General features: G+C 45.3%; 1 protein-coding gene and 1 pseudogene across 3 annotated transcripts in view; one reads left to right on the forward strand and one right to left on the reverse strand.

Moving 5' to 3' along the window:
• The window catches only part of LOC311100081 (cysteine/serine-rich nuclear protein 1-like), a 29,134-nt gene extending 12,981 nt beyond the window's left edge, over positions 1 to 16,153 (forward strand). The window contains exons 1-5 of one of the 2 annotated variants that reach the window (XM_084140826.1): positions 1 to 1,701; positions 3,785 to 3,983; positions 8,238 to 8,503; positions 8,744 to 9,040; positions 9,247 to 16,153. The exon at positions 1 to 1,701 is cut by the window's left edge and continues 867 nt beyond it. In XM_084140826.1, coding sequence (XP_083996952.1) covers positions 3,794 to 3,983; positions 8,238 to 8,503; positions 8,744 to 9,040; positions 9,247 to 10,632 — 2,139 coding nt within the window. In that variant the 5' untranslated portion in view covers positions 1 to 1,701; positions 3,785 to 3,793 and the 3' untranslated portion in view covers positions 10,633 to 16,153. The remainder of the gene's footprint in view (positions 1,702 to 3,784; positions 3,984 to 8,237; positions 8,504 to 8,743; positions 9,041 to 9,246) is intronic. The other variant, XM_084140827.1, reaches the window with a different exon arrangement.
• A 15,765-nt stretch (positions 16,154 to 31,918) lies between these two features.
• On the reverse strand, positions 31,919 to 119,190 carry LOC311099741 (tetratricopeptide repeat protein 21A-like; annotated as a pseudogene). The gene is made up of 28 exons: positions 119,157 to 119,190; positions 113,047 to 113,211; positions 110,535 to 110,642; positions 110,186 to 110,343; positions 109,708 to 109,792; positions 106,626 to 106,712; positions 102,044 to 103,087; positions 101,538 to 101,730; positions 98,763 to 98,860; positions 98,373 to 98,567; positions 94,955 to 95,090; positions 93,970 to 94,127; positions 85,308 to 85,520; positions 84,800 to 84,952; positions 84,563 to 84,721; positions 80,718 to 80,828; positions 77,859 to 78,101; positions 76,120 to 76,311; positions 66,824 to 66,934; positions 65,061 to 65,142; positions 64,212 to 64,362; positions 55,925 to 56,086; positions 54,643 to 54,847; positions 53,673 to 53,768; positions 53,398 to 53,526; positions 51,240 to 51,360; positions 44,749 to 44,816; positions 31,919 to 31,984 (listed from the first exon to the last, which is right to left on the reverse strand). The product of its transcript is annotated as a tetratricopeptide repeat protein 21A-like (transcript).
• Positions 119,191 to 130,249: the final 11,059 nt, after the last annotated feature.

A 130,249-nucleotide genomic window follows, 5' to 3' on the forward strand; every position in this document is an offset into this window, starting at 1 on the left:
CCACTGGAGTCAGTAGAGCCATGAATAAATATGTAAACTGCGATATCACTAGAGAATTAATCAGGGCTTGGAAACATTACGAAGCAAGCAAGGGGGCTTGCATGTGGAAATGGTTGAGATTTAATATCTCTTGCTGGGTTATTTTCAGGGTTATTTGGTGGGCTCCTCTCTGCTCTTCCCTCCCTGTTGATCAATGCATGGTCTCTGCTTTAGGGATGTTAGTGGCTGAAGGGTTCTGTAAATGAAGTCTGTTTTACTTCCTGTAGGGTCATTCTATGACACCCACCATCTCAGATTGTTTTGAAATCATTTATGTTGTTAGAAACATAAGATAAGCATTCCTGAAACATTATTTTGTTGAAATATAATTTGATCTCTGAGATTAAGCTAATTGATTGCACCCAAATTGGCCATTTTAATTTATAGGATTCATATAATCTTCAATAAATATAGTACCTAACATCCGATTTGAACCATTATTCTTCCTTTCAATGAGTAAGACATGAGGAATCCAATAAAATGATCAATAGACACCCACAGACTTCTATGTCTGACAAGTATTATTGAGCTGCTGCTTGGAGTATTGCTTCTTCATACTTTGTAATATATTCCCGGTAAATCTAGTGATGGTTTTCATCCCCTGTTCAGAGAAAATAGCCATTAGAAGTCACTTGCATTATTTACCATAAATTAGTGTGAAGGTACCTGATGCCGCTGTTCCTGTTCCTGTTCCTGTTCCTGTTCCTGCTCCTGTTCCTGTTCCTGTTCCTGTTCCTGCTACTGTTCCTGTTCCTGTTCCTGTTCCTGTTCCTGTTCCTGTTCCTGTTCCTGTTCCTGTTCCTGTTCCTGTTCCTGTTCCTGTTCCTGTTACTCCCTTTTATTCATTTTGCTGGTCTCTAGTGTTTATTAAATGGACCAAAACATTTTCTTTACAACTTTAGGTAGTAAAACTAATAGCTTTTTCATGCTAATAGCTATTGGCTTTCTACCTAAAGTTGCAAAGAAAATGTTGTGATCCATTTAATAAACACAAGATACCAGCAAAACTGATAAAAGTAGGAACAGCAGCATCTAGTGGGCAAAACGTGGTACTTTCACACTAATTTATGACTTGTTTCAGGAAACTAGGCACATGTCGCGGGTCACTACTTCACAGGAGAGCCATTTGAATGCAAAAAAAAAATATATTAATCAAAATGCGTTTTTTGGCACAAATGCCTTCTGGAACATGTTAACTTTCATGTGCCTTAATAACAAACTTGTATGCCATCTGTAAATACGAATAAAATTGTTAAATTTAGAGCCTAGTTGGTTAAGCCACAGAAAAAGACAGCAACCTTCCCGCTCGCCGCGATTGGCTGAGATAATGAGTGGGCTGGACATGTCGAGAGAGGAGTTCGGATTGGTCTGCCATATAGAAGGCTTCTGTCTATTGAGTTTGGATTGGCTTCTGTCTATTTTGAGCTGGTCAGTATGTGTAGGTAATCCTGTCTAACGTGGCTTTTTTAAATGTATCGTGTAGTGGAGCTGCATACGTGTTGCTCTCCACTTTGTGGAGGCTTGAGTTTTGAAATCAGTGGAATTAGAGGATGATAGCTAAAGAGATGGATAAAACACCTGTCTCTGGATTACATCTTCAATCTAAGGGCAACCATGGCATCCGTGACAGGGAGACGCGTCCATCATGCATGATGTATACGAGTAAGATAGTCTAGCTAGCTACATTTTCAGATATTACACGTTTCTAATTTTGACAGAAAGTGGTTTAGTTTTTAGTTAAAGTGTACTGTTAGCTAGCTAGCATTACGTGTATGATGTTGTTATTTGAATCTCAGAGCCATATGCTTGGCTAGTTAGAGCCTAATGTTAGCTAGCTAAGATTGAACCTGGTTGGTTAGCTACCAGCAGATTCATGCTGGGTAGTAACGACATGAGTTGGCACTATGGTTAATTGTTTAACTGCTAACGTTAGCTGGCTGGCTCGCTAGCAAACGTTAGGTGACGTGTATGATTTTACACGTTGTTTACCTAGCTAGCTAGCTACATGTCTTAACAAAAGACTCAGAATAACTGATGAATTTACGAACGCACAACACCCGTTGAATATGGCCGGTGTCAGTAAACGTCGGCAAAAAAGTGTAATTACATTGTTGCCAGCAGAGCTGGTTAGGCTGTTTTCATGTTATCCAGAGGTAAACAATTAACCATAATCCCAATTTTGTGTCTGAAAGTAAATCGCCAGCTAGCCAATGTTAGCCAGTTAGCTAGGGTGCTTGACTGCCGTTATGAGGTCAGAACGCTCGGATCAACCCTACTCATTGGCCAGAGCGTCAAGTGTGAGCTCTGAACACGCCGAGAGCGAAACGAGATGGGTGGGCCTAAAGCTTAAGAGGGTGTGAACGATGCTGAATGGGTGTAGACAAAGAAGAGTTCTTCACTAGGTACTAAAACATTCAAAGGCCATTTTCTCAAAAGTGAGATTACAAGTTTATCAACTTTCAAAGCAGAATTACTTTCCCATTGTTCCCTTAAATGCAGTGTATGATATACAAATTTGTAGCTCTGTGTCTCTGCTTTTATCCAATGTAAAAAACACAATTTCTAATTTCAAAACCGAATTAAGGCGGATCGGTCACATTTATGGTAAAGAATGCAAGCAACTTCAAATGGCTAATTTCTCTGAACAGGGGAAGAAAACTATCACCAGATTCACAGGGTATACATTACAATGTATGAAGAAGCAATACTCCAAGCAGCAGCGCCATACTACTTGTCAGACATAGAGAACTGATACTGTATACTGGTTGTTGGAGTGGGATTGGCGTTGGGTCTGTGATTGGCTAATCGAATGTTAGGTACAAATTAAAATGGCCAATTTGGGTGCAATCAATTAGCTTAATCTCAGATCAAATTATATTTCAACAAAATAATGTTTCAGGAATGCTAAACTTATCTGTTTCTAACTACAGACACGATTTCAGAACAATTTGAGATGGTGGATGATATGGCTTGCTGAAATGACATGGATTGACTCTCTCTGTCTCAGCTGAGTGTAGCATGAGGTGTGTTCTGCTGGGCCTCACTAGCTTGTACTCAGCAGAGACCATTGTACATTTCGCTCAGACATCTATGATTGTTGCAAAGCCAGCCTTTTTAGAGCATCACCTGGGTTTTCAGGTGTTATTCTATTATTCCTATTATGATAATCAGATGATATGATAATAGTTTGTGTTTAATGTGAGCACAGTAATAATAATATTGATCCTGAGGCCTTCCTGTGTAGGACGCCTGTAATATCACCATGATCACGTCTGCTGAAATCACAACCCCACCGCAGTTATGACATGTTGATTATGCCAATTATGCTAATTGTAAACATTCTAATGTTAACCCCTCTTCCTATGGTCCTAAGATCAGGTCCATGCTAGCTAGCGCCATGCTAATAACCTTCTCTCCTTTCCCTGTGTTCCTCAGATCAGGTCCATGCTAGCTAGCGCCATGCTAATAACCCTCTCTCCTCTTCCTGTGTTCCTCAGATCGGGTCCATGCTAGCTAGCGCCATGCTAATAATCCTCTCTCCTCTCCATGTGTTTCTCAGATTGGGTCCATGCTAGCTAGCGCCATGCTAATAACCCTCTCTCCTCTCCCTGTGTTCCTCAGATCGGGTCCATGCTAGCTAGCGCCATGCTAATAACCCTCTCTCCTCTTCCTGTGTTCCTCAGATCGGGTCCATGCTAGCTAGCGCCATGCTAATAATCCTCTCTCCTCTCCCTGTGTTCCTCAGATCGGGTCCATGCTAGCTAAAACGATGAGCGGGCTAGTGAAGAGGAAGTTTGAGGATGTCTATGAGGAGGACCCGTGCTACCCCTCCTCCCTGTCCTCTTCGGCCTACTCCGGATGGGACTCGGCTGGGGAGAGCTGCTACTCAGACACCCTGGACTCAACACCCAGCAACCCTGGCTCTCCCGACACGCATTACAACGGTGAGGATCTAGTCTATTGAATCCACCTTCACTATGTCATGGCCGTGTCTGATAGTGCCTGGATTGGTAGTGCCTGCAGCTCGTTAAAACAGTCTTACTGCCTTACACAGAACAGCTCGTTAAAACAGTCTTACTGCCTTACAGAACAGCTCGTTAAAACAGTCTTACTGCCTTACACAGAACAGCTCATTAAAACAGACTTACTGCCTTACACAGAACAGCTCGTTAAAACAGACTTACTGCCTTACACAGAACAGCTCGTTAAAACAGACTTACTGCCTTACACAGAACAGCTCGTTAAAACAGACTTACTGCCTTACACAGAACAGCTCATTAAAACAGACTTACTGCCTTACACAGAACAGCTCGTTAAAACAGACTTACTGCCTTACACAGAACAGCTCGTTAAAACAGACTTACTGCCTTACACAGAACAGCTCGTTAAAACAGTCTTACTGCCTTACACAGAACAGCTCATTAAAACAGACTTACTGCCTTACACAGAACAGCTCATTAAAACAGACTTACTGCCTTACACAGAACAGCTCGTTAAAACAGACTTACTGCCTTACACAGAACAGCTCGTTAAAACAGACTTACTGCCTTACACAGAACAGCTCGTTAAAACAGACTTACTGCCTTACACAGAACAGCTCATTAAAACAGACTTACTGCCTTACACAGAACAGCTCGTTAAAACAGTCTTACTGCCTTACACAGAACAGCTCGTTAAAACAGACTTACTGCCTTACACAGAACAGCTCATTAAAACAGACTTACTGCCTTACACAGAACAGCTCATTAAAACAGACTTACTGCCTTACACAGAACAGCTCGTTAAAACAGACTTACTGCCTTACACAGAACAGCTCGTTAACAGACTTACTGCCTTACACAGAACAGCTCATTAAAACAGACTTACTGCCTTACACAGAACAGCTCGTTAAAACAGACTTACTGCCTTACACAGAACAGCTCGTTAAAACAGACTTACTGCCTTACACAGAACAGCTCATTAAAACAGACTTACTGCCTTACACAGAACAGCTCGTTAAAACAGACTTACTGCCTTACACAGAACAGCTCATTAAAACAGACTTACTGCCTTACACAGAACAGCTCGTTAAAACAGTCTTACTGCCTTACACAGAACAGCTCGTTAAAACAGACTTACTGCCTTACACAGAACAGCTCGTTAAAACAGACTTACTGCCTTACACAGAACAGCTCATTAAAACAGTCTTACTGCCTTACACAGAACAGCTCATTAAAACAGACTTACTGCCTTACACAGAACAGCTCATTAAAACAGTCTTACTGCCTTACACAGAACAGCTCATTAAAACAGACTTACTGCCTTACACAGAACAGCTCGTTAAAACAGACTTACTGCCTTACACAGAACAGCTCGTTAAAACAGACTTACTGCCTTACACAGAACAGCTCATTAAAACAGACTTACTGCCTTACACAGAACAGCTAATTAAAACAGACTTACTGCCTTACACAGAACAGCTCGTTAAAACAGACTTACTGCCTTACACAGAACAGCTCGTTAAAACAGACTTACTGCCTTACACAGAACAGCTCATTAAAACAGACGTCTGTCTGTCTGTCTGTCTGTCCGAATACCTTTTATATTCCAGGCCCTGGAGCCATAGATTCTCTCAACACATTCATTATGTATTAGGATAGGTTAGATAGGCTGTGAGCAGGTACAAGAAGAGCCAAGCTAAGAGAAGATGAGATACCCCCCCTCTCTCACAGACTGATAAGAAGGTAGAACGAACTGTGGGGGGACTGTGGTATTGATGGGGGTTTTGGGGTCAGTGCAGGGTTGGAGAGAAGGGCAAACGGTTGTTAGGGTTCCCAGGATGGCAGGGCAGGGAGCCAGAGAGTGAGCAGGATGACAGATGGCAGAGAGAACACACAGAGCCTTGTCTGGGCCCTAGGCACTCACCCAGCACAGGTGCTGCCTGCCTGCCTGGAAGAGACTGGGGATGGAGGGAGAGAGAGAGGGATGGAGGGAGAGAGGGTGAGATGAGGAGAGGAAGGCATGTTGGAGCATGAGATGAGAAGAGAGGATGATACTTTCTGTGTTCATCTAAAGGAGATAGTTGTTACGATGGTTGAACACCATTTTGAAGTGGTTGTAAAACAGACCCTAAGCGTCAGAGTGGAGCGTGTTTGTCCTCCTATCGTTATCAGGCGGATGGATGTCACACTGAAACAGGCTCCGGCTGCGTCCCAAATGGCACCCTATTCCCTATATTGCACTACTTTTGACCAGGGCCCATAGGGTGTAGGGAGGCAGTGTGTAGTGTGATCTGCTCTGTGGAGGCGACAGACAGCAGCACCATCTCCTATTTCATGCTGGGTCAGGGTCAGGGGAGGTGAGGACAGGTTGAGGCCCAGCCGAAGGCCCTCGTACTGGGGTTAGACATGTACCCTGTCCTGGGTCCTCTCTGGCTCTCTCCTTCTCACATTTGGTCTTTAATCAAATCACGTTTAATTCGTCACATTCTTTGTAAACAACAGGTGTAGACTAACAGTGAAATGCTGACCTACGGGCCTTTCCCAACAACGCAGAGAGAAAGAACATGGAGAAATAATAAACACGTAATAATAAGTACTTAATGAGTAACGATAACTTGGCTATATGCACAGGGTACCAGTACCGAGTCGATGTGCAGGGGAACAAGGTAATTGAGGTAGATATGTACAGATAACTAGAAATAAAGTTTTTTTTGAGGATCTGAGGGCCCATGCCAAATATTTTCAGTCTCCTGAGGGGGAAGATGTGTGGTCGTGTCCTCTACATAACTGTGTTGTTGTCTTTGGACCATGATGGGTCCTTAGTGATGTTGACACCAAGGAACTTGAAGCTCTCGACCATCTCCACTACAGTCCCGTCAATGTGGATGGGGGCGTGCTCGGCCCTCCGTTTCCTGTAGTCCACGATCAGCTCCTTTTGTCTTGCTGACATTGAGGGAGATGTTGTTGTCCTGGCACCACACTGCCAGGTCTCTGACCTCCTCCCTGTAGGCTGTCTCATCGTCATCTGTGATCAGGCCTACCACAGTCGTGTCGTCTGCAAACTTAATGATGGTGTTGGAGTCGTGTGCGGCCACGCAGTCGTGGGTGAACAGGGAGTACAGGAGGAGACTAAGCACGCACCCCTGAGGGGCCCCCGTGTTGAGGGTCAGTGTGGCGGATGTGTTCTTTGGGTTAGGGAGAGGTTGAAAATGTCAGTGAAGACGCTGGTCAGCACATGCTCTGAGTACGCATCCTGGTAATCTGTCTGACCCTGCGGTCCGGTGAATGTTAACCTGTTTAAAGGTCTTACTCACGGAGAGCAAGATCACACAGCTGTCCGGAACAGCTGGTGCTCTCATGCATGGTTCAGTGTTGCTTGTCTCGTATCGAGCATAGAAGGCATTTAGCTTGTCTGGTAGGCTCGCGTCACTGGGCAGCTCGCGGCTGTGCTTCCCTTTGTAATCTGTGATAGTTTGCAATCTCTGCCACATCCAACGAGTGTCAGAGCCGGGGTACTGGGATTCAATCTTAATCCTGTATTGACGCTTTGCCTGTTTGATGGTTCGTCAGAGGGCATAGCAGGATTTGTTATAAATGTCTGGATTAGTGTCCCGCTCCTTGACAGCGGCAGCTCTAGCCTTTAGCTCAGTGCGGATGTTGCCTATAATCCATGGTTTCTATTTGGGGTGTGTACGTACGGTCACTGTGGGGACGACGTTGTAGTTGCACTTATTGATGAAGCCGGTGTCTGATGTGATAAACTCCTCAATGCCATCGGATGAATCCTGGAACATATTCCAGTCTGTGCTAGCGAAACAGTCCTGTAGTTTAACATCCGCTTCATCGGTCCACTTCCATATTGAGCACGTCACTGGTACTTCCTGTTTTGAGTTTTGCTTGTAAGCAGGAATCAGGAAGATAGAGTTATGGTCATATTTGCCCCCTCAGGTCCTCCTCCCCCTCAGCCCCTCCCCCTCTCCCCTCCTCTCCTCTCCCCTCCCCTCCTCCCCCCTCTCCCCCTCAGCTCCTCCTCCCCCTCAGCCCCTCCCCCTCCTCAGCCCCTCCCCCTCTCCCCTCCTCTCCTCTCCCCTCCCCTCCTCCCCCCTCATCCCCCTCAGCTCCTCCTCCCCCCCCTCTCCCCCCCTTAATGTCTCATGTTCTTGAAAGGTCTTAAGTAATGAGCTGTGATAACACCAACTCTTATCTCTCTCTCTCTAGTCAAGTCCATCCAGAAGAAGGCTAAGCGTGAACGGCTAGGCCGGGGCAACGTGACCTTTGACATGGTGACAGTGTTTCTCTTCCCGCGGTGCCAGGGCTTCAGCAGCGTGCCCAGTAAGGGGGGCTGTTCCCTGGGCATGATGCAGCACCACAGCGCCCTCCGCAGGTACACCCTGGAAGAGTACGCTGTGGAGCAACGCATCCTCCGCCGGGAGAAACTCCTCAACCGCCTCCGAGAGGAAGAACTAGACGCTCTGAAACAGAAAGTGAGCCCTGGGACACACATATGGGTTAGCTAGTTATGAAGCTTATATGCAGCTGTGTGTCTGCTGGTGAAAGGCTTTATTTCTGATAGTGTAAAGGTTTGAGTTCTATAACAAGACTCTGAGTCGAGGTTAAACACCTACTGTTAACTTTTGGAAGTGTTCTAGCTCTCTTGTCTTGAGAGAGCCCACACACATGCATCACAATTATCCTAACCCCCCCCCCCCGTCTCTCCTTCCCAGCTGACTAAGGGAGGCACGGTGGAGTCAGAGGAGGCGGACTGCCTCACCGTCGAAGACATCCCAGAGGACGAGATGGACATCAGCAGTTGTAACCTAGACGACGGCTCCTTCCTCCACCCCTACCCCTCCAAGCGGAGACACGCCCTGCTGAAGGCCGCGGGGGTGAAGAAGATCGATAAGGAGGAGAAGAGGCAGCTCCAGCAGCTGAGAGTGTCCAGGGAGGACTGTGGCTGTGACTGTCAGGGCTTCTGTGAGCCAGAGACCTGCGCCTGCAACCTGGCGGGCATCAAGTGTCAGGTAAGACACACTGCTAATAAAAACTCACATATGAACATTTCTTCAACTTCAATGTTAACAGTAAACTGACCTCTCATGTTTAAATACTTTATATTCCTAACAATATGAGCAGAACCTATTGCAGTGGTTAGTTGTCCACTGTAATACGACATGCTGTACCCTCCGTGACAAAGCAGAACCTGATTTTAACGTCCTCTTCTCCCCAGATGGACCACTCGTCATTTCCCTGCGGCTGCACTAAGGATGGCTGCGGTAACCAGGAAGGTCGCATAGAGTTCAACTCCAGCCGGGTTCAGACCCACTACATCCACACCATCATGAAGCTAGAGCTGGAGAAGAGACTGGAGGAGACGTCTGGACCAGAGGAAGAGGACCCGGGAGAGACCACCCCAGCCCCGGGCCACGCCCATAACCCCCTGTCCGACCTCTCCTCCATCCCAGATGGCCCCTCCTTCTACTTCAGCTCAGAGCTTGCGGAGGTCGGGGAGAACAGCTGTAGCAGCGACATGACGGACTCCTCTGCCTCCTCGGGGGCGAGTGAGGACTCAGAGGAAGGGGCGGGGTTAGGCCGGGAGGACGGCCCCCTGCTGGATGATGTGGATGAGAACGGACTGAGCCGCATCCTCAGCTTCAGCGACATCACCAACGACAACGACTATAACGTAAATAACTACATTGTTAATGACAACCGCTGTTGCCCCGAGCAACGGCTACAGCAGCAGCCGTTGTCCATGACGACAACAACGTGGATGTTGGGAGGGTTTAGCACGGCAGACTTCTCAGAGGAGGATGAGGTGTACACAGACAACAGGGCCATGGCCTTATCACAACTGTTAGATGATAACGCTAACCAAGGCAACTGTCTGTTCCACCACAGCGGCTGCAGAATCCCCAACCCCCCCTCTCCCTCAGTAGACCGCCCCAACCCCCCCTTTCACTCAGTAGACCGCCCCAACCCCCCCTCTCCCTCAGTAGACCGCCCCAACCCCCCCTTTCACTCAGTAGACCGCCCCAACCCCCCCTCTCCCTCAGTAGACCGCCCCAACCCCCCCTTTCACTCAGTAGACCGCCCCAACCCCCCCCCTCCCTCAGTAGACCGCCCCAACACCCCCTCTCCCTCAGTAGACCGGCCCAACCCCCCCTCTCCCTCAGTAGACCGCCCCAACCCCCCCTCTCCCTCAGTAGGCCGCCCCAACCCCCCCCCTCCCTCAGTAGACCGCCCCAACCCCCCCTCTCCCTCAGTAGACCGGCCCAACCCCCCCTCTCCCTCAGTAGACCGCCCCAACACCCCATCCCCCTCAGTAGACCGCCCTGCTGCCAGCTACATGGACCTCAGCCTGTCCTCAGAGTCTGACCTGGAGTTCTTTGATGGTTTCTGTCTGGGTCCTTCCTCCCTCTACAGCTCCCTAAAGGACCAACACATGGACAACTTTTTTCACTTCCAGTTGCCTAGTTACCCCAGCAGCCAATCACAGGCCAGTGACCCTGGGACCTGCTTCCTGGAGTCTCTGATTGGTCTGTCAGAATCTGTCCCAGAACCCCCTGCAACATTCACAGACAATGAGCTGTTGGAGGAAGCCGTCAGGGGTTAACTATCAGGACCTGAACTGTGTTCTGGACTATGTAGTAAATTAGGGGGACGGTGGTCAGTGTAAACAGACTGCTGGGATTTCTCTCTTGCTTATCTATTGTTATTGAGATTCCGCTCTTGCCTTCCAAATGTTAGTAAAGCAGTTGGTAGATATTGCTATATGAAATGGCAGCTAACGTTTCAGTTGGTAGATATTGCTATATGAAATGGCAGCTAACGTTTCAGTTGGTAGATATTGCTATATGAAATGGCAGCTAACGTTTCAGTTGGTAGATATTGCTATATGAAATGGCAGCTAATGTTTCAGTTGGTAGATATTGCTATATGAAATGGCAGCTAACGTTTCAGTTGGTAGATATTGCTATATGAAATGGCAGCTAACGTTTCAGTTGGTAGATATTGCTATATGAAATGGCAGCTAACGTTTCAGTTGGTAGATATTGCTATATGAAATGGCAGCTAACGTTTCAGTTGGTAGATATTGCTATATGAAATGGCAGCTAACGTTTCAGTTGGTAGATATTGCTATATGAAATGGCAGCTAACGTTTCAGTTGGTAGATATTGCTATATGAAATGGCAGCTAACGTTTCAGTTGAAAAAAGAAAAAGAAAAGTGAGATTAAAATAAAAGTAAAACCTCAATTCTAAGATCCCTGATCTGGCCCTGTGATCCCTGATCTGGCCCTGTGATCCCTGATCTGGCCCTGTGATCCCTGATCTGGCCCTGTGATCCCTGATCTGGCCCTGTGATCCCTGATCTGGCCCAGTGATCCCTGATCTGGCCCTGTGATCCCTGATCTGGCCCTGTGATCCCTGATCTGGCCCTGTGATCCCTGATCTGGCCCTGTGATCCCTGATCTGGCCTCTGATCCCTGATCTGGCCCTGTGATCCCTGATCTGGCCCAGTGATCCCTGATCTGGCCCTGTGATCCCTGATCTGGCCCTGTGATCCCTGATCTGGCCCTGTGATCCCTGATCTGGCCCAGTGATCCCTGATCTGGCCTCTGATCCCTGATCTGGCCCTGTGATCCCTGATCTGGCCCCGTTGGATGGGGCTGACTGGGGGAATCTTTAACCCCCTAGAGTCTAAACCGGGGGGAGGCGGGGTTCTACTAAGCTGACATTTGGAATTGTTTTAATATGGTCATAAAAATGATAATTTAGCTATTTGATTTAGAATTTTAGGACCCCTTTGGGTATACAAAATAATATATAAAAATATATATTTGATGAAACATTGAATTTGACCTTACTGCTATTAGCCCATAGAAACACATTGAATAACAGATTCATACATGGAATAAACAGTCAACAAATACATTAAAAGGAAGTTTGTTTTGAGAGAGAAGAAATACCAGGATTATTATAATTTGACATATTTAACCCCTTTGTTTAGGCATTAAACTACTTCCATGTATACACTGAACAGAAATATAAACGGAACATGTAAAGTTTTGGTTGCATGAGCAGAAATAATGTTCCATAAGCACAAAAAGCTTTTCTCTCAAATGTTGTGCACAAATTTGTTTACATCCCTGTTAGTGAGCATTTCTCCTTTGCCAAGATAATCCATCCACCTGACAGGTGTGGCATATCAAGAAGCTGATTAAACAGCATGATCATTACACAGGTGCACCTTGTGCTGAGGACAATAAAAGGCTACTCTAAAATGTGCAGTTTTGTCACAAAACACAATCCAACAGATGTCTCAAGTTTTGAGGGAGACAACGAACACAATTGCATTTTAACGATGGCAATTTGAATGCACAGAGATACCGTGACGAGATCCTGAGGCCCATTGTCGTGCCATTCATCCGCCGCCATCACCTCATGTTTCAGCATGATAATGCACGGCCCCATGTCCCAAGGGTCTGTCCACAATTCCTGGAAGCTGAAAATGTCCCAGTTCTTCCATGGCCTGCATACTCACCAGACATGTCACCCATTGAGCATGTTTGGGATGCTCTGGATTGACGTGTACGCCAGCGTGTTCCAGTCTCTGCCAATATCCATCAACTTCGCACAGCCATTGAGGAGTTTGACAACATTCCACAGGCCACAATCAACAGCCTGATCAACTCTATGCAAAGCGCTGCATGAGGCAAATGGTGGTCACACCAGATACTGGCTGTTTTTCTAATGTACGCCCCTACCTTTCTTTCAACATGTTGCGTTTATATTTTGTTCAGTGTACTTCCATTCATTTTTTTAAAACTGGTACCGGGCTACCTTCAAACGAGTCTTGAGGCCTCCTAGAGCAGAGAGTCTCATCTTCCACAGAGGGTTCATATTAATGTGTTAAATCCCAAACTGTTCAGCCACTACAGACAGAAGGTGGAATATTGGCGGTGCCGACTTCAAAAACGGGACCCGCGAAACTTGTGGGAGTCGTAGAGCAAAATGGAGAACGCCATCGTGGGGTCTTTCCATCGTGGGGTCTTTCCATCGTGGGGTCTTTCCATCGTGGGGTCTTTCCATCGTGGGGTCTTTCCATCGTGGGGTCTTTCCATCGTGGGGTCTTTCCATACAGGGGCCATAATAGTTTTGAAGGCCAAACCGTTCGGACGGTACAGACGTGAGAAGACCGATTTTTGGGGATGTCTGATGGTCTGCCAAACACTACTGTAGCTATGCCACCTTTCACCGCCCATACAGGTGGCTGACATCAGCGGATGCAAAAAAAACTAAAGCAAAAAAACGATCTTAAACAGATTTTTATGGCATTTCTTTATTATTATGCTAATTAGATATTTGTGGGACACGGACATCGACTTAAGGGTTTTAAACATTTACATTTTAGTCAATTAGCAGACGCTCTTATCCAGAGCGACTTACAGGAGCAATTAGGGTTAAGTGCCTTGCTCAAGGGCACATTGACAGATTTTTCACCTAGTCGGCCTCAGGGACTTTTTCTAGCTCTATGTAGCGCTGTGGTGGGTGTTGCTTTACACAGACTAAACCCCTGTAATAAAATCACATCATGACCCCGTTTACCGCTCTGTGCTCCGTCCCAGTTGACTGGAGTTGGTGGGGTCAGTCAGGGGTCAGCCCCCCCGTGTTTCATCCTAAAGCTAGAGGCCTCTTCCTCTGTGTCCCCAGAATGCCGTCCGAGGTTCTGGTATACGGTGCAGCGGTCACTCAGAGAGCTCCTTGATCAGCTCCTGTTGATGGGTGACCATAACTTCCTGGTTCTCCGTGGTGAACCATAACTTCCTGGTTCTCCGTCTGTCTGTGAAGTGAATGTTGTCTTCCATCTCTGCTCTCAGGTCTACTCAACAGTTCCTTTCACAAACTATGGAGCTGGGTACTAATGAATACGCTGAGAAACCAACAACAGTACAGCTGAAAATGGTATTCAAAACAGCTATATAACTTATCTATAGTATTATTATTATTATGTTTTTATTTATTGATTTTATGATTTTATATTTATTTTCAGATAAAAACCTACTAAATCTTTGTTGAAGCAGCACTGTGGTTTGATATTTATAACCTGGAAGTGCAATCTTTCCTTATGTATCTGTGTATCTGTCCCAAATTGCATCATATTCCCTATATAGTGCACTACTTGTGACCAGAGCCCTGGTAAAACATAGTGCACTATATAGGGAATAGGGTGCCATTTGGGACGTAGTGTCTAAATCAGTAATATCCCTGTTTTACTCTGCTCAGAGACATGGTCGGCAATATGGGATTATAGAAAAGAAAAGTCCATTGGGAAAGTATTTAATATATATTCTCTTATTATTTAAACATAACATTTTGGTGAAATTATTTCTGTCATCACTTTAGTAGTTTGATCTAATTAGTGACACGTTGGGCAATAAGAGGGGGGTGTTGTTTACTCTGGCCTGTGTGGTTGAGGAGGGCCCCAATCCCAAATCAATCCCTAAACCCTACGCCCTTGTGGAGATCTGAGGGGATTTGATTGGTATAAGCAATAGAATGAAACTTCCACCTGGCCTATCACAGGGCAAGGTGGAGCAATTACCATATTGCTTACACCTGTCAAATCCAATCAGGGTTTAGGGGTGGATTCGGCCAACGTCTGGCCATCTCTACCAGGCCAGCAGCACAGTGTTTAGGGGTGGATTCGGTCAACGTCTGGCCATCTCTACCAGGCCAGCAGCACAGTGTTTAGGGGTGGATTCGGTCAACGTCTGGCCATCTCTACCAGGCCAGCAGCACAGTGTTTAGGGGTGGATTCGGTCAACGTCTGCCCATCTCTACCAGGCCAGCAGCACAGTGTTTAGGGGTGGATTCGGTCAACGTCTGGCCATCTCTACCAGGCCAGCAGCACAGTGTTTAGGGGTGGATTCGGCCAACGTCTGGCCATCTCTACCAGGCCAGCAGCACAGTGTTTAGGGGTGGATTCGGCCAACGTCTGGCCATCTCTACCAGGCCAGCAGCACAGTGTTTAGGGGTGGATTCGGCCAACGTCTGGCCATCTCTACCAGGCCAGCAGCACAGTGTTTAGGGGTGGATTCGGCCAACGTCTGGCCATCTCTACCAGGCCAGCAGCACAGTGTTTAGGGGTGGATTCGGTCAACGTCTGCCCATCTCCACCAGGCCAGCAGCACAGTGTTTCTGTTTGAGCTGTTCTGTGTAACCTTCCTATTTTCTAAATCAAAATGTATAATTCTGGGTCTGCTGTAGATACTGCTACCATAGAGAATCACACTAATATTTTATAACTCAATTGTGTAGATTGAAAGAAGAATTCTAAATCTGTATCACTGAAATTAATTATTTTATTAAGAAAATGCAAAGTTATTATGAAGGCTATTGCTCTCCAGCATTTTAAAGGATTTTTCAGCACTATGGACTATGGAATGCCACAAACAAAATGAATTAGAAAAAGATCCATATCATTGTACTCGGAATGATTTGTGACTGAGATCACATGATATTGTAAATAACATTTTTGTGTTATTTACAAATATATTTTTGTGGATAAAAACTGCATATATTATGCAAAAAGCCTCAGTTGTGTGTCACCTCATGAAGTCCTCAAGCAGACCTTTTGAACATGCCAACGGTCCGGTTGGCGTGCTGAAGATGAGGAATGGGACTAGTCGAGCTGATCTGCATGCTGTTTCTACAGCCTATAGCGGATAGTCCCATTCATACGTTATGTTATCTGATTATTATATACTTTAAACAGTGCATAATGCACAGGTGGAAATGTATTCTTCTGCTTATCTGCCTTCATTTGCTTACGTTGAGACAGGGTTTTCTATTGGTTGAGATCATCTAACAGGACACAGCGTCTCTGGTGTATATACATCATTCTAAGGCATGGCAACAATGGGTATTTATTAATGTAAAGTACTAATGCTCCGTAAATATATATTTCTTAAAATTACCTTTTATGTTTGTACATATTTCCTGAATGCAGAGCAAACCAAAACTGTTTTATCTCTAACTGACCGTTTAAAAAGCTGTTCATTCCATCCAAGTCCTTTTTGACAGTTTGTCCCTTCAAAAATAAAAATAAATTGACTTTTTCTTAAATCCTTGACTTTGTTTGTACATCTTGGTCTCATTTTTATTGTTTCTTTTTCTTTAGTGTTTCAACATCTACCGAAGTTTTAACCCCATCAGATGTGTCTCCTTTCACCCTAGCATTGCCTTTCTCTTGGTCAGGTGATGCTTGGTTCACTGGATAGGTACAGTGCCTTCAGAAGGTATTCACACCACTGGTTCACTGGATAGGTACAGTGCCTTCAGAAGGTATTCACACCACTGGTTCACTGGATAGGTACAGTGCCTTCAGAAGGTATTCACACCACTGGTTCACTGGATAGGTACAGTGCCTTCAGAAGGTATTCACACCACTGGTTCACTGGATAGGTACAGTGCCTTCAGAAGGTATTCACACCACTGGTTCACTGGATAGGTACAGTGCCTTCAGAAGGTATTCACACCACTGGTTCACTGGATAGGTACAGTGCCTTCAGAAGGTATTCACACCACTGGTTCACTGGATAGGTACAGTGCCTTCAGAAGGTATTCACACCACTGGTTCACTGGATAGGTACAGTGCCTTCAGAAGGTATTCACACCACTGGTTCACTGGATAGGTACAGTGCCTTCAGAAGGTATTCACACCACTGGTTCACTGGATAGGTACAGTGCCTTCAGAAGGTATTCACACCACTGGGTCACTGGATAGGTACAGTGCCTTCAGAAAGTATTCACACCACTGGTTCACTGGATAGGTACAGTGCCTTCAGAAGGTATTCACACCACTGGTTCAGACATTTTGTTGTGTTACAGCCTGAATTTTAAACGGATTAAATTGAGATTTTTTTTGTCACCGGCTAACACACAATACCCCATATTGTCGAAGTGGAATTATGTTTTTCAATTATTATTTTTTACAAATTAATAAATGAAAAGCTGAGTCACTAAGTATTCAACCACTTTGTTATGGCAAGCCTAAATAAGTTCAGGAGTAAAAATGTGCTTAACAAGTTACAAAATAATAGTGTTTAACATGATTTTTTAATGACTGCCTCATCTCTGTAACCCACACATACAATTCAAATCAAATCAAATGTTATTTGTCACATGCGCCGAATACAACAGGTGGAGACATTACAATGAAATGCTTACTTACAAGCCTTTAACCAACAATGCAGTTTTAAGAAAATATTTACCAAATAAACTAAAGTAAAAAATATAAGTAACACAATAAAAGAACAATAATGAGGTACCGATAACGAGGCTATGTAGAATCAGATTTTAAAAAAAGAGGTAAAAATACACCTTATGGCAGCAGATAATGGGGATCCCTAATAAATACAAATACTTAATGGCTACCGACGTGAATTATCTGTAAGGTCCTTCAGTCGAGCAGTGAATTTCAACACAGATTCAACCACAAAGAAAAAAAAAAAGTAGACATTGAATATCCCTTTAAGCATGGTGAAGTTATTAATTACACTTTGGATGGTGTATCAATACACCCAGTCACTACAAATATACAGGTGGCCTTCCTAACTCAGTTGCCGGAGAGGAAGGAAACCGCTCAGGCCAATGGTGACTTTAAAACAGTTACAGAGTTGAATGGCTGTGATAGGAGAAAACTGAGGATGGATCAACAACATTGTAGTTACTCCACAATACTAACCTAAATGACAGAGTGAAAAGAAGGAAGCCTGTACAGAATACGAATATTCCAAAACATGCATCCTGTTTGCAACAAGGCACTAAAGTAATACTGCAAAAAATGTGGCAAAGCGAACAACTTTTTGTCCTGAATACAAAGTATCACTGTCCATATTTTCAAGCATAGTGGTGGCTGCATCATGGTATGGGTATGCTTGTCATTGTTAAGGACTGGGGAGTAAAAAATAAATAAACGGAATGGAGCTAAGCACAGGGAGAATCCTAGAGGAAAACCTGGTTCAGTCTGCTTTCCACCAGACACTGGGAGGTGAATTCACCTTTCAGCAGGACAATAACCTAAAACACAAGGCCAAATCTACACTGGAGTTGCTTACCAAGTAGACAGTGAATCTTCCTGAGTGGCCGAGTTACAGTTTTGACTTAAATCTATGGCAAGACCTGAAAATGGTTGTCTAGCAATGATCAACAACCAACTTGACAGAGTTTGAAGAATTTTGAAAATAATAATGGGAATATGTTGCACAATCCAGGTGTGGAAACATCTTCTAGACTTACCCAGAAAGACTGACAGCTGTAATCACTACCAAAGGTGACTCTACAAATTGTTGACTCAGGGGTGTGAATACTTATGTAAATTAGACATTTCTGTATTTCATTTTCAATAAATGTGCAAAAACATGTTTTCACTTTCTTATGGGATATTGTGTGTAGACGGGTGAGAAAAACAATCTATTTAATCCATTTTGAATTCAGGCTGGAACAACAACAAAATGTGGAATAAGTCAAGGGGTATGAATACTTTCTGAAGGCACTGTATGTGGCGTATGTCCACTGGGGAAACGTCTGAGTTGCCCTGCATGCATGTTTTCCTAATGTTTTTTGTAACTCTCTGGAATTTGTGTCTGGTTTCTCGTCTCCATGGTTTCTCGTCTCCAACATTATTTGCTCAAGGATGTAGTGTAGTCTACACTTTAACAATGAAACCCTTCAAACTGTTAAATTGGTTCATGTGTTGGAGAATAAAGAATCTTTGTGTTTGGACTACAACCTGCATGTCTTTTGTTTTGGTAGATATGGTGGATTTCTGTGTTTTTTAATTCAGTTAATCACCACTTTAGACCAGTGTAACAGTACCGCCACTCCCTCACAGCTCATTAAAAACAGTTTACCAAGAGTGGCGCCCCTCTGTCGGTGTGAAACAGGCATGGTTACTATGACAATACGACTATGGTCTGGAATTTCCACAACATTCTCAGGGTGGAGCATGCGGGGTCAGGGTCGGGGGTGGAGTGTTATGTGAGGGATACAGCTCTCTGTTGGTTTTTTCCTCTAGTCTCCATCCTGTTGCTGTATTCAGTCTTTGTTGACTACAGGAGGACAACACAACACTACCCTCTGTGATGAATCTACGTTAGACAGTGATTACTGAATGGGGTTTCTAGGAGCTAGGTAGATTATAGGAGGAGCTAGAGAATAGAATGCCTCTAGGGATGGCTGGCGGGGCTCTAGATTCTAAACATGAGGAAATGTGAGACTGTTACTCCATGACCTGTAGGAAAGGACATTATCAGGAGGAGTGGATGTGGTTATAACATTCCTATAAACTAACAGTTATAAACAGTGAATGATCAATCAGTAATATTCAGTCATCAATACTGAAAGAGAAGAAGAGAAAAGGAGGGGAGGAGAGGAGAGAAAGGGAGAGGAGAGAAAGGGAGAGGAGGAGAGGGGAGAGGAGGAGAGGAGAGAGGAGAGAAAGGGAGAGGAGGAGAGGGGAGAAAGGGAGAGGAGGAGAGGAGAGAGGAGAGAAAGGGAGAGGAGGAGAGGGGAGGAGGAGAGGGGAGAAAGGGAGAGGAGGAGAGGAGAGAAAGGGAGAGGAGGAAAGGGGAGAAAGGGAGAGGAGAGAAAGGGAGAGGAGGAGAGGAGAGGGGAGAAAGGGAGAAGAGGAGAGGGGAGAAAGGGAGAGGAGGAGAGGAGAGGAGAGAAAGGGAGAGGAGGAGAGGGGAGGAGGAGAGGAGAGAAAGGGAGAGGAGGAGAGGGGAGAAAGGGAGAGGAGAGGAAAGAAACCAAGAGGAGAGAAAGGGAGAGGAGGAGAGGGGAGAAAGGGAGAGGAGGAGAGGGGAGAAAGGGAGAGGAGGAGAGGAGAGAGGAGAGAAAGGGAGAGGAGGAGAGGGGAGGAGGAGATGAGAGAAAGGGAGAGGAGGAGAGGGGAGAAAGGGAGAGGAGAGAAAGGGAAAGGAGGAAAGGGGAGAAAGGGAGAGGAGGAGAGGAGAGAAAGGGAGAGGAGGAGAGGGGAGAAAGGGAGAGGAGGAGAGGAGAGAAAGGGAGAGGGGAGAAAGGGAGAGGAGGAGAGGGGAGAAGGGGAGAGGAGGAGAGGGGAGAAGGGGAGAGGGGTAGAGGGGAGAAAGGGAGAGGAGAGGACAGAAAGCGAGAGGAGAGAAAGGGAGAGGAGGAGAGGGGAGAAAGGGAGATGAGGAGAGGAGAGAAAGGGAGAGGGGGAGAGGGGAGAAAGGGAGAGGAGGAGAGGAGAGAAAGGGAGAGGAGGAGAGGAGAGAAAGGGAGAGGAGAGGGGAGAAAGGGAGAGGAGGAGAGGAGAGAAAGGGAGAGGAGGAGAGGGGAGAAAGGGAGAGGAGGAGAGGAGAGAAAGGGAGAGGAGAAGAGGGGAGAGGGGAGAGGAGGAGAGGGGAGAAATGGAGAGGAGGAGAGGGGAGAAAGGGAGAGGAGGAGAGGGGAGAAAGGGAGAGGAGAGTCTCGACTGGTCTGCCGACGTAATCGTCTGTGGTTTCAACAGGCTTCCCGTTGCGACGACCACGAAGATCGATCTGCTAGCCCCGGCCCGCTAGCTCACGCAAACAACAGCCGTGATTCCTGCTAGCCTGTGCTGTAGCATCAATTCGAACTGCTCTCGGGCTCACATATTGCTGTTCACTGGACCTTATGATCACTCAGCTGCACAGCTGATGCCTGCTGGACTGTTCCTTTACACGGTACCCTTTCCTGTTTATTCTGTTTAGCCTCAGCGCAAACTTTCATCGCCATTATCAGTTGTTGTCTTAGCTCTCTCGAATAACACCTGTGATTGCTTTATGCCTCTCTCCCATGTCAATATGCCTTGCCTATTGCTGTTCCAGTTAGTTCTTATTATACAATTTCACTGTAGAGCCCCAAGTCCCTCTCAAACTGCCTCAAATAGCTCCTTTGTTCCACCCCCCATACACACGGAGACCAGCTCAATCGGTGCCTCCAGTGATGCTATCTCTTTCATTGTTACCCAACGCTTAGGTTTACCTCCACTGTACTCATATCCTTCCATATCCTTGTCTGTACATAATGCCCTGAATCTATTCTACAACGCCCGGAAATCTGCCCCCTTTATTCTCTGTACCCAACGCACTAGAAGACCAGTTCTTAAAGCCTTTAGCCGTATCCTTATTCTAGTCCTCCTCTGTTCCTCTAGTGATGTAGAGGCTAACCCAGGCCCTGCAGCCCCCAGAATCACTCCAACTCCCCAGGAGCTATCATTTGTTGACTTCTGTAACTGTAAAAAGCCTTGGTTTTCTGCACGTTAACATCAGAAGCCTCCTCCCTAAGTTTGAGTTATTCACTGCGTTAGCACACTCCGCCAACCCTGATGTTCTAGCAGTGTCTGAATCCTGGCTTAGGAAGGCCACCACAAATTCAGAAATTTCCATCCCCAACTATAACATTTTCCGTCTAGATAGAACTGCCAAAGGGGGTGGAGTTGCAATCTACTGTAGAGATAGCCTGCAGAGCTCTATCATACTATCCAGGTCTGTGCCCAAACAGTTTGAGCTCCTACTTCTAAAAATCCACCTTTCCAGAAATAAGTCTCTCACTGTTGCCGCTTGCTACAGACCCCCCTCAGCCCCCAGCTGTGCCCTGGACACCATATGTGAATTGATTGCCCCTCATCTATCCTCAGAGTTCATACTGCTTGGTGACCTAAACTGGGATATGCTTAACACCCTCTAAATACACCTCCGCTGTCTTCAACCAGGATCTCAGCGATCACTGCCTTATTGCCTGCGTCCGTAACGGGTCCGCGGTCAAATGACCACCCCTCATCACTGTCAAACGCTCCCTAAAACACTTTAGCAAGCAGGCCTTCCTAATTGACCTGGCCCAGGTATCCTAGATGGATATCGATCTCATTACGTCAGTAGAGAATGCCTGGTTGTTCTTTAAAAGTGCTTTTCTCTCAATCTTAAGTAAGCATGCCCCATTCAAAAAATTCAGAACTAAGAACAGATATAGCCCCTGGTTCTCCTCAGACTTGACTGCCCTTGACTTGCACAAAAACATCCTGTGGCGTACTGCATTAGCATCGATATGCAACTTTTCAGGGAAGTCAGGAACCAATATACACAAGCAGTTAGGAAAGCAAAGGCTAACTTTTTCAAACAGAAATTTGCATCCTGTAGCATTAACTCCAAAAAGGTTTGGGACACTGTAAAGTCCATGGAGAATAAGAGCACCTCCTCCCAGCTGCCTACTGCACTGAGGCTAGGAAACACTATCACCACCGATACATCTACAATAATCGAGAATATCAACAAGCATTTTGCTACGGCTGGCCATGCTTTCCACCTGGCTACCACTACACCGGTCACCAGCTCTGCACCCTCCGCTGCAACTTGCCCATGCCCCCCCCCCCCCGCTTCTCCTTCACACAAATTCAGACAGCTGATGTTCTGAAAGAGCAGAAAAATCTGGACCCCTACAAATCAGCTGGGCTAGACAATCTGGACCCTTTCTTTCTAAAATTAGCCACCGAATTTGTCGCAACCCCTATTACTAGCCTGTTCAACCTCTCTTTCGTAACGTCTGAGATCCCCAGAGATTGGAAAGCTGCCGCGGTCATCCCCCTCTTCAAAGGGGGTGACACTCTAGATCCAAACTGTTACAGACCCATATCCATCCTGCCCTGCCTTTCGAAAGTATTTGAAAGCCAAGTTAACAAACAGATCACCGACCATTTCGAATCCCACCGTACCTTCTCCGCTATGCAATCCGGTTAACGAGCTGGTCATGGGTGCACCTCAGCCACGCTCAAGGTCCTAAACGATATTATAACCGCGATTGATAATAGACAGTACTGTGCAGCCGTCTTCATTGACCTGGCAAAGGCTTTCGACTCTGTCAACCACCACATTCTTATTGGCAGACTAAATAGCCTTGGTTTCTCAAATGACTGCTTCGCCTGGTTCACCAACTACTTCTCAGATAGAGTTCAATGTGTCAAATCGGAGGGCCTGTTGTCTGGACCTATGGCAGTCTCTATGGGGGTGCCACAAGGTTCAATTCTTGGGCCGACTCTTTTCTCTGTGTATATCAATGATGTCGCTCTTGCTGCTGGTGATTCTCAGATCCACCTCTATGCAGACGACACCATTTTGTATACATCTGGCCCTTCATTGGACACTGTGTTAACAAACCTCCAAACGAGCTTCAATGCCATACAACACTCCTTCAGTAGCCTCCAACTGCTCTTAAACACTAGTAAAACTAAATGCATGCTATTCAATCGAACGCTGCTGGCACCCGCCCACCCGACTAGAATCACTACTCTCGACGGGTCTGACCTAGAGTATGTGGACAACTACAAATACCTAGGTGTCTGGTTAGACTGTAAACTCTCCTTCCAGACTCACATTAAGCATCTCCAATCCAAAGTTAAATCTAGAATCGGCTTCCTATTTCGCAACAAAGCCTCCTTCACTCATGCTGCCAAACATGCCCTCGTAAATCTGACTATCCTACCGATCCTTGACTTTGGCGATGTCATTTACAAAATAGCCTCCAACACTCTACTCAGCAAATTGGATGTAGTCTATCACAGTGCCATCCGTTTTGTCACCAAAGCCCCATATAATACCTACCACTGTGACCTGTACGCTCTTGTTGGCTGGTCCTCACTACATATTCGTCGCCAAACCCACTGGCTCCAGGCCATCTATAAATCACTGCTAGGCAAATCTCTGCCTTATCTTAGCTCATTGGTCACCATAGCAACACCCACCCGTAGTCTGCGGTCCAGCAGGTATATCTCACTGGTCATCCCCAAAGCCAACACCTCCTTTGGCCGCCATTCCTTCCAGTTCTCTGCTGCCAATGACTGGAACGAACTGCAAAAATCTCTGAAGCTGGAGACTCTTATCTCCCTCACTAACTTTAAGCATCAGTTGTCAGAGCACCTTACCGATCACTGCACCTGTACACAGCCCATCTGAAATTAGCCCACCCAACTACCTCATCCCTATATTGTTATTTATTTTGCTCATTTGCACCCCAGTATCTCTATTTGCACATCATCTCTTGCACGTCTATCATTCCAGTGTTAATACTAATTGTAATTATTTTGCACTATGGCCTATTTATTGCCTTACCTCCATAACTTGCTACATTTGCACACACTGTATATATATTTTTTGTTGTATTTCTGACTTTATGTTTTGTTTACCCCATATGTAACTCTGTGTTGTTGTTTTTATCACACTGCTTTGCTTTATCTTGGCCAGGTCGCTGTTGTAAATGAGAACTTGTTCTCAACTGGCTTACCTGGTTAAATAAAGGTGAAATAAACAATTTAAAAATCTTACCTCGTACATCCATTCCATGAAGGATGAGACCCGGGTTGAGGCTGTGGGCTTGTTGATGGTGTTACAGTTATACATGGACCCTCCACGTGTCCCAGAGGAAGCAGGTTGGACAGCCTTAACAGAGCTCTATCATTACTGAAACGCATCAGATAACATGCCACTGTTACACTGTTCAAGTCCTCCAGAGAACATATGACCAGTTAGAGAAAGTACTACCATAGAGAATACTACAGTAAAAAGAGAAACTAGTCTTATGTGTTCCTTTCAGACATTAGAGATGTTTGTTTTGGGGGGCGCTGGCCTGATTTCCCACTGTACAGTAAGTGTTGCCAAGGTCCCCGGTCTAGCGAGGATGATTAATGACATTGATCTGCTCACTGCCGTAGTCCTGATACAGGTTGTGTTCCCACAAGACCATACGGAACAGCACTGTATCCTCACCAAACCAAACATTATATTTCATTGAGTGATTGAGCCTTGACCACGTGTAGCATTTTAGTGTTGAATAATGCATTGAATAACAGTTATAATAATCACCTGTGAATTTGAAAGTATTACAATCCAAAGAAAGAGTTAAACTGAGGATAAAGTGGGCTGTTAATCGATAACTACCCGATGATACACTGGGCTGTGATACTATAATGATGATACACTGGGCTGTGACACTATAATGATGATACACTGGGCTGTGATACTATAATGATGATACACTGGGCTGTGATACTATAATGATGATACACTGGGCTGTGATACTATAATGATGATACACTGGGCTGTGACACTATAATGATGATACACTGGGCTGTGATACTATAATGATGATACACTGGGCTGTGACACTATACTGATGATACACTGGGCTGTGATACTATAATGATGATACACTGGGCTGTGATACTATAATGATGATACACTGGGCTGTGACACTATAATGATGATACACTGGGCTGTGACACTATAATGATGATACACTGGGCTGTGATACTATAATGATGATACAGTGGGCTGTGATACTATAATGATGATACACTGGGCTGTGACACTATAATGATGATACACTGGGCTGTGATACTATAATGATGATACACTGGGCTGTGATACTATAATGATGATACACTGGGCTGTGACACTATAATGATGATACACTGGGCTGTGATACTATAATGATGATACACTGGGCTGTGACACTATAATGATGATACACTGGGCTGTGACACTATAATGATGATACACTGGGCTGTGACACTATAATGATGATACAATGGGCTGTGATACTATAATGATGATACACTGGGCTGTGATACTATAATGATGATACAGTGGGCTGTGATACTATAATGATGATACACTGGGCTGTGATACTATAATGATGATACAGTGGGCTGTGATACTATAATGATGATACACTGGGCTGTGATACTATAATGATGATACACTGGGCTGTGATACTATAATGATGATACAGTGGGCTGTGATACTATAATGATGATTCACTGGGCTGTGACACTATAACTACATGATGATACACTGGGCTGTGACACTATAATGATGATACACTGGGCTGTGACACTATAACTACATGATGATACACTGGGCTGTGATACTATAATGATGATACACTGGGCTGTGATACTATAATGATGATACACTGGGCTGTGACACTATAACTACATGATGATACACTGGGCTGTGACACTATAATGATGATACACTGGGCTGTGACACTATAACTACATGATGATACACTGGGCTGTGACACTATAATGATGATACACTGGGCTGTGACACTATAATGATGATACAGTGGGCTGTGATACTATAATGATGATACACTGGGCTGTGACACTATAATGATGATACAGTGGGCTGTGATACTATAATGATGATACACTGGGCTGTGATACTATAATGATGATACACTGTGCTGTGATACTATAATGATGATACAGTGGGCTGTGACACTATAACTACATGATGATACACTGGGCTGTGATACTATAATGATGATACACTGGGCTGTGATACTATAATGATGATACACTGGGCTGTGATACTATAATGATGATACACTGGGCTGTGACACTATAATGATGATACACTGGGCTGTGATCCTATAATGATGATACACTGGGCTGTGATACTATAATGATGATACACTGGGCTGTGATACTATAATGATGATACACTGGGCTGTGACACTATAATGATGATACACTGGGCTGTGATACTATAATGATGATACAGTGGGCTGTGACACTATAACTACATGATGATACACTGGGCTGTGATACTATAATGATGATACACTGGGCTGTGATACTATAATGATGATACACTGGGCTGTGACACTATAATGATGATACAGTGGGCTGTGACACTATAATGATGATACAGTGGGCTGTGATACTATAATGATGATACACTGGGCTGTGATACTATAATGATGATACACTGGGCTGTGACACTATAATGATGATACACTGGGCTGTGATACTATAATGATGATACACTGGGCTGTGATACTATAATGATGATACACTGGGCTGTGACACTATAATGATGATACACTGGGCTGTGATAATATAATGATGATACACTGGGCTGTGATACTATAATGATGATACAGTGGGCTGTGATACTATAATGATGATACACTGGGCTGTCATACTATAATGATGATACAGTGGGCTGTGATACTATAATGATGATACAGTGGGCTGTGATACTATAATGATGATACACTGGGCTGTGATACTATAATGATGATACACTGGGCTGTGACACTATAATGATGATACAGTGGGCTGTGATACTATAATGATGATACACTGGGCTGTGACACTATAATGATGATACACTGGGCTGTGATACTATAATGATGATACACTGGGCTGTGATACTATAATGATGATACAGTGGGCTGTGATACTATAATGATGATACACTGGGCTGTGACACTATAATGATGATACACTGGGCTGTGATACTATAATGATGATACACTGGGCTGTGATACTATAATGATGATACAGTGGGCTGTGATACTATAATGATGATACACTGGGCTGTCATACTATAATGATGATACACTGGGCTGTGATACTATAATGATGATACAGTGGGCTGTGATACTATAATGATGATACAGTGGGCTGTGATACTATAATGATGATACACTGGGCTGTGACACTATAATGATGATACAGTGGGCTGTGATACTATAATGATGATACACTGGGCTGTGACACTATAATGATGATACACTGGGCTGTGATACTATAATGATGATACACTGGGCTGTGATACTATAATGATGATACAGTGGGCTGTGACACTATAATGATGATACAGTGGGCTGTGACACTATAATGATGATACACTGGGCTGTGACACTATAATGATGATACACTGGGCTGTGATACTATAATGATGATACACTGGGCTGTGATACTATAATGATGATACACTGGGCTGTGATACTATAATGATGATACACTGGGCTGTGATACTATAATGATGATTCACTGGGCTGTGACACTATAATGATGATACACTGGGCTGTGATACTATAATGATGATACACTGGGCTGTGATACTATAATGATGATACACTGGGCTGTGACACTATAATGATGATACAGTGGGCTGTGATACTATAATGATGATACACTGGGCTGTGACACTATAATGATGATACACTGGGCTGTGATACTATAATGATGATACACTGGGCTGTGATACTATAATGATGATACACTGGGCTGTGATACTATAATGATGATACACTGGGCTGTGATACTATAATGATGATACAGTGGGCTGTGACACTATAATGATGATACAGTGGGCTGTGACACTATAATGATGATACACTGGGCTGTGATACTATAATGATGATACACTGGGCTGTGATACTATAATGATGATACACTGGGCTGTGATACTATAATGATGATACACTGGGCTGTGATACTATAATGATGATTCACTGGGCTGTGACACTATAATGATGATACACTGGGCTGTGATACTATAATGATGATACACTGGGCTGTGATACTATAATGATGATACAGGGGGTTCTGGTGGTAACAGAGAGGACAGGGGGTTCTGGTGGTAACAGAGAGGACAGGGGGTTCTGGTGGTAACAGAGAGGACAGGGGGTTCTGGTGGTAACAGAGAGGACAGGGGTTCTGGTGGTAACAGAGAGGACAGGGGGTTCTGGTGGTAACAGAGAGGACAGGGGGTTCTGGTGGTAACAGAGAGGACAGGGGGTTCTGGTGGTAACAGAGAGGACAGGGGGTTCTGGTGGTAACAGAGAGGACAGGGGGTTCTGGTGGTAACAGAGAGGACAGGGGGTTCTGGTGGTAACAGAGAGGACCGGGGGTTCTGGTGGTAACAGAGAGGACAGGGGGTTCTGGTGGTAACAGAGAGGACAGGGGGTTCTGGTGGTAACAGAGAGGACAGGGGGTTCTGGTGGTAACAGAGAGGACAGGGGGTTCTGGTGGTAACAGAGAGGACAGGGGGTTCTGGTGGTAACAGAGAGGACAGGGGGTTCTGGTGGTAACAGAGAGGACAGGGGGTTCTGGTGGTAACAGAGAGGACAGGGGGTTCTGGTGGTAACAGAGAGGACCGGGGGTTCTGGTGGTAACAGAGAGGACAGGGGGTTCTGGTGGTAACAGAGAGGACCGGGGGTTCTGGTGTTAACAGAGAGGACAGGGGGTTCTGGTGGTAACAGAGAGGACAGGGGGTTCTGGTGGTAACAGAGAGGACAGGGGGTTCTGGTGGTAACAGAGAGGACAGGGGGTTCTGGTGGTAACAGAGAGGACCGGGGGTTCTGGTGGTAACAGAGAGGACAGGGGGTTCTGGTGGTAACAGAGAGGACAGGGGGTTCTGGTGGTAACAGAGAGGACAGGGGGTTCTGGTGGTAACAGAGAGGACAGGGGGTTCTGGTGGTAACAGAGAGGACAGGGGGTTCTGGTGGTAACAGAGAGGACAGGGGGTTCTGGTGGTAACAGAGAGGACCGGGGGTTCTGGTGGTAACAGAGAGGACAGGGGGTTCTGGTGGTAACAGAGAGGACAGGGGGTTCTGGTGGTAACAGAGAGGACAGGGGGTTCTGGTGGTAACAGAGAGGACAGGGGGTTCTGGTGGTAACAGAGAGGACAGGGGGTTCTGGTGGTAACAGAGAGGACAGGGGGTTCTGGTGGTAACAGAGAGGACAGGGGGTTCTGGTGGTAACAGAGAGGACCGGGGGTTCTGGTGGTAACAGAGAGGACAGGGGGTTCTGGTGGTAACAGAGAGGACAGGGGGTTCTGGTGGTAACAGAGAGGACAGGGGGTTCTGGTGGTAACAGAGAGGACAGGGGGTTCTGGTGGTAACAGAGAGGACAGGGGGTTCTGGTGGTAACAGAGAGGACCGGGGATTCTGGTGGGTTCATGCCGTGTCCATGTCAGTCTGGTAAACAGCATAGGGCCACTGAAGCACAGCCAGCAAACCTTTAGAGATAGACACTGCCTTTAGAGATCTGTAGAATTCATTCTTTATTATTTCAAAAATGTATTCTGATATTAATGCAATCATCACAACCCAATAAATATATTTATATTATATATATGAAATAAATATATATTTCAAAAGTGGAAGACCCATCTGTGCAAGTGTATTTGGAAAGTATTCAGACTCCTTCACTAACGTTACAGCCTTATTCTACAATCGATTAAATTCATGTTTTAATCATCGATGTACACACAATACCCCATATGTGAAAACAGGTTTTTAGAAATGTTTGCAATTTTATTAAAATAAATACAGAAATACCTTTCCATAAGTATTCACACCCTTTGCTATGAGACTCAGGTACATCCTGTTTCCATTGATCATCCTTGAGATGTTTCTACAACTTGATTGGAGTCCACCTGTGGCAAATTCAATTGATTGGACATGATTTGGAAAGGCACGCACCTGTCTATATAAGGTCCCACAGTTGACAATTAATGTCAAAGCAAAAATCAAGCCATGAGGTCGAAGGAATTGTCCGTAGAGCTCCGAGACTGTGATTGTGTCGAGGCACAGATCTGGGGAAGGGTACCAAAAAATGTCTGCAGCACTGAAGGTCCCCAAGAACACAGTGGCCTCCATCATTCTTAAATGGAAGAAGTTTAGAACCACCAAGACTCTTCCTAGAGCTGGCCGCCAAACTGAGCAATCGGGGGAGAAGGACCTTGGTCAGGGAGGTGACCAAGAACCCAATGGTCACTCTGACAGAGCTGTGTAGATGGGAGAACATTTACGTCATTTAGCAGACGCTCTTATCCAGAGCGACTTACAAATTGGTGCATTCACCTTATAGCCAGAGAACCGTCCAGAAGGACAACCATCTCTGCAGCACTCCACCAATCAGGCTTTAATGGTAGAGTGGCCAGACGGAAGCCACTCCTCAGTAAAAGGCACATGACATCCCACTTGGAGTTTGCCAAAAAGGCACCTAAAGACTCACAGACCATGAGAAACAAGATTCTCTGGTCTGATGAAACCAAGATTGAACTCTTTGGCCTGAATTCCAAGCGTCACATCTGGAGGAAACCCGACACCATCCCTACGGTGAAGCATGGTGGTGGCAGCATCACGCTGTGGGGATGTTTTTCAGCGGCAGGGACTGGGAGACTAGTCAGGATCGAGGGAAAGATGAACGGAGCAAAGTGCAGAGAGATTCTTGATGAAAACCTGCTCCAGAGCGCTCAGGACCTCAGACTGGGGCAAAGGATCACCTTCCAACAGGACAACGACCCTAAGCACACAGCCAAGACAACGCAGGAGTAGCTTTGGGACAAGTCTCTGAATGTCCTTGAGTGGCCCAGCCAGAGCCTGGACTTGAACCCGATCAAACATCTCTGGAGAGACCTGAAATTAGCTGTGCAGCGACGCTCCCCCTCCAACCTGACAGAGCTTGAGAGGATCTGCAGAGAGAAGAATGGGAGAAACTCCCCAAATACAGGTGTGCCAAGCTTGTAGCGTCATACCCAAGAAGACTCGAGGCTGTAATCGCTGCCAAAGGTCCTTCAACAAAGTACTGAGTAAAGGGCCTGAATACTTATGTAAATGTAATATATATATATATATCTTTTTTTTTTTTTTATATACATTTGCTACAAACCTGTTTTTCCTTTGTCATTATGGGGTATTGTGTGTAGATTGAGGGGGAAAAAACAATTTAATCCATTTTAGAATAAGGCTGTAACGTAATAAAATGTGTTAAAAGTCAAGGGGTCTGAATACTTTCTGAATGCACTGTATTTAACATTCGAACAGACTATTTTACATTACAGAACAACTATTAATAAAAGTTGCATAGTATTTGCATATCTCAAGTGCAGTACAGTATATCTTGAACATATTGTGCAAAGAACAAAGCACTTGTTTTGATAAAGACAAAGTTCCCCATAGTTAATTGGAGTAGGGGGCCTTGTGCTATGTTGACAGGTTACTAGTGGTCAGAGCCATGGAGGGTTAATCACATGACCCAGGCTGAGGTTCAGGGTCGGAGAGCAGAGCGGATCTCTGTCTGTATCAGAGGGTAGTCTGGGTGCTCTGTGAGGACCTGATGGGGAACAGGCAGGTCAGGACAACTATCTCTCACTACACTGATACTTAATCAATCAATCAACCTCATCCTCTAAACCAGGGGTGTCAAACTCATTTTAGCTCAGGGGCCACATGGAGGAAAATCTATTCCCAAGTGGGCCGGACCGGAAAAATCATGGTATATATAACTTAAAAACAACAACTTCAGATTGTTTTCTTTGTTTTAATACGATCAACATACAACATAAAGCTGGAGCCTGAGGACAGTGTGTCCAAAATAGTAAAAGCACAACATCACTATTAATCATAAAACACGTCAAGTTTATTTGAAAATTCTAAAGAAAAAGAACACACAAACACACAATGCCTCAGTGATTAACATAACTGTTTCACAGATCACAGAACTATATCAGGGTGTCATTTCTCAGGCAGAAATGTAGATAAAAATAATGAAATCCTGTTCCCCAAACAAGTGCAAGAACCACAGCGTCAAGAATAGGTTAAATATACAAATAAAATAAAATCAATTAAAAACAATAGCACATCAACATAAAAACATATAAACATAAATCTGAAAGCGTTGCTCAAACTCCCGTAACAGTCCCGTTATTTTATCTTTGAACCGCTTCATGTCTGCCACATGTTTGGTCGCGCACACATTTTTCAGACAGGGGAAGTGAGCTGCATCACCACCGGCAAGTTGCGTCTCCCACAATGACAGCTTCAACTTGAAAGAACGTATGCTGTCATAATACTGCGTGACAACTTTGTTGCGCCCTTGCAGCTGTTTGTTCAAGTTATTCAGGTGCTCTGTAACATCCACCATAAATGCAAGGTCCTGCATCCATTCTGCGGAATTAAATTCTAACACTGGTTTGCCCTTTTCTTCCATGAACTGTTCAATTTCTTCTCGTAAATCAAAGAAACGCCTCAGCACAGCACCTCGGCTTAACCATCTTACCTCAGTGTGGTATGGCAGGCCATAGATGTGGTCTTTCTCTCTGAGAAGGCTGTCAAACTGACGGTGATTCAGGCTTCTGGATCGGATTAAATTAACAGTTTGGATGACCACCTTCATGACGTTATCCATCTTTAATGACTTGCAACACAAAGCCTCCTGGTGCAAAATACAGTGAAAAGTCAAAAAATCACATCCTCCATTTGCAGATTGCACTTTCTCTCTGAACTTTGTCACAACGCCTGCTTTTTTCCCGATCATTGAGGGCGCACCATCTGTAGCCAGGCTGACAGCGCGGGACCAGTCCACTCCGACCCTGTCCAGCGCGCCGACGAGTGCGGTAAAAATATCAGCTGCTGTCGTTGTATCTGTCATCGGCACCAACTCCATGAACTCCTCGGTGACGGTCAATGTGTCATCAACTCCGCGGATGAAAATGGCCAGTTGTGCAACATCTGTAATGTCCGTGCTTTCATCAATTGCAACCGAAAACGCAATAAATGACTTTACTTTTTGCTTCAACTGGCTGTCCAAATCCACTGAAAGATCGGAAATCCTGTCTGCAACTGTGTTTCTTGTCAGGCTGATATTTGCAAAAGCCTGCCGCTTTTCAGGGCACACAATCTCCGCTGCCTTCATCATGCATGTTTTTACAAATTCACCCTCACTAAATGGTTTTGAAGCCACTGCGATTTCATTAGCAATGAGGTAGCTAGCTTTCACTGTAGCGTCACTGATGTCTCGGCTGTGAGTAAACACAGACTGCTGTTTCTTCAGACCCGCCAACAGTTCATTCACCTTCTCTCATCTCCACTGTCCTTGAAAGTTGTCATATTTGTCGGCATGAAGACTCACATAGTGGCGACGAAGGTTATATTCTTTCAGCACTGCAACATGCTCTGAACACACCAAACATACAGCTTTCCCATTCAATTCCGTGAATAAATAGGATGACCATTTTTCTTGGAACACTCTGCACTCTGCGTCCACTTTTCTCTTTTTTGACAGAGACATATTGGGGCAATGAGGGTGCCAAAGCACATAATGTTAAAAGTAGAAGCCGTAATAAATATCGCGGGCAAAACAAAGTAGCTCATTGGCTGCACGTGCTTGACCTACTTGCTCTGCCCCGGTATAAACAGTTTGCTTGCTTAACACAATTGCTATTGCGCCATCCAGTGGACGCAATTGGAACAGCAGTTTATTTTATTGAAAAATTGCAGCGCATTTTTATACTTTACAAAATTATAATTATTATTATTATTATTTTTTTTCAAAATCATCTCGCGGGCCGGATTAAACCCGTTTGCGGGCCTGATTCGGCCCGCGGGCCGGACGTTTGACACCCCTGCTCTAAACTAAGGCACTCCACTAAATCCTTTCCAATATGTTCGGTAGTGATAGCCTGGGTCCCAGATCTGTCTTGCAGACTGATCCAGGTTACAGTAGTAATATAGACAGATCTGGGATCAGGCTACAGTAGTAATATAGACAGATCTGGGACCAGTAGTAATATAGACAGATCTGGGACCAGCTACAGTAGTAATATAGACAGATCTGGGATCAGGCTACAGTAGTAATATAGACAGATCTGGGACCAGTAGTAATATAGACAGATCTGGGACCAGGCTACAGTAGTAATATAGACAGATCTGGGACCAGTAGTAATATAGACAGATCTGGGACCAGCTACAGTAGTAATATAGACAGATCTGGGACCAGGCTACAGTAGTAATATAGACAGATCTGGGACCAGTAGTAATATAGACAGATCTGGGACCAGGCTACAGTAGTAATATAGACAGATCTGGGATCAGGCTACAGTAGTAATATAGACAGATCTGGGACCAGTAGTAATATAGACAGATCTGGGACCAGTAGTAATATAGACAGATCTGGGACCAGGCTACAGTAGTAATATAGACAGATCTGGGACCAGTAGTAATATAGACAGATCTGGGACCAGCTACAGTAGTAATATAGACAGATCTGGGACCAGGCTACAGTAGTAATATAGACAGATCTGGGACCAGTAGTAATATAGACAGATCTGGGACCAGGCTACCGTAGTAATATAGACAGATCTGGGATCAGGCTACAGTAGTAATATAGACAGATCTGGGACCAGTAGTAATATAGACAGATCTGGGACCAGTAGTAATATAGACAGATCTGGGACCAGTAGTAATATAGACAGATCTGGGACCAGGCTACAGTAGTAATATAGACAGATCTGGGACCAGTAGTAATATAGACAGATCTGGGACCAGGCTACAGTAGTAATATAGACAGATCTGGGATCAGGCTACAGTAGTAATATAGACAGATCTGGGACCAGTAGTAATATAGACAGATCTGGGACCAGCTACAGTAGTAATATAGACAGATCTGGGACCAGTAGTAATATAGACAGATCTGGGATCAGGCTACAGTAGTAATATAGACAGATCTGGGACCAGTAGTAATATAGACAGATCTGGGATCAGGCTACAGTAGTAATATAGACAGATCTGGGACCAGGCTACAGTAGTAATATAGACAGATCTGGGATCAGGCTACAGTAGTAATATAGACAGATCTGGGACCAGTAGTAATATAGACAGATCTGGGATCAGGCTACAGTAGTAATATAGACAGATCTGGGACCAGTAGTAATATAGACAGATCTGGGACCAGGTTACAGTAGTAATATAGACAGATCTGGGACCAGGCTACAGTAGTAATATAGACAGATCTGGGACCAGTAGTAATATAGACAGATCTGGGACCAGGCTACAGTAGTAATATAGACAGATCTGGGATCAGGCTACAGTAGTAATATAGACAGATCTGGGACCAGTAGTAATATAGACAGATCTGGGACCAGGTTACAGTAGTAATATAGACAGATCTGGGACCAGGCTACAGTAGTAATATAGACAGATCTGGGACCAGTAGTAATATAGACAGATCTGGGACCAGTAGTAATATAGACAGATCTGGGACCAGGCTACAGTAGTAATATAGACAGATCTGGGACCAGGCTACAGTAGTAATATAGACAGATCTGGGATCAGGCTACAGTAGTAATATAGACAGATCTGGGACCAGTAGTAATATAGACAGATCTGGGACCAGTAGTAATATAGACAGATCTGGGACCAGGCTACAGTAGTAATATAGACAGATCTGGGATCAGGTTACAGTAGTAATATAGACAGATCTGGGATCAGGTTACAGTAGTAATATAGACAGATCTGGGATCAGGTTACAGTAGTAATATAGACAGATCTGGGATCAGGTTACAGTAGTAATATAGACAGATCTGGGATCAGGCTACAGTAGTAATATAGACAGATCTGGGACCAGTAGTAATATAGACAGATCTGGGACCAGTAGTAATATAGACAGATCTGGGACCAGTAGTAATATAGACAGATCTGGGACCAGGCTACAGTAGTAATATAGACAGATCTGGGACCAGTAGTAATATAGACAGATCTGGGACCAGGCTACAGTAGTAATATAGACAGATCTGGGATCAGGCTACAGTAGTAATATAGACAGATCTGGGACCAGTAGTAATATAGACAGATCTGGGACCAGGCTACAGTAGTAATATAGACAGATCTGGGATCAGGCTACAGTAGTAATATAGACAGATCTGGGACCAGTAGTAATATAGACAGATCTGGGATCAGGCTACAGTAGTAATATAGACAGATCTGGGACCAGTAGTAATATAGACAGATCTGGGACCAGGTTACAGTAGTAATATAGACAGATCTGGGACCAGGCTACAGTAGTAATATAGACAGATCTGGGACCAGTAGTAATATAGACAGATCTGGGACCAGGCTACAGTAGTAATATAGACAGATCTGGGATCAGGCTACAGTAGTAATATAGACAGATCTGGGACCAGTAGTAATATAGACAGATCTGGGACCAGGTTACAGTAGTAATATAGACAGATCTGGGACCAGGCTACAGTAGTAATATAGACAGATCTGGGACCAGTAGTAATATAGACAGATCTGGGACCAGTAGTAATATAGACAGATCTGGGACCAGGCTACAGTAGTAATATAGACAGATCTGGGACCAGGCTACAGTAGTAATATAGACAGATCTGGGATCAGGCTACAGTAGTAATATAGACAGATCTGGGACCAGTAGTAATATAGACAGATCTGGGACCAGTAGTAATATAGACAGATCTGGGACCAGGCTACAGTAGTAATATAGACAGATCTGGGATCAGGTTACAGTAGTAATATAGACAGATCTGGGATCAGGTTACAGTAGTAATATAGACAGATCTGGGATCAGGTTACAGTAGTAATATAGACAGATCTGGGATCAGGTTACAGTAGTAATATAGACAGATCTGGGATCAGGTTACAGTAGTAATATAGACAGATCTGGGATCAGGCTACAGTAGTAATATAGACAGATCTGGGACCAGTAGTAATATAGACAGATCTGGGATCAGGCTACAGTAGTAATATAGACAGATCTGGGACCAGTAGTAATATAGACAGATCTGGGACCAGGTTACAGTAGTAATATAGACAGATCTGGGACCAGGCTACAGTAGTAATATAGACAGATCTGGGACCAGTAGTAATATAGACAGATCTGGGACCAGGCTACAGTAGTAATATAGACAGATCTGGGATCAGGCTACAGTAGTAATATAGACAGATCTGGGACCAGTAGTAATATAGACAGATCTGGGACCAGGTTACAGTAGTAATATAGACAGATCTGGGACCAGGCTACAGTAGTAATATAGACAGATCTGGGACCAGTAGTAATATAGACAGATCTGGGACCAGTAGTAATATAGACAGATCTGGGACCAGGCTACAGTAGTAATATAGACAGATCTGGGACCAGGCTACAGTAGTAATATAGACAGATCTGGGATCAGGCTACAGTAGTAATATAGACAGATCTGGGACCAGTAGTAATATAGACAGATCTGGGACCAGGCTACAGTAGTAATATAGACAGATCTGGGATCAGGTTACAGTAGTAATATAGACAGATCTGGGATCAGGTTACAGTAGTAATATAGACAGATCTGGGATCAGGTTACAGTAGTAATATAGACAGATCTGGGATCAGGTTACAGTAGTAATATAGACAGATCTGGGATCAGGTTACAGTAGTAATATAGACAGATCTGGGATCAGGCTACAGTAGTAATATAGACAGATCTGGGACCAGTAGTAATATAGACAGATCTGGGACCAGGTTACAGTAGTAATATAGACAGATCTGGGACCAGGCTACAGTAGTAATATAGACAGATCTGGGACCAGTAGTAATATAGACAGATCTGGGACCAGTAGTAATATAGACAGATCTGGGACCAGGCTACAGTAGTAATATAGACAGATCTGGGACCAGGCTACAGTAGTAATATAGACAGATCTGGGATCAGGCTACAGTAGTAATATAGACAGATCTGGGATCAGGCTACAGTAGTAATATAGACAGATCTGGGACCAGTAGTAATATAGACAGATCTGGGACCAGTAGTAATATAGACAGATCTGGGACCAGCTACAGTAGTAATATAGACAGATCTGGGACCAGGCTACAGTAGTAATATAGACAGATCTGGGATCAGGCTACAGTAGTAATATAGACAGATCTGGGATCAGGCTACAGTAGTAATATAGACAGATCTGGGACCAGTAGTAATATAGACAGATCTGGGACCAGTAGTAATATAGAAAGATCTGGGACCAGGCTACAGTAGTAATATAGACAGATCTGGGACCAGTAGTAATATAGACAGATCTGGGACCAGTAGTAATATAGACAGATCTGGGATCAGGCTACAGTAGTAATATAGACAGATCTGGGACCAGTAATAATATAGACAGATCTGGGACCAGTAGTAATATAGACAGATCTGGGACCAGGCTACAGTAGTAATATAGACAGATCTGGGATCAGGCTACAGTAGTAATATAGACAGATCTGGGACCAGTAGTAATATAGACAGATCTGGGATCAGGTTACAGTAGTAATATAGACAGATCTGGGATCAGGCTACAGTAGTAATATAGACAGATCTGGGATCAGGCTACAGTAGTAATATAGACAGATCTGGGACCAGTAGTAATATAGACAGATCTGGGACCAGGCTACAGTAGTAATATAGACAGATCTGGGACCAGTAGTAATATAGACAGATCTGGGACCAGTAGTAATATAGACAGATCTGGGACCAGGCTACAGTAGTAATATAGACAGATCTGGGACCAGTAGTAATATAGACAGATCTGGGACCAGTAGTAATATAGACAGATCTGGGACCAGTAGTAATATAGACAGATCTGGGACCAGCTACAGTAGTAATATAGACAGATCTGGGACCAGGCTACAGTAGTAATATAGACAGATCTGGGATCAGGCTACAGTAGTAATATAGACAGATCTGGGATCAGGCTACAGTAGTAATATAGACAGATCTGGGACCAGTAGTAATATAGACAGATCTGGGACCAGGCTACAGTAGTAATATAGACAGATCTGGGACCAGTAGTAATATAGACAGATCTGGGACCAGGCTACAGTAGTAATATAGACAGATCTGGGACCAGTAGTAATAAAGACAGATCTGGGACCAGTAGTAATATAGACAGATCTGGGACCAGTAGTAATATAGACAGATCTGGGACCAGGCTACAGTAGTAATATAGACAGATCTGGGACCAGTAGTAATATAGACAGATCTGGGACCAGTAGTAATATAGACAGATCTGGGACCAGGCTACAGTAGTAATATAGACAGATCTGGGACCAGGCTACAGTAGTAATATAGACAGATCTGGGACCAGTAGTAATATAGACACATCTGGGATCAGGCTACAGTAGTAATATAGACAGATCTGGGACCAGTAGTAATATAGACAGATCTGGGACCAGGCTACAGTAGTAATATAGACAGATCTGGGACCAGTAGTAATATAGAAAGATCTGGGACCAGGCTACAGTAGTAATATAGACAGATCTGGGACCAGTAGTAATATAGACAGATCTGGGACCAGTAGTAATATAGACAGATCTGGGACCAGTAGTAATATAGACAGATCTGGGACCAGTAGTAATATAGACAGATCTGGGACCAGGCTACAGTAGTAATATAGAAAGATCTGGGATCAGGCTACAGTAGTAATATAGACAGATCTGGGACCAGTAGTAATATAGACAGATCTGGGATCAGGCTACAGTAGTAATATAGACAGATCTGGGACCAGGCTACAGTAGTAATATAGACAGATCTGGGACCAGTAGTAATATAGACAGATCTGGGATCAGGCTACAGTAGTAATATAGAAAGATCTGGGATCAGGCTACAGTAGTAATATAGACAGATCTGGGACCAGTAGTAATATAGAAAGATCTGGGATCAGGCTACAGTAGTAATATAGACAGATCTGGGACCAGTAGTAATATAGACAGATCTGGGACCAGTAGTAATATAGACAGATCTGGGACCAGGCTACAGTAGTAATATAGACAGATCTGGGATCAGGCTACAGTAGTAATATAGACAGATCTGGGACCAGTAGTAATACAGACAGATCTGGGACCAGTAGTAATATAGACAGATCTGGGACCAGTAGTAATACAGACAGATCTGGGACCAGTAGTAATATAGAAAGATCTGGGACCAGGCTACAGTAGTAATATAGACAGATCTGGGACCAGTAGTAATATACACAGATCTGGGATCAGGCTACAGTAGTAATATAGACAGATCTGGGACCAGGCTACAGTAGTAATATAGACAGATCTGGGACCAGTAGTAATATAGACAGATCTGGGATCAGGCTACAGTAGTAATATAGACAGATCTGGGACCAGGCTACAGTAGTAATATAGACAGATCTGGGACCAGTAGTAATATAGACAGATCTGGGACCAGTAGTAATATAGACAGATCTGGGACCAGGCTACAGTAGTAATATAGACAGATCTGGGACCAAATCAAATCAAATCAAATCAAATTTTATTGGTCACATGCGCCGAATACAACAGGTGCAGACATTACAGTGAAATGCTTACTTACAGCCCTTAACCAACAGTGCATTTATTTTAAACAAAAAAGTAAGAATAAAACAACAACAAAAAAGTGTTGAGAAAAAAAGAGCAGAAGTAAAATAAAGTGACAGTAGGGAGGCTATATATACAGTAAAATAAAGTGACAGTAGGGAGGCTATATATACAGGGGGGTACCGTTGCATAGTCAATGTGCGGGGGCACCGGCTAGTTGAGATAGTTGAAGTAATATGTACATGTGGGTAGAGTTAAAGTGACTATGCATAAATACTTAACAGAGTAGCAGCAGCGTAAAAAGGATGGGGTGGGGGGGCAGTGCAAATAGTCCGGGTAGCCATGATTAGCTGTTCAGGAGTCTTATGGCTTGGGGGTAAAAGCTGTTGAGAAGTCTTTTGGACCTAGACTTGGCACTCCGGTACCGCTTGCCGTGCGGTAGCAGAGAGAACAGTCTATGACTAGGGTGGCTGGAGTCTTTGACAATTTTGAGGGCCTTCCTCTGACACCGCCTGGTATAGAGGTCCTGGATGGCAGGAAGCTTTGCCCCAGTGATGTACTGGGCCGTACGGACCAGGCTACAGTAGTAATATAGACAGATCTGGGACCAGTAGTAATATAGACAGATCTGGGACCAGTAGTAATATAGACAGATCTGGGACCAGTAGTAATATAGACAGATCTGGGACCAGTAGTAATATAGACAGATCTGGGACCAGTAGTAATATAGACAGATCTGGGACCAGTAGTAATATAGACAGATCTGGGACCAGTAGTAATATAGACAGATCTGGGACCAGGCTACAGTAGTAATATAGACAGATCTGGGACCAGTAGTAATATAGACAGATCTGGGACCAGGCTACAGTAGTAATATAGACAGATCTGGGACCAGGCTACAGTAGTAATATAGACAGATCTGGGACCAGGCTACAGTAGTAATACAGACAGATCTGGGATCAGGCTACAGTAGTAATATAGACAGATCTGGGATCAGGCTACAGTAGTAATATAGACAGATCTGGGACCAGTAGTAATATAGACAGATCTGGGACCAGTAGTAATATAGACAGATCTGGGACCAGGCTACAGTAGTAATATAGACAGATCTGGGACCAGTAGTAATATAGACAGATCTGGGATCAGTAGTAATATAGACAGATCTGGGACCAGGCTACAGTAGTAATATAGACAGATCTGGGACCAGTAGTAATATAGACAGATCTGGGATCAGGCTACAGTAGTAATATAGACAGATCTGGGACCAGTAGTAATATAGACAGATCTGGGACCAGTAGTAATATAGACAGATCTGGGACCAGGTTACAGTAGTAATATAGACAGATCTGGGATCAGGCTACAGTAGTAATATAGACAGATCTGGGACCAGGCTACAGTAGTAATATAGACAGATCTGGGACCAGGCTACAGTAGTAATATAGACAGATCTGGGATCAGGCTACAGTAGTAATATAGACAGATCTGGGACCAGTAGTAATATAGACAGATCTGGGACCAGTAGTAATATAGAAAGATCTGGGACCAGGCTACAGTAGTAATATAGACAGATCTGGGACCAGTAGTAATATACACAGATCTGGGACCAGTAGTAATATAGACAGATCTGGGACCAGTAGTAATATAGACAGATCTGGGACCAGTAGTAATATAGACAGATCTGGGATCAGGCTACAGTAGTAATATAGACAGATCTGGGACCAGGCTACAGTAGTAATATAGACAGATCTGGGACCAGTAGTAATATAGACAGATCTGGGACCAGGCTACAGTAGTAATATAGACAGATCTGGGACCAGGCTACAGTAGTAATATAGACAGATCTGGGACCAGTAGTAATATAGACAGATCTGGGATCAGGCTACAGTAGTAATATAGACAGATCTGGGACCAGTAGTAATATAGACAGATCTGGGACCAGGCTACAGTAGTAATATAGACAGATCTGGGACCAGGCTACAGTAGTAATATAGACAGATCTGGGACCAGTAGTAATATAGACAGATCTGGGACCAGGCTACAGTAGTAATATAGACAGATCTGGGACCAGTAGTAATATAGACAGATCTGGGACCAGTAGTAATATAGACAGATCTGGGACCAGTAGTAATATAGACAGATCTGGGACCAGTAGTAATATAGACAGATCTGGGACCAAATCAAATCAAATCAAATTTTATTGGTCACATGCGCCGAATACAACAGGTGCAGACATTACAGTGAAATGCTTACTTACAGCCCTTAACCAACAGTGCATTTATTTTAAACAAAAAAGTAAGAATAAAACAACAACAAAAAAGTGTTGAGAAAAAAAGAGCAGAAGTAAAATAAAGTGACAGTAGGGAGGCTATATATACAGTAAAATAAAGTGACAGTAGGGAGGCTATATATACAGGGGGGTACCGTTGCATAGTCAATGTGCGGGGGCACCGGCTAGTTGAGATAGTTGAAGTAATATGTACATGTGGGTAGAGTTAAAGTGACTATGCATAAATACTTAACAGAGTAGCAGCAGCGTAAAAAGGATGGGGTGGGGGGGCAGTGCAAATAGTCCGGGTAGCCATGATTAGCTGTTCAGGAGTCTTATGGCTTGGGGGTAAAAGCTGTTGAGAAGTCTTTTGGACCTAGACTTGGCACTCCGGTACCGCTTGCCGTGCGGTAGCAGAGAGAACAGTCTATGACTAGGGTGGCTGGAGTCTTTGACAATTTTGAGGGCCTTCCTCTGACACCGCCTGGTATAGAGGTCCTGGATGGCAGGAAGCTTTGCCCCAGTGATGTACTGGGCCGTACGGACCAGGCTACAGTAGTAATATAGACAGATCTGGGACCAGTAGTAATATAGACAGATCTGGGACCAGGCTACAGTAGTAATATAGACAGATCTGGGACCAGTAGTAATATAGACAGATCTGGGACCAGTAGTAATATAGACAGATCTGGGACCAGTAGTAATATAGACAGATCTGGGACCAGTAGTAATATAGACAGATCTGGGACCAGTAGTAATATAGACAGATCTGGGACCAGTAGTAATATAGACAGATCTGGGACCAGTAGTAATATAGACAGATCTGGGACCAGGCTACAGTAGTAATATAGACAGATCTGGGACCAGGCTACAGTAGTAATATAGACAGATCTGGGACCAGGCTACAGTAGTAATATAGACAGATCTGGGACCAGTAGTAATATAGACAGATCTGGGACCAGTAGTAATATAGACAGATCTGGGACCAGGCTACAGTAGTAATATAGACAGATCTGGGACCAGGCTACAGTAGTAATATAGACAGATCTGGGACCAGGCTACAGTAGTAATATAGACAGATCTGGGACCAGGCTACAGTAGTAATATAGACAGATCTGGGACCAGTAGTAATATAGACAGATCTGGGACCAGGCTACAGTAGTAATATAGACAGATCTGGGATCAGGCTACAGTAGTAATACAGACAGATCTGGGACCAGTAGTAATATAGACAGATCTGGGACCAGGCTACAGTAGTAATATAGACAGATCTGGGATCAGGCTACAGTAGTAATATAGACAGATCTGGGACCAGTAGTAATATAGACAGATCTGGGACCAGTAGTAATATAGACAGATCTGGGACCAGTAGTAATATAGACAGATCTGGGACCAGGCTACAGTAGTAATATAGACAGATCTGGGATCAGGCTACAGTAGTAATATAGACAGATCTGGGATCAGGCTACAGTAGTAATGTATCATCCACAGTACAGACCTTGTGACAAACCTCTATGGCCTCGTTGTACTCCCTGACCTTCAGATAGTTGAAGGCCAGTCTGAAACCTGAATGGAAGAAGGGAAACAACCATTAACTTGACATGTATTAGAACTGAAGAACCAGACTATATCTGTCACGGTTCAGACAGACGACCAGAGGACCACAATTGCGTCACACCAGAAAGTTTATTAAAACTTAAGGGAAAAGGGAAGTAGGGAGTGAATGAAGGCTCCAGGGGTAACAGGGATCCCGTCCAATGTGCTGGGTCTGTGCCCCCCCCAGTGGCAGCGATGCGTCCTATGAAGCCGGTGGTGGGTGGTCCAGAAGTCCTGGGGGGGGGAGACACAGACACAACAGGGCGGAATGAAACAAGGCAGCAGTACAGTTCAAGGGAATTCCAAAATACGTAGTAGCAAGGCAGAAGGCTGGTCAGAGTTACCGGGATTGAAGAGTAGTCAGGAGTCGTATTGGCAGAAGCAGGTCTGGATCTCCTGGGGCAGAAGAGTATCCAAAAATCAGGCAGGTCCGGGGTCACAAAACCAGGGTGAGCCAGAAGCGCGAGCAAACAGGTTCCGGGTGTGAGCTTTGCAGACGATCTGACACCGGAGAGCTGAAAGACAGGGCCTTAAATACTGGGAGAGGTAGTGGGTAATGCAGCGCAGCTGGCAGAGTAATTAGAGCAGAGCAGAGCAGGGACAGGTGGAGCTAGTTAGGCTGAGTAGAGAGAGTGGTGAGCAGAGTGGAAGAAAATTAAGGTGGTAACCCGGTGGAGTGAGAGGCTCATGACAGAACCCCCCCCCCAAGGGACGGCCCCAGAAGTCCCAAGAGCAACACCACGCCGGGCGGGAGGAGGGGAGCCGGAGGAGGGCTAGAACTCCTCCGAACGGTCCGAGTGAACGTCCTCATCCTCGGAGGAAGCCGGAGGGCCGTGGTCGGGAGATGGGACAGGTCCCGAGACAGGATCAGGCACAGGACAGGAAGCCGAGCGGGCAGGACGGTTAGGGACCCCTCTGGGGCGGCCCCTACGGATTGCAGGTTGATCAGGATGCCGTTGGTGGAAAGCGGTGATGAGAGTCCTATCCACAATCCGACTAGCTGGCACCCAGGTCCTTTCCTCAGGTCCATAGCCCTCCCAGTCAATGAGGTACTGGAGACCCCTACCCCTCCGTCTGGACCGAAGCAGGCGGCGGACGGTGTAAACCAGACCACCATCGACGAGCCGTGGAGGAGGAGGACAAGGCGCAGCAGGGACCAGCGGACTCTCATGGATGGGCTTAATCTTAGACACATGGAAAGTGGGGTGCACCCTCAGGGAATTAGGCAGTTGGAGCCGGACAGCAGTTGGGCTAATCACTCTTATGATAGGGAATGGGCCAATGAACCGAGGTGCCAGCTTCTGCGACTCCACCCTGAGTGGCAGGTTCTTCGATGACAACCACACCCTTTGACCAACATGGTAGGTGGGAGCAGGAATTCTCCGACGGTTGGCCCCGGTAGTGTAGCTGGCAACGGATCTGAGGAGTGTGGCTCGGGCTTGTGACCAGGTGCGGCGACATCGACGGGCAAAAGCAAGTGCAGATGGGCAAGTAACCTCCTCTTCCTGGCTGGCAAATAGAGGAGGCTGGTATCCATAAACACATTGGAAAGGGGACATACCGATGGCAGAGCAGGTCAGAGAATTGTGTGCGTACTCCACCCATGTCAATTGCTGCGACCAGGAGTGGGGGTTGCGTGAAGTCATGCATCGCAGTGCCTTCTCGAGCTCCTGATTAGCCCGCTCTGACTGCCCATTGGATTGGGGATGGAATCCGGAAGTCAGACTGACTGTGGCTCCCAGCAGGTGACAGAACTCCTTCCAAAAAGCGGAGGAGAATTGTGGACCACGGTCAGAAACTACATCCTTTGGCAGTCCGTGGATCCGGAAGACGTGTTCCAGGACCACCTGGGCGGTCTCCTTGGCGGTTGGGAGCTTGGGGAGGGGAATGAAGTGTGCCATCTTGCTGAAACGGTCAACTATGGTGAGAATGACGGTCATGCCACTTGAAGGGGGCAGCCCCGTGACAAAGTCAAGGGCGATGTGAGACCAGGGACGTCTGGGCACAGGCAGGGGCTGCAGCAATCCGGCTGGGGGCTGGCAGGACGACTTGTGTTGGTTGCAGATGGGGCAGGCTTGGACGAATTCCCGTACATCCTTTCTCAGAGAGGGCCACCAGAACCTCTGGGCGAGCAGGTTGTAAGTGCGGGTGGAGCCAGGGTGACAAGCTAGGCGGGAGTCATGTCCCCACTGAACGACCTGGGACCTCAGGTCTTCGGGGACAAAAAGGCGGTCAGCTGGGCAAGTGCTGGGACCTGGCTGGTTACGGAGAGCCTCCAGCACCTGTTCCTCAACAGCCCAGGTCAGAGCTGCAACGATGCAGGGACTTGGCAGAATCGACACAGGGTCCTTGGAGGGGGTGTCATCCTTCTGGAATTGACGGGAGAGGGCGTCTGGCTTGGTGTTGCGTGATCCAGGCCGGTATGACAGAGTGAAATTAAACCTGGTGAAGAACAGGGCCCAGCGGGACTGCCTGGAGTTCAACCGTTTGGCCGTGCGGATGTACTCCAAGTTCTTATGATCGGTCCAAACGAGAAATGGAATGGTGGACCCCTCCAGCCAGTGACGCCACTCCTCCAAGGCAAGCTTCACAGCCAGCAGCTCACGGTTCCCTATGTCGTAATTGCACTCAGAGGGGGACAACCGACGTGAGAAAAAGGCACAGGGATGGAGCTTCCTATCCTCCGCAGCCCACTGAGAAATCACAGCACCAACTCCCACATCCGAGGCGTCCACCTCCACAATGAATTGCCGGTCCACATCAGGCATCTGGAGGATGGGAGCGGAGGTGAACCTCACCTTGAGGGTACTGAAGGCTTTGTCGGCTGCTGGGGTCCAGGTGAAGGGTTGCTTGGTGCTGGTTAGAGCAGTGAGAGGGGCAGCAACGGTACTGTAGTTCCGGATAAACTTTCTATAGAAGTTAGCAAACCCCAGAAACTGTTGCAGCTTCTTTCTGTTCTCCGGAACTGGCCATGAAGTGACTGCTGATACTTTGGCAGGATCCATTTGGATACTTCCCTCTGCCACTATGTACCCCAGGAAGGCCACTGTCTTGACGTGAAACTCACATTTCTCTGCCTTGGCGTAGAGGGAATTCTCCAGAAGACGATGAAGGACTTGCTGGACATGGCGGGTGTGTTCAGACAGGTTTCTGGAGTAGATTAAGATGTCATCCAGGTAAACGAAGACAAACTTGTTTAACATGTCCCGCAGTACATCATTCACTAGAGCCTGGAACACAGCAGGAGCATTGGTGAGGCCAAAAGGCATAACCAGATACTCGTAGTGGCCTGTTGGTGTATTGAATGCGGTTTTCCATTCATCTCCCTCCCGGATCCGCACTAGGTGGTAAGCGTTTCTGAGATCCAACTTGGTAAAAACAGTGGCTCCCTGGAGCAACTCAAAAGCAGAGGTGAGCAGAGGCAGAGGGTAACGGTTCTTCACTGTGATGTCGTTGAGTCCCCTGTAGTCGATGCAGGGGCGAAGAGATCCGTCCTTCTTCCCCACAAAGAAGAAGCCAGCACCAGCAGGAGATGAAGATGAACGGATTAATCCTGCGGACAGAGAGCCATTGATGTAGTCCTCCATGGACTTTCTTTCAGGAGCAGACAACGAATAAAGACGACCCTTTGGAGGGGCTGTTCCAGGGAGGAGGTCGATGGCACAGTCGTACGGTCGGTGAGGGGGCAGAGATGTGGCTCTTGCTTTGTTAAACACCTCTCTGAGACCATGGTAGCATTCTGGGACATTGGAGAGGTCAGGAGCGGAGTTAGTAGGTACTGGCCGAGGGGGTAGTGCGGCAGCAAGCAGGCAGGTTCGGTGGCAGTCCTCTCCCCACTCCCTGATCACCCCGGTCACCCAGTCGAGCTGAGGGTTGTGCCGGCGGAGCCATGGGTAACCCAGGATGAGGGGTTGGCCTGGAGAGGGGAGCAGGTGAAACTGGATAGTTTCTTGATGGTTTCCGGACAGACCCATCGAGACCGGGGCCGTGACATGAGTGACCGATCCGAGTAAGTGTCCGTCCAGTGCCCGGGCAGGAATAGGAGGTGTCAAACGGAGGTTCTCCAGTCCCAGTTGGCGTGCCAGCTTGATGTCCATTATGTTGGCTTCGGCGCCAGAATCCACCAGAGCAGCCAGGGTGTGAGTTGAGTCAGAGAGGCGGAGGTGAACTTGCAGCAGGGGTTTGCGGTCGGAGGACTGGATGGTCATTGAACTCAACCGGACTCCCCCTATGCCCGGTGAGCTTCGGCCCTTTAAAGGGCAGGTTACCACACGATGTCCATCACCTCCACAATAGAGGCAGAGGTTTGAGGTGAAGCGGCGCTGGCGCTCTGCAGGAGTGAGAGAGGCTCGCCCAATCTCCATAGGCTCAGACTGATCAAGCTGACCTGGGTGAGTGGCAGTAGATGACAGGAGCCCAGTCGGATCTCTCCGAATGCCGGTAGTAGGTGGACCTTGGCGCCCCCTCTCACGACGACGGGTCTGTATCCTTCTGTCGATCCTGACAGTCAGTGCGATGGCTTCATCAAGAGTGGAAGGCAGTTCATGGGAGACCAACTCGTCCTTGATATAGTCAGCCAAACTATGGAAGAACGCGTCCACCAACGATGGTGTGTTCCAAGAACTTCGTCTAGCCAGGGTTCGGAAGTCGATGGAATGGTCTGCGACTGTACGTCTGCCTTGTCGAATACTGAACAGTTCACGAGACGCCTCTGCGGTTGGTGAATCCAGGTCAAACACCTTCAGCATCTCCTCAGCAAACAGGTCGAAGGTTGCACATGCGGGGGTTTGACGTTCGAACTCTGCTGTTCCCCAGAGTCGAGCTCGGCCCGTCAGGTGAGTGATGGCATACCCAACTTTAGCCCCCTCCGTGGCGAAGGTCCTTGGCTGCAAGGAGAACTGAAGTCGGCAGCTAGTCAGGAATGGCCGGACCTGGGTTGAATCGCCGTTGAACCGCTCGGGGTTTCCAATCTTGGGTTCCGGAGCAGCGGCTGCAATGACCGGGGCAGGTAACTCGGGGGCAGGGCTGGTGGGCAGACTGGCTGGGGTAAGGTTGGTGAGGAGTTGAATGATCATGGCGAGTTGTTGTTGCTGCTGCTGGAACTGCTGCTCATGCTCATCGGTTTCCATGTCGGGGAAAGTGTGCGCTGAGTCCATAATGGTCAGATCGTACTGTCACGGTTCAGACAGACGACCAGAGGACCACAATTGCGTCACACCAGAAAGTTTATTAAAACTTAAGGGAAAAGGGAAGTAGGGAGTGAATGAAGGCTCCAGGGGTAACAGGGATCCCGTCCAATGTGCTGGGTCTGTGCCCCCCCCAGTGGCAGCGATGCGTCCTATGAAGCCGGTGGTGGGTGGTCCAGAAGTCCTGGGGGGGGGAGACACAGACACAACAGGGCGGAATGAAACAAGGCAGCAGTACAGTTCAAGGGAATTCCAAAATATGTAGTAGCAAGGCAGAAGGCTGGTCAGAGTTACCGGGATTGAAGAGTAGTCAGGAGTCGTATTGGCAGAAGCAGGTCTGGATCTCCTGGGGCAGAAGAGTATCCAAAAATCAGGCAGGTCCGGGGTCACAAAACCAGGGTGAGCCAGAAGCGCGAGCAAACAGGTTCCGGGTGTGAGCTTTGCAGACGATCTGACACCGGAGAGCTGAAAGACAGGGCCTTAAATACTGGGAGAGGTAGTGGGTAATGCAGCGCAGCTGGCAGAGTAATTAGAGCAGAGCAGAGCAGGGACAGGTGGAGCTAGTTAGGCTGAGTAGAGAGAGTGGTGAGCAGAGTGGAAGAAAATTAAGGTGGTAACCCGGTGGAGTGAGAGGCTCATGACAATATCATTAAAACTGCACTATGCTGACATCACGCCTCCATTTCCTGGTTGCTAAAATTCTAAAAGATCACCTAATTTCAGTTTGTGACAAAACAAGCCAGTATAGTGTGTAGAACCATTGTACCGTCTAAACTGCTGGGAAATATATTTTACATAACCAACAATATTGTATTTTCAGCTGTTTGAAGCTGGTGTACAAAACCAAAAGTAAAAGATGCAAAAACAAAACCTAAGAACGGGAAGCATGGAAATAGCGCCCATAGAACAGATCTACCGCTTCTTAGACTTCCTGTCAATGAGAATGACAGGTATATAATGAACATTTCTATGTGAAATTTGGTCGGGTCGCTCAAAAAGTTACATATTGCAGCTTTAAGATATAATATAATAATATGCCATTTAGCAGACGCTTTTATCCAAAGCGACTTACAGTCATGTGCGCATACATTTTTACGTATGGGTGGTCCCGGGGATCGAACCCACTACCCTGGCGTTACAAGCGCCATGCTCTACCAGCTGAGCTACAGAGGACCGCCAAGATGACTGCCTGTCCACAGACACTCACCCATGCTGGGGTTGATTCTGTTAGTGTAGAACCAGGCGTGTTTGTAGAACACTGAAGCATCATGGTACGAATCTTACTTCTCCCTAATATAGCCCATGTATTCATACGCTCTGCTGCACGACTAGAAAACACACAATATACACACAATACATACACACTGATACACTACTGTACACACTAATACACATTATCACTACTGTACACACTAATACACATTATCACTAATGTACACACTAATACACATTAACACTACTGTACACACTAATAAAGATTATCACTACTGTACACACTAATCCACATTAACACTACGTACATACTAATATACTACTGTACACAATACATACACACGAATACACTACTGTACACACTAATACACTACTGTACACACTAATACGCTACTGTCTACACAATACATACACACTAATACACTACTGTAGACACTAATACACTACTGTACACATTAAGACACTAATGTACACACTAATGTACACACTAATACACTACTGTACACACTAATACACTACTGTACACATTAAGACACTACTGTATACACTAATACACAATAATACACTACTGTACACATTAAGACACTACTGTATACACTAATACACAATAATACACTACTGTACACACTAATACACACTAATACACTACTGTACACACTAATACACTACTGTACACACTAATACATACACACTAATACACTACTGTAGACACTAATACACTACTGTACACATTAAGACACTACTGTACACACTAATGTACACACTAATACACTACTGTACACACTAATACACTACTGTACACATTAAGACACTACTGTATACACTAATACACAATAATACACTACTGTACACACTAATACACACTAATACACTACTGTACACACTAATACACTACTGTACACACTAATACACTACTGTACACACTAATACACTACTGTACACACTAATACACTACTGTACACACTAATATACACTAATACACTACTGTACACACTAATACACTACTGTACTCATTAAGACACTACTGTACACACTAATACACACTAATACACTACTGTAATAATAATAATAATAATATGCCATTTAGCATTAGTGTGTACAGTAGTGTCTTACTGTACACACTAATACACTACTGTACACACTAATACACACTAATACACTACTGTACACACTAATACACTACTGTACACACTAATACACACTAATAAACTACTGTACACACTAATACACTACTGTACACACTAATACACTACTGTACACACTAATACACACTAATACACTACTGTACACACTAATACACTACTGTACACACTAATACACACTAATACACTACTGTACACACTAATACACTAATGTACTCACTAAGACACTACTGTACACACTAATACACACTAATAAACTACTGTACACACTAATACACTACTGTACACACTAATACACACTAATACACTACTGTACACACTAATACACTACTGTACACATTAAGACACTACTGTACACACTAATACACACTAATACACTACTGTACACACTAATACACTACTGTACACATTAAGACACTACTGTACACACAAATACACACTAATACACTACTGTACACACTAATACACTACTGTGCACATTAAGACACTACTGTACACACTAATACACACTAATACACTACTGTACACACTAATACACTACTGTACACACTAATACACACTAATACACTACTGTACACACTAATCCACTACTGTACACACTAATATACACTAATACACTACTGTACACATTAAGACACTACTGTACACACTAATACACACTAATACACTATTGTACACACTAATACACTACTGTACACATTAAGACACTACTGTACACACAAATACACACTAATACACTACTGTACACACTAATACACTACTGTACACACTAATACACACTAATACACTACTGTACACACTAAAACACTAGTGTCCATACAGCTCATCCTATACTGACACATCAGACTCTGCTGTCTGTCTGTCTGTCTGTCTGTCTGTCTGTCTGTCTGTCTGTCTGTCTGTCTGTCTGTCTGTCTGTCTGTCTGTCTGTCTGTCTGTCTGTCTCCCTCCCTCCCTCCCTCCCTACCTCCCTCCCTCCCTCCCTCTCTGTGCATGTGTGTGCGCATGTACCTGGTTGTATTTAATACAGCGTTGCAGTAGGTCACAGGCGATGTCATACTTCCCAGACTTGATGTAGATATCAGCCAGCAGCAACCAGGCTGTCTCCAGGTCCTCTGACAGCTCCCAGTGCCACTCTACCTATACAATAATCATATAGATTACTGGTGTCCTCCAGGGCTCGGTTCTAGGCCCTCTCCTCTGACTAAGGCTCTCTGGATAAGAGTGTCTGCTAAGCTACAGGACCAACATGTAAATCTAATATAACAGTCCTAGTAAAAGTCTACCTTGGTGAGCCTCTTGAGCTGGTTCCTGGCCCGAGGAGTTTGTTTCAGCAGCATGAAGGCCTGGCCCATCGCCAGCAGGTAAGGAACGTTGTTCACCTGGGAAGAATAAAGTACAGGAGGAGAAGGAGGAGAAGAAGAAGGAAATCCCTACCTTAGTAGAGGCCAGCTCAGTGAAGGGGTCTTACCTTAGTAGAGGCCAGCTCAGTGAAGGGGGTCTTACCTTAGTAGAGGTCAGCTCAGTGAAGGGGTCTTACCTTAGTAGAGATCAGCTCAGTGAAGGGGTCTTACCTTAGTATAGATCAGCTCAGTGAAGGGGTCTTACCTTAGTAGAGATCAGCTCAGTGAAGGGGTCTTACCTTAGTAGAGGTCAGCTCAGTGAAGGGGTCTTACCTTAGTAGAGGTCAGCTCAGTGAAGGGGTCTTACCTTAGTAGAGGTCAGCTCAGTGAAGGGGTCTTACCTTAGTAGAGGCCAGCTCAGTGAAGGGGTCTTACCTTAGTAGAGGTCAGCTCAGTGAAGGGGTCTTACCTTAGTATAGATCAGCTCAGTGAAGGGGTCTTACCTTAGTAGAGATCAGCTCAGTGAAGGGGTCTTACCTTAGTAGAGGTCAGCTCAGTGAAGGGGTCTTACCTTAGTAGAGATCAGCTCAGTGAAGGGGTCTTACCTTAGTAGAGGTCAGCTCAGTGAAGGGGTCTTACCTTAGTAGAGGTCAGCTCAGTGAAGGGGGTCTTACCTTAGTAGAGGTCAGCTCAGTGAAGGGGTCTTACCTTAGTAGAGATCAGCTCAGTGAAGGGGGTCTTACCTTAGTAGAGGTCAGCTCAGTGAAGGGGTCTTACCTTAGTAGAGGTCAGCTCAGTGAAGGGGTCTTACCTTAGTAGAGGCCAGCTCAGTGAAGGGGTCTTACCTTAGTAGAGGTCAGCTCAGTGAAGGGGTCTTACCTTAGTAGAGGCCAGCTCAGTGAAGGGGTCTTACCTTAGTAGAGGCCAGCTCAGTGAAGGTCTGCATTGCTCTCTGGATGTGTTTGGGGTCTCTGGTGGCCATGAGGCAGAGGTTGACTAGCAAGGTGGTTCTGTCTGACCGCTGACCTCCTGATGACCTCTGACGTGGGCGGAACTCCTTCACCAGGTTCTGGGCCGTGGCCACGCCCACCTGCTCAGTCCCGCCCAGCTGGCTCATACTGACCAATCAGAGAGGAGAACAGAGGAACGGCTCACTCTACAGTAGTCATTTTAGATCATGTATTATTCCAGTTAGCTAAAGTATCTCATAATCAGGAACAAATCAGGCTAGGCAACTTGGTAATGAGGTGATAATGCAGGGTCTTTAAATCATTATCCTCTACTGAAAACACTGGAGACAGTCTGTATACATCGTAATCTCTTCTGTCCAGGACTCTGTCCACATCGGAGGAGACAACATACTGGAGATAGTCTGTATACATCGTAATCTCTTCTGTCCAGGACTCTGTCCACATCGGAGGAGACAACATACTGGAGATAGTCTGTAGCATTCAGAAAGTATTCATCCACCTGGACCTATTCCACATCTTGTTGTGTTACAGCCTGAATTCAAAATGGATTCAATTGTACTGTATGTTTTTCTCTCTACACACAATACACCAACATGACTTGAGAAATCAATAAGAGTTCAGGTTCACGCTTGAGCTAGCAAAGGAAAGGAGGGTGATCAACAACAACGACTCCAATCAGGAGAATGGCTTGCCCAAAAACAAACTTCCAAAAGGAATAGTTTGAGGTGAAAACCTCCCTGGTCTTTGTGGTTGAATCTGTGTTTGAAATTCGCTGCTCGACTGAGGGACCTTACAGATAATTGTATGTGTGGGGTACAGATGAAGCAGTCATTCATAAATCATGTTAAACACTGTTATTGCACACAGTGAGTCCAAGCAACTTATTATGTGACTTGTTAAGCACATTGTTACTCCTGAACTTATTTAGGCTTGCCATAAAGGGGTTGAATACTTATTGACTCAAGACATTTCAGCTTTTCATTTCTAATTAATTTGTAAAAATGTTGAATAACATAATTCCACTTTGACATTATAGGGTATTGTGCGTGTAGGCCAGTGACAAAAAAATCTAACTATATTCCATTTTAAATTTCAGCTGTAACACAACAAAAGGTAGAAAAGGTCAAGGGGGTGTGAATACTTTCTGAAGGCAGTGTTCATCATAATCTTCTCTGAATAAGAAGGCCTGACAGTTGCCCTGTTGTCCTAGAAGCCCTACCGTACCTCCACTCCTCCTGTGGGGTCTCAAACACCTCCCCTCCGATGATCTCGTTGTCTGGGTTGAGACAGATGCGGATCATGAGCTCCAAAGCCTGCTCTCCCCAGTCCGTGTCCCGCCGGGCCTTATTCAGGTGGAACAGAGCCTCACTCACCCTGTACACATGCCTGGAAGGAGGACAGCTGGAGTCATATGTGAACCATGTCTTATTCTGTATGCCAGTGGATCTATTCAGCTAGACACTCACTATACAGCTAGTTCTATACAGCTAGAGACTAGACACTCACTACAGCTAGTTCTATACAGCTAGAGACTAGACACTCACTATACAGCTAGTTCTATACAGCTAGAGACTAGACACTCACTATACAGCTAGTTCTATACAGCTAGAGACTAGACACTCACTATACAGACAGTTCTATACAGCTAGAGACTAGACATTCACTATACAGCTAGTTCTATACAGCTAGAGACTAGACACTCACTATACAGCTAGTTCTATACAGCTAGAGACTAGACACTCACTATACAGCTAGTTCTATACAGCTAGAGACTAGACACTCACTATACAGCTAGTTCTATACAGCTAGAGACTAGACACTCACTATACAGACAGTTCTATACAGCTAGAGACTAGACACTCACTATACAGCTAGAGACTAGACACTCACTATACAGCTAGTTCTATACAGCTAGAGACTAGACACTCACTATACAGCTAGTTCTATACAGCTAGAGTCTAGACACTCACTATACAGCTAGTTCTATACAGCTAGAGACTAGACACTCACTATACAGCTAGTTCTATACAGCTAGAGACTAGACACTCACTATACAGCTAGCTATATACAGCTAGAGACTAAACACTCACTATACAGCTAGAGACTAGACACTCACTATACAGCTAGAGACTAGACACTCACTATACAGCTAGTTCTATACAGCTAGAGACTAGACACTCACTATACAGCTAGTTCTATACAGCTAGAGACTAGACACTCACTATACAGCTAGTTCTATACAGCTAGAGACTAGACACTCACTATACAGCTAGTTCTATACAGCTAGAGACTAGACACTCACTATACAGCTAGTTCTATACAGCTAGAGACTAGACACTCACTATACAGCTAGAGACTAGACACTCACTATACAGCTAGTTCTATAGAGCTAGAGACTAGACACTCACTATACAGCTAGTTCTATACAGCTAGAGACTAGACACTCACTATAAAGCTAGTTCTATACAGCTAGAGACTAGACACTCACTATACAGCTAGTTCTATACAGCTAGAGACTAGACACTCACTATACAGCTAGTTCTATACAGCTAGAGACTAGACACTCACTATACAGCTAGTTCTATACAGCTAGAGACTAGACACTCACTATACAGACAGTTCTATACAGCTAGAGACTAGACATTCACTATACAGCTAGTTCTATACAGCTAGAGACTAGACACTCACTATACAGCTAGTTCTATACAGCTAGAGACTAGACACTCACTATACAGACAGTTCAATACAGCTAGAGACTAGACATTCACTATACAGCTAGTTCTATACAGCTAGAGACTAGACACTCACTATACAGACAGTTCTATACAGCTAGAGACTAGACACTCACTATACAGCTAGAGACTAGACACTCACTATACAGCTAGTTCTATACAGCTAGAGACTAGACACTCACTATACAGCTAGTTCTATACAGCTAGAGTCTAGACACTCACTATACAGCTAGTTCTATACAGCTAGAGACTAGACACTCACTATACAGCTAGTTCTATACAGCTAGAGACTAGACACTCACTATACAGCTAGCTCTATACAGCTAGAGACTAAACACTCACTATACAGCTAGAGACTAGACACTCACTATACAGCTAGAGACTAGACACTCACTATACAGCTAGTTCTATAAAGCTAGAGACTAGACACTCACTATACAGCTAGAGACTAGACACTCACTATACAGCTAGTTCTATACAGCTAGAGACTAGACACTCACTATACAGCTAGTTCTATACAGCTAGAGACTAGACACTCACTATACAGCTAGTTCTATACAGCTAGAGACTAGACACTCACTATACAGCTAGTTCTATAGAGCTAGAGACTAGACAATCACTATACAGCTTGAAACTAGACACTCACTATACAGCTAGAGACTAGACACTCACTATACAGCTAGAGACTAGACACTCACTATACAGCTAGTTCTATACAGCTAGAGACTAGACACTCACTATACAGCTAGTTCTATACAGCTAGAGACTAGACACTCACTATACAGCTAGTTCTATACAGCTAGAGACTAGACACTCACTATACAGCTAGTTCTATACAGCTAGAGACTAGACACTCACTATACAGCTAGTTCTATACAGCTAGAGACTAGACACTCACTATACAGCTAGCTCTATACAGCTAGAGACTAAACACTCACTATACAGCTAGAGACTAGACACTCACTATACAGCTAGAGACTAGACACTCACTATACAGCTAGTTCTATAAAGCTAGAGACTAGACACTCACTATACAGCTAGAGACTAGACACTCACTATACAGCTAGTTCTATACAGCTAGAGACTAGACACTCACTATACAGCTAGTTCTATACAGCTAGAGACTAGACACTCACTATACAGCTAGTTCTATACAGCTAGAGACTAGACACTCACTATACAGCTAGTTCTATAGAGCTAGAGACTAGACAATCACTATACAGCTTGAGACTAGACACTCACTATACAGCTAGAGACTAGTCACTCACTATACAGCTAGAGACTAGACACTCACTATACAGCTAGAGACTAGACACTCACTATACAGCTAGTTCTATACAGCTAGAGACTAGACACTCACTATACAGCTAGAGACTAGACACTCACTATACAGCTAGTTCTATAGAGCTAGAGACTAGACACTCACTATACAGCTAGAGACTAGACACTCACTACACAGCTAGAGACTAGACACTCACTATACAGCTAGTTCTATACAGCTAGAGACTAGACACTCACTATACAGCTAGTTCTATACAGCTAGAGACTAGACACTCACTATACAGCTAGTTCTATACAGCTAGAGACTAGACACTCACTATACAGCTAGAGACTAGACACTCACTATACAGACAGTTCTATACAGCTAGAGACTAGACACTCACTATACAGCTAGTTCTATACAGCTAGAGACTAGACACTCACTATACAGCTAGTTCTATACAGCTAGAGACTAGACACTCACTATACAGCTAGTTCTATACAGCTAGAGACTAGACACTCACTATACAGACAGTTCTATACAGCTAGAGACTAGACACTCACTATACAGCTAGTTCTATACAGCTAGAGACCAGACACTCACTATACAGCTAGTTCTATACAGCTAGAGACTAGACACTCACTATACAGACAGTTCTATACAGCTAGAGACTAAACACTCACTATACAGCTAGAGACTAGACACTCACTATACAGCTAGAGACTAGACACTCACTATACAGCTAGTTCTACACAGCTAGAGACTAGACACTCACTATACAGCTAGTTCTATACAGCTAGAGACTAGACACTCACTATACAGCTAGAGACTAGACACTCACTATACAGCTAGTTCTATACAGCTAGAGACTAGACACTCACTATACAGCTAGTTCTATACAGCTAGAGACTAGACACTCACTATACAGCTAGTTCTATAGAGCTAGAGACTAGACACTCACTATACAGCTAGAGACTAGACACTCACTATACAGCTAGTTCTATACAGCTAGAGACTAGACACTCACTATACAGCTAGTTCTATACAGCTAGAGACTAGACACTCACTATACAGCTAGTTCTATACAGCTAGAGAGTAGACACTCACTATACAGCTAGAGACTAGACACTCACTATACAGCTAGTTCTATACAGCTAGAGACTAGACACTCACTATACAGACAGTTCTATACAGCTAGAGACTAGACACTCACTATACAGCTAGTTCTATACAGCTAGAGACTAGACACTCACTATACAGCTAGAGACTAGACACTCACTATACAGCTAGTTCTATACAGCTAGAGACTAGACACTCACTATACAGCTAGTTCTATACAACTAGAGACTAGACACTCACTATACAGCTAGTTCTATACAGCTAGAGACTAGACACTCACTATACAGCTAGTTCTATACAGCTAGAGACTAGACACTGACTATACAGCTAGTTCTATACAGCTAGAGACTAGACACACTATACAGACAGTTATATACAGCTAGAGACTAGAAACTCACTATACAGCTAGTTCTATACAGCTAGAGACTAGACACTCACTATACAGCTAGTTCTATACAGCTAGAGACTAGACACTCACTATACAGCTAGTTCTATACAGCTAGAGACTAGACACTCACTATACAGCTAGTTCTATACAGCTAGAGACTAGACACTCACTATACAGACAGTTCTATACAGCTAGAGACTAGACACTCACTATACAGACAGTTCTATACAGCTAGAGACTAGACACTCACTATACAGCTAGAGACTAGACACTCACTATACAGACAGTTCTATACAGCTAGAGACTAGACACTCACTATACAGCTAGTTCTATACAGCTAGAGACTAGACACTCACTATACAGCTAGTTCTATACAGCTAGAGACTAGACACTCACTATAGAGCTAGTTCTATACAGCTAGAGACTAGACACTCACTATACAGCTAGTTCTATAGAGCTAGAGACTAGACACTCACTATACAGCTAGTTCTATACAGCTAGAGACTAGACACTCACTATACAGACAGTTCTATACAGCTAGAGACTAGACACTCACTATACAGACAGTTCTATACAGCTAGAGACTAGACACTCACCATAAAGCTAGTTCTATACAGCTAGAGACTAGACACTCACTATACAGCTAGTTCTATACAGCTAGAGACTAGACACTCACTATACAGCTAGTTCTATACAGCTAGAGACTAAACACTCACTATACAGCTAGTTCTATACAGCTAGAGACTAGACACTCACTATACAGCTAGTTCTATACAGCTAGAGACTAAACACTCACTATATAGCTAGTTCTATACAGCTAGAGACTAGACACTCACTATACAGCTAGTTCTATATAGCTAGAGACTAGACACTCACTATACAGCTAGTTCTATACAGCTAGAGACTAGACACTAACTATACAGACAGTTCTATACAGCTAGAGACTAGACACTCACTATACAGCTAGTTCTATACAGCTAGACTAGACACTCACTATACAGCTAGTTCTATACAACTAGAGACTAGACACTCACTATACAGCTAGAGACTAGACACTCACTATACAGCTAGTTCTATACAGCTAGAGACTAGACACTCACTATACAGCTAGAGACTAGACACTCACTATACAGCTAGTTCTATACAGCTAGAGACTAGACACTCACTATACAGCTAGTTCTATACAGCTAGAGACTAGACACTCACTATACAGCTAGTTCTATACAGCTAGAGACTAGACACTCACTATACAGCTAGTTCTATACAGCTAGAGACTAGACACTCACTATACAGCTAGTTCTATAGAGCTAGAGACTAGACAATCACTATACAGCTTGAGACTAGACACTCACTATACAGCTAGAGACTAGACACTCACTATACAGCTAGAGACTAGACACTCACTATACAGCTAGTTCTATACAGCTAGAGACTAGACACTCACTATACAGCTAGAGACTAGACACTCACTATACAGCTAGTTCTATACAGCTAGAGACTAGACACTCACTATACAGCTAGAGACTAGACACTCACTATACAAATAGTTCTATACAGCTAGAGACTAGACACTCACTATACAGCTAGTTCTATACAGCTAGAGACTAGACACTCACTATACAGCTAGTTCTATACAGCTAGAGTCTAGACACTCACTATACAGCTAGTTCTATACAGCTAGAGACTAGACACTCACTATACAGCTAGCTCTATACAGCTAGAGACTAGACACTCACTATACAGCTAGTTCTATACAGCTAGAGTCTAGACACTCACTATACAGCTAGTTCTATACAGCTCGAGACTAGACACGCACTATACAGCTAGTTCTATAGAGCTAGAGACTAGACACTCACTATACAGCTAGAGACTAGACACTCACTATACAGCTAGATACTAGACACTCACTATACAGCTAGTTCTATACAACTAGAGACTAGACACTCACTATACAGCTAGAGACTAGACACTCACTATACAGCTAGAGACTAGACACTCACTATACAGCCAGTTCTATACAGCTAGAGACTAGACACTCACTATACAGCTAGTTCTATACAACTAGAGACTAGACACTCACTATACAGCTAGAGACTAGACACTCACTATACAGCTAGTTCTATACAGCTAGAGACTAGTAACTCACTATACAGCTAGAGACTAGACACTCACTATACAGCTAGTTCTATACAGCTAGAGACTAGACACTCACTATACAGCTAGTTCTATACAGCTAGAGACTAGACACTCACTATACAGCTAGTTCTATACAGCTAGAGACTAGACACTCACTATACAGCTAGCTCTATACAGCTAGAGACTAGACACTCACTATACAGACAGTTCTATACAGCTAGAGACTAAACACTCACTATACAGCTAGTTCTATACAGCTAGAGACTAGACACTCACTATACAGCTAGTTCTATACAGCTAGAGACTGGACACTCACTATACAGACAGTTCTATACAGCTAGAGACTAGACACTCACTATACAGCTAGAGACTAGACACTCACTATACAGCTAGTTCTATACAGCTAGAGACTAGACACTCACTATACAGCTAGTTCTATACAGCTAGAGACTAGACACTCACTATACAGACAGTTCTATACAGCTAGAGACTAGACACTCACTATACAGCTAGTTCTATACAGCTAGACTAGACACTCACTATACAGCTAGTTCTATACAGCTAGAGACTAGACACTCACTATACAGCTAGTTCTATACAGCTAGAGACTAGACACTCACTATACAGACAGTTCTATACAGCTAGAGACTAGACACTCACTATACAGACAGTTCTATACAGATAGAGACTAGACACTCACTATACAGCTAGTTCTATACAGCTAGAGACTAGACACTCACTATACAGCTAGTTCTATACAGCTAGAGACTAGACACTCACTATACAGCTAGAGACTAGACACTCACTATACAGCTAGTTCTATACAGCTAGAGACTAGACACTCACTATACAGCTAGAGACTAGACACTCACTATACAGCTAGAGACTAGACACTCACTATACAGCTAGTTCTATACAGCTAGAGACTAGACACTCACTATACAGACAGTTCTATACAGCTAGAGACTAGACACTCACTATACAGACAGTTCTATACAGCTAGAGACTAGACACTCACTATACAGCTAGTTCTATACAGCTAGAGACTAGACACTCACTATACAGCTAGTTCTATAGAGCTAGAGACTAGACACTCACTATACAGCTAGCTCTATACAGCTAGAGACTAAACACTCACTATACAGCTAGAGACTAGACACTCACTATAGAGCTAGAGACTAGACACTCACTATACAGCTAGTTCTATAGAGCTAGAGACTAGACACTCACTATACAGCTAGAGACTAGACACTCACTATACAGCTAGTTCTATACAGCTAGAGACTAGACACTCACTATAGAGCTAGAGACTAGACACTCACTATACAGCTAGTTCTATAGAGCTAGAGACTAGACACTCACTATACAGCTAGAGACTAGACACTCACTATACAGCTAGTTCTATAGAGCTAGAGACTAGACACTCACTATAGAGCTAGAGACTAGACACTCACTATACAGCTAGTTCTATAGAGCTAGAGACTAGACACTCACTATACAGCTAGAGACTAGACACTCACTATACAGCTAGTTCTATAGAGCTAGAGACTAGACACTCACTATAGAGCTAGAGACTAGACACTCACTATACAGCTAGTTCTATAGAGCTAGAGACTAGACACTCACTATACAGCTAGAGACTAGACACTCACTATACAGCTAGTTCTATACAGCTATAATGAAAAGGAGAAGAGAGAGAGGACATCTGTCGTGTTCCTCTTCCTAAAAACAATTCCTTTGAGAGATTATACTTTTTTTTTTATAACTTCGGGATATAACACACTCACCAGTAGTAAAGGCCTTTACAGTAGTTGTTGTATTAGACACTCACCAGTAGTAAAGGCCTTTACAGTAGTTGTTGTATTAGACACTCACCAGTAGTAAAGGCCTTTACAGTAGTTGTATCCAGGATCAGAGGTAGCTCGGTGGTTGTGGAGCTCACAGGCGTCAAACAGGGCCAGGGCATCATCCAGTTTGGCTGACCGTCTCAGCACCTGGATACACTTTGCCAGGAACACGTAGTTATCTAGGGGTCAGTAACAACACCATTAGACAGCAGTATATACTATATGCTGCTATACACTGTACTTATCTAGGGGTCAGTAACAACACCATTAGACAGCAGTATATACTATATGCTGCTATACACTGTAGTTATCTAGGGGTCAGTAACAACACCATTAGACAGCAGTATATACTATATGCTGCTATACACTGTACTTATCTAGGGGTCAGTAACAACACCATTAGACAGCAGTATATACTATATGCTGCTATACACTGTACTTATCTAGGGGTCAGTAACAACACCATTAGAAAGCAGTATATACTATATGCTGCTATACACTGTAGTTATCTAGGGGTCAGTAACAACACCATTAGACAGCAGTATATACTATATGCTGCTATACACTGTAGTTATCTAGGGGTCAGTAACAACACCATTAGACAGCAGTATATACTATATGCTGCTATACACTGGACCTGGAAGCCAGTTCTACTGCTTTTTCATTGTTCCCCTCTAATCAGGTACTGATTTAGACCTGGGACACCAGGGGGGTGCAAATAATGATCAGGTAGAACAGAAAACCAGCTGTAATCCGGACTTCGTAGGGTCCGATTTGAATACCCCTGGTCTAGACAACATGGGTGAGGTACCCGGACAGGATCCAAATAAAGTTGTACAACATGAGTCCAATAACGGTAGTCTGTATAAAATAGTACCTGGGCATCTCCCCATCAGTCCAAGGTATATCTCCAAAGACTCATCAAACTTCTCCTCCTGCAACTTGATATCTCCGTACACCTTCAGGCAGACACAGGAACATGATGCGGATGTCAACCTGCCCAGTGTGCTCTAGCACGTATAATGTACAAAGAGGAGAGAGGGCCGTACCATTGTGGCCTCAGGGGGATGTTATATAGAGGAGAGAGGACCGTACCATTGTGGGCTCAGGGGGATGTTATATAGAGGAGAGAGGACCGTACCATTGTGGCCTCAGGGGGATGTTATATAGAGGAGAGAGGGCCGTACCATTGTGGCCTCAGGGGGATGTTATATAGAGGAGAGAGGACCATACCATTGTGGGCTCAGGGGGATGTTATATAGAGGAGAGAGGACCGTACCATTGTGGCCTCAGGGGGATGTTATATAGAGGAGAGAGGACCGTACCATTGTGGCCTCAGGGGGATGTTATATAGAGGAGAGAGGACCGTACCATTGTGGCCTCAGGGGGATGTTATATAGAGAAGAGAGGACCATACCATTGTGGCCTCAGGGGGGTGTTATACACCACATGAACCAAAAGTATGTGGACACCTGCTCGTCGAACATCTCATTCTAAAATCATTAATATGGAGTTGGTTCCCCCCATTGCTGCTATAACAGCCTCCACTCTTCTGGGAAGGCTTTCCACTAGATGTTGGAACATTGCTGCGGGGACTTGCTTCCATTCAGCCACAAGAGCATTAGTGAGGTCGGGCACTGATGTTGGGCGATTAGGCCTGGCTCGCAGTCGGCGTTCCAATTCATCCCAAATGTGTTCGATGGGGTTGAGGTCAGGGCTCGACAAACCATTTCTGTATGGACCTAGCTTTGTGCACGGGGATATTGTCATGCTGAAACAGGAAAGGGCCTTCCCTAAACTGTTGCCACAAAGTTTGAAGCACAAAATCGTCTAGAATGTCATTGTATGCTGTAGCGTTAAGATTTCCCTTCACTGGAACTAAGGGGCCTAGACCGAACCATGAAAAACAGCCCCAGACCATTATTCCTCCTCCACCAAACTTTACAGGTGGCACTATGCATTGGGGCAGGTAGCGTTCTCTTGGCATCCACCAAACGGACTGCCAGATGGTATAGCGTGATTCATCACTCCAGAGAACGCGTTTCCTCTGCTCCAGAGTCCAATGGCGGCGAGCTTTACACCACTCCAGCCGGCGCTTGGCATGGCTCATGGTGATCTTAGGCTTGTGTGCGGCTGCTCTGCCATGGAAACCCATTTCATGAAGCTCCCGACGAACAGTTATTGTGCTGACGTTGCTTCCAGAGGCCGTTTGGAACTCGGTAGTGAGTGTTGCAACCGAGGACAGACAATTTTTACACACTATGCGCTTCAGCACAGGCGGTCCCATTCTGTGAGCATGTGTGGCCTACCACTTCACTGCTGAGCCGTTGTTGCTCCGAGACGTTTCCACTTCACAATAACAGCACTTACAGTTGACCGGGGCAACTCTAGCAGGGCAGAAATCTGACGAACTGACTTGTTGGAAAGGTGGCATCCTATGATGGTGCCACGTTGAAAGTCACTGATCTCTTCAGTAAGGCCATTCTACTGCCAATGTTTGTCTATGGAGACTGCATGGCTGTGTGCTCAATTTTATACACCTGTCAGCAACGGGTGTGGCTGAAATAGCCGAATCTACTAATTTGAAGGGGTGTCCTCATACTTTTGTATATATAGTGTATATAGAGGAGAGGATTGTACCATTGTGGCGTCAGGGTGGAGAGCATCCTTTCCCAGCACCTCCTCAACCTGCATCATGGCTTCATCTGTCTTCCGATTCTCCAGATAGAACTGGGCTAACTCCAGACTGATCTGATAGGGGAGAATAGAGCAGCTCTACAGAATATAGATATAGATCAGTTCTACAGAATATAGATATAGATCAGTTCTACAGAATATAGATATAGATCAGTTCTACAGAATATAGCTATAGATCAGTTCTACAGAATATAGCTATAGATCATATCTACAGAATTTAGCTATAGATCAGCTCTACAGAATATAGCTATAGATCAGCTCTACAGAATATAGCTATAGATCATATATACAGAATATAGCTATAGATCATATCTACAGAATATAGATATAGATCAGCTCTACAGAATATAGCTATAGATCATATATACAGAATATAGCTATAGATCATATCTACAGAATATAGATATAGATCAGTTCTACAGAATATAGCTATAGATCATATATACAGAATATAGATATAGATCAGTTCTACAGAATATAGATATAGATCAGTTCTACAGAATATAGATATAGATCATATATACAGAATATAGATATAGATCAGTTCTACAGAATATAGCTATAGATCAGTTCTACAGAATATAGATATAGATCATATATACAGAATTTAGCTATAGATCATATATACAGAATATAGCTGTAGATCATATATACAGAATATAGCTATAGATCATATATACAGAATTTAGCTATAGATCAGTTCTACAGAATATAGATATAGATCATATATACAGAATATAGCTATAGATCAGTTCTACAGAATATAGCTGTAGATCATATATACAGAATTTAGCTATAGATCATATCTACAGAATTTAGCTATAGATCATATATACAGAATTTAGCTATAGATCATATCTACAGAATTTAGCTATAGATCATATATACAGAATTTAGCTATAGATCATATCTACAGAATTTAGCTATAGATCATATATACATAATTTAGCTATAGATCATATCTACAGAATTTAGCTATAGATCATATCTACAGAATATAGCTATAGATCATATCTACAGAATTTAGCTATAGATCATATCTACAGAATTTAGCTATAGATCATATCTACAGAATTTTGCTATAGATCATATCTACAGAATTTAGCTATAGATCAGTTCTACAGAATATAGATATATATCATATCTACAGAATATACAGTACCAGTCAAAAGTTTGGACACACCTACTCATTCAAGGGTTTTTCTTAATTTTCTACTATTTTCTACATTGTAGAATAATAGTGAAGACATCAAAACTATGAAATAACACACATGGAATCATGTACTAACCAAAAAGTGTTAAACAAATCAAAATATATTTTAGATTCTTCAAAGTAGCCACCCTTTGCCTTGATGACAGCTTTGCACATTCTTGGCATTCTCTCAACCAGCTTCACCTGGAATGCTTTTCCAACAGTCTTGAAGGAGTTCCCACATATGCTGACCACTTGTTGGCTGCTTTTCCTTCACTCTGCGGTCCAACTCATCCCAAACCATCTCAATTGGGTTGAGGTCGGGTGATTGTGGAGGCCAGGTCATCTGATGCAGCACTCCATCACTCTCCTTCTTGGTCAAATAGCCCATACGCAGCCTGGAGGTGTGTTGGGTCATTGTCCTGTTGAAAAACAATTGATAGTCCCACTAAGTGCAATCCAGATGGGATGGCGTATCGCTGCGGAATGCTGTGGTAGCCATGCTGGTTAAGTGTGCATTGAATTCTAAATAAATCACAGAGGTTCACCAGCAAAGCACCCCCACACCATAACTCCTCCTCCTCCATGCTTCATGGTGGGAACCACACATGCGGAGATCATCCGTTCACCTACTCTGCGTCTCACAAAGACACGGCGGTTGGAATAAAAATTTGGACTCATCAGACCAAAGGACAGATTTCCACCGGTCTAACGTCCATTGCTCATGTTTCTTGGCCCAAGCAAGTCTCTTCTTCTTATTGGTGTCCTTTAGTAGTGGTTTCTTTGCAGCAATTCAACCATGAAGGCCTGATTCACGCAGTCTCCTCTGAATAGTTGATGTTGAGATGTGTCTGTTACTGTGAAGCATTTATTTGGGATGCAATTTCTGAGGCTGGGAACTATAATGAACTTATCCTCTGCAGCAGAGGTAACTCTGGGTCTTCCATTCCTGTGGCGGTCCTCATGAGAGCCAGTTTCATCATAGCGCTTCATGGTTTTTGCGACTGCACTTGAAGAAACTTTCAATGTTCTTGAAATGTTCCAGATTGACTGACCTTCATGTCTTAAAGTAATGATGGACTGTTGTTTCTCTTTGTTTCTCTTTTGAGAGAATGCCAAGAGTGTGCAAAGCTGTCATCAAGGCAAAGGCTGGCTACTTTGAGGAATATAAAATATATTTTGATTTGTTTAACACTTTTTTGGTTACTACATGATTCCATATGTGTTATTTCATAGTGTTGATGTCTTCACTATTATTCTACAATAGAGAAAATAGTAACAATAAAGAAAAACCCTTGAATGAGTAGGTGTGTCCAAACTTTTGATTGGTACTGTTGATCAATACTAAAGAACATTGATATACGGTAGATCAGTTCACTAGAGGCACAGAGAAAACTACAAGACACACTGCCCACACTCCTCACATCCTGTCTGTCCTCTGATGGCTACTATAGCCTGGTTGTAGTGATACTAACCCTGTAGTCTGTCCTCTGATGGCTACTATAGCCTGGTTGTAGTGATACTAACCCTGTAGTCTGTCCTCTGATGGCTACTATAGCCTGGTTGTAGTGATACTAACCCTGTAGTCTGTCCTCTGATGGCTACTATAGCCTGGTTGTAGTGATACTAACCCTGTAGTCTGTCCTCTGATGGCTACTATAGCCTGGTTGTAGTGATACTAACCCTGTAGTCTGTCCTCTGATGGCTACTATAGCCTGGTTGTAGTGATACTAACCCTGTAGTCTGTCCTCTGATGGCTACTATAGCCTGGTTGTAGTGATACTAACCCTGTAGTCTGTCCTGCTGATGGCTCCTATAGCCTGGTTGTAGTGATACTAACCCTGTAGTCTGTCCTCTGATGGCTACTATAGCCTGGTTGTAGTGATACTAACCCTGTAGTCTGTCCTCTGATGGTTACTATAGCCTGGTTGTAGTGATACTAACCCTGTAGTCTGTCCTCTGATGGCTACTATAGCCTGGTTGTAGTGATACAAACCCTGTAGTCTGTCCTCTGATGGCTACTATAGCCTGGTTGTAGTGATACTAACCCTGTCCAGCTGATGGCTACTATAGCCTGGTTGTAGTGATACTAACCCTGTAGTCTTTCCTCTGATGGCTACTATAGCCTGGTTGTAGTAATACTAACCCTGTAGTCTGTCCTCTGATGGCTACTATAGCCTGGTTGTAGTGATACTAACCCTGTAGTCTGTCCTCTGATGGCTACTATAGCCTGGTTGTAGTTATACTAACCCTGTAGTCTGTCCTCTGATGGCTACTATAGCCTGGTTGTAGTGATACTAACCCTGTAGTCTGTCCTCTGATGGCTACTATAGCCTGGTTGTAGTGATACTAACCCTGTAGTCTGTCGTGCTGATGGCTACTATAGCCTGGTTGTAGTGATACTAACCCTGTAGTCTGTCCTCTGATGGCTACTATAGCCTGGTTGTAGTGATACTAACCCTGTAGTCTGTCCTCTGATGGCTACTATAGCCTGGTTGTAGTGATACTAACCCTGTAGTCTGTCCTGCTGATGGCTACTATAGCCTGGTTGTAGTGATACTAACCCTGTAGTCTGTCCTCTGATGGCTACTATAGCCTGGTTGTAGTGATACTAACCCTGTAGTCTGTCCTCTGATGGCTACTATAGCCTGGTTGTAGTGATACTAACCCTGTAGTCTGTCCTCTGATGGCTACTATAGCCTGGTTGTAGTGATACTAACCCTGTAGTCTGTCCTCTGATGGCTACTATAGCCTGGTTGTAGTGATACTAACCCTGTCCTCTGATGGCTCCTATAGCCTGGTTGTAGTGATACTAACCCTGTAGTCTGTCCTCTGATGGCTACTATAGCCTGGTTGTAGTGATACTAACCCTGTAGTCTGTCCTGCTGATGGCTACTATAGCCTGGTTGTAGTGATACTAACCCTGTCCTCTAATGGCTACTATAGCCTGGTTGTAGTGATACTAACCCTGTAGTCTGTCCTCTGATGGCTACTATAGCCTGGTTGTAGTGATACTAACCCTGTAGTCTGTCCTACTATAGCCTGGTTGTAGTGATACTAACCCTGTAGTCTGTCCTGCTGATGGCTCCTATAGCCTGGTTGTAGTGATACTAACCCTGTAGTCTGTCCTCTGATGGCTACTATAGCCTGGTTGTAGTGATACTAACCCTGTAGTCTGTCCTCTGATGGCTACTATAGCCTGGTTGTAGTGATACTAACCCTGTAGTCTGTCCTCTGATGGCTACTATAGCCTGGTTGTAGTGATACTAACCCTGTAGTCTGTCCTGCTGATGGCTACTATAGCCTGGTTGTAGTGATACTAACCCTGTAGTCTGTCCTCTGATGGCTACTATAGCCTGGTTGTAGTGATACTAACCCTGTAGTCTGTCCTCTGATGGCTACTATAGCCTGGTTGTAGTAATACTAACCCTGTAGTCTGTCCTCTGATGGCTACTATAGCCTGGTTGTAGTGATACTAACCCTGTAGTCTGTCGTGCTGATGGCTCCTATAGCCTGGTTGTAGTGATACTAACCCTGTAGTCTGATGGCTACTATAGCCTGGTTGTAGTGATACTAACCCTGTAGTCTGTCCTCTGATGGCTACTATAGCCTGGTTGTAGTGATACTAACCCTGTAGTCTGTCCTGCTGATGGCTACTATAGCCTGGTTGTAGTGATACTAACCCTGTAGTCTGTCCTCTGATGGCTACTATAGCCTGGTTGTAGTGATACTAACCCTGTAGTCTGTCCTGCTGATGGCTACTATAGCCTGGTTGTAGTGATACTAACCCTGTAGTCTGTCCTGCTGATGGCTACTATAGCCTGGTTGTAGTGATACTAACCCTGTAGTCTGTCCTCTGATGGCTACTATAGCCTGGTTGTAGTGATACTAACCCTGTAGTCTGTCCTCTGATGGCTACTATAGCCTGGTTGTAGTGATACTAACCCTGTAGTCTGTCCTCTGATGGCTACTATAGCCTGGTTGTAGTGATACTAACCCTGTAGTCTGTCCTCTGATGGCTACTATAGCCTGGTTGTAGTGATACTAACCCTGTAGTCTGTCCTCTGATGGCTCCTATAGCCTGGTTGTATTGATACTAACCCTGTAGTCTGTCCTGCTGATGGCTACTATAGCCTGGTTGTAGTGATACTAACCCTGTAGTCTGTCCTCTGATGGCTACTATAGCCTGGTTGTAGTGATACTAACCCTGTAGTCTGTCCTGCTGATGGCTCCTATAGCCTGGTTGTAGTGATACTAACCCTGTAGTCTGTCCTCTGATGGCTACTATAGCCTGGTTGTAGTGATACTAACCCTGTAGTCTGTCCTCTGATGGCTACTATAGCCTGGTTGTAGTGATACTAACCATGTAGTCTGTCCTCTGATGGCTACTATAGCCTGGTTGTAGTAATACTAACCCTGTAGTCTGTCCTCTGATGGCTACTATAGCCTGGTTGTAGTGATACTAACCCTGTAGTCTGTCCTCTGATGGCTACTATAGCCTGGTTGTAGTGATACTAACCCTGTCCTGCTGATGGCTACTATAGCCTGGTTGTAGTGATACTAACCCTGTAGTCTGTCCTCTGATGGCTACTATAGCCTGGTTGTAGTGATACTAACCCTGTAGTCTGTCCTCTGATGGCTACTATAGCCTGGTTGTAGTTATACTAACCCTGTAGTCTGTCCTCTGATGGCTACTATAGCCTGGTTGTAGTGATACTAACCCTGTAGTCTGTCCTCTGATGGCTACTATAGCCTGGTTGTAGTGATACTAACCCTGTAGTCTGTCCTCTGATGGCTACTATAGCCTGGTTGTAGTGATACTAACCCTGTAGTCTGTCCTGCTGATGGCTCCTATAGCCTGGTTGTAGTGATACTAACCCTGTAGTCTGTCCTCTGATGGCTACTATAGCCTGGTTGTAGTGATACTAACCCTGTAGTCTGTCCTCTGATGGCTACTATAGCCTGGTTGTAGTGATACTAACCCTGTCCTGCTGATGGCTACTATAGCCTGGTTGTAGTGATACTAACCCTGTAGTCTGTCCTCTGATGGCTACTATAGCCTGGTTGTAGTGATACTAACCCTGTAGTCTGTCCTCTGATGGCTACTATAGCCTGGTTGTAGTGATACTAACCCTGTAGTCTGTCCTCTGATGGCTACTATAGCCTGGTTGTAGTGATACTAACCCTGTAGTCTGTCCTCTGATGGCTACTATAGCCTGGTTGTAGTGATACTAACCCTGTAGTCTGTCCTCTGATGGCTACTATAGCCTGGTTGTAGTGATACTAACCCTGTAGTCTGTCCTGCTGATGGCTCCTATAGCCTGGTTGTAGTGATACTAACCCTGTAGTCTGTCCTCTGATGGCTCCTATAGCCTGGTTGTAGTGATACTAACCCTGTAGTCTGTCCTCTGATGGCTACTATAGCCTGGTTGTAGTGATACTAACCCTGTAGTCTGTCCTCTGATGGCTACTATAGCCTGGTTGTAGTAATACTAACCCTGTAGTCTGTCCTCTGATGGCTACTATAGCCTGGTTGTAGTGATACTAACCCTGTAGTCTGTCCTGCTGATGGCTACTATAGCCTGGTTGTAGTTATACTAACCCTGTAGTCTGTCCTCTGATGGCTACTATAGCCTGGTTGTAGTGATACTAACCCTGTAGTCTGTCCTGCTGATGGCTACTATAGCCTGGTTGTAGTGATACTAACCCTGTAGTCTGTCCTCTGATGGCTACTATAGCCTGGTTGTAGTGATACTAACCCTGTAGTCTGTCCTCTGATGGCTACTATAGCCTGGTTGTAGTGATACTAACCCTGTAGTCTGTCCTCTGATGGCTACTATAGCCTGGTTGTATTGATACTAACCCTGTAGTCTGTCCTCTGATGGCTACTATAGCCTGGTTGTAGTGATACTAACCCTGTAGTCTGTCCTCTGATGGCTACTATAGCCTGGTTGTAGTGATACTAACCCTGTAGTCTGTCCTGCTGATGGCTCCTATAGCCTGGTTGTAGTGATACTAACCCTGTAGTCTGTCCTCTGATGGCTACTATAGCCTGGTTGTAGTGATACTAACCCTGTAGTCTGTCCTCTGATGGCTACTATAGCCTGGTTGTAGTGATACTAACCCTGTAGTCTGTCCTGCTGATGGCTCCTATAGCCTGGTTGTAGTGATACTAACCCTGTAGTCTGTCCTCTGATGGCTCCTATAGCCTGGTTGTAGTGATACTAACCCTGTAGTCTGTCCTCTGATGGCTACTATAGCCTGGTTGTAGTGATACTAACCCTGTAGTCTGTCCTCTGATGGCTACTATAGCCTGGTTGTAGTGATACTAACCCTGTAGTCTGTCCTCTGATGGCTACTATAGCCTGGTTGTAGTGATACTAACCCTGTAGTCTGTCCTCTGATGGCTACTATAGCCTGGTTGTAGTGATACTAACCCTGTAGTCTGTCCTCTGATGGCTACTATAGCCTGGTTGTAGTGATACTAACCCTGTAGTCTGTCCTCTGATGGCTACTATAGCCTGGTTGTAGTGATACTAACCCTGTAGTCTGTCCTCTGATGGCTACTATAGCCTGGTTGTAGTGATACTAACCCTGTCCTGCTGATGGCTACTATAGCCTGGTTGTAGTGATACTAACCCTGTAGTCTGTCCTCTGATGGCTACTATAGCCTGGTTGTAGTGATACTAACCCTGTAGTCTGTCCTGCTGATGGCTACTATAGCCTGGTTGTAGTGATACTAACCCTGTAGTCTGTCCTCTGATGGCTACTATAGCCTGGTTGTAGTTATACTAACCCTGTAGTCTGTCCTCTGATGGTTACTATAGCCTGGTTGTAGTAATACTAACCCTGTAGTCTGTCCTCTGATGGCTACTATAGCCTGGTTGTAGTGATACTAACCCTGTAGTCTGTCCTCTGATGGCTACTATAGCCTGGTTGTAGTGATACTAACCCTGTAGTCTGTCCTCTGATGGCTACTATAGCCTGGTTGTAGTAATACTAACCCTGTAGTCTGTCCTCTGATGGCTACTATAGCCTGGTTGTAGTGATACTAACCCTGTAGTCTGTCCTCTGATGGCTACTATAGCCTGGTTGTAGTGATACTAACCCTGTAGTCTGTCCTCTGATGGCTCCTATAGCCTGGTTGTAGTGATACTAACCCTGTAGTCTGTCCTCTGATGGCTACTATAGCCTGGTTGTAGTGATACTAACCCTGTAGTCTGTCCTCTGATGGCTACTATAGCCTGGTTGTAGTGATACTAACCCTGTAGTCTGTCCTCTGATGGCTACTATAGCCTGGTTGTAGTGATACTAACCCTGTAGTCTGTCCTCTGATGGCTACTATAGCCTGGTTGTAGTAATACTAACCCTGTAGTCTGTCCTCTGATGGCTACTATAGCCTGGTTGTAGTGATACTAACCCTGTAGTCTGTCCTCTGATGGCTACTATAGCCTGGTTGTAGTGATACTAACCCTGTAGTCTGTCCTCTGATGGCTACTATAGCCTGGTTGTAGTGATACTAACCCTGTAGTCTGTCCTCTGATGGCTACTATAGCCTGGTTGTAGTGATACTAACCCTGTAGTCTGTCCTCTGATGGCTACTATAGCCTGGTTGTAGTGATACTAACCCTGTAGTCTGTCCTGCTGATGGCTACTATAGCCTGGTTGTAGTGATACTAACCCTGTAGTCTGTCCTCTGATGGCTACTATAGCCTGGTTGTAGTGATACTAACCCTGTAGTCTGTCCTGCTGATGGCTACTATAGCCTGGTTGTAGTGATACTAACCCTGTAGTCTGTCCTCTGATGGCTACTATAGCCTGGTTGTAGTGATACTAACCCTGTAGTCTGTCCTCTGATGGCTACTATAGCCTGGTTGTAGTAATACTAACCCTGTAGTCTGTCCTCTGATGGCTACTATAGCCTGGTTGTAGTGATACTAACCCTGTAGTCTGTCCTGCTGATGGCTCCTATAGCCTGGTTGTAGTGATACTAACCCTGTAGTCTGTCCTCTGATGGCTACTATAGCCTGGTTGTAGTGATACTAACCCTGTAGTCTGTCGTGCTGATGGCTCCTATAGCCTGGTTGTAGTAGTACATGGTTTTGTCTATATGGGTCGTGCTCCGGTAGTGTCTGGCCAGCTGACAGCAGATGGACCACAGCACGTTTCTCTCCTGCTCCAGGAGCTCTGGGCGCTCTGTCTGACAACGCTTCAGGACCCTCATCTGGACACTGTGGGACTGGGAGAGCCACACAGCCCATTGGTAAAGGAACTTCCTCCTCACACATCACTACATAGAACACAAACTGGCTAGAGTCATACTGAGTGAACTAGTTACTGTCCTGTGGAAAATGACTATCAACATGTCATCGTTCAAAGACCTTCTCCAGAGTAACCCTAACCATGACCTTCTCCAGAGTAACCCTCTCTCTAACCCTGACTTTCTCTAGAGTAACTCTCTCTAACCATGACCTTCTCCAGAGTAACCCTCTCTCTAACCCTGACTTTCTCTAGAGTAACCCTAACTCTAACCCTGACCTTCTCCAGAGTAACCCTCTCTCTAACCCTGACCTTCTCTAGAGTAACCCTAACTCTAACCCTGACCTTCTCCAGAGTAACCCTAACTCTAACCCTGACCTTCTCCAGAGTAACCCTAACCCGGACCTTCTCCAGAGTAACCCTAACCCGGACCTTCTCCAGAGTAACCCTAACCCGGACCTTCTCCAGAGTAACCCTCTCTCTAACCCTGACCTTCTCTAGAGTAACCCTAACCCTGACCTTCTCCAGAGTAACTCTAACCCTGACCTTCTCCAGAGTAACCCTCTCTCTAACCCTGACCTTCTCTAGAGTAACCCTAACCCTGACCTTCTCCAGAGTAACCCTAACCCTAACCCTGACCTTCTCCAGAGTAACCCTAACTCTAACCCTGACCTTCTCCAGAGTAACCATATCTCTAACCCTGACCTTCTCCAGAGTAACCATATATCTAACCCTGACCTTCTCCAGAGTAACCCTAACTCTAACCCTGACCTTCTCCAGAGTAACCCTTCCTCTAACCCTGGCCTTCTCCAGAGTAACCCTACCTCTGACCCTGACCTTCTCCAGAGTAACCATATCTCTAACCCTGACCTTCTCCAGAGTAACCATATATCTAACCCTGACCTTCTCCAGAGTAACCCTAACTCTAACCCTGACCTTCTCCAGAGTAACCCTCTCTCTAACCCTGACCTTCTCTAGAGTAACCCTAACTCTAACCCTGACCTTCTCCAGAGTAACCCTAACTCTAACCCTGACCTTCTCCAGAGTAACCCTAACCCGGACCTTCTCCAGAGTAACCCTAACCCGGACCTTCTCCAGAGTAACCCTCTCTCTAACCCTGACCTTCTCTAGAGTAACCCTAACCCTGACCTTCTCCAGAGTAACTCTAACCCTGACCTTCTCCAGAGTAACCCTCTCTCTAACCCTGACCTTCTCTAGAGTAACCCTAACCCTGACCTTCTCCAGAGTAACCCTAACCCTAACCCTGACCTTCTCCAGAGTAACCCTAACTCTAACCCTGACCTTCTCCAGAGTAACCATATCTCTAACCCTGACCTTCTCCAGAGTAACCATATATCTAACCCTGACCTTCTCCAGAGTAACCCTAACTCTAACCCTGACCTTCTCCAGAGTAACCCTTCCTCTAACCCTGGCCTTCTCCAGAGTAACCCTAACCCGGACCTTCTCCAGAGTAACCCTACCTCTGACCCTGACCTTCTCCAGAGTAACCCTAACTCTAAACCTTACCTTCTCTAGAGTGTCCTGGACTGATCCCTGGTCAGCATAGTGTGCTCTGGCTAGCAGCAGAAAGTACTGTACGTTGCTCATCAGGCTGGAGACGGTCAGTGTGCCATCATCACAGTGCAGAGCGGTCATCAGAGTCCTCTGGGCCTTGCCATACTGCCGCATCTTCAGCAGGAGCTCTGCCAGGTTCACCACCAGAGAGTCATGACCTCCCAGCTTCACTGCACTCTCATAGTGACTGACAGCCTGCAGGACCAATCAGGTTATATATAAAACACTCTCATAGTGACTGACAGCCTGCAGGACCAATCAGGTTATATATAAAACACTCTCATAGTGACTGACAGCCTGCAGGACCAATCAGGTTATATATAAAACACTCTCATAGTGACTGACAGCCTGCAGGACCAATCAGGTTATATATAAAACACTCTCATAGTGACTGACAGCCTGCAGGACCAATCAGGTTAGTGATATAAACACACTCATAGTGTCCGACAGCCTGCAGGACCAATCAGGTTACACTCTCCTCTTCCATCCTATCATCTCTTTCTGAATCCTTTGACTCTCTATGTCCCCTATCCTCCCGGCCGGCTCGGTCCTCCCCTCCTGCTCCGTGGCTTGACGACTCTTTGCGAGCCCACAGAACAGGGCTCCGGGCAGCCGAGCGGAAATGGAGGAAAACTAGACTCCCTGCGGACCTGCCATCTTTTCACTCCCTCCTCTCTACATTTTCTTCATCTGTTTCTGCTGCTAAAGCCACTTTCTACCACTATAAATTTCAAGCCTCTGCCTCTAACCCTAGGAAGCTCTTTGCCACCTTCTCCTCCCTGCTGAATCCCCCTCCTCCTCCCCCTCCCTCATCCCTCTCTGTGGATGACTTCGTCAACCATTTTGAAAAGAAGGTTGACGACATCCGATCCTCATTTATTAAGTCAAATGACACCGCTGGTCCTGCTCACACTGCACTGACTTCTTTCTCCCCTCTCTCTCCAGATGAAATCTTGCGACTTGTGACGGCCAGCCGCCCAACAACCTGCCCGCTTGACCCTATCCCCTACTCTCTTCTCCAGACCATTTCCGGAGACCTTCTCCCTTACCTCACCTCGCTCATCAACTCATCCTTGACCGCTGTCCATGTCCCTTCCGTCTTCAAGAGAGCGAGAGTTGCACCCCTTCTTTTCTCTCCAAAACTCTTGAGCGTGCCGTCTCTAGCCAACTCTCCTGCTATCTCTCTCAGAATGACCTTCTTGATCCAAACCAGTCAGGTTTCAAGACTGGTCATTCAACTGAGACGGCTCTTCTCTGTGTCAGAGAGGCTCTCCGCACTGCTAAAGCTAACTCTCTCTCCTCTGCTCTTATCCTTCTAGACCTATCCGCTGCCTTTGATACTGTGAACCATCAGATCCTCCTCTCCACCCTCTCCGAGTTGGGCATCTCCGGCGCTGCTCACTCTTGGATTGCGTCCTACCTGACAGGTCGCTCCTACCAGGTGGCGTGGCGAGAATCTGTCTCCGCACCACATGCTCTCACCACTGGTGTCCCCCAGGGCTCAGTTCTAGGCCCTCTCCTATTCTCTCTATACACCAAGTCACTTGGCTCTGTCATATTCTCACATGGTCTCTCCTATCATTGCTACGCAGACGACACACAATTAATCTTCTCCTTTCCCCCTTCTGATAACCAGGTGGCGAATTGCATCTCTGCATGTCTGGCAGACATATCAGTATGGATGACGGATCACCACCTCAAGCTGAACCTCGGCAAGACGGAGCTGCTCTTCCTCCCGGGGAAGGACTGCCCGCTCCATGATCTCGCCATCACGGTTGACAACTCCATTGTGTCCTCCTCCCAGAGTGCAAAGGACCTTGGCGTGATCCTGGACAATACCCTGTCGTTCTCCGCTAACATCAAAGCGGTGACCCGATCCTGTAGGTTCATGCTCTACAACATTCGGAGAGTACGACCCTGCCTTACACAGGAAGCGGCACAGGTCCTAATCCAGGCACTTGTCATCTCCCGTCTGGATTACTGCAACTCGCTGTTGGCTGGGCTCCCTGCCTGTGCCATTAAACCCCTTCAACTTATCCAGAACGCTGCAGCCCGTCTGGTGTTCAACCTTCCCAAGTTCTTTCATGTCACCCCGCTCCTCCGCACACTCCACTGGCTTCCAGTTGAAGCTCGCATCTGCTACAAGAACCTGGTGCTTGCCTACGGAGCTGTGAGGGGAACGGCACCTCCTTACCTTCAGGCTCTGATCAGACCCTACACCCAAACGAGGGCACTACGTTCATCCACCTCTGGCCTGCTGGCCCCCCTACCTCTACGGAAGCACAGTTCCCGCTCAGCCCAGTCAAAGCTATTCACTGCTCTGGCACCCCAATGGTGGAACAAGCTCCCTCACGACGCCAGGACAGCGGAGTCACTGACCCCCTTCCGGAGACACTTGAAACCCCACCTCTTTAAGGAATACCCGGAATAGTATAAAGTAATCCTTCTTCCCCCACCCCATATTTAAAAAAAATAAAAAAAATAATTAAAAAAAAGTTTTTTTTAAATGTGGTTGTCCCACTGGCTATCATAAGGTGAATGCACCAATTTGTAAGTCGCTCTGGATAAGAGCGTCTGCAAAAATGATGTAAATGTAAATAAACACTCATAGTGACTGACAGCCTGCAGGACCAATCAGGTTAGTAATAGAGTGAGGAGGGAGGGAACAGTATGAGAACATTCCTTAGTAATTGGCTAACAAACACAGCTTTTACTCTTGAGAAATAGTCTGAAATGGGGAGAATGTCCTGAGTGAGCACTGAGCAGTATTTGTGCTTGAACCTTTGCTGCAGCCTTCCCTGTCTACAATACCTGGTTGTACTGATGGGTTTTCACATAGGCTTGGCCCATCTTTCTGGACAGGGTTGCATCCCGGACCGTCTCTCTCATTGCCTCTTGATACACCTCAATGGCTCTCTCTGGCTGCAGAATAGAAATGTGACATTTGATATACCTGTTTCAAGGCATTTGCAAAGCCCTAATAATGTACTGTGGACACAACAGTAAAGAACATGCAGTACACAAGGTACCACTGGTGTGCCATTCATCACACTCTTTTATCCAAAGCCATTTACAGTCATATGCCATTTATCACACTCTTTTATCCAAAGCCATTTACAGTCATATGCCATTTATCACACTCTTTTATCCAAAGCCATTTACAGTCATGCGTGCATTTTATTAATTTTTTACACATGGGTGGTCCCAGAAATCGAACCCACTATCCTGGCATTGCAAGCACCATGCTCTACCAACTGAATTACAGAGGACCAAGCTCCATGCTCTACCAACTGAGTTACAGAGGACCAAGCTCCATGCTCTACCAACTGAGTTACAGAGGACCAAGCTCCATGCTCTACCAACTGAGTTACAGAGGACCAAGCTCCATGCTCTACCAACTGAGTTACAGAGGACCAAGCTCCATGCTCTACCAACTGACTACAGAGGACCAAGCTCCATGCTCTACCAACTGAGTTACAGAGGACTAAGCTCCATGCTCTACCAACTGAGTTACAGAGGACCAAGCTCCATGCCCTACCAACTGACTACAGAGGACCAAGCTCCATGCCCTACCAACTGAGTTACAGAGGACCAAGCTCCATGCTCTACCAACTGAGTTACAGAGGACCAAGCTCCATGCTCTACCAACTGAGTTACAGAGGACCAAGCTCCATGCTCTACCAACTGAGTTACAGAGGACCAAGCTCCATGCCCTACCAACTGACTACAGAGGACCAAGCTCCATGCCCTACCAACTGACTACAGAGGACCAAGCTCCATGCTCTACCAACTGAGTTACAGAGGACCAAGCTCCATGCTCTACCAACTGAGTTACAGAGGACTAAGCTCCATGCTCTACCAACTGACTACAGAGGACCAAGCTCCATGCTCTACCAACTGAGTAACAGAGGACTAAGCTCCATGCTCTACCAACTGACTACAGAGGACCAAGCTCCATGCTCTACCAACTGAGTTACAGAGGACCAAGATCCATGCTCTACCAACTGAGTTACAGAGGACTAAGCTCCATGCTCTACCAACTGAGTTACAGAGGACCAATCTCCATGCTCTACCAACTGAGTTACAGAGGACCAAGCTCCATGCTCTACCAACTGAGTTACAGAGGACCAAGCTCCATGCTCTACCAACTGAGTTACAGAGGACCAAGCTCCATGCTCTACCAACTGAGTTACAGAGGACCAAGCTCCATGCTCTACCAACTGAGTTACAGAGGACCAAGCTCCATGCTCTACCAACTGAGTTACAGAGGACCAAGCTCCATGCTCTACCAACTGAGTTACAGAGGACCAAGCTCCATGCTCTACCAACTGAGTTACAGAGGACCAAGCTCCATGCTCTACCAACTGAGTTACAGAGGACCAAGCTCCATGCTCTACCAACTGAGTTACAGAGGACCAAGCTCTATGCTCTACCAACTGAGTTACAGAGGACCAAGCTCCATGCCCTACCAACTGAGTTACAGAGGACCAAGCTCCATGCTCTACCAACTGAGATACAGAGGACCAAGCTCCATGCTCTACCAACTGACTACAGAGGACCAAGCTCCATGCTCTACCAACTGAGTTACAGAGGACCAAGCTCCATGCTCTACCAACTGAGATACAGAGGACCAAGCTCCATGCTCTACCAACTGACTACAGAGGACCAAGCTCCATGCTCTACCAACTGAGTTACAGAGGACCAAGCTCCATTCTCTACCAACTGAGTTACAGAGGACCAAGCTCCATGCTCTACCAACTGAGATACAGAGGACCAAGCTCCATGCTCTACCAACTGAGATACAGAGGACCAAGCTCCATGCTCTACCAACTGACTACAGAGGACCAAGCTCCATGCTCTACCAACTGAGTTACAGAGGACCAAGCTCCATGCTCTACCAACTGAGATACAGATGACCAAGCTCCATGCTCTACCAACTGACTACAGAGGACCAAGCTCCATGCTCTACCAACTGAGTTACAGAGGACCAAGCTCCATGCTCTACCAACTGAGTTACAGAGGACCAAGCTCCATGCTCTACCAACTGAGTTACAGAGGACCAAGCTCCATGCTCTACCAACTGAGTTACAGAGGACCAAGCTCTATGCTCTACCAACTGAGTTACAGAGGACCAAGCTCCATGCCCTACCAACTGAGTTACAGAGGACCAAGCTCCATGCTCTACCAACTGAGATACAGAGGACCAAGCTCCATGCTCTACCAACTGACTACAGAGGACCAAGCTCCATGCTCTACCAACTGAGTTACAGAGGACCAAGCTCCATGCTCTACCAACTGAGTTACAGAGGACCAAGCTCTATGCTCTACCAACTGAGTTACAGAGGACCAAGCTCCATGCCCTACCAACTGAGTTACAGAGGACCAAGCTCCATGCTCTACCAACTGAGATACAGAGGACCAAGCTCCATGCTCTACCAACTGACTACAGAGGACCAAGCTCCATGCTCTACCAACTGAGTTACAGAGGACCAAGCTCCATGCTCTACCAACTGAGATACAGAGGACCAAGCTCCATGCTCTACCAACTGACTACAGAGGACCAAGCTCCATGCTCTACCAACTGAGTTACAGAGGACCAAGCTCCATTCTCTACCAACTGAGTTACAGAGGACCAAGCTCCATGCTCTACCAACTGAGATACAGAGGACCAAGCTCCATGCTCTACCAACTGAGATACAGAGGACCAAGCTCCATGCTCTACCAACTGACTACAGAGGACCAAGCTCCATGCTCTACCAACTGAGTTACAGAGGACCAAGCTCCATGCTCTACCAACTGAGATACAGATGACCAAGCTCCATGCTCTACCAACTGACTACAGAGGACCAAGCTCCATGCTCTACCAACTGAGTTACAGAGGACCAAGCTCCATGCTCTACCAACTGAGTTACAGAGGACCAAGCTCCATGCTCTACCAACTGAGTTACAGAGGACCAAGCTCCATGCTCTACCAACTGAGTTACAGAGGACCAAGCTCTATGCTCTACCAACTGAGTTACAGAGGACCAAGCTCCATGCCCTACCAACTGAGTTACAGAGGACCAAGCTCCATGCTCTACCAACTGAGATACAGAGGACCAAGCTCCATGCTCTACCAACTGACTACAGAGGACCAAGCTCCATGCTCTACCAACTGAGATACAGAGGACCAAGCTCCATGCTCTACCAACTGAGATACAGAGGACCAAGCTCCATGCTCTACCAACTGACTACAGAGGACCAAGCTCCATGCTCTACCAACTGAGTTACAGAGGACCAAGCTCCATGCTCTACCAACTGAGTTACAGAGGACCATCTCTTGGTATTACATTTACATTACATTTTAGTCATTTAGCAGACGCTCTTATCCAGAGCGACTTACAGTTAGTGAATACATTTTTTTTTTATACTGGCCCCCCGTGGGAATCGAACCCACAACCCTGGCGTTGCAAACGCCATGCTCTATCAACAGAGCTACATCCCTGCCGGCCATTCCCTCCCCTACCCTGGACGACGCTGGGCCAATTGTGCGCCGCCCATGAGTCTCCCGGTCGCGGCCGGCTGCGACAGAGCCTGGATTCGAACCAGGATCTCTAGTGGCACAGTTAGCACTGCGATGCAGTGCCTTAGACCACTGCGCCACTCAGGAGTTATACCTCTTGTATATTCATGTAGGCGTCCCCCAGCAGGATAGAGGACTGAGGCCCGGGTAGTTCATCTCTGATCTCCCTATAGCAGGCCATATACAGCTTCTTGTCTTTGCGTCTCTGCAGGTATATGAGGGCCATCTTCTCCCTGGCCACTGTGTAGTGTGTCTGATGAGAACAAGAAGAAAAGGAAGATGTACTTTATTGTCCATTAACTTAGAAAGAACGGAAATGTGTCTTGACAACCTGGTCTGGGGTGATGCCTCTGAGAATGCTGAGGGCTGTGTCCAGGTCATCTTTAGCCAAGGCCAGGTCCACGTTAGCTACGGTCACACAGATCTCCTCTGGGGTGCCAGCGAACGCCACCATAGCGTCCTGCAGAACCATGGTCGACTCATGCTGGCAGGAGAGGGGGGATGGAAGGGGTTTTATAGACATACACTATACAGGCACCGTCTATCTGGCGCTCTGCTAGTGAAGGGCAGGAGCTTGAGGATCAGAAGAGGGAGTCACAGTGTAACAGGAAGTGTTACAGCATGAGGTCACTTCCACAAACTAGCCGAAACTGAACATGCTTGTCTGTAGCAGACCATGTGGCTAGAGGGTTGGTCTCTATAGCAGTAAAAGGAATCAATATAGGTAGAAGAGGAAGGAAGTCATCATCGGACATGACGGACTACCATAAGCAAAGTAGTAATCAATCAATCAACCAATCAGTCAATCAATCATCAATCAAAGTAGAAATGTAGTGTACCGGTTCTCCGTGTAGTCTCAGTGCCTCAGCCAGCTCCAGGAACACAGACACACATTCACTGTTGCTGATGTGGGCCACTCTCCCATTCACTGCTCTCCTCACCCCTTGCATCATCATCATCACCATCTTCATGGACTGGATAGCCTCCTCCAGCTCCCCAACTCCCCGCAGCGCACGGGCCTTCAGCAAGTGGTACTGGGGAAGCTCTAGCACCTGGGTGGGGGGAGGGGGGAGGAGAGGGAGGGAGGGAGGAAAGAGAGAGAGGGGGGGGTGATGCTGGATGCACTTAATTCGGAGGTACACCTTTACATAACACAATCAATCCCCCTACAGTGGAAGTACCCATCTCGTTAACCTGGAAGTTGTGGCTGACTCTGGTCTGGTCTCTACACTAGTTTACCTGGAAGTTGTGGCTGACTCCAGTCTGGTCTCTACACTAGTTTACCTGGAAGTTGTGGCTGACTCCAGTCTGGTCTCTACACTATTTTACCTGGAAGTTGTGGCTGACTCTGGTCTGGTCTCTACACTAGTTTACCTGGAAGTTGTGGCTGACTCTGGTCTGGTCTCTACACTAGTTTACCTGGAAGTTGTGGCTGACTCCAGTCTGGTCTCTACACTAGTTTACCTGGAAGTTGTGGCTGACTCCGGTCTGGTCTCTACACTAGTTTACCTGGAAGTTGTGGCTGACTCCAGTCTGGTCTCTACACTAGTTTACCTGGAAGTTGTGGCTGACTCCAGTCTGGTCTCTACACTAGTTTACCTGGAAGTTGTGGCTGACTCCAGTCTGGTCTCTACACTAGTTTACCTGGAAGTTGTGGCTGACTCCAGTCTGGTCTCTACACTAGTTTACCTGGAAGTTGTGGCTGACTCCAGTCTGGTCTCTACACTAGTTTACCTGGAAGTTGTGGCTGACTCCAGTCTGGTCTCTACTCTAGTTTACCTGGAAGTTGTGGCTGACTCCAGTCTGGTCTCTACACTAGTTTACCTGGAAGTTGTGGCTGACTCCAGTCTGGTCTCTACACTAGTTTACCTGGAAGTTGTGGCTGACTCCAGTCTGGTCTCTACACTAGTTTACCTGGAAGTTGTGGCTGACTCCAGTCTGGTCTCTACACTAGTTTACCTGGAAGTTGTGGCTGACTCCAGTCTGGTCTCTACACTAGTTTACCTGGAAGTTGTGGCTGACTCCAGTCTGGTCTCTACACTAGTTTACCTGGAAGTTGTGAGTGACTCCAGTCTGGTCTCTACACTAGTTTACCTGGAAGTTGTGGCTGACTCCAGTCTGGTCTCTACACTAGTTTACCTGGAAGTTGTGGCTGACTCCAGTCTGGTCTCTACACTAGTTTACCTGGAAGTTGTGGCTGACTCCAGTCTGGTCTCTACACTAGTTTACCTGGAAGTTGTGGCTGACTCCGGTCTGGTCTCTACACTAGTTTACCTGGAAGTTGTGGCTGACTCCAGTCTGGTCTCTACACTAGTTTACCTGGAAGTTGTGGCTGACTCCAGTCTGGTCTCTACACTAGTTTACCTGGAAGTTGTGGCTGACTCCAGTCTGGTCTCTACACTAGTTTACCTGGAAGTTGTGGCTGACTCCAGTCTGGTCTCTACACTAGTTTACCTGGAAGTTGTGGCTGACTCCAGTCTGGTCTCTACACTAGTTTACCTGGAAGTTGTGGCTGACTCCAGTCTGGTCTCTACACTAGTTTACCTGGAAGTTGTGGCTGACTCCAGTCTGGTCTCTACACTAGTTTACCTGGAAGTTGTGGCTGACTCCGGTCTGGCCTCTAACCTGGAAGTTGTGGCTGACTCCGGTCTGGTCTCTACACTAGTTTACCTGGAAGTTGTGAGTGACTCCAGTCTGGTCTCTACACTAGTTTACCTGGAAGTTGTGGCTGACTCCAGTCTAGTCTCTACACTAGTTTACCTGGAAGTTGTGGCTGACTCCAGTCTGGTCTCTACACTAGTTTACCTGGAAGTTGTGAGTGACTCCAGTCTGGTCTCTACTCTAGTTTACCTGGAAGTTGTGGCTGACTCCAGTCTGGTCTCTACACTAGTTTACCTGGAAGTTGTGGCTGACTCCAGTCTGGTCTCTACACTAGTTTACCTGGAAGTTGTGGCTGACTCCAGTCTGGTCTCTACACTAGTTTACCTGGAAGTTGTGGCTGACTCCAGTCTGGTCTCTACACTAGTTTACCTGGAAGTTGTGGCTGACTCCAGTCTGGTCTCTACACTAGTTTACCTGGAAGTTGTGGCTGACTCCAGTCTGGTCTCTACACTAGTTTACCTGGAAGTTGTGGCTGACTCCAGTCTGGTCTCTACACTAGTTTACCTGGAAGTTGTGGCTGACTCCAGTCTGGTCTCTACACTAGTTTACCTGGAAGTTGTGGCTGACTCCAGTCTGGTCTCTACACTAGTTTACCTGGAAGTTGTGGCTGACTCCAGTCTGGTCTCTACACTAGTTTACCTGGAAGTTGTGGCTGACTCCAGTCTGGTCTCTACACTAGTTTACCTGGAAGTTGTGGCTGACTCCGGTCTGGTCTCTACACTAGTTTACCTGGAAGTTGTGGCTGACTCCGGTCTGGTCTCTACACTAGTTTACCTGGAAGTTGTGGCTGACTCCAGTCTGGTCTCTACACTAGTTTACCTGGAAGTTGTGGCTGACTCCAGTCTGGTCTCTACACTAGTTTACCTGGAAGTTGTGAGTGACTCCAGTCTGGTCTCTACACTAGTTTACCTGGAAGTTGTGGCTGACTACGGTCTGGTCTCTACACTAGTTTACCTGGAAGTTGTGGCTGACTCCAGTCTGGTCTCTACACTAGTTTACCTGGAAGTTGTGGCTGACTCCAGTCTAGTCTCTACACTAGTTTACCTGGAAGTTGTGGCTGACTCCGGTCTGGTCTCTACACTAGTTTACCTGGAAGTTGTGGCTGACTCCAGTCTGGTCTCTACACTAGTTTACCTGGAAGTTGTGGCTGACTCCAGTCTGGTCTCTACACTAGTTTACCTGGAAGTTGTGGCTGACTCCAGTCTAGTCTCTACACTAGTTTACCTGGAAGTTGTGGCTGACTCCAGTCTGGTCTCTACACTAGTTTACCTGGAAGTTGTGGCTGACTCCGGTCTGGTCTCTACACTAGTTTACCTGGAAGTTGTGGCTGACTCCAGTCTGGTCTCTACACTAGTTTACCTGGAAGTTGTGAGTGACTCCAGTCTGGTCTCTACTCTAGTTTACCTGGAAGTTGTGGCTGACTCCGGTCTGGTCTCTACACTAGTTTACCTGGAAGTTGTGAGTGACTCCAGTCTGGTCTCTACACTAGTTTACCTGGAAGTTGTGGCTGACTCCGGTCTGGTCTCTACACTAGTTTACCTGGAAGTTGTGGCTGACTCCAGTCTGGTCTCTACACTAGTTTACCTGGAAGTTGTGGCTGACTCCGGTCTGGTCTCTACACTAGTTTACCTGGAAGTTGTGGCTGACTCCAGTCTGGTCTCTACACTAGTTTACCTGGAAGTTGTGGCTGACTCCAGTCTGGTCTCTACACTAGTTTACCTGGAAGTTGTGGCTGACTCCGGTCTGGTCTCTACACTAGTTTACCTGGAAGTTGTGGCTGACTCCAGTCTGGTCTCTACACTAGTTTACCTGGAAGTTGTGAGTGACTCCAGTCTGGTCTCTACACTAGTTTACCTGGAAGTTGTGGCTGACTCCGGTCTGGTCTCTACACTAGTTTACCTGGAAGTTGTGGCTGACTCCAGTCTGGTCTCTACACTAGTTTACCTGGAAGTTGTGAGTGACTCCAGTCTGGTCTCTACTCTAGTTTACCTGGAAGTTGTGGCTGACTCCGGTCTGGTCTCTACACTAGTTTACCTGGAAGTTGTGGCTGACTCCAGTCTGGTCTCTACACTAGTTTACCTGGAAGTTGTGGCTGACTCCAGTCTGGTCTCTACACTAGTTTACCTGGAAGTTGTGGCTGACTCCAGTCTGGTCTCTACTCTAGTTTACCTGGAAGTTGTGGCTGACTCCAGTCTGGTCTCTACACTAGTTTACCTGGAAGTTGTGGCTGACTCCAGTCTGGTCTCTACACTAGTTTACCTGGAAGTTGTGGCTGACTCCGGTCTGGTCTCTACACTAGTTTACCTGGAAGTTGTGAGTGACTCCAGTCTGGTCTCTACACTAGTTTACCTGGAAGTTGTGGCTGACTCCGGTCTGGTCTCTACACTAGTTTACCTGGAAGTTGTGGCTGACTCCAGTCTGGTCTCTACACTAGTTTACCTGGAAGTTGTGAGTGACTCCAGTCTGGTCTCTACTCTAGTTTACCTGGAAGTTGTGGCTGACTCCGGTCTGGTCTCTACACTAGTTTACCTGGAAGTTGTGAGTGACTCCAGTCTGGTCTCTACACTAGTTTACCTGGAAGTTGTGGCTGACTCCAGTCTGGTCTCTACACTAGTTTACCTGGAAGTTGTGGCTGACTCCAGTCTGGTCTCTACACTAGTTTACCTGGAAGTTGTGGCTGACTCCAGTCTGGTCTCTACACTAGTTTACCTGGAAGTTGTGGCTGACTCCAGTCTGGTCTCTACACTAGTTTACCTGGAAGTTGTGGCTGACTCCAGTCTGGTCTCTACACTAGTTTACCTGGAAGTTGTGGCTGACTCTGGTCTGGTCTCTACACTAGTTTACCTGGAAGTTGTGGCTGACTCTGGTCTGGTCTCTACACTAGTTTACCTGGAAGTTGTGGCTGACTCCAGTCTGGTCTCTACACTAGTTTACCTGGAAGTTGTGGCTGACTCCAGTCTGGTCTCTACACTAGTTTACCTGGAAGTTGTGGCTGACTCCAGTATGGTCTCTACACTAGTTTACCTGGAAGTTGTGGCTGACTCTGGTCTGGTCTCTACACTAGTTTACCTGGAAGTTGTGGCTGACTCCAGTCTGGTCTCTACACTAGTTTACCTGGAAGTTGTGGCTGACTCCAGTCTGGTCTCTACACTAGTTTACCTGGAAGTTGTGAGTGACTCCAGTCTGGTCTCTACACTAGTTTACCTGGAAGTTGTGGCTGACTCCAGTCTAGTCTCTACACTAGTTTACCTGGAAGTTGTGGCTGACTCCAGTCTGGTCTCTACACTAGTTTACCTGGAAGTTGTGAGTGACTCCAGTCTGGTCTCTACTCTAGTTTACCTGGAAGTTGTGGCTGACTCCAGTCTGGTCTCTACACTAGTTTACCTGGAAGTTGTGGCTGACTCCAGTCTGGTCTCTACACTAGTTTACCTGGAAGTTGTGGCTGACTCCAGTCTGGTCTCTACACTAGTTTACCTGGAAGTTGTGGCTGACTCCGGTCTGGTCTCTACACTAGTTTACCTGGAAGTTGTGGCTGACGCCAGTCTGGTCTCTACACTAGTTTACCTGGAAGTTGTGGCTGACTCCAGTCTGGTCTCTACACTAGTTTACCTGGAAGTTGTGGCTGACTCCAGTCTGGTCTCTACACTAGTTTACCTGGAAGTTGTGGCTGACTCCAGTCTGGTCTCTACACTAGTTTACCTGGAAGTTGTGGCTGACTCTGGTCTGGTCTCTACACTAGTTTACCTGGAAGTTGTGGCTGACTCCAGTCTGGTCTCTACACTAGTTTACCTGGAAGTTGTGGCTGACTCCAGTCTGGTCTCTACACTAGTTTACCTGGAAGTTGTGGCTGACTCCGGTCTGGTCTCTACACTAGTTTACCTGGAAGTTGTGGCTGACTCTGGTCTGGTCTCTACACTAGTTTACCTGGAAGTTGTGGCTGACTCCAGTCTGGTCTCTACACTAGTTTACCTGGAAGTTGTGGCTGACTCCGGTCTGGCCTCTAACCTGGAAGTTGTGGCTGACTCCGGTCTGGCCTCTAACCTGGAAGTTGTGGCTGACTCCAGTCTGGTCTCTACACTAGTTTACCTGGAAGTTGTGGCTGACTCTGGTCTGGTCTCTACACTAGTTTACCTGGAAGTTGTGGCTGACTCTGGTCTGGTCTCTACACTAGTTTACCTGGAAGTTGTGGCTGACTCCAGTCTGGTCTCTACACTAGTTTACCTGGAAGTTGTGGCTGACTCCAGTCTGGTCTCTACACTAGTTTACCTGGAAGTTGTGGCTGACTCCAGTATGGTCTCTACACTAGTTTACCTGGAAGTTGTGGCTGACTCTGGTCTGGTCTCTACACTAGTTTACCTGGAAGTTGTGGCTGACTCCAGTCTGGTCTCTACACTAGTTTACCTGGAAGTTGTGGCTGACTCCAGTCTGGTCTCTACACTAGTTTACCTGGAAGTTGTGAGTGACTCCAGTCTGGTCTCTACACTAGTTTACCTGGAAGTTGTGGCTGACTCCAGTCTAGTCTCTACACTAGTTTACCTGGAAGTTGTGGCTGACTCCAGTCTGGTCTCTACACTAGTTTACCTGGAAGTTGTGAGTGACTCCAGTCTGGTCTCTACTCTAGTTTACCTGGAAGTTGTGGCTGACTCCAGTCTGGTCTCTACACTAGTTTACCTGGAAGTTGTGGCTGACTCCAGTCTGGTCTCTACACTAGTTTACCTGGAAGTTGTGGCTGACTCCAGTCTGGTCTCTACACTAGTTTACCTGGAAGTTGTGGCTGACTCCGGTCTGGTCTCTACACTAGTTTACCTGGAAGTTGTGGCTGACGCCAGTCTGGTCTCTACACTAGTTTACCTGGAAGTTGTGGCTGACTCCAGTCTGGTCTCTACACTAGTTTACCTGGAAGTTGTGGCTGACTCTGGTCTGGTCTCTACACTAGTTTACCTGGAAGTTGTGGCTGACTCCAGTCTGGTCTCTACACTAGTTTACCTGGAAGTTGTGGCTGACTCCGGTCTGGTCTCTACACTAGTTTACCTGGAAGTTGTGGCTGACTCCAGTCTGGTCTCTACACTAGTTTACCTGGAAGTTGTGGCTGACTCCAGTCTGGTCTCTAACCTGGAAGTTGTGGCTGACTCCAGTCTGGCCTCTAACCTGGAAGTTGTGGCTGACTCCAGTCTGGTCTCTACACTAGTTTACCTGGAAGTTGTGGCTGACTCCAGTCTGGTCTCTACACTAGTTTACCTGGAAGTTGTGGCTGACTCCAGTCTGGCCTCTAACCTGGAAGTTGTGGCTGACTCCAGTCTGGTCTCTACACTAGTTTACCTGGAAGTTGTGGCTGACTCTGGTCTGGTCTCTACACTAGTTTACCTGGAAGTTGTGGCTGACTCCAGTCTGGTCTCTACACTAGTTTACCTGGAAGTTGTGGCTGACTCCGGTCTGGCCTCTAACCTGGAAGTTGTGGCTGACTCCAGTCTGGTCTCTACACTAGTTTACCTGGAAGTTGTGGCTGACTCCAGTCTGGTCTCTACACTAGTTTACCTGGAAGTTGTGGCTGACTCCAGTCTAGTCTCTACACTAGTTTACCTGGAAGTTGTGGCTGACTCCAGTCTGGTCTCTACACTAGTTTACCTGGAAGTTGTGGCTGACTCCAGTCTGGTCTCTACACTAGTTTACCTGGAAGTTGTGGCTGACTCCAGTCTGGTCTCTACACTAGTTTACCTGGAAGTTGTGGCTGACTCCAGTCTGGTCTCTACACTAGTTTACCTGGAAGTTGTGGCTGACTCCAGTCTGGTCTCTACACTAGTTTACCTGGAAGTTGTGGCTGACTCCAGTCTGGTCTCTACACTAGTTTACCTGGAAGTTGTGGCTGACTCTGGTCTGGTCTCTACACTAGTTTACCTGGAAGTTGTGGCTGACTCCGGTCTGGTCTCTACACTAGTTTACCTGGAAGTTGTGGCTGACTCCGGTCTGGTCTCTACACTAGTTTACCTGGAAGTTGTGGCTGACTCCGGTCTGGTCTCTACACTAGTTTACCTGGAAGTTGTGGCTGACTCCAGTCTGGTCTCTACACTAGTTTACCTGGAAGTTGTGGCTGACTCCAGTCTGGTCTCTACACTAGTTTACCTGGAAGTTGTGGCTGACTCCAGTCTGGTCTCTACACTAGTTTACCTGGAAGTTGTGGCTGACTCTGGTCTGGTCTCTACACTAGTTTACCTGGAAGTTGTGGCTGACTCCGGTCTGGTCTCTACACTAGTTTACCTGGAAGTTGTGGCTGACTCCAGTCTGGTCTCTACACTAGTTTACCTGGAAGTTGTGGCTGACTCCAGTCTGGTCTCTACACTAGTTTACCTGGAAGTTGTGGCTGACTCCAGTCTGGTCTCTACACTAGTTTACCTGGAAGTTGTGGCTGACTCCAGTCTGGTCTCTACACTAGTTTACCTGGAAGTTGTGGCTGACTCCGGTCTGGTCTCTACACTAGTTTACCTGGAAGTTGTGGCTGACTCCAGTCTGGTCTCTACACTAGTTTACCTGGAAGTTGTGGCTGACTCCAGTCTGGTCTCTACACTAGTTTACCTGGAAGTTGTGGCTGACTCCAGTCTGGTCTCTACACTAGTTTACCTGGAAGTTGTGGCTGACTCCAGTCTGGTCTCTACACAAGTTTACCTGGAAGTTGTGGCTGACTCCAGTCTGGTCTCTACACTAGTTTACCTGGAAGTTGTGAGTGACTCCAGTCTGGTCTCTACACTAGTTTACCTGGAAGTTGTGGCTGACTCCAGTCTGGTCTCTACACTAGTTTACCTGGAAGTTGTGGCTGACTCTGGTCTGGTCTCTACACTAGTTTACCTGGAAGTTGTGGCTGACTCCGGTCTCCATGGACTGAAAGCAGCGGTTGTAGTCCCCATCATGGAGGTGCATCCTGGCCTGCAACAGGTGGACCTCAGCAATGGTTGGGTCTCTCTCCAGACAGAAATCCAGGAACTGCTGAGCTGACTGGCTGTCACCTGACAGGAGACAGGAACCAGATAGATTACTGCATGTGGTATCATTGTACCCCTGTACTCACTCAACTAAACCTTTTTAAGAACGGTCTTGAGAGTCTCAGAGAGCTCATTCAAGCGAGATAGATGTTTAAAGAGAGTATTGTATATCATAAAGTAAGTCAACCTTGTCCTAGCCAGAAAGGCTCATCGGAGCAGGAGGCAACTAGTCAGTTGCAGGGCCTTAACCCCAATTAATGTATATGTATATTATATTGGTTATCATTCATCTCGGCTCATGATGTTAACTTTTGAGTCATAATTCAGTTTGCATTATCCCTTGTCCATCATGTTGGTCTCACCTGACAGGAACTAGACATGGGCTATGTGCTAGGCTAATTGAATCCTACCTGACAGGAATTTCACATGTGCTATGTGCTACGCTAATTGAATCCTACCTGACAGGAACTAGACATGGGCTATGTGCTAGGCTAATTGAATCCTACCTGACAGGAACTAGACATGGGCTATGTTCTACGCTAATTGAATCCTACCTGACAGGAACTAGACATGGGCTATGTGATAGGCTAATTGAATCCTACCTGACAGGAACTAGACATGGGCTATGTGATAGGCTAATTGAATCCTACCTGACAGGAACTAGACATGGGCCATGTGATTGGCTCCTACCTGACAGGAACTAGACATGGGCCATGTGATAGGCTAATTGAATCCTACCTGACAGGAACTAGACATGGGCCATGTGATAGGCTAATTGAATCCTACCTGACAGGAACTAGACATGGGCCATGTCATTGGAACTAGACATGGGCCATGTGATAGGTTCCTACCTGACAGGAACTAGACATGGGCCATGTGATAGGCTGCAAGCAGCAGTCCGGGGGCCATCTTGACCACAGGCTGCAGGACCATTCCAGAGTTACTCAGGCCAAAGGGAACGGGCTGACCTGCCGTCAGGGGCTTCTCCTGGGAGGGAGGGAGGGGAGTGGAGGCATGGGTCGTTAGAAACACTGCTAAACGGTAAAGGACTTCCCCTCCTGCATGTAAACACTATATACCAAGAATGGGTAGATTATGTGGCTTTCAGTGATGCTAACCCATGAGTCAACACATTATTATGGAGGACTTGGTCAATAGATACTGACTCATGAGTCAATACATTCATATGGAGGACTTGGTCAGTAGATACTGACTCATGAGTCAATACATTAGTATGGAGGACTTGGTCAACAGATACAGACTCATGAGTCAACACATTCTTATGGAGGACTTGGTCAGTAGATACTGACTCATGAGTCAATACATTCATATGGAGGACTTGGTCAATAGATACTGACTCATGAGTCAATACATTAGTATGGAGGACTTGGTCAACAGATACAGACTCATGAGTCAACACATTCTTATGGAGGACTTGGTCAGTAGATACTGACTCATGAGTCAATACATTCATATGGAGGACTTGGTCAATAGATACTGACTCATGAGTCAACACATTAATATGGAGGACTTGGTCAGTAGATACTGACTCATGAGTCAATACATTCATATGGAGGACTTGGTCAATAGATACTGACTCATGAGTCAATACATTAATATGGAGGACTTGGTCAGTAGATACTAAATAATGAGTCAATACATTAGTATGGAGGACTTGGTCAGTAGATACTGACTCATTAGTCAATACATTAGTATGGAGGACTTGGTCAATAGATACTGACTCATGAGTCAACACATTCTTATGGAGGACTTGGTCAGTAGATACTGACTCATGAGTCAATACATTCATATGGAGGACTTGGTCAATAGATACTGACTCATGAGTCAATACATTCATATGGAGGACTTGGTCAATAGATACTGACTCATGAGTCAACACATTAATATGGAGGACTTGGTCAGTAGATACTGACTCATTAGTCAATACATTCATATGGAGGACTTGGTCAATAGATACTGACTCATGAGTCAATACATTAATATGGAGGACTTGGTCAATAGATACTGACCCATGAGTCAACACATTAATATGGAGGACTTGGTCAGTAGATACTAAATAATGAGTCAATACATTAGTATGGAGGACTTGGTCAGTAGATACTGACTCATTAGTCAATACATTAGTATGGAGGACTTGGTCAATAGATACTGACTCATGAGTCAACACATTCATATGGAGGACTTGGTCAGTAGATACTGACTCATGAGTCAATACATTAGTATGGAGGACTTGGTCAGTAGATACTGACTCATGTGTCAATACATTAGTATGGAGGACTTGGTCAATAGATACTGACTCATGAGTCAATACATTAGTATGGAGGACTTGGTCAGTAGATACTGACTCATTAGTCAATACATTAATATGGAGGACTTGGTCAATAGATACTGACTCATGAGTCAATACATTCATATGGAGGACTTGGTCAATAGATACTGACTCATGAGTCAACACATTAATATGGAGGACTTGGTCAGTAGATACTGACTCATGAGTCAATACATTCATATGGAGGACTTGGTCAGTAGATACTGACTCATGAGTTAATACATTAATATGGAGGACTTGGTCAATAGATACTGACTCATGAGTCAATACATTAATATGGAGGACTTGGTCAGTAGATACTAAATAATGAGTCAATACATTAGTATGGAGGACTTGGTCAGTAGATACTGACTCATTAGTCAATACATTAGTATGGAGGACTTGGTCAATAGATACTGACTCATGAGTCAACACATTCTTATGGAGGACTTGGTCAGTAGATACTGACTCATGAGTCAATACATTCATATGGAGGACTTGGTCAATAGATACTGACTCATGAGTCAATACATTCATATGGAGGACTTGGTCAATAGATACTGACTCATGAGTCAACACATTAATATGGAGGACTTGGTCAGTAGATACTGACTCATGAGTCAATACATTCATATGGAGGACTTGGTCAATAGATACTGACTCATGAGTCAATACATTCATATGGAGGACTTGGTCAATAGATACTGACTCATGAGTCAACACATTAATATGGAGGACTTGGTCAGTAGATACTGACTCATGAGTCAATACATTCATATGGAGGACTTGGTCAATAGATACTGACTCATGAGTCAACACATTAATATGGAGGACTTGGTCAGTAGATACTAAATAATGAGTCAATACATTAGTATGGAGGACTTGGTCAGTAGATACTGACTCATTAGTCAATACATTAGTATGGAGGACTTGGTCAATAGATACTGACTCATGAGTCAACACATTCATATGGAGGACTTGGTCAGTAGATACTGACTCATGAGTCAATACATTAGTATGGAGGACTTGGTCAGTAGATACTGACTCATGAGTCAATACATTAGTATGGAGGACTTGGTCAATAGATACTGACTCATGAGTCAATACATTAGTATGGAGGACTTGGTCAATAGATACTGACTCATGAGTCAACACATTAATATGGAGGACTTGGTCAGTAGATACTGACTCATGAGTCAATACATTCATATGGAGGACTTGGTCAATAGATACTGACTCATGAGTCAACACATTAATATGGAGGACTTGGTCAGTAGATACTAAATAATGAGTCAATACATTAGTATGGAGGACTTGGTCAGTAGATACTGACTCATTAGTCAATACATTAGTATGGAGGACTTGGTCAATAGATACTGACTCATGAGTCAACACATTCATATGGAGGACTTGGTCAGTAGATACTGACTCAAGAGTCAATACATTAGTATGGAGGACTTGGTCAGTAGATACTGACTCATGAGTCAATACATTAGTATGGAGGACTTGGTCAATAGATACTGACTCATGAGTCAATACATTAGTATGGAGGACTTGGTTTTCTGTTCTACCTGATCCTTCATTACCCATGTTGTCTAGTATTTTTTTTTTTCTACGAGGTCTATGTAGTCATTTTGCAGACGCTCGTATACAGAGCTACTTACAGGAGCAATTAGGGTTAAGTGCATTGCTCAAGGGCACAGACAGATTTTTCAGCTAGTCGGCTCTGGGATTTAAACCAGCAACCTTTCGGTTACTGGCTCAATGCTCTTAACTGCTAGGCTACCTCCGGATTACAGCTGGTTTTCTGTTCTACCTGATCATTATATGCACCCCCCTGGTGTCCCAGGTCTAAATCAGTCCCTGATTAGAGGGGAACAATGAAAAAGCAGTGGAACTGGCTTCCAGGTCCAGAGAATTTGAAGGGTGTAAGGGTTTACCTGGAAGAAGGAAAGGTGGAGGTTGACCACCTGGAAAATGAAGTTGGGGTGGAGCCTGTGGAAGTAGTCTGGTCCCATTGGTCGCCCTCGCAGGTCCAGGAAGTGAAGGTCGGTGGCCTCCTTCAGTAAGGGTGACACCACCGCCAGCCCTGCCCCTCTCTTATGGACTAGGAGAGCCTGTAGAAGGACCAGCTCCTACAGTAAACAAAGGGGAAGTTACAGTTAGCTGTACTATACTTTTCATACCATGTCAATGGTTACGAATGTTAACATTCCTAATCAAACAAATTCTCAATCCCCCAACCTCGTTCAATTTAGGGGGCCTTGTGACCACAGAGATAGATCAGTGTAATGTGATTAGTCACTCAGGTAGAATCCTGCTTGTCATACCGCTGACTGGCCAATGGACTGGTGGATCTCTCTGAGGAACTCCAGCTGATTGGCTGCTTCCTGTAGCTGGCCGTTCATCAGCTGGCAGCGGATCAGTCCTGGAAAAGCAAACACCTCAGTGACCTCACCACAACACTCAACATACAGCAAGTTCAAGGATATCGCCTTAAAAGCATAGGAAATACACTATTATATACAAAGGTATGTGGACACCCCTTCAAATTAGTGGATTCGGCTATTTCAGCCACACCCATTGCTGACAGGTGTGTAAAATCAAGCACACAGCCATGCAATCCCCATAGACAAACATTGGCAGTAGAATGGACTTCCTGAAGAGCTCAGTGACTTTCAACGTGGCACCGTCATAGGATGCCACCTTTCCAATAAGTCAGTTCGTCAAATTTCTGCCCTGCTAGAGCTGCCAACTGTAAGGGCTGTTATTGTGAAGTGGAAACGTCTAGGAGCAACAACGGCTCAGCTGCGAAGTGGTAGGCCACACAAGCTCACAGAACGGGACCGCCGAGTGCTGAAGCACGTAGTGAGTAAAAATTGTCTGTCCTCGGTTCCAACACTCACTACCGAGTTCCAAACTGCCTCTGGAAGCAACTCAGCACAATAACTGTTCGTCGGGAGCTTCATGAAATGGGTTTCCATGGCCAAGCGTCGGCTGGAGTGGTGTAAAGCTCGCCGCCATTGGACTCTGGAGCAGAGGAGACGCGCTCTCTTGAGTGATGAATCACGCTTCACCATCTGGTTGTCCGACGGACGAATCTGGGTTTGGCGGATGCCAGGAGAACGCTACCTGCCCCAATGCATAGTGCCAACTGTAAAGTTTGGTGGAGGAGGAATAATGGTCTGGGGCTGTTTTTCATGGTTCGGGCTAGGCCCCTTAGTTCCAGTGAAGGGAAATCTTAACGCTACAGCATACAATGACATTCTAGACAATTCTGTGTTTCCAATTTTGCGGCATCAGTTTGGGGAAGGCCCTTTCCTGTTTCAGAATGACAATGCCTCCTTGCACAAAACAAGGTCCATACAGAAATGGTTTGTCGAGATCGGTGTGGAAGAACTTGACTGGCCTGCACAGAGCCCTGACCTCAACCCCATCGAACACCTTTGGGATGAATTGGAACGCCGACTGCGAGCCAGGCCTAATCGCCCAAAATCAGTGCTCGACCTCACTAATGCTCTTGTGGCTGAATGGAAGCAAGTCCCCGCAGCAATGTTCCAACATCTAGTGGAAAGCCTTCCCAGAAGAGTGGAGGCTGTTATAGCAGCAAAGGGGGGACCAACTCCATCTTAATGCCCATGATTTTGGATTGAGATGTTCAACGAGCAGGTGTCCACATACTTTTGGTAATGTAGTGCATTACTCACCAGAGCTATCACAGTTAAAAAAGCAAGGAAGAAGCACATCAACACACTGGGAAAGGAGGAGGGCTATGAATATTACTGTGTAGACGCTAGTGTATAATGTTACTGTGTAGAGTCCACAGTACCTACCTGCCAGGGCTGGGACACTGCTGGTGTCAGAGAGAGCAGTAGAGGGGGAGAGGTGTGTATAATGTTACTGTGTAGAGTCCACAGTACCTACCTGCCAGGGCTGGGACACTGCTGGTGTCAGAGAGAGCAGTAGAGGGGGAGAGGTGTGTATAATGTTACTGTGTAGAGTCCACAGTACCTACCTGCCAGGGCTGGGACACTGCTGGTGTCAGAGAGAGCAGTAGAGGGGGAGAGGTGTGTATAATGTTACTGTGTAGAGTCCACAGTATCTACCTGCCAGGGCTGGGACACTGCTGGTGTCAGAGAGAGCAGTAGAGGGGGAGAGGTGTGTATAATGTTACTGTGTAGAGTCTACAGTACCTACCTGCCAGGGCTGGGACACTGCTGGTGTCAGAGAGAGCAGTAGAGGGGGAAAGGTGTGTATAATGTTACTGTGTAGAGTCCACAGTACCTACCTGCCAGGGCTGGGACACTGCTGGTGTCAGAGAGAGCAGTAGAGGGGGAGAGGTGTGTATAATGTTACTGTGTAGAGTCCACAGTACCTACCTGCCAGGGACACTGCTGGTGTCAGAGAGAGCAGTAGAGGGGGAGATGTGTGTATAATGTTACTGTGTAGAGTCCACAGTACCTACCTGCCAGGGCTGGGACACTGCTGGTGTCAGAGAGAGCAGTAGAGGGGGAGAGGTGTGTATAATGTTACTGTGTAGAGTCCACAGTACCTACCTGCCAGGGCTGGGACACTGCTGGTGTCAGAGAGAGCAGTAGAGGGGGAGAGGTGTGTATAATGTTACTGTGTAGAGTCTACAGTACCTACCTGCCAGGGCTGGGACACTGCTGGTGTCAGAGAGAGCAGTAGAGGGGGAAAGGTGTGTATAATGTTACTGTGTAGAGTCCACAGTACCTACCTGCCAGGGCTGGGACACTGCTGGTGTCAGTGTTGAGAGCAGTGGAGGGGGAAAGGTGTGTATAATGTTACTGTGTAGAGTCCACAGTACCTACCTGCCAGGGCTGGGACACTGCTGGTGTCAGAGAGAGCAGTAGAGGGGGAGAGGTGTGTATAATGTTACTGTGTAGAGTCCACAGTACCTACCTGCCAGGGCTGGGACACTGCTGGTGTCAGAGAGAGCAGTAGAGGGGGAGAGGTGTGTATAATGTTAATGTGTAGAGTCTACAGTACCTACCTGCCAGGGCTGGGACACTGCTGGTGTCAGAGAGAGCAGTAGAGGGGGAGAGGTGTGTATAATGTTACTGTGTAGAGTCCACAGTACCTACCTGCCAGGGCTGGGACACTGCTGGTGTCAGTGTTGAGAGCAGTGGAATACCACCTGGCGGCCTCCTTAGTCTTGTCCTGTAGGGACAGAAGGTAGCCCATCTCATTGGCCACATCAGCATTCCCAGGGGTTCTAGAGTACGCCCGCTCTGTAAATGGAGTCAGCAGCTGAAGGATCTCTGGGTTGCCTCCACACTACAGACAGACAGACAGACAGAGAGACAGACAGACAGGCAGACAGACAGACAGGCAGGCAGACAGGCAGACAGACAGACAGACAGACAGACAGACAGACAGACAGACAGACAGGCAGACAGGCAGGCAGACAGGCAGACAGACAGACGTTATAATTCTATACCCAAATGGGACAGTACAGTAGATTTCATTTGTCGTATTGGGAGGCTGACATGCATACCGATATACTTCAACATGTGACTATACTCAACATCAACATGCCCCCATCCTCCTCCCAGAAGTAATGTGTTTACAACAAAAAGACCCCTGATACACAAAGACCCAGAACGTTGTGCTCCAAGGGACTGGGCTGGGCCGACCCCCAGGTGACTAGAACCACTGGTTCCATGGAGACAGAGGCCAAGGGACTGGGCTGGGCCGACCCCCAGGTGACTAGAACCACTGGTTCCATGGAGACAGAGGCCAAGGGACTGGGCTGGGCCGACCCCCAGGTGACTAGAACCACTGGTTCCATGGAGACAGAGGCCAAGGGACTGGGCTGGGCCGACCCCCAGGTGACTAGAACCACTGGTTCCATGGAGACAGAGGCCAAGGGACTGGGCTGGGCCGACCCCCAGGTGACTAGAACCACTGGTTCCATGGAGACAGAGGCCAAGGGACTGGGCTGGGCCGACCCCCAGGTGACTAGAACCACTGGTTCCATGGAGACAGAGGCCAAGGGACTGGGCTGGGCCGACCCCCAGGTGACTAGAACCACTGGTTCCATGGAGACAGAGGCCAAGGGACTGGGCTGGGCCGACCCCCAGGTGACTAGAACCACTGGTTCCATGGAGACAGAGGCCAAGTGACTGGGCTGGGCCGACCCCCAGGTGACTAGAACCACTGGTTCCATGGAGACAGAGGCCAAGGGACTGGGCTGGGCCGACCCCCAGGTGACTAGAACCACTGGTTCCATGGAGACAGAGGCCAAGGGACTGGGCTGGGCCGACCCCCAGGTGACTAGAACCACTGGTTCCATGGAGACAGAGGCCAAGGGACTGGGGTGGGCCGACCCCCAGGTGACTAGAACCACTGGTTCCATGGAGACAGAGGCCAAGTGACTGGGCTGGGCCGACCCCCAGGTGACTAGAACCACTGGTTCCATGGAGACAGAGGCCAAGGGACTGGGCTGGGCCGACCCCCAGGTGACTAGAACCACTGGTTCCATGGAGACAGAGGCCAAGGGACTGGGCTGGGCCGACCCCCAGGTGACTAGAACCACTGGTTCCATGGAGACAGAGGCCAAGGGACTGGGCTGGGCCGACCCCCAGGTGACTAGAACCACTGGTTCCATGGAGACAGAGGCCAAGGGACTGGGCTGGGCCGACCCCCAGGTGACTAGAACAACCCTGAAGGTTCTTTGGTTTCAGCAAACTACTTTTTAGTTCTACATGATCCTTTCTAATGCAGCACCTGTGACAAGTGTCCCAGCAGACATGACCCCATTGGCCCCATGTGGGTATTCGCTGGGAAAAGTGGGCATGGGTTATCCCACACCAGCCAAACACGGTCTAGCCCACACCAAGCCCACACCAGCCAAACACGGTCTAGCCCACACCAGCCAAACACGGTCTAGCCCACACCAAGCCCACACCAGCCAAACACGGTCTAGCCCACACCAAGCCCACACCAGCCAAACACGGTCTAGCCCACACCAGCCAAACACAGGCTAGACCACACCAAGCCCACACCAGCCAAACACAGGTTAGACCACACCAAGCCCACACCAGCCAAACACAGGTTAGACCACACCAAGCCCACACCAGCCAAACACAGGTTAGACCACACCAAGCCCACACCAGCCAAACACGGTCTAGCCCACACCAAGCCCACACCAGCCAAACACAGGTTATCCCACACCAAGCCCACACCAGCCAAACACGGGTTATCCCACACCAAGCCCACACCAGCCAAATACATGCTAGCCCACACCAAGCCCACACCAGCCAAACACAGGTTAGACCACACAAAGCCTTAAAATACTTATGTCATGCAATAAAATGCAAATTAATTACTTAAAAATCATACAATGTGATTTTATGGATTTTTGTTTTAGATTCCGTCTCTCACAGTTGAAGTGTACCTATGATAAAAATGACAGACCTCTACATGCTTTGTAAGTAGGAAAACCTGCAAAATCGGCAGTGGATCAAATACTTGTTCTCCCCACTGTACATACTAACACGCTTTGGAAAGAGAAGTCATAGACCGGTTTTCACCTACAGTTTCATTTTGTTTCATTTCTAATATTTATGGGATGGACCAACATCCTACTACTGTGTAATATAACTCGCAAACATTGTGAATATTTAGTTGGAGAAAGGATTGTATGCTAGTATGTACGTGTGTGTTACTACAGGGGGGGTTGGAGGGGGAGTATTTATTTTTGTGTAATTAAATAGGTAGAATTATTGACCTGTAGCTAAATTGACCTTGGAATCTGTGTTTTATTACCACAAATATTATAAAATCAATATTATAAATTCATGATTTTCAAGCATGTTTGGTGCCTGTGTAACCGGTGTGAAATGGCTAGCTAGTTAGCGGTGCGCGCTAGTAGCATTTCAAAATCGGTGACATCACTCGCTCTGAGACCTAGAAGTAGTTGTTTCCCTTGCTCTGCAAGGGCCGCGGCTTTTGTGGAGCGACGGGTAACGGTGCTTTTGTGGAGCGAGGGTGACTGTTGTCGATGTGTGCAGAGGGTCCCTGGTTCAAGCCCAGGTTGGGGCGAGGAGAGGGACGGAAGCAACACTGTTACACCTGCGTTTGTACATATGTAGTGCCCCCCCCCCCCCCCCCCCCACTCCACCCCCTCTAGTTATAATAAAAGACTACTGCTAATGCGAGTTTACGCAGTTCCAACATAATCTAAAAACTGGCAGCCCAAAATCCCAATCCTGCTATAATGTAAGTAACTAGAAAATGATTTCATGCAAAACATTAATTAGTGGTCTATGCTGCCACCCTTTGGATTGTTTTGGAACTGCACAGCGCGCAGCATTTCTAGCTCTCATTAGTTAGCAGTAACGTGACCAACAACATTACGCTTTTTTTTTTTTTTTTTTGTCAATCAAATATTGGACATGGTTTATGAAAACACTGCAACAAAATAATGATACAAATACTTTTCCCAACAATTTTTCTTCATGGAAAATTACGATATTGTTATGCACTTGTAATTTGTAGTTGCTAATAGATTTTTTTTATAAATGTTATTAACACCATATTCCATGGGTTTACTGACCACAATCCATTTAATTTACATTAAGCGTTGATTATTTGGCGTCAGGAGAGCATAGCGCATGGAAGAACGCAGTGAGATTGCAACATAGCGTTGTTTCTGCAAAATGTTCGCTGCTAGTTTGCGAGGCCAAGAGCGCAGGGATCAAATTTCCCCCCGGAGTCAGCCCCAGGTCTTCAGGGCTAAGCCCCGGAAGTTCTGAATGTCTAGTGACGTCCAACGCATACAGCCCCACTAAACTCAGCTCAATACATACCAGTCTGCTGATGGGCTGGGTGCAGGGGCGGTGTGTTCAATAGGGCGATATGGGCGACGCACTGCCAAACGGGAAAAGGAAGGGATTTTTTTTCTAATCAATTATATCACGGCAACAGTAGTTATCAGTGTTGTAATCTAGACGTCTGATCTGCCACAGTGCCACTAAATGTCCAATCAGGCTAAAGTCGTGCTTCAAATGCCCCCCCCCCCCTTTTGGGGCGATTTCAGTCAGGTTGAAAATCGCCCAGAAGTCTGTCATAGACTCCCATGTAAAATCTATTTTTTTCAAATATCAGAGCTTTCAATACAATCTCTATGGGTTTCTGAGGGCTTGCACTTACGCGCTTTCGTCATACGTAACATATAACCATGAACGTAACTAAGAAAAGAGCGGGTAGCAGCGTCAATCAATTCACTACTTCTATCAAAATGGCTAGGCTTCAGTGCAACTCGATTGTGTCTTTGAAAGAAGTTCCTTTTTGTCGGCGAACAAATGAAGATAAATTGGCAACGAAACAATTAGGACCTCCCAGACCAAATTTAATAATTCAACAGGTTTCTACTAAAGGGGGGAAGTCCTACACCCGAGGATTTTCCAAAAATTGGTACGAACGAAAAACCTGGCTAGCAGGCTGCGATGTAGCTAATGCAGTCTTCTGCTACCCCCTGCTTACTCTTTCACCCTGAAGGCGGCACGGCAGACAGCACCGCTTGGACAGCGACTGGTGTGTAACGGACATGCACCATCTTTCAGGAAAGATTAAGAAACATGAGCTGTCAAAGACCCACATGGATAGCTGTTTGAGATTGTCTGCTTTGGGGAGAGTGAGCATTCCCACTCAACTGGATGAGGGATACAGGCTAGCTGTCCGCCGCCACAACGATGAGGTTAGTGTTGATAATCACAAGTTTACTGGAGAACTGAAACTGACAAGGCTGACAAGATAGGACCCTTTTGTCCATTGTTATTGGATAGGAACAGAACTTATAACCAGCTCCTGACCTAAATAGATCTTAGCACAACATTTTACTCAACATATCATATTCCATATTCACTATAACAAATATATTTACTACGACATTAGCAAGAACCGCCACATCCTCAGCCGGCTAATCCAGTGTGTGAAGTTTTGCGGAGTGTTTGAGTTAGCTTTGCGAGGCAAAGATGAAACTGAGGGCTCCACCAACCCTGGTAAGCCAACACTTTTGAGATCAGTCAATAAATGCTTCTGGTATTGACTTATATGCTGCCCCTGTCTTCATGTTGTTGCTGGACATATCTTTTTTAAAATGTGTGTAGGTCACCTAAATCATCAGAAAAATTGCCCCCCCTGAGAATTTTTTCAGGAGCCGCCACTGGCTGGGTGAGACTGACGTGGAGACTGGGAGAGCAGGGCTCCGAGACCTCTGCTGCACTAACCAGGGCCTGCAGGTGTTCCTTGGCCTGCAAACATAACATGAGGCCCATCAGGGCCTAAAATTAACACCTGCCAAATGCCGGTAGATTTTAGCATTGGCGGATAAAATGTATATTTCACCAGCCACGTTGGCGGTTGGTCAGGGCTCCACAGTGCAAGCATTTCATTCGCATTTGTGAATAAAAAGTCAAGTAAGATCACATTTATTGTAAAACAAATGCTGCAGTAGCTGTAATCAAAGTATTTCTGCTGTTTTGTTTCATAGCTGGTAAATTAAATCGCAGTCAAAAAAGGACGAATCCTATAGACTATCCCACCTCGCGCTGCAACTCTACCTGGCTGGGTTCTGTGCGCACGTGAAAAGCTGAGTGAAAGATTCCTTTTTAGAAGCGCTGTGCAAAGGCATAAAAGTTGGTCTAATTTACTTGAGACTTTGACCTCGTGTTTCTTGGCTATTTACTTTTTTTTTTTTTTCTCCACAAGCTAGGTCGTTTTTCAATGTTTGAGTTTCAACTGCTAAGGAAGAGAAGACAACGCTTCTACTAGTCCGACTCAATCTGACAGGCACGAAGATGACTCGATCAGTGGTGCCAACTCCTCAGTAAAGAAAATAGCTATTGGCTGTCCTAAAAAGTCGCTAAATGACGTCATGACCTAATTTGCATAATTGGCCATGTGCATGTGATTGTGGCGGACGCTGAAGAAGAGAGGAGGAATAACGCTGTAGGAGAGAGGAGGAATTACGCTGTAGGAGAGAGGAGGAATAACGCTGTAGGAGAGAGGAGGAATAACGCTGTAGGAGAGTGGAGGAATAACGCTGTAGAAGAGGGGAGGAATAACGCTGTAGGAGAGAGGAACAACGCTGTAGGAGAGAGGAGGAATAATGCTGTAGGAGAGAGGAGGAACAACGCTGTAGGAGAGAGGAGGAATAACACTGTAGGAGAGAGGAGGAATAACGCTGTAGGAGAGAGGAACATCGCTGTAGGAGAGAGGAGGAATAACGCTGTAGGAGAGAGGAACAACGCTGTAGGACAGAGGAGGAATAACGCTGTAGGAGAAGGGAGAATAACGCTGTAGGAGGGAGGAGGAACAACGCTGTAGGAGAGAGGAGGAATAACGCTGTAGGAGAGAGGAGGAATAACGCTGTAGGACAGAGGAGGAATAACGCTGTAGGAGAGAGGAGGAATAACGCTGTAGGAGAGAGGAGGAATAACGCTGTAGGAGGGAGGAGGAATAACGCTGTAGGAGAGAGGAGGAATAACGCTGTAGGAGAGAGGAACAACGCTGTAGGAGAGAGGAGGAATAACGCTGTAGGAGCGAGGAGGAATAACGCTGTAGGAGGGAGGAGGAATAACGCTGTAGGAGAGAGGAGGGATAACGCTGTAGTAGTGAGGAGGAACAACGCTGTAGGAGAGAGGAGGAATAACGCTGTAGGAGAGAGAAGGAATAACGCTGTAGGAGAGAGGAGGAATAACGCTGTAGGAGAGAGAAGGAATAACGCTGTAGGAGAGAGGAGGAATAACGCTGTAGGAGAGAGGAGGAATAACGCTGTAGGAGAGGGGAGGAATAACGCTGTAGGACAGAGGAGGAATAACGCTGTAGGAGAGAGGAGGAATAACGCTGTAGGAGAGAGAAGGAATAACGCTGTAGGAGAGAGGAGGAATAACGCTGTAGGAGAGAGGAGGAATAATGCTGTAGGAGAGGGGAGGAATAACGCTGTAGGACAGAGGAGGAATAACGCTGTAGGAGAGAGGAGGAATAACGCTGTAGGAGAGAGGAGGAAACGCTGTAGGAGAGAGGAGGAATAACGCTGTAGGAGAGAGGAGGAATAACGCTGTAGGAGGGGCGAGGAATAACGCTGTAGGAGAGAGGAACAACGCTGTAGGAGAGAGGAACAACGCTGTAGGAGAGAGGAACAACGCTGTAGGAGAGAGGAACAATGCTGTAGGAGAGAGGAACAACGCTGTAGGAGAGAGGAACAATGCTGTAGGAGAGAGGAACAACGCTGTAGGAGAGAGGAACAACGCTGTAGGAGAGAGGAACAACGCTGTAGGAGAGAGGAACAACGCTGTAGGAGAGAGGAACAATGCTGTAGGAGAGAGGAACAACGCTGTAGGAGAGAGGAACAACGCTGTAGGAGAGACAGAAAGTGAGTAAAAAACACCCTAAATATGTTTAGAACTACAAATGAACTTTCTTCTGTCAATTATTTTTATGTTGAACATTTACATCCTGCCCTGAATGTAAGCCAGGGCGGGATCAGCCAGCGGCGGCTTCCCGCATGCGCGATTCATTTGCAGTCTGGACGCGGAGGGGTGAACATCTCCTGCTCTGACTGCAGCTGGGAGGGACTGCTGCGCGAGGACTGCTCGTTGAGAAGAGTAAGAACGATACGTGCTTTCACGTCAGAGTCTCCAAAAGTCTCCAATAACAGCAGAAAAAGTCGCTAGATTTGTCGCTAGTCAATTTTTTTAAAATGTGTCGCTAGAGGGGTCTGAAAACTCACTAAATATAGCGACAAAGTTGCTAAGTTGGCAACACTGGACTCGATCACACTACCACGGTAACCTTCTGCCCTTAAAGGGGCAGGAGAACATTTATCTAATCTGTGAGATTTTGGTTAAAAAGACTCAGGTCACAACATTAGTTATTAAACAATATACCACATGACTTCTTACTAGTAATACATTTATTGTTTTAGAAACATTACAAGGCATGCTCATCTGTTTTTAGTGTGTTTTTTGTTGGTGCAATTTTAGCGGAAGAAAAATTATTTGACTGCTAAAAAATCTGAGTGGCTGGTATATTTTTTAATCTACCTGCCACAGTGGCTGCTGGACCAACAAGTTAATTTTATGCCTTGATGACCATATGAATCTACTGTATTAGTAGTCTGGTCCAACCACCAGGAAGTCTGGCCAGCTTCCAATCTGTTTGGCGACAGCACTCATCAGTCTGTTTACACGATGCTACTGTACTGCTGCATGTAGCCTCATTCATGTTCCCATCTTCTGAACTCACCTTGACCAGATCCCCGTCCTCCACAATGGTATGGATGGCTAGAACTTGGATAGCTTTCAGATTCCGCCCATCTTGTTGTAAAATCCTGAATAAAATACATAACAGTGATGTATTCATCACTAAGAAAAGTGGTTCACGGTTGACTTATACCAATATAGTGTAACTATAACTACGCATAACAACAGCTAGCCAGTCCTGTAGGGTTAGGGGTTATGGTTCTAGTTACCTAGCAGCTGTATCCAGGGCCTGATCCCAGTCCTGTAGGGTTAGGGGTCATGGTTCTAGTTACCTAGCAGCTGTATCCAGGGCCTGATCCCAGTCCTGTAGGGTTAGGGGTTATGGTTCTAGTTACCTAGCAGCTGTATCCAGGGCCTGATCCCAGTCCTGTAGGGTTAGGGGTTATGGTTCTAGTTACCTAGCAGCTGTATCCAGGGCCTGATCCCAGTCCTGTAGGGTTAGGGGTTATGGTTCTAGTTACCTAGCAGCTGTATCCAGGGCCTGATCCCAGTCCTGTAGGGCCAGGAACAGCTTCATCTTCAGCATCAGACCAGGGAGGAAGTCAGAGAGGGAGGTCACTATCTGATTCACCACCTCCAGGGATCCAGTGAAGTTCTGCTTGTTCATAAAGTACTTGGCCTGAGATTGAAACAAGGAATAGTAATCATCAGGCCAAATTCATTGATCAACAAATGTTAGGTTACTTTTCCTTCCACTGCTGTGCCTATAGCCAACCATCGCAGCTGTTGCCTGTCATACAAATACTTTTTTATAAGAATAGTTTATAATCAGTGAACCAAAGGGAGAGCTGCTGCAGAGCGCTGTGGTACCTTTCCCATCAGGCCGAACACATCCCTGGAGTCCTGCACTCCTCCATCCAGGTAGTGGATAGCGTTGTTCCTCTGAAACTCATCCTCTGAGCCCTTCAGGATAGAGCCCTGGGGAAGAGAGGAACAACTAGAGTTCACCACAGTGTCTTCTGACCAAGCAAGGTATTACTTTGGAACTACAGAAAATATCATTCATAGATTTGTCATGCACTTGGTAAACCTGAATGTTCATGTGCTATGTTTGAAATCATACTATAGAGCAGGGGTGTCAAACTCGTTTTAGCTCAGGGGCCACATGGAGGAAAATCTATTCCCAAGTGGGCCGGACCGGAAAAATCATGGTATATATAACTTAAAAACAACAACTTCAGATTGTTTTCTTTGTTTTAATACGATCAACATACAACATAAAGCTGGAGCCTGAGGACAGTGTGTCCAAAATAGTACAAGCACAACATCACTATTAATCATAAAACACGTCAAGTTTATTTGAAAATTCTAAAGAAAAAGAACACACAAACACACAATGCCTCAGTGATTAACAGAACTGTTTCACAGATCACAGAACTATATCAGGGTGTCATTTCTCAGGCAGAAATGTAGATAAAAATAATGAAATCCTGTTCCCCAAACAAGTGCAAGAACCACAGAGTCAAGAATAGGTTAAATATACAAATAAAATAAAAACAATTAAAAACAATAGCACATCAACATAAAAACATATACATAAATCTGAAAGCGTTGCTCAAACTCCCGTAACAGTCCCGTTATTTTATCTTTGAACCGCTTCATGTCTGCCACATGTTGGGTCGCGCACACATTTTTCAGACAGGGGAAGTGAGCTGCATCACCACCGGCAAGTTGCGTCTCCCACAATGACAGCTTCAACTTGAAAGAACGTATGCTGTCATAATACTGCGTGGCAACTTTGTTGCGCCCTTGCAGCTGTTTGTTCAAGTTATTCAGGTGCTCTGTAACATCCACCATTAATGCAAGGTCCGGCATCCATTCTGCGGAATGAAATTCTAACACTGGTTTGCCCTTTTCTTCCATGAACTGTTCAATTTCTTCTCGTAAATCAAAGAAATGCCTCAGCACAGCACCTCGGCTTAACCATCTTACCTCAGTGTGGTATGGCAGGCCATAGATGTGGTCTTTCTCTCTGAGAAGGCTGTCAAACTGACGGTGATTCAGGCTTCTGGATCGGATGAAATTAACAGTTTGGATGACTACCTTCATGACGTTATCCATCTTTAATGACTTGCAACACAAAGCCTCCTGGTGCAAAATACAGTGAAAAGTAAAAAAATCACGTCCTCCATTTGCAGATTGCACTTTCTCTCTGAACTTTGTCACAACGCCTGCTTTTTTCCCGATCATTGAGGGCGCACCATCTGTAGCCAGGCTGACAGCGCGGGACCAGTCCACTCCGACCCTGTCCAGCGCGCCGACGAGTGCGGTAAAAATATCAGCTGCTGTCATTGTATCTGTCATCGGCACCAACTCCACGAACTCCTCGGTGACGGTCAATGTGTCATCAACTCCGCGGATGAAAAAATGGCCAGTTGTGCAACATCTGTAATGTCCGTGCTTTCATCAATTGCAACCGAAAACGCAATAAATGACTTTACTTTTTCTTCAACTGGCTGTCCAAATCCACTGAAAGATCGGAAATCCTGTCTGCAACTGTGTTTCTTGTCAGGCTGATATTTGCAAAAGCCTGCCGCTTTTCAGGGCACACAATCACCGCTGCCTTCATCATGCATGTTTTTACAAATTCACCTTCACTAAATGGTTTTGAAGCCACTGCGATTTCATTAGCAATGAGGTAGCTAGCTTTCACTGCAGCGTCACTGATGTCTCGGCTGTGAGTAAACACAGACTGCTGTTTCTTCAGACCCGCCAACAGTTCATTCACCTTCTCTCATCTCCGCTGTCCTTGAAAGTTGTCATATTTGTCGGCATGAAGACTCACATAGTGGCGACGAAGGTTATATTCTTTCAGTACTGCAACATGCTCTGAACACACCAAACATACAGCTTTCCCATTCAATTCCGTGATTAAATAGGATGACCATTTTTCTTGGAACACTCTGCACTCTGTGTCCACTTTTCTCTTTTTTGACAGAGACATATTGGGGCAATGAGGGTGCCAAAGCACATAATGTTAAAAGTAGAAGCCGTAATAAATATCGCGGGCAAAACAAAGTAGCTCATTGGCTGCACGTGCTTGACCTACTTGCTCTGCCCCGGTATAAACAGTTTACTTGCTTAACACAATTGCTATTGCGCCATCCAGTGGACGCAATTGGAACAGCAGTTTATTTTATTGAATTAAAATAAAAAATATATATATATTTTTTTCTTCTTCAAAATCATCTCGCGGGCCGGATTAAACCAGTTTGCGGGCCTGATCCGGCCCGCGGGCCGTACGTTTGACACCCCTGCTATAGAGCTTCAAATGAGCCTAAATGATTGCTGAATAATACTGGTGTCGTGTATTGCTATGGACCTCTTTTGAGGACTTGGATATCTTCAGTATCTTGTCAATGTAGTCTTTGGCCTTGTCAACGCGGCCCATGAGCCACAGGAACAGGGCTCCATAGAACAGGGGCTTCTCTCCTGCTGTCTTCCGGATATTCCTCACGTGGGTCTCCAGTGCTGACAGCCTCATGATCTGCAGACAAGAGATAAAGACATTTACATTTACATTTGAGTCATTTAGCAGACGCTCTTATCCAGAGCGACTTACAGTTAGCACATACATTCTTTTATCGAACCCACAACCCTGGCGTTGCTAACGCCATGCTCTACCAACTGAGCTACATCCCTGCCGGCCATTCCCTCCCCTACCCTGGACGACGCTGGGCCAATTGTGCGCCGCCCCATGGGTCTCCCGGTCGCGGCCGGCTACGACAGAGTACACAGTAGTTTCCGTGAGAGGTGGAGACAGATTGCTAGTTCCTCTGCTAAAACAACACATTTGATTCAAAATCACCTTTAGTAAAAAACAAAATGATGTAGTCGGCTGTGGGTACAACTTAAACCTCAATAGTATCTGGGGGACTAGTGGTACTGGATACCATGTCAGCTTGCTAGCTCGCCAGAAGTGTCCGAAAAGACTAGTCTGATTAATCAGGCTGTAATACACAATTCATTGTGATATACAGCCTAAAACGAATGCCTGCAAAATCGTGTAAATGTTGCTTACAAGCCAGAATGTTTAAAAAAGAGACATTTAAACTTCGGGTGCGTTCGTAAATTCACTCTGGACGCTCTGGTTGGAGCGCTTGATAATGACGAATTTACGACCGATAAAACGGTTCACAAATAAAAATGGCTGAAAACAGAGATGGCGTGACTGCTGTCACAACCGTCTATGAAGTAGGACCAAAGCGCAGCGTTGGTAGCGAACATATTGACTTTAATGAAATACACGAGAATACAAAACAAAACACGATCATGAAGTCCTCAGTGACAACGACTGAACATAGAACAAAAACCCACAAACACAAGGTGAAAACACACTGTTTAAATATGGCTCCCAATCAGAGATAACGAGCCGACAGCTGACACTCGTTACCTCCGATTGGGAGTCATTTGACCAAACACAACCAATGACAAACCAACCAAACAAAACACAACCAAAACGAACACACCCTGGCTCAAAATACAAAGTCCCGGAGCCAGAGCGTGACAGTACCCCCCCCCTAAAGGCGCAGTACCCCCCCCCTAAAGGCCGCGCCTCAAAACCCCAAAACAGGGGAGGGCTGGGTGGGCATTACTCCTCGGAGGCGGCTCCGGTTCCGGGCTTGACCCCCACCCTTCTTCAATCCCCCCGTAGCGCCCCCGGTCCGATCTGACCCAGCTGGTAGGATCTGGACTGACGACGCGCACCCCTGGCTTGGCGCGTGAGGCAGGAACGGACCGGACCTGGCTGACGATACGCACCCTAGGCTTGATGCGTGGAGCCGGAACGGGCCTCACCAAGCTGACGACTCGCATCCCTGGCTTGGTGCGAGTAGCAGGAATGGGCTGGATCAGGCTGACGGCTCGCACCCTTGGCTTGGTGCGAGTAGCAGGGACGAGCTGAACCCGGCTGACGACTCGCACCCTTGGCTTGGTGCGAGTAGCAGGAACGGGCTGGACCAGGCTGACGACTCGCATCCCTGGTTTGGTGCGAGTAGCAGGAACGGGCTGAACCAGGCTGACGACTCGCAACGTAGGTTTGGTGCGAGTGGCAGGAACAGGCCGGGTCGGCCTGGCGACGCACACCGTAGGCTTTGCGCGTGGAACAGGAACAGGCCGGGCTGGGCTGGCGACGCACACCGTAGGCTTTGCGCGTGGAACAGGAACAGGCCGGGCTGGGCTGGCGACGCACACCGTAGGCTTGGTGCGAGGAGCAGGAACAGGCCGGGCTAGGCTGGCGACGCACACCGTAGGCTTAGTGCGAGGAGCAGGAACAGGCCGGGCTGGGCTGGCGACGCGCACCACAGACTCGGTGCGGAGCGCAGGAACGGGCCGGGCTGGGCTGTCGACGCACACCGTAGGTTTGGAGTGGGGAGCAGGAATAGACCGGACCGTACTGGGGACACACACCACTGGCTCTACACCGGGATCTAGAACGGGCCGGACCGGACTGGCAACACCCGCCAGTACCTCTCGCCGTGCCTCTACGCCTTCCATCCCCTCTTCTACCAGTGGCCCCCGTAACCTGGCGGCCTCCTCTGCGACCCCGCTGGACCGCTCCATAGCGGCCTCCTGCTGCCCCGATGTCGTGAGCCCCCCCCTAAAAAATTTCTGGGGTTCTCTCCTCCCCGTGGACCAGGCCTCTATAGTCCTCTCCCAACCTTCGCTCTTCTGTCTCCACCACTCGTCATCCAACTCCTGGAAACGCTGCTTGGTCTCGTTGTGGTGGGTTTTTCTATCACGACCGTCTATGAAGTAGGACCAAAGCGCAGCGTTGGTAGCGAACATATTGACTTTAATGAAATACACGAGAATACAAAACAAAACACGATCATGAAGTCCTCAGTGACAACGACTGAACATAGAACAAAAACCCACAAACACAAGGTGAAAACACACTGTTTAAATATGGCTCCCAATCAGAGATAACGAGCCGACAGCTGACACTCGTTACCTCCGATTGGGAGTCATTTGACCAAACACAACCAATGACAAACCAACCAAACAAAACACAACCAAAACGAACACACCCTGGCTCAAAATACAAAGTCCCGGAGCCAGAGCGTGACAACTGCTCTCTTTTGGGTAGTAAAAAATGTTATTTTATCTATTTTTGAGACTCTGGTTGACAGTGATGAAGACAATGTAAGATCAACACATTGGCCTTGCAACATGCATCTGGCGTGTCACTAACCTCGTTTTTAGCTACAGTAACATTAAGCTAACTAACTAATGTTAGCTAGCTAGCTAACGTTAGCAAGTGCAATCAGCTGATTGTCAACTGGAAAGCCAATAGCTAGATTAGTATAACGGAATTTACTTAGCTAGTAACATAGCAGGCTATTCTAGACAGATAGCTAGCTTGCTACAGTACAATGTCTTCCATGTGTTGTTTTTTTAGGAGTATGACACTGCCAACATTGACTTGGAAAAACTGAATATGTTAACACCCAATCCGCAGTTTACGCACACACGGATTCCGGACTATGCCGAAATAATTGTACCAGTGATAACGACTTCAGAATGAAAAGGAGCGCCCTCCGAGGAAACAGCTACCCAAATAACCGATCAGCCAGTCGGTCGGCCATCCATTCTAGCTCATGATTGTTCTGTGGTCACTAGGAAATCAGGAGTCATTCAGGTGAATATTGTCGTGCCATTATAAACTAAACATGATCATGGATGTGATCAGGTACAGAACTTGACAAAATTATGTCCAAATCTACAGCACCGTGTAATATTCATATGTGTCAGCATACTGAATTGTAATTGGATGCATTCTACTGTCATATCATACTGTGCTATGATTGGCTAAGACCACCCAGGTGGTGAGGTCATTCTAAAGATGATCATGGCCAGAGACACATGGACATGCCAGTTATAGCTAGTTAATAAAGAGCTACGTTTATAAATATCCTGTCGTCCTGCATTTTATTATTTTGTACAAAGCATACAAAACAAGACACACCGCACCAATGATAAGCAACGTCATAACTAGCCAACTCCATCACAGCTAGCTACAGTAGTCCATACACAGACCAACAACATACAACTATAGACCTAGCTACTTCAAACACTGTAATAAGTTGTCATAATTCTCAGACAACAGGTAAACAGGGCCACAGACTGCTACTCGCACATTTCAAAATATATCATAAAATAAACGGCAAGCGATCTGCAATAAAACTCACCAGAAATCCATCCTGCTAAAAGGTCAATCGGTTTTATTGACATGACCTTTCAACTGTCATAAAGCACTGTATTAAAAGGCACATGGTAGCGCTGACACCCTGTGGTGGTAATGACGAACTGCAGCATCATTTGGGATTTGATCTCGAATCATGACTGATAGGCCTAGTTGGCAAAGAGTGAATTTAGGTTCAGAGTAGTGTTATAATGTTAATATAACAGTTATATCATAATGTATATAATATCATCATATAAATTATATTCCTTTGTGCAGGGGAATCGGCGACAGGTTCGATGTCTCTGAATCTACGGTCGAGGCCTGCTTCCAGAGGGTGATCGAAGCAGTATCTCATCTCTCTGCACGAGTCATCGTCTGGCCAACGGGCCAGAGCACAAGAGGTCATCAGTGGCTTTGTAAAGGCAGCTAAGTGCCCTGGGGTGATCGGAGCCATTGACGGAACACACATTCCCATCAAGGCCTCCCAAGAATACCCCTAGACATACAGTACCAGTCAAAGTTTGGACACACATACTCATTCAAGGGTTTTTCTTTATTTTTACTATTTTCTACATTGTAGAATAATAGTGAAGACATCAAAACTATGAAATAACACATATGGAATCATGTAGTAACCAAAAAAGTGTTAAACAAATCAAAATATATTTTATATTTGAGAATCTTCAAATAGCCACCCTTTGCCATGATGACAGCTTTGCACACTCTTGGAATTCTCTCAACCAGCTTCATTTGGTCGTCACCTGGAATGCATTTCAATCAACAGGTGTGCCTTCTTAAAAGTGAATTTGTGGAATTTATTTCCTTCTTTATGCGTTTGAGACAATCAGTTGTATTGTGAAAAGGTAGGGGGGGTATACAGAAGATAGCCCTATTTGGTAAAAGACCAAATCCATATTATGGCAAGAACAGCTCAAATAAGCAAAGAGAAATGACAGTCCATCATTACTTTAAGACATGAAGGTCAGTCAATCCGGAAAATGTCAAGAACTTTGAACGTTTCTTCAAGTGCAGTCACAAAAACCATCAAGCGCTATGATGAAACTGGCTCTCATGAGGACCGCCACAGGAATGGAAAACCCAGAGTTACCTCTGTTGCAGAGGATAAATTCATTAGAGTTACCAGCCTCAGAAATTGCAGCCCAAATAAATGCTTCACAGAGTTCAAGTAACAGACACATCTCAACATCAAGTGTTCAGAAGAGACTGTGTGAATCAGGCCTTCATGGTCGAATTGCTGCAAAGAAACCACTACTAAAGGACACCAATAATAAGAAGAAACTTGCTTGGGCCAAGAAACACGAGCAATGGGCATTAGACCAGTGGAAATATGTCCTTTGGTCTGGAGTCCAAATTGGCGATTTATGGTTCCAACCGCCGTGTTTTTGTGAGACGGGGTGTGGGTGAACGGATGATCTCTGCATGTGTGGTTCCCACCGTGAAGAATGGAGGAGGAGGTGTTATGGTGTGGGGGTGCTTTGCTAGTGACACTGTCTGTGATTTATTTAGAATTCAAGGCACACTTAACCAGCATGGCTACCATAGCATTCTGCAGCGATACGCCATCCCATCTGGTTTGGGCTTAGTGGGTCTATCAGTTTTTCAACATCATTTGTTTTTCCAGGCTGTGTAAGGGCTATTTTACCAAGAAGGAGAGTGATGGAGTGCTGCATCAGATGACCTGGCATCCACAATCCCCCGACCTCAACCCAATTGAGATGGTTTGAGATGAGTCGGATGGCAGAGTGAAGGAAAAGCAGCCAACAAGTGCTCAGCATATATGGGAACTCCTTCAAGACTGTTGGAAAAGCATTCCAGGTGAAGCTGGTTGAGAGAATGCCAAACATGTGCAAAGCTGTCATCAAGGCAAAGGGTGGCTATTTGAAGAATCTCAAATATAAGATATATTTTGATTTGTTTAACACTTTTTTGGTTACTACATGATTCCATATGTGGTATTTCATAGTTTTGATGTCTTCACTATTATTCTACAATGTAAAACATAGTATGAATACAGAAAAACCCTTGAATGAGTAGGTGTCTCCAAACTTTTGACTATTACTGAATGTCAACCGAAAGTCGTTCCATTCTAAGCACCTTCTATGCTTTTCATCAGTGTACTTAGTGCCTATCCAGGCTCAGTGCATGATGCAAGGGTGAACCGGAACTCAGACCTGCACCAGATGATTACCGCCAACCCGCAGTCTATGGTGCCCAACGACACCCACATCCCGGGGGATCCAGCATACCCTCTACAACCATGGCTGCTGGTTCCCTTCAAAGACAACGGCCACCTATCAGGAGTTCAAAAAGCTTCAACAACTCACTCTGCAAGGTATAGACAATAGAGAGGTCCTTCGCCTTCGTAGGGTGAACACTGCTACCCCTGACTGACTGGCTCCCTGACTGACTGGCTCCCTGACTGACTGGCTCCCTGACTGACTGCTGAGGTTTCCTTACTGGCTCCCTGACTGACTGGCTCCCTGACTGACTGGCTCCCTGACTGACTGGCTCCCTGACTGACTGCTGAGGTTTCCTTACTGGCTCCCTGACTGACTGGCTCCCTGACTGACTGGCTCCCTGACTGACTGCTGAGGTTTCCTTACTGGCTCCCTGACTGACTGGCTCCCTGACTGACTGCTGAGGTTTCCTTACTGGCTCCCTGACTGACTGGCTCCCTGACTGACTGGCTCCCTGACTGGTTGGCTCCTGCAGTGATCCTGACTCTACAAAATAAACAGAAATACAACAATATAAGGCTGCTGTCGGCTGATTAATTACTAGGTTGAAGATAACAACCCCTAGATCAATTAAGAGGATTGAGAAACTTGGCTAGCTAACGTCCTTAGCTAAATTAGCTAGCTAGCTAACATTAGCTTACCTAGTAAGTGAACGTAATATATGACATGCACCTTCAATCTTCATGAACACATACATACGCTAAATAACTCAATTACCTCCTTGGTTTGTTTTGCCATTACATTTGGCAATATGTTGAATTATAACTTAAAGTGTGTCAATATAGCCACATCCATCACATCTTGCCGTTACGGACACTGCCATTTTGATATTGGATAGAACTCTCGCAGACGCTCGGATCAACCCTACTCCTTGGTCAGAGCGTCCAGTGTGCGCTCCGAAAGCGAAACTCTCTGAATTTACGAATGGACAATCTGATAACGCTCTGAATTTGCGAACGCCCAGAGCACACTCTGAGCGCTAAATTGGCACTCCAGAGTGAATTTACGAACGGACCCTGACTCTCCCGGTTGGCGGTGCTGTTTGTCCTTCAGCCGCTCAACATTTTTGACTAATTATCCAGAGGAAAGTATCGTTTACCCAACTTAGAGAGCCGGTAGGTTTATGGTTCGGTTCAGAATCGAGTTAAAGTTAGTTTTTTCTCGCGCCATGCAGTGGCGATTTTAGCATGTCAATCTTGGTGGGGCAAACCAAAACAAATTGCACTATAACGGTGACAAACGGTGCCCACAAACTGTTAGGGCCTACATAAAGCTGTCCCAACAGCAGATTCCCAACAGCAGATTCCCAACACCTTACCACAGCTACACCTGGCTATCAGCGGAGCCTTGTCTGGCAGCGAAACAGTTCATTCGGCCTCATTTACTGCCTTTTAAAATAACATAGTTGATATGGCTGACTTGCTTAAACAAATGTGGTTTCTACTGACAATTGAGATGTACAAACTATGGCATAAGGGAACGACGAGCGGATAAGAGGCAATCCGTAATTTCGATTAAGACATTAATGAGCGAGCTAGGACGGACGTAGTCAATTCAGAACATGGGCCGTTCTTACAGTGTTCTCCCTGTACACCAAGTCAGAACCGTAGGATAAATAAAGGGGGCATATAAGCAGACAATGAAAGCTCTTCCGATATCAACTCGGGAAAAAAACAATGTCGGATCATGATGACATCAGTGATCGTCAGGTCGGAGCTCTAGAAAGAGGCCCTAGTTCCCGACTTGCAATTCCGAGTTGGATGACTGTTCAAAACGTACTTTCCCAGTCGGAGCTCGTTTTCTTCGGAGTTCCCAGTTGTCTTGAACAAACTGAAGTCTGAGTTTTCCCAGTTCTGAGTTTCCAGTTGTTTTGAACGCGGCAGAAGTCATGCTGGATTGACATCATGGCCAATGTTGAATGTTTATCCTTTTAAGCTTGGAAAAGAGGACCTTAGACCCAGACTTGGACCACACACCCACTCCACTGAATAGCAGGCTAGTGATTGCTTTGCAACGCTTGCAGTTAGACACTGATTCCTTCCAAACCACTCATTGTTGAATTTGCGATTTCCAACTTTTTGAGTAATGTTTATGTTCAATCGGCTCTCTGAAAAGGTGCTGAACTGAACCATACCTATCAGATCTCTAAGAAGGTGTCGAACCGAGCCATACCTATCAGATCTCTAAGAAGGTGTCGAACCGAGCCATACCTATCAGATCTCTAAGAAGGTGTCGAACCGAGCCATACCTATCAGATCTCTAAGAAGGTGTTGAACCGAGCCATACCTATCAGATCTCTAAGAAGGTGTCGAACCGAGCCATACCTATCAGATCTCTAAGAAGGTGTCGAACCGAGCCATACCTATCAGATCTCTAAGAAGGTGTCGAACTGAGCCATACCTATCAGATCTCTAAGAAGGTGTCGAACCGAGCCATACCTATCAGATCTCTAAGAAGGTGTCGAACCGAGCCATACCTATCAGATCTCTAAGAAGGTGTCGAACCGAGCCATACCTATCAGATCTCTAAGAAGGTGTCGAACCGAGCCATACCTATCAGATCTCTAAGAAGGTGTCGAACCGAGCCATACCTATCAGATCTCTAAGAAGGTGTCGAACCGAGCCATACCTATCAGATCTCTAAGAAGGTGTCGAACCGAGCCATACCTATCAGATCTCTAAGAAGGTGCTGAACCGAACCATACCTTTGGATTCAGTCTTGTGTCAGGTGAACTGTTGTGTCCTTCCTACCATGCTTATGCATATCAAATGTCTTCTGTAAGAAACATTTCAATGTAGCCATATCCATATGCTGTAGGCCAAATGGTTAACATCTCCATCTGGTCAGCCGGGTGAAGGAGTGTGGGGCATAAGGGAACGACGAGCGGATAAGAGGCAATCCGTAATTTCGATTAAGACATTAATGAGCGATCTAAGACGGACGTAGTCAATTCAGAACATGGGCCGTTCTTACAGTGTTCTCCCTGTACACCAAGTCAGAACCGACTAAACAAACATCCTGATCTTCTCAAATATAGGAGAGACACTTCAGAACAAACTGTTGTTAGATTACATGATTACATTACATACTACTGATATATATTACATACTACTGATATACATTACATACTACTGATATATATTACATACTACTGATATACATTACATACTACTGATATATATTACATACTACTGATTATAGATTACATTCTACTGATATACATTACATACAACTGATATAGATTACATACTACTGATATAGATTACATATTACTGATATAGATGACATACTACTGATATAGATTACATACTACAGATATACATTACATACTACTGATATACATTACATACAACTGATATAGATTACATACTACTGATATAGATTACATATTACTGATATAGATTACATACTACTGATATAGATTACATACTACAGATATACATTACATACTACTGATATACATTACATACAACTGATATAGATTACATACTACTGATATACATTACATACTACTGATATATATTACATACTACTGATATACATTACATGACATACTACTGATATAGATTACTTTACATACTACTGATATAGATTACATACTACTGATATAGATTACATATTACTGATATAGATTACATTACATATTACTGATATAGATTACATACTATTGATATAGATTACATTACATAGTACTGATATATATTACATACTAGTGATATAGATTACATACTACTGATATAGATTACATATTACTGATATAGATTACATGACATACTACTGATATACATGACATACTACTGATATAGATGACATATTACTGATATAGATTACATTACATAGTACTGATATATATTACATACTAGTGATATAGATTACATACTACTGATATAGATTACATATTACTGATATAGATTACATTACATACTACCGATATAGATTACATACTACTGATATAGATTACATACTACTAATATAGATTACATTACATATTACTGATATAGATTACTTACTACTGATATAGATTACATACTACTGATATAGATTACATACTACTGATATAGATTACATACTACTGATATACATTACATACATACTACTGATATACATTACATACTACTGATATACATTACATACTACTGATATATATTACATATTACTGATATAGATTACATTACATACTACTGATATATATTACATTACATACTACTGATAGACATGACATACTACTGATATAGATTACATACTACTGATATAGATGACATATTACTGATATAGATTACATATTACTGATATAGATTACATTACATACTACTGATATAGATTACATACTACTGATATAGATTACATACTACTGATATACATTACATACTACTGATATAGATTACATACTACTGATATACATTACATACTACTGATATATATTACATATTACTGATATAGATTACATTACATACTACTGATATATATTACATTACATACTACTGATATACATGACATACTACTGATATAGATTACATACTACTGATATAGATGACATATTACTGATATAGATGACATACTACTGATATAGATTACATACTACTGATATAGATTACATACTACTGATATAGATGACATATTACTGATATAGATTACATATTACTGATATAGATTACATTACATACTACTGATATATATTACATACTACTGATATAGATTACATACTACTGATATAGATTACATATTACTAATATAGATTACATTACATATTACTGATATAGATCACATTACATACTACTGATATACATTACATACTACTGATATACATTACATACTACTGATATAGATTACATACTACTGATATACATTACATACTACTGATATAGATTACATTCTACTGATATAGATTACATATTACTGATATTGATTACATTACATACTACTGATATAGATTACATACTACTGACATACATTACATACTACTGATATAGTTTACATATTACTAATATAGATTACATTACATACTACTGATATAGATTACATACTACTGATACATATGACATATTACTGATATAGATTACATTACATACTACTGATATAGATTACATTACATACTACTGATATAGATTACATTACATACTACTGATATACATGACATACTACTGATATAGATTACATACTACTGATATAGATGACATATTACTGATATAGATTACATTACATAGTACTGATATATATTACATTACATACTACTGATATAGATTACATACTACTGATATAGATTACATATTACTGATTTAGATTACATTACATACTACTGATATAGATTACATACTACTGACATACATTACATACTACTGATATAGTTTACATATTACTAATATAGATTACATTACATACTACTGATATAGATTACATACTACTGATATACATTACATACTACTGATATAAATTACATACTACTGATATACATTACATACTACTGATATAGATTACATACTACTGATATAGATTACATATTACCGATATAGATTACATTACATACTACTGATATAGATTACATACTACTGATATAGATTACATACTACTGATATAGATTACATATTACTAATATAGATTACATTACATATTACTGATATAGATTACATTACATACTACTGATATAGATTACATACTACTGATATAGATTACATTACATACTACTGATATAGATTACATACTACTGATATAGATTACATTACATACTACTGATATAGATGACATACTACTGATATAGATGACATACTACTGATATAGATGACATACTACTGATATAGATGACATTACATACTACTGATATAGATTACATTACATACTACTGATATAGATTACATTACATACTACTGATATAGATTACATACTACTGATATAGATTACATTACATACTACTGATATAGATGACATACTACTGATATAGATGACATACTACTGATATAGATGACATACTACTGATATAGATTACATTACATACTACTGATATAGATTACATACTACTGATATAGATGACATGACTGTTATCTACTATACATACTGTAAAGGTTCCCAGACTGTGGCTCGCAGCAGGGGTCCAGGTGGGTCGCATTGTTACATATAATGTCATTATTGTAGTGTCAATTTCTTAAAACTGGTCAAATGAGCCCATGCTCAAAACGACATACAGTTAAATGTTTTTACGTTCAGTTAAAAGGGCAATCAATAGTTGCTATATCCATTTTTGGACTTATAAATTGATAATATGTAGCCATTGTTTCTTGAAGAATATAACTTCTACATGCCTCATCAGCTTAGTTCAACTATCGTACCCAATCAGAACCCAAAATAAAACTAGTTTTACTCCAATATTTGTAAATATAGTAAATCTAAACAAACACTATATAAGCCTCAAAACATGGTCAAAACGATCATTTTTATATCATGAATGGTCAGTCCTTTCATACATAGCTCTGTCTATGAATTTGACAGTGGTTACATTACCATCCCTCAGCTTTTTACCGAAACGGGCAGGGAGATGCTTTGTTATTGTTTCAACTGCTGATTGCCACTTTAAATCAAATCAAATCAAATTGTATTTGTCACATGCTTCGCAAATAACAGGTGTAGAATAACAGTGAAATGCTTAGTTACGGGTCCGTTTCCAACAATGCAGAGAGGGAAAGGGAAACTTCCTGTTCATCCTCTCCAGCACCAACATCAACAGATGTGAAAATGTCCTGTAGTGAAACAAGATGGAGGAAGTGTTTCCTCGTGATTTTAACCAATTATGAGGAGGTGTTGCCTACTAATTGCCTCCTAATTGGTTGAGGATGTCATTGGAAACACTTATCTTCATATCGTTTTCCACAAAACATAGAAACGCGCCATTAGTTGGGGTGGTGCTAGAGATTATGAATATGAAGTAGAAAAATCTAAGCATTTAATGGCTATAAATGTGAGTGCTATGGGGTGATAGTGATTTAAGCAGGGACTATGGTGGTCTGCTTGAAACATGAAGGTATTACAGACTCAGACAGGGAGAGGTTGAACAGGTCACTGAAGACCCTTGCTGTACTACTGATGTGAGAGAGGAATACAGGATGAAGTCATTTTTAAAGAGGTAGAAAGGCTGTTATTGGATAAGGTTTTAAAGAGGTAGAAAGGCTGTTATTGGATAAGGTTTTAAAGAGGTAGAAAGGCTGTCATTGGATAGATTTTAAAGAGGTAGTATTGGAAATGTTTCACATAAGGATAGAAAAGATAACAAGCTAAGTGTGGTGCAAAAGGAAGAGGCCTTTAAACAGAGACAGGAAATGACTTATTTGATTACGCCTATGGAGGAAATGGACAATTAAAGAGTTAAAGCAGAAAGGAAATGCCAGGAAATGGCTCTGTTATTTTGTACATAATAAGGTTTGGTTGCGCCACTATTGTTTCCTAAAACTGAATGAATAGAAGGAGGAGGAGCCAGATTGCGCCACTATTAAAGAGTAAGGAAGTGGGCGGGACGGTCAAGATGTTAAGATTGGAAACAATGGTGGAGGAACTAAACTGGGAGGGATTAAGCTAAAAAGGGCGTGGACTATGAGCAAGAATGAAACTGTATATAAACCGAGAGCTGAGGGCTGGAGAGTTTGTTGCTCTGCAGATCAGATCGGCTCTATTGCTTGTGTAATAAAGTATATTTTGATTCTACATAAACTCTGGAAGTACTTAATTTTTTACTGAGGATAAGGACAATTTTCCACAACAGTAGGAAGGTTGTCATTGGATAGGTTTTATTACATTTACATTACATTTACGTCATTTAGCAGACGCTCTTATCCAGAGCGACTTACAAATAGGTGCATTCACCTTATAGCCAGTGGGATCACCACTTTACAATGTTTTTTTGTTTTTGTTTTTGGGTTGGGGTAAGGGGGGGTAGAAGGATTACTTTATCCTTTCCCAGGTATTCCTTAAAGAGGTGGGGTTTCAAATGTCTCCGGAAGGTGGTGAGTGACTCCGCTGTCCTGGCGTCGTGAGGGAGCTTGTTCCACCATTGGGGTGCCAGAGCAGCGAACAGTTTTGACTGGGCTGAGCGGGAACTATGCTTCCGCAGAGGTAGGGGAGCCAGCAGGCCAGAGGTGGATGAACGCAATGCCCTCGTTTGGGTGTAGGGACTGATCAGAGCCTGAAGGTACGGAGGTGCCGTTCCCCTCACAGCTCCGTAGGCAAGCACCATGGTCTTGTAGCAGATGCGAGCTTCAACTTGAAGCAAGTGGAGTGTGCGGAGGCGTGGGGTGACGTGAGAGAACTTGGGAAGGTTGAACACCAGACGGGCTGCGGCATTCTGGATGAGTTGTAGGGGTTTAATGGCACAGGCAGGGAGCCCAGCCAACAGCGAGTTGCAGTAATCCAGACGGGAGATGACAAGTGCCTGGATTAGGACCTGTGCCGCTTCCTGTGTAAGGCAGGGTCGTACTCTCCGAATGTTGTAGAGCATGAACCTACAGGATCGGGTCACCGCCTTGATGTTAGCGGAGAACGACAGGGTGTTGTCCAGGGTCACGCCAAGGCTCTTCGCACTCTGGGAGGAGGACACAACAGAGTTGTCAACCGTGATGGCAAGATCATGGAACGGGCAGTCCTTCCCCGGGAGGAAGAGCAGCTCCGTCTTGCCAAGGTTCAGCTTGAGGTGGTGATCCGTCATCCATACTGATATGTCTGCCAGACATGCAGAGATGCGATTCGCCACCTGGTTATCAGAAGGGGGAAAGGAGAAGATTAGTTGTGTGTCGTCAGCGTAGCAATGATAGGAGAGGCCATGTGAGGATATGACAGAGCCAAGTGACTTGGTGTATAGCGAGAATAGGAGAGGGCCTAGAACTGAGCCCTGGGGGACACCAGTGGTGAGAGCACGTGGTGCGGAGACAGCTTCTCGCCACGCCACTTGGTAGGAGCGACCGGTCAGGTAGGACACAATCCAAGAGTGAGCCGCGCCGGAGATGCCCAGCTCGGAGAGGGTGGAGAGGAGGATCTGATGGTTCACAGTCTCAAAGGCAGCAGACAGGTCTAGAAGGACAAGAGCAGAGGAGAGAGAGTTAGCTTTAGCAGTGCGGAGAGCCTCCGTGACACAGAGAAGAGCAGTCTCAGTTGAATGACCAGTCTTGAAACCTGACTGGTTTGGATCAAGAAGGTCATTCTGAGAGAGATAGCAAGAGAGTTGGCTAAAGACGGCACTCTCAATAGTTTTGGAGAGAAAAGAAAGAAGGGATACTGGTCTGTAGTTGTTGACATCAGAGGGATCGAGTGTTGGTTTTTTGAGAAGGGGTGCAACTCTCGCTCTCTTGAAGACGGAAGGGACATAGCCAGCGGTCAAAGATGAGTTGATCAGCGAGGTGAGGTAAGGGAGAAGGTCACCGGAGATGGTCTGGAGAAGAGAGGAGGGGATAGGGTCAAGCGGGCAGGTTGTTGGGCGGCAGGCCGTCACAAGTCGTAAGATTTTATCTGGAGAGAGAGGGGGAGGAGGATTCAGCAGGGAGGAGAGGTGGCAAAGAGCTTCCTAGGGTTAGAGGCATATGCTTGGAATTTAGAGTGGTAGAAAGTGACTTTAGCAGCGGAAACAGAGGAAGAAAATGTAGAGAGGAGGGAGTGAAAAAGATGACAGGGAGTCTAGTTTTCCTCCATTTCCGCTCGGCTGCCTGGAGCCCTGTTCTGTGAGCTCGCAATGAGTCGTCAAGCCACGGAGCAGGAGGGGAGGACCGAGCCGGCCAGGAGGATAGGGGACATAGAGAGTCAAAGGATGCAGAAAGGGAGGAGAGGAGGGTTGAGGAGGCAGAATCAGGAGATCGGAGGGAGAAGGATTGAGCAGAGGGAAGAGATGATAGGATGGAAGAGGAGAGAGTAGCGGGAGAGAGAGAGCGAAGGTTGCGATGGCGCATTACCATCTGAGTAGGGGCAGAGTGAGTAGTGTTGGAGGAGAGCGAGAGAGAAAAGGATACAAAGTAGTGGTCGGAGACATGGAGGGGAGTTGCAGTGAGATTAGTAGAAGAACAGCATCTAGTAAAGATGAGGTCAAGCGTATTGCCTGCCTTGTGAGTAGGGGGGGACGGTGAGAGGGTGAGGTCAAAAGAGGAGAGGAGTGGAAAGAAGGAGGCAGAGAGAAATGAGTCAAAGGTAGACGTAGGGAGGTTGAAGTCCCCCAGAACTGTGAGGGGTGAGCCATCCTCAGGAAAGGAACTTATCAAGGCGTCAAGCTCATTGATGAACTCTCCAAGGGAACCTGGAGGGCGATAAATGACAAGGATGTTAAGCTTAAATGGGCTAGTGACTGTGACAGCATGGAATTCAAATGAGGAGATAGACAGATGGGTCAGGGGAAAAATAGAGAATGTCCACTTGGGAGAGATGAGGATTCCTGTGCCACCACCCCGCTGACCAGATGCTCTCGGGGTATGCGAGAACACATGGTCAGACGAGGAGAGAGCAGTAGGAGTAGCAGTGTTTTCAGTGGTAATCCATGTTTCCGTCAGCGCCAAGAAGTCGAGGGACTGGAGGGTAGCATAGGCTGAGATGAACTCTGCCTTGTTGGCAGCAGAACGGCAGTTGCAGAGGCTGCCTGAGACCTGGAACTCCACGTGGGTGGTGCGTGCAGGGACCACCAGGTTAGAGAGGCAGCAGCCACGCGGTGTGAGGCGTTTGTGTAGCCTGTGCGGAGAGGAGAGAACAGGGATAGGCAGAGGCATAGTTGACAGGCTGCAGCAGATGGCTACAATAATGCAGAGGAGATCGGAATGAAATGAACTAAACATCAGGGAAAGGAGAGAGCGGGGCCTCCCTCACCACAACTCCCAAATATAACTCTCCCAACTTCCACCTCAGAAACTATAATTGTTGTAAACTACAGCGGTTCAATGTTTTCTAGGAATAGACTAACTTAGTTTATTCAGCTAGCTAACTAGGTGCAGTATTATTCCGTGAAAATCGTCCGGGCACTTAGTCATAAGACGCCACAGCCAGCTAGCATGCCGGACTCCAACAACACGGTTTAGCGCCAATACTCGGCCACAACAAACCACCAGTGTATCAACACGCAAGCAGATCGTTCG

This window comes from Coregonus lavaretus (assembly GCF_964263955.1).
Source record: "Coregonus lavaretus genome assembly, chromosome: 2".
Taxonomy (NCBI): Eukaryota; Metazoa; Chordata; class Actinopteri; order Salmoniformes; family Salmonidae; genus Coregonus; species Coregonus lavaretus.